At 45.0% G+C, this 141,707-nt stretch overlaps 4 protein-coding genes across 12 annotated transcripts; all 4 read left to right on the forward strand.

The window, feature by feature from the left end:
• Positions 1-355: 355 nt before the first annotated feature.
• Positions 356-38,860, forward strand: MTHFD2L (methylenetetrahydrofolate dehydrogenase (NADP+ dependent) 2 like). 3 transcript variants are annotated; one of them, XM_055794979.1, is made up of 8 exons: positions 360-1,063; positions 8,956-9,140; positions 10,459-10,581; positions 15,806-15,958; positions 16,705-16,812; positions 22,422-22,514; positions 29,068-29,193; positions 37,343-38,860. In XM_055794979.1, the coding sequence occupies exons 1-8, from the start codon at positions 936-938 to the stop codon at positions 37,453-37,455; spliced, it is 1,029 nt and encodes a 342-aa protein (XP_055650954.1). In that variant the 5' UTR covers positions 360-935; the 3' UTR covers positions 37,456-38,860. The 3 variants fall into 3 exon arrangements, with proteins under 3 accessions (XP_055650956.1, XP_055650955.1, XP_055650954.1); XM_055794981.1 differs by lacking the exon at positions 29,068-29,193 and having other exon boundaries at positions 356-1,063; positions 37,343-37,673; XM_055794980.1 differs by lacking the exon at positions 22,422-22,514 and having other exon boundaries at positions 356-1,063; positions 37,343-37,673.
• Positions 37,689-79,009, forward strand: EPGN (epithelial mitogen). Of its 7 annotated transcripts, XR_008745634.1 has the most exons (10): positions 37,689-37,805; positions 39,329-41,415; positions 41,910-42,023; positions 47,643-47,763; positions 48,494-48,646; positions 48,953-49,090; positions 61,097-61,250; positions 62,010-62,081; positions 69,411-69,501; positions 69,702-71,639. XR_008745634.1 is itself a non-coding variant. In XM_055794982.1 (6 exons), the coding sequence occupies exons 2-6, from the start codon at positions 41,379-41,381 to the stop codon at positions 49,005-49,007; spliced, it is 480 nt and encodes a 159-aa protein (XP_055650957.1). In that variant the 5' UTR covers positions 37,689-37,805; positions 39,329-41,378; the 3' UTR covers positions 49,008-50,598. The 7 variants fall into 7 exon arrangements, 3 of the variants coding, with proteins under 3 accessions (XP_055650957.1, XP_055650959.1, XP_027650801.1); XR_008745637.1 differs by lacking the exons at positions 61,097-61,250; positions 62,010-62,081; positions 69,702-71,639 and adding an exon at positions 78,993-79,009; XR_008745635.1 differs by lacking the exons at positions 61,097-61,250; positions 62,010-62,081 and having other exon boundaries at positions 69,702-71,637.
• EREG (epiregulin) lies at positions 72,249-81,724 on the forward strand. The gene is made up of 5 exons (XM_055794985.1): positions 72,249-72,486; positions 78,993-79,076; positions 79,502-79,625; positions 80,182-80,328; positions 81,321-81,724. The coding sequence occupies exons 1-5, from the start codon at positions 72,441-72,443 to the stop codon at positions 81,379-81,381; spliced, it is 462 nt and encodes a 153-aa protein (XP_055650960.1). The 5' UTR covers positions 72,249-72,440; the 3' UTR covers positions 81,382-81,724.
• Positions 81,725-98,712: 16,988 nt separating this feature from the next.
• On the forward strand, positions 98,713-106,378 carry AREG (amphiregulin). Its single transcript, XM_055797575.1, has 6 exons — positions 98,713-98,807; positions 98,929-99,111; positions 101,613-101,796; positions 102,250-102,408; positions 104,108-104,210; positions 105,127-106,378. The coding sequence occupies exons 1-5, from the start codon at positions 98,765-98,767 to the stop codon at positions 104,193-104,195; spliced, it is 657 nt and encodes a 218-aa protein (XP_055653550.1). The 5' UTR covers positions 98,713-98,764; the 3' UTR covers positions 104,196-104,210; positions 105,127-106,378.
• The last annotated feature ends 35,329 nt before the right edge of the window (positions 106,379-141,707 follow it).

The raw sequence follows: 141,707 nt of genomic DNA on the forward strand, positions 1-141,707 counted from the left end.
AGGACTTCCTATATCCTCACATGTTCACTTTTTTCCGAACAGGATAGTAACAAGAAAGAATCACGGGAGTAAGGGGCAGTGTATATAATAATTGTGTCAATGAATCTTGGGTAAGTGTCCTTTGTAATTAATGCAGTACATACACATTGGGGAGTGCATACAGCTTGGGAGTCACTGCTGTTTCGAAAGTAAGAGACGGCAACCTAAAGGGGAAGATTTAGACATTATCTACAATATTGAAAGATAATAAGAATCTAGGAGAACAAGTCTTTACAAGGCAGTGCGTGCACTGCCAGTGGAAGCACCTGAGCCGTGTTCCTTAGGCCAACACCTAACTGATCAAAACATTTGCCGGTTAAATTACCACAAACGGGAGCCTCCGTGATCTGTTACGTCTTTTCAAAGCTTTTGCCAGATTCATAAAAGAATTTGCCCACTGTCCATAGGCTCCCTACTGCTGGAAAGGCTGCTCGTTATTATTTTGCTTTGTATGTGGCGTGCCCTGCTATTTCAGATCTCCCTGTTTTCTTCCTCCCCTCTGCAGAGAGGAATTTCTCCGCGCTTTGTAGTGAAAAATCTGCCGTAAACCGTGACAGAAAGCACAAGCGTGTGAGTTGCAAGAAAGTCCACACGACTTCCCCTGGGAAAACACGAGGGTGCAGCAAAGAATTATGAGGGGCAACGTATGCCGGCCCCCGGGCGCCGGTTGCCCACAGATCTGCCTCCAGCGGAGGTGACGCCGCCGGCCTCCACGCTGCCGGGCGCTGTGCCCTTCTGCCCTCAATCCCAGTCTTCCCGTCACGGCCCCTGGCCGCCGGGCCGCCCCGCAGCGCCGCGCCCCGCCCCGCCGCGGCCCCGGCCCCGGGCCCGCTACTTGCCCTGGCTCCTCCCTTCGTCGCTTGGTTGCGGCGGCGCTTCCGTACGTCGGGACCGATATGGCGGCAGCGAGCGCCTTCTCCGCCTGTTCTGCGCTGCGCTCGGGCTCGGTGCCGCTGAGGAGGTGGCGAACCCTCTTGTTCCCGGCCGCCTGCAGCACCAGCAGCCCCCCTCGCAGCGCTGCCAGGTACGCCGCCGTGGCTCGGGGCACCTCCGTCCTCACCGCTTCCTTCTTCCTCCTCCTCCCGCCCGTGCGGCGGGGAGCCCTCAGGGGAGCGCCGGGCCGCGCCGCCGCTGCCGTGTGACGGGGGCGCTGGGAGCCTGCGGCGGGCGGGAAAGGCGGCAGCCGCCTGAGGGAGAGAGGGGCTCGGCTCCCTCAGCGCTCGCCTGCGGGGCGCAGCCCCTGACCCCCGGCCGCCGTGCTGTGCTCCCCGGGAAAGCGGGGCTCCGCGGGGTCGGTGCCGGCGGGCTGAGGTACTGGGGGGGCAGGGGCTGCGGGGTCTGTGCTGGGGCTGCGGGTCTGTGCGGGGTGGGGGGTGTGTGTGCGGGGTCTGTGCGGCGGGGGGTGCGTCTGTGCGGGGTTTTTCCGGGGGAGTGTGTGTGCATGTGTGCGGGGGGTGCGTGTGCAGGGGCTGTGTGCGGGGTCTGTGCGGGAGGGTGTGTGTGTGTGTGGGGGGGGGGTGGCTGAGGTACCGGGGGGGGCTGCAGCACTGGCATCCTGGATCGTGGGGATTTAGTGGGTGCACTAAGGAATGGGGGAGCCCTTGCAGTGTGGCCTCCCAGCCTCCTCCCCGGGTTGGGTGGCTGGCGAGTAAACGTTGACGTTGCAGAGCCTCCCAGTTGATTTACACAGCATTACTATAAATATTAATTATTTTTTTTTGCTTTTGTGACTATTTTCACTGATGGCTTGTAGGCAAGTGTTTTAATCTTTGCTGAAGAATATTGTAGTCCATACAAAGGGAGATCTCTGATGGTGACAGACCAATCCCATTGCACATCGCTGTCCTCAGCGAGGCAGGTGCTGTGCTGTGGTGGTGCTCCTTTGTTCTTGAATGAATAAATAAATAAATAAACAAACAAACTGCCAAGTTGTAATATAAATAAATAAAAAAAACCCAACCCGCGTGGCCACGCTCTGACAGTGCTGCAGCGGGCAGGGGTCCCCTGGCGTTGGGGGGAGGCCTGGATCATCCCCAGGCCGAGCAGGGATGCAGTGAGGAGCGGTCTCCTGGCGTAGGTTCCCTGTGCGTTTCGTTAATGCGCCAGCGGGACTGAGCCCCTCATGCTGAGGGGGTGACCAAGGGTTTGAAGAGCATTACAGTGCAAGTAAGGAAAAGGGCAAGGTATTGGGAGCTTCTCTGTAACTGTTCATTTAAAGCTTGCTTTTTTAATATTTTTTTTTTCCTAGTGAGAGGTTATGTTGTAACTGGGTGGTTTGGCTGAGGCAGAGTTCTGAAGGTCCGAATAATAAATAAGATAGCGTGTTACTGAATTGTAGTAAAGTAATTGGAGACAAATGGGAGTTGAATTCAGGATGTCGCAGACATTTTCAAGGTGACTTTTGTTTTACTTAAACTGGTTGCTCAGCAGGTTGCTAGAACTGGGGGGTGAATTGAATTTCAGTATATTTTGTGCAGCAGCTGTGTACGTATGTGCTCCTGCTTTGTCTTTCTTTGATAAGCCTGCAGCACCTTATGTATCCCATCTGGAGAAATGCTCAAAGCTTTAATCGTTGTTGAGTAAATCCAGAAACTTTAAAAATGCGGTGTGAATAGATGGTGACTATGTAGCAGAAAGTAGGACCTTGATGAAATATACTTCATAAATCAGGCATGTTACATAAAAAGTGGTGTTAGTGTAACTGTTTTCATACTGTTAGGAAGGTTATTCTCCATCCTCCATGAGTCCAGAAATTATCTTGAAAGGAAGAGAACTAGAAACTTCTGTTTGGAGTAGCAAATGACAATGCATTGCCACCTCATTTGTTTCCTTTTTGATACTTGCATCTAAACCCAGGAATGGTTTCTGCTTTTTAGCCACCGGCATTTACGTAAGTTTCTTTCAGTAAATTGGTAGGTAGTAGCAAGAAGACTGTGTTTTAGGTGCACTTAAATGTGTAGACAGTTGAGCTTTTTCCCCAGAAGTGCAGGCAGAGGCTGGCTGTTTTCAAATATGATTGATCTTAAGCAAACAGTTATTCTTAAGAAATCGATGAGCTATGTTATGGGTGGAGTGATGCTCCTGGCTGTTTGTTTGTGCTTCTGGAGTTATTTTTTTCCCATCTTAAAAAGTGGCAGAAGAATGAAGTAGTTTCAGAGCTCAAATCTGTGCGTTTATTCCATATGCTGTTAGGTAATATTTAAAAATTCTTATTGTTCTCCCATTCATGTGTCTGTAAAGTTTAAACAAGTGTCTCTGAATAAATACAGTGTCTGCTGGCGTTTAGGTATTTTCCCCATGTGTTGAATGGTTAAACATTTCTCATGTTTGAGTACGCTGATAAACAGACAAAAAGACAACCTATTAAAATAACATTAATCATACATTGTTACTCCAGGTATGTAGTTTCTTATAGTAGAGACAGAGTGCAGAACTGGTTTTAGACCATCTCAGAAAGTATGGTGGATTTTTTTTTTTCTCCCTAAATGTTGTTCGAGGTGTGGACTTGATCATCCCTTAGAATATGGTACAGAAACCCCCCCCAACTGATCAGACTCAGCAGCACTTTGAAAACCAGTCTGATTTTAACATAAAACCAGAATGCTTTATTGGTTTTGTAAATGACTTTGAACTACTTCCATTCATGGCAAACTAATTCAACATATGTTAAACACATTTGTCTGTAGATATACATTAAAGCTTCAAGAATAGGTATTTGCAGAGAGTGTTGAAATGTTTTATTTCTGGATGTCCAGAGTAGTCATGGAAAGATGATGATTACTGTTGAAGGTTGACAAGCTTTTATCTTCTTAAAAGGTAATCAGACATTTCTTAATATACTAGGGTTGGTTGTTTTGTTGGGTATTTTTGTCTTCCTGGGGAGGCTTTTCTTTGGAACTAAAACTACACTTCTGTTACACTATAGGTAATGCGTGTTTTGAGATATACTGAATTTGTACCCTTGTCTTAAAATTTTAGATGAAGTTGTAAATACACCAGAATTAATAATGATCCAGAGAAATATTTCTGTCTTCCTAGAAAATAGAGGTAAAATACCATCACATACTTTGCTTATTTTATGTGTGAAGCAAAGTTCAAGTGGCAAAAGTCGAAGTAGTCAAATGCTAGGTGTAAGAATAAAGTCATTATGGTGGTTAAATCTAATATATCAAAATCTTCCGTAGGAAGAACACTATGTTGTTTAGCTGTAATGATGACCAGCTGAGATAAATCACCAAGACTGAAATAATTCAATTCAGAATAGTTCTAGATCATCTTTACTTGAATCAGCTACTAAAGAGTTGAAATTTGTTTGTGTAACTGAAAAGTGTATGGTTAAGTGTAAATACTAAGTATTCTTGGGTTTGGTTTTTTTTTTTTTATTTAGTAAAGTAGACCAGCAGAACGGTAATGCATGAATAGCTACTAATTGTGGAATATCTAGCCATGTAGAAGAAGAGTGTAATAATCTTTAATGTAATGTTTGCTTTGCCCTTGGTTTTGTCCTTGGACTTTTAAAAAAATTTAGGTGCTGACCAATTCAGAGCAAAAGTATTTGCAATGCGTGAACAGGTGACATAAGCTTTAAAATCTATTTGAAAACTTTTGCTAGGAAACATGTCAGAAGTGATGAAGGTTTCAACCTAAGTGCTGGTAATTGCAGTAGTGATATTTACAGCTTGGTTACAGTGATGGCATATTTTGATGCATACCTAGTGGGTATGTGGAGTGTTTTTAGTAGCTTGGGACTTGTGACAGCTGGGACATTTGGTTTCTGAACCATCATAAAAATTGTTAGCTGTGTTCCCAAAAAATTCGCAGTAGTGATGTACTGATGTTGGTAGACTATGGGTGGTTGAGCCCATGTGGCTCAAGAGAGTTGTATGATCATCATCTACGAGCAGATAATGGTGGGGGAAGCTTTCTTGCCTTAAACAAATAGTAAAATTGAGAGGGAGGAAAAAAAATAAAAAGGCCCGAGATTTGTGGCTCTTCCCTTCCTTAAGAGACAACAGTACATCTGTAACTTGACAGTTAGAGTAACAGTTTTCCCCATAACTCTGTAAGATACAAAGCTAAACTTTCACACTCCATTTTCTGATTATTTGGTAATTTCAGTTGCTCTGTGGCTGATGGTCAGTCTCCAAAGGAAAAGCTGAAAGTTTTATCAAAAGATTTGTATTTTGCCTTCATTGAGATTCTCATTGAGACCTGGAGTCACTTTGATAAACATTTACCATAAATGTACGTGCTACTTACCATCTCCCTTCCCAGCACCTTTAAGATATGAATATGAAAAACAGAGCTACTCCTTGTGTTGGTAACTTTCTTCCTCAAAGTATCCATTTAGCTGTTGGAATGCCACTAGAGGGTAGCCTTTCTAAAGTTGGCCATGCCGTAACTTCTTGCTAAGGTATGATTGTACTTAGTTTCTTCTGCATGTGTGAACTAACATGGAAGTATTTTGATCTTCTGTACCTGGACTGCCTCAGAGTAGTCTTAACATAAATTATTTCTCTTTCCAGACACTGTTTTTTGTCTCTTGCAATTGACTTGCTGAGGCTTATAGAACTTAACTGTTTCTTCTCTTCACAAAGGTCCAGGTGTTGAAGAGCCTGATCACAGGGCCTCCTGACTAGGATAGATTACATGCGTTTCATCCTATGTTATAAGTTGTGTGTGCACAAGGGTGTTTTTCTTCTGTATTTGTGTGTGTGTGGTTTTGTGTCTTTAGCGCTGTTTTTCCTGTTCATTTGCTTTGGTTTTGATCCCTGGGGTGACCAGGATGATTGAATGTGATGGGGTGAGAATGGTCAGACATAAGTGAGGACAGATCTCGAAAACTTCATGAGTCTGTGGCTAGATTTTAAGGAAGAGGCATGCGCTTAAAATTGTTTGCTTAAAGATTAGGAAAACTTATGGTTTGGCAATGCATTTAGAGTAAAAAGATCATAGGAATGTGATAGACCTTTGTGTGGATTGAAAAAAAATCTTGTCACCAAAGTATTAAGTCCCCGTGGTCTTAAATGTATAAGTCATTGCCACACAGGTGAGCATTAATTATTTTTGGCATGAGTACATGTAAAGGTGTCTTGTGTCAAAGGCATGTATAGCTAAAACATAAATAATGAAAATGAGAGAGGCATCTATGAAAATGAGCACATACAGAGCAGGCCATACAGGAAAAAAATAAAACAATATCTGTTAGCTTAATTATTCTCTCTCTCTATATATATAAGTTAAACAGTACAGAAACTTGGGTTTGGGAAGTAGCTAAGGCTGGCGTAAAATTGAAGGAAACAAGGTATTAATGGGTTTTGTGTGCTAAGTATGTTTTAATACTTTGCTTTCCTGAAAAAGTCAGATAAATTGTTCTCAGCAGAGTGTGTTTGGTTTTCTTTTTTATTTTTTTAGGGTTTTTTTTTTAGCACCAGGCACTGCAGTGTCGGGGGGTTTTTTTCTCCCCTCTTGGTTTTCTTTTTCACATTATGACACCTTGTTAGTGTCATTCTAACTCACCTGGATTCCTGACTAAACTGTGTCAGTTACAAATGGTAGTCATGTTGAATTAAGGTATTCAGTTCAAAGCAGGGTTTACTCTCTGTGTGTGTCTGTGTACACATAAAGCTCTTCATCTCCAGGAAGGTACCGAAGGATGTTTACAGAGGGGAAACTCAGGCTTAATTTGTAGAAAGTGAGATCAAGTATTCAGTGGATGGTCTTTGGTTAGGAGCTGTTGAGCCAGGAGCGTGTGTGTTCTACAGTGCCACACTGTTGTGCTCATTAGGAGAGGAGTGAACTTGTCCATGAGTAGCTTTAACTTTGTGTCTGTCTTGGTTGTTCTGCTTCTGGGCGGTTGGTGTTATTTTACTGGATTTTCACAGATAGAATAGTATTTATTTTCTTATTACGCTATCAGATGATTTGCCAAGAAATGCTGTTAACTATATGTATGTATCATGCTAGGATTCTGGGAGTTTGAGGAGAGGTTCAATTAGTGAAGGAGATTGTGTAGATAAAAGCTTGCACTGTGGTGGAATATGTTCTGTGGACATGTACAAGGTGAGGAACATCTATGCTCGCTCACCATGAGCGGACGGGCAGGAAGATGGAGAAGACTCCAGAGACCAGAAGAACAACCCAGGTAAGATAAAGCTGACACTTGGAAGGTGTAAATGGAGCAGTACTTAAGGAAGTGCTGTTCAGTCGAGATGTGCTTGATCTTTGAGCGTTTCGCTGGTGAGGTGAGCATGGGGAGTTGATAAAAGACATCAAGTGCTTTACCAAAGGGTAAGTCTTAGTATTATTGTCAGTGCAGTGTCATTGAAGGGTGAGAGTAGGGCTTGTAACATTAAACAAGGAATTAGACTTCTTTTCCATTCTGCAGTGCCTCTGGAGTGCCGTTAAGTTTTACCGCGTATGCCATTTGAAATAAAGTTTATTTTAAAAGACGTTTTGGGGGCTGTCATGTTGCTGCTTACAAGTTGTTCATTTATTTGAAAGTGTTGAGCAGTAGTAGAAGATAGAGTTGTATGCAAATATTTCTGATCTGGAAAAATGTATTTTCAGGTATCTTGCTCTTCCTTACGTAGGCAGAGTCCTAACAGAGCCATTCTTCAGTAAGCTAAAATGTAGACTGGATTTCTTCATCTGTCAGTCAGGTATAGATATTAAGTTTGGGTCATTTCTTTATATAAGATCATAGATGGTCTATGATTTTTGGGTGGTCTTGTGGTTGTCCTGTCCTGAGTGGTGTAAATGTTGTCACTGCTGTTCTTCCCCTCCCCATGACCTTCCTTCTTCCACACCCTTGTGCATTCAGCTGCTTTTATCATGAAGATTTACTAAGAATGATGGAAATGGCACAAATTTCTGAAATCAGTAAAATGCAGCTTACTCTTTTTGGTGGCTTAAAGTTATGGTTTGAATCTTACAGAATATCATGTTTTAAACCAGGTCAGTGATAGAATTTTTTGATCTGTAGCTTTCTGTCTTTCTGTTTTCTTCCCTCTAAGCACCACCAGCACCAAGCGATAAGGTTAGTGTTTAAAGGCTGCTTATCTGATACAAAAGGGATTGTCATCTTAGCATCTGAAAGTTATACATGCTGGAGGTTTCTTGTTTGTTGCAGGTTGGTGGGGGGTGTGTGTGAGTTCAACATCCTTGGATGAGGTGGTGATCACAGCATCGATAGAGGGAAGGAGGGGGGCTGAGGAGTTCCGGGGCAAGTTCAAGGCACAAGACCCTCTCGGTTTTCTTCTGCTTTTCTACATGGGTAGGGCAGTGGTGTGGGTCCTTCACTCAAGGAGAATGTTTGTGTGCTGTAGTGCAGAGGGAGTTTACTGGAAGGATGGGGAGTTGATAGGACAGGAATAGGGAGGACGTGACGGAAGCTCCTGAGTTAGTCACCACTGGCTTGTATGAATGAAGTCCTAAGAAAGCTGAGAAATCATATCATCTAGGCCTGGACAGAAGAATCGTGTGAATAATCCCATGTCAATTAGATTTTTGAAGGAAATTTGGGAAGGGAGGTGGGTAAAAAATCATTAAAACAGAAAAACGGAAGGGCATAAGAATGTTCTCATGTTCTGTTCCCAAATGCAGGAGTTCATAGATATGTTCGACCTGGCTGGCTACGTGTGTTGGGAAGGTGGGGTGTGGCAGGTGAGCTCCTCTTCTGTATGCACTGATGGCACATTCCTGCTCTTCAAATGAGAGAGTAGGGAAGCACTTCTTTCTCTGGGTGGATTTGTAGTGTGTTAGTGTTTTTCAAATCATATTTGAAATATTAGCAAATTAACTAATCAAAGCATTTGCAAGTATTTAATACTGTCAATCACATACTTGAAAGTGTTTATGAAAATGTTGTTTATGAAATTTTAGACCTAAATATTGTGTATCTTTTTGTCTTAATAGTGATGAAGCAACCATTATCTCAGGGACAAAGCTTGCTGAACAAGTTTTGAAAGAAGTTCAAAGGGATGTAGAATCATGGATATCCTTTGGAAACAAGAGACCTCATCTCACTGTCATATTAGTAGGAGACAATCCAGCTAGTCATACCTATGTCAGAAACAAGATAAAAGCAGCTGCAGCTGTAGGTATGTGTTAATGTGATATAAATGATTCTTTGGTAAGCACAAGGTACTGTTGATCTGAAAAAAAAAAAAAAAAAGCAGCGGGACCCCCTTCACACTTGAATTTAATTTTGCACTCTTTTTTCTTCCTCATCTTTTCTGGTGAACCTAAAGAAAAGAAGTTGCATTGACATGTGAAGAAGGTAGTTTTAATGTCACATGAATGGTAGGCAGAAGTTCAATTTGATGTCTTAAAATGTTGTTACGGAACAGTTTGCACCCTTACTGTTAGAAACTGGAAACTAAAGGGGAACACTGGGGAAGATTTTTGGTAGTTAAATGTCTTAACTGGCTTTGAGAGGCTTAGTGAATAAAGGTAATCAGAGATAAATTATGTCAGATTTTAGCTGTTTCTGCAAGACGCTTTCAGTTTTTGAGTGTGAAATATTTGCTTAAGATCTTGCCTCCTCAGTACCTGTTAGATTCCTGCTTTTATACATGGATTTTTCAGCCCATCTCCAACTGGTAGCAAACCCTGGTACCCTGAAATTGATGGGAACAGCGATTAAATAACTCATTTCACGGAAAGATATTGGGAAGAGCCTTTTTTCTCATAATGTCAGGAACTAATTCATGTCAATCGTGTGCATCTGCTCTATCTCATGACGTGTCCTGCTGAATGCTTTAGGTGCACAGTGGAGCCAGGCAAGCCAATCCAAAGTCAAGGCTTCACAGATGTGAATATGAAGGGCAAAATTTCAGACATAATGAAAACAGACAGTAAAGCTACGTGACTGTTAACAGGAGACAAAGCCCAGTCACTACAACATCTCATGTCCAAATGAAAACATCATTGCCTAAACAGGGAACTTCAGTGTTGTTGCTACTGGAGAAACTGCTGTCTTGTGAAGTAGCTTGAAAATTTTTCTTTTCTAATAACAAGTTTTGTTCCACAGAAGTGGAAAAGCCATCACATAAAATGCCAGTATTGTTAGCGTACCTTTGTCTGTTCAGTTTTAGTTGTTATTCTCAAGAGCTTACTTGCAGAGAAGTTACATGTTTTTATTTTCCAAATATTTCTAAACAGTTGTTTGGTTTTGCAGCTACTGTGTCCAATTATATTTTTTTTAGGTTTGGTTTGTTGTTGTTTTTCCTGTATGTTTCGTTGTAAGATTGTACTTGAAATCTAGAAATACAGCATTAAAAACCAGATAGCAAAACCAGCATTTTTAGCAAGTCCTCTGTGGTTAAGACAGTTAAGAGATTTTCAGACGAAATGGCGAAGCTGTCAGTAGGTAAATTTCCTGATATTAACCTGTCTTCTGTTTTTGGTTTTTATCAGGCATTTCTAGTGAGATCATACTGAGGCCAAAAGACATTTCTCAGGAAGAACTCTTAGATATGACGGTAAAACTCAACAAGGATGCAAGAGTTAGTGGTTTATTAGTTCAGCTGCCTCTCCCAGGTAGGTGACATCTTTTGTCCCGCTCCTCATATACGGTCACCACAAAAGGAAAGAGTTTAAAAACTTCAGGTTACAAGTGTGTCTTAGTGACATAAGAAGCTCTTGAAAGAGGATGTGCATAATGAAGCATTAGGTGAAATGTTGAATTATTTGTTGGATGATAGATTGCAGTTCGTTTTAAACAGAAAAGCAAATCGTGACAATCATTTCATATTGTCAACCTTGCCTTTTAAAAAAGTTCAGTCAGAATGCTATTTCAAGGAGTTACCCTCCACACAAACATATTTTATGCAGTTTATTTCTCTTTTTTGTTTTTTTTTTTTTTGTTTAACATGTTTCACTGGTTTTGCCTTGAACTCCAAGACCTTTGTCATATTTTCATCCCCTGTATCATGCCAAGTTATGCTATCTAGCAGATGATGCTACAGCATTTCACACAGTGAGTCCAGGTTTTGCCTTAAACCTTTTTTCATGTTTTCAGTGCTGGCCCTAATGTTCCAGGTGAGCTTTGTGCTAAGGTCCTAAAAGCCTGTACTGTATTTTGGGTTTTTATTTTCCTTCTAATTTGTAATAAAACCTCACTTAGCAGTAGCTGAAAAAATGGTATTTTGGCAGTGACAAAACTTGCAGTTTTCATCTAAATCTACGCAAGTCAACTGAGTTAGACCTCTGTATGCTTTCTGATGGGGAGGTACCTAAATTACTGTAGTCACTGTAGTAAATTGACGGGTATGTTGGGTTTCCCCTGCCTCTGTGTTTCCAAGCGGTTTGTTATACGTTTACACTGTCTGCTCTGAAGGGCAGGAGCTGTCTGTCTGACACATACAGGCATGATTTCTAGCACTAGGTGGGAATCCAGGGGAATATAAAAAACCCAAAACAAACCTGTTTGTGTCTGATGGTGAAGTAGAAGCTTTGTTTCTAGGTAAGCTCTTCATTTCCACTCTCATTCCTGGTCTTGGTCTTTACTTTCAGACAGGTCTTTCTGCCTTTGTTTCACATCTATGAAACAGCAAAAATTGGGGCAGGTGCTGAGTGTTACAGAGGAAGGCATGCTTTGTATTTAATAATAAACATCAGCATTAGCGATTAGGAAGTTTTGTGCTTTGTAGTGTAAGCAAACCAACTGCAATCAGCCACTTGTTGGAAGAAGTTGGCCACAAGGTGGAAGTGTAACACAAGTAAGGAGACTGAAGTCTTGGATCCTGAGTAAGGAACTCTGGGAGTTGATGGAATGTGGTCAGTTTGTTTTGAACAAACATCTCCTTCACTAAGAATAGATAAGGAGAAATGGGTAACGTAACAAACTTTCATTTCAGTGGTAAGAACTCAAGGAAAAGATGGAGCACTGACAGCCTAGGGATGGAAATCTTTGTCTGAAGCATATAGCAAAAGAAATTGACTCATCCACTGGACTCTGCTGTTTTGTTCCCCAGAAATGGGAGGTATCATCTGTCACTTGTCTTACTTGTGTAGGTACTTGGTAAAACTGTTAGGTACCGCTTGCAGAAATTCATTTTTTTATGTGGAAGATATCAGGTCATTACAGTCTGCTCTTACATCAACTGTAGAGCAGTCTGTATAGTGCAAAACCAGTCTTAAGTCTTGAAACTTAGCAAATTTAAACCTGTTCAATATTTAAGAAGAAAAAAAACCTGAAGAGAATTCTAGTTGTGTCAGTTCAAATGTCTGGTGCTAGTACGCTTAAATGTTTAAGCCCTAAAGTAATTGGCTGAAGATCCCTCTCAAGAACTACGGTATGCCTGTCATAGTAACTACATGAAGCCTAACTAGCCTTCCTCTAATCTATAAAACTTGCTAGTTTGAGGCTTGGCTGTTGCCTGCAGTAGTAAAAAGCTTAATTTAATCAATAGCAGAACTTTTTCAATATTGCATTGTCTGTGTAGTAAAGTTAAATATGCAAGTTATCATGAACTGAAAATATTTGGGAAATTCTTTCCATACTGGTGTCAGATATTATTGAATTACACTTTTTTTTTTTTTCCTCCCAAAGGTACTTCAGAAACAGAAAGGCAGAAAGCTAAGTTAGCTTGTTTTCCAAAATTGTTTTGATTTGTGTTGTAATGGAAGGAGGCAAAGCCTGGAAGTTGTGAAAACTTTATCAGTGGAAGCTGCTTATTCCAGAGTTGAGGTGCTTGTGTGGGATTTTAGGGTTTTTTTGCAGTAAACCACACACAGGTGTGGCTTTTGATCAACATTGGGATAAAAATAGAAGCAGAAAATAGCTTTGTTCTCTTTCACTTTTGTGAGCTGGAGCAGCTTAACTTTGAGGATTATCATCTTTGCCTGAGGAAAACTTCCTTTCTGTGCATCTTTTGAGTGTATTACTTCTGATGTGGTAATGGTTTTGTAGGGAGTTTCCTGTATCTTTTTTTAAATTGCCTGGAAGATGGCTATGAAATGTTAGATATTTATTTGAGATAGAGTATGAAAACCTCAACTTTTTTAGTTGTAAGCTGCAAGGAAGTAAGAGACAAATTAGTATGAACATGATGTCCCTGTGTTATGAAAGACTGTGCCAGCCCAAGCATAGTTTGCTTTGGAAATGACTGTTAAAATCATAGCAGTGTCTCAGTAAAGCTTCTCAGAATGATTGCCAGGGAGCGCACTGCTGCTGCTCAACAGCTTTCTCCTTGCTCTGTGACTCTCTTGATCTGTATGGTATGTTTTCAAATCGCTTTTGTGCTATGTTTTTATTTTCATCAGTCTTCCCTTTTGAAAATCAGTCTTTATTTTTCATACGTCAACATTAGAGGCACACGTCATTTATTGTGTAAATAAGAGTTTCTCTGTGTGCATGTTGGAGTAGCTAGGCAAGTGATGCCCGGTGTCGTCCTGTAAGTTTGGTTAACCAGTGAAAAGGGTGAGTGCAGAGAGGAACTTGGCATGGAGAGTGGCTTGGAATGACAGTGACAAAGCTGGTATGATACCAGTTGAGAGGAGGCTAAGCATCCTTTATGTGACTGATGGTAACGTACTTAAAAATTATTTTGCTCCTCTGGAAATAAATGAGGCTATCTGCAATCAAGTGGAAACAAACCAGGGAAATTAATTTCTTGAGGCAAATAAAATCTACTCGTTGAGTAACATGGTAACTGTCTATACAGTTTGTTGGGTTTGTTTGTTTATTTGGGGATGACCTGCCTAAGATAGTGTTGTAGAAGTGTCTCTGATGAGGAAAGGAAGGTGTCCGCATCTTCTCAGACCTGTGTCAGCTCACTTGTCCCCAGCTATGCAGATGTGTTTCTTCCTACCGTGTGCCCTTTTCTGAAATTCTGCAAATCAGTTTTGTGTGTGTGTGTGAAAACCATGTAAAGCATGATTTCTTTCCCTTTTACGTGAATGTATCTATTTCTGGGAAGCTTATGACAGACAGCAATGAGGAGATGTTTGGCAGAGCAGTGTTCTGTCCTATCCCAGGCACAAGGAAAGCATGGCTGCCAAGTTTTTGTTTGATGAACAAATAACTTGCTTAAAGTTAACAAGTTTGCTTTTGCAAAAACTGTTTAGTAGTTTACTCCAAATTTCATTCTTTGGTTTTTTTGTTCCCCAAGTTGACATAAAAACAAGATTATGGTTGCCTTCAATCTGGATGAGGCTAAGTTTGACTTCTAAGAGACTTTTTCCATCAGTGTACTTAATATGTTAATTTCCACAGACCTTTCTCATTAGGATTCAGAAGGAAACTTCCTCCCATTGGATTAAATTGTAAATCATTAGTCTGGTTTAACTCTAGGGTTTTTTTAATTGGAAATCTTTGAACAAGAGTTTACAGTGTTTTAAATTTTGTAACGTGCATGGTATCTTCTAATTAGCGGGCTTCTTTTAATGTGAAATCACAAAATACATAAGTAGAGCTAGTTGACTACTAAATTCAAACATCCTTTATATGTCTATAAGTTTGTTTTTTTTTTACTGGGAATGTATGAATTCCATAATCAGCACTGATTTCACTTTATTTGGCTTTTTTAAATGGCCCATTAAGCTGCATGAATTGGAAATCGTGATATAATGCCTCACATTCATGGAGTTCTGTTAGGGATCTAGCCAAGCATGGGGGTTGTGTCATTATATAAAAGATGTGGAAAATAATCATTCTGAGATGGAAGTAAAGCTGGAAGTGTAATCGGGAAGCAGTTTGGGATGTTATTAAACAAGCAATAGACTAAAATGTCCATGCTCATTGCAGAGGAGTTGGACTAGATGACCTTTAAAGGTCCCTTCCAACCCATACCATTCTATGATTCTACGATTATAACATTTTGACTGAGGTACCACTGGGTAAATACGTTTATTAAATGGAGTTTACTTTCTGGGTCAGTATGGGGATGTTTTGTAGAGGTGTTCCTCTGGAGCATCTTTACGTATGCAAGCCTTATACTTGGGTTTGTAACTTTAGCCAGTCCTACCCTCTGCAATGCATATTTTTTTTCCATAATTGGTGCCAAGTTTATACAGTGTATGCGTTAAGCAGTTGCAGACCTATCCCATATCCATAGTGCATATGAAAAATACTCGTTACAAATAGGTATGAATAATAAATTATTTGCAGGCATTGTCATTGAAGCCATACTTAGTGTTTCGAGCTCATCGATATCAAACAATTTTATGCATTCTTAACAGTTTTCCAGTGAAGGTACTCACTTCACAGTTTTCCAGTGTCCTACTGATTGGCTAGTTACTAAAAACAGTTGTATTGTTGTAAACCAGAAAATGAAAGCTAGACTTACAGAGTTATTTCAGCTTAGGGTTTCCATACATTTGTTGAAAACTTAGGTTGTTTATCATTTGTGATCTTAGAGATGGGTCGTGTGCACAGTAACTTTTCTCCTATTATGGTTTTTTTTGAGCCACTTGATAGTTAATAATTCCAGAATGCAGAAATGACTCTGAAGTGTCTTGCCTAAACATTTATTTTTATAATTACAAAGTTGTAATTCTCATTCTCAGCTGAGTATCAGCCTCATATTTTGACTGAACCTTCCGTATTAGCTGTGTCACAAACTGAATCATTGAGTTTTCAGTAGATGACTTGAAAAGGTGAAGTTATAACTTCTGCCTTTAGAAGGGGAGTGTAGTTTACTCATAATAGTAATAATCACTCTAGCTAGACCATACTTGTGTTTCTGTGTAATGATTCAGATAGTATTGATGACACCTGACAAGTGAAAGAACTGTAAGTTGAAAGCATTGTGTTTCCTAGATCACATAGATGAGCGAACAGTTTGTAACACTATCGCACCTGAAAAGGATGTGGATGGGTTTCATATTATGAATATTGGACGTCTGTGTCTTGATCAGCCTTCTATAATACCTGCCACTGCTGCTGCTGTGTGGGAAATTATAAAACGGACAGGTAAGAAACTGAACTGTATTGAAACTCTTCTTATCTCAGAAGATGAATGAAGGATAAAGTTAGGTGTGGGTTAAAAGGCATAGGTTATCTAAATGTATTGGGCTGATTGAAGAACAAACATTTAGAGGATTAATCTAAATAGTAAGTAGGTGCCAAATAGATGAGATCTTTTGCCAGTAGCATAACTATTAATTAAGTGTAGACGGTAGTCTGCATGGAATACTTGGCGAAACACTTTGCTAACTTATTTTTTGCATTTTATAATGTTGCAAGGAACTTTCTGTGCTGTTGGTGACCTCCTCATTATTTGTCAAATAGAATATTTAAATACGTAAGTTCTTGTGGGGGAAGAAACAAGAAAAATGGGAACATTTAATTCAGTACTAGAAAGGGAAAAGAATGCATATGTATTGAATAGTTACCATTTTACAAGTATAATATACATGTTCTTATTGGTAGACATAAGAGCTTCCATTTCCCTTTGTGGTCAGAGAAAAGAAATTAAGTCCCTTCAAAGGGTGATTCAGATGCCTTGCATGGGTTGCTGGTTTTGTTTCTCTAAGGTGAAAGCTGGAAGTTGTTTTGTGGCTTCAGCCCTCAAGTTCAGCCTTGTGGATTTTCAAGTCATGTTCATGTCAGCAGTCTACAACAGCAAATAATTGTATCTTGGGGATTGAGAAGAAGGGTTTAGGTATATCAAAATAGCGGAATACATTTTTGATAGTTTTTTTTCTTTTTTCTATAAGGAATACAAACATTGGGAAAAAATGTTGTTGTAGCTGGCAGATCTAAGCATGTTGGAATGCCTATTTCAATGCTTCTGCATACTGATGGAGAGCATGAGAGGCCTGGAGGTAAGTCCATGAATGTTGTTTTAATGTTTCCATTTGTGAAATCACTAAAATAAAGCTGACCAGAGGATTAGGATAAAAAGAGTAAGCTTTTGTCCCATGCACAATATTTGCAACCAGAGCGAGGAGATAAATGGTGCAAATACATTTCCTGATGTATTCACAGGAGAGCAGTTTCTGGACTCAACTTCTTTAGATGTTGTCATCATTTTGTCCTCCATTTGAAATGGCTACCATTTAAACATAGTTGGCACTGAACATTGAAGATAATACCTGATGGTGTGGCCTTAAAGAGCTACAGAGGTTCATGTGATGTTTATACAAAGTAATGTACCTACATGCCTTATCCTCATGCTTCTGTAATATTAATTTCAAATTTTTCATATATGCATGCACACATATATATACACACATACACGCATATACATACAAAAATGTGGCATGATTGCTGCGTTGTGCTATGTTAGTTAGGTGGTGGTTGTGAAAATATCCAAACAAAGTAACTTTTCAGTATGAGCTCTATGATATTACACATCGGCCTGAGGGATTTTTCTGCAGTGCAGTTTACATCCTGCTGGAAATTGGGGGTTGTAATGGAAATATTTTGAAGTAGTTCTAATTACAGAAGCATGCATGTGCTGCTATAATTGTGCTGTAGAAAGAAAAACAAATATAATGTAAATAGAATACTGTTCTTCTGCAACTTCATTTTGATGTTAGAAACTGCCAAGGTGGTGTGCGCAAATGAGGTAAACATGAATGTTTAATCCTGGGCATACTTAATAGGAGTGGAATGAAATCTGTTATTAATATAATAAAACACTAAAAGCTTCTTAGTAATCATAGAGTTGGTTTTTCCATTCAGCCTCTGTGGGAAAGTTGCTATTTGAAACTTCTCTCAGTGTTTGAATTGTAATTACCATTGGTGCATAATTCTGGTCTCATCCCCATTCCCATGAAAATTAGTAGCATTTTTGCCATTTGCTGCAAATATGAGGTTATATGTATTACTGGGAGTGCAGTTCAGTGTTTGAAATAGGCTTTGTACAACACAGTCATGTTGCAAGCTACTTGCATGCTTCTTGAGTTGGAAATGAGGAGACCTGGTGACCTGTGATTCTTTCAGCAACTTGTTACAAAACCCGTAGTAGTTGAATGGATGTGTTTTAGCTGCAACTGCTGCTCTATAGCTTTCAGCTTCTGTGTTAGTTGGATCTGTGGCTCAGTTCTGTTCATTTTTATCTTGGGTTTGTAATTCTTAATCGACTGACTGGTAGGACAACTTGTTGTGGAGGGGCTAGTCCATGACTTCGTTGGCCTATGAACAAGCTTCGTTGTGCTTCGTGGTCACCCGCCTGTGTTCTGATTCCTGACACGTTACACATGAGTTCGCTGGCAGCCCTATTTTTACTGGCTTTGTCATTGATGCTATACATATCAAGTATTCTATGTAGGGACAGAAAAAAGTTCAGATATTCTCCTACCAACAGTGACACTGGAATCTAGATGTAGAAAGAGTTAAATCATTGATGTTATCTTTGCTTATTCTGAAGAAATGGATTTATTCTGAAGGTAGTTTTTCTTGTTTTCCAGTCTGCCAAATGGTAGTACACAGTGTAAAGCAGCTGGCAATGAGAAAACAAAGTAACATTTGTATTTCTTTCACAGTACAGTTAGCATCAAGTATGTGTTTGTTCTGTACGTGGTGATAAATACTTTTCCAGTTGGGGTTGGCTAGTGTAGTTTTCATTCGCAACTTGCAGATCGGGCTGTCCTTGAAGATCTGGTTGATATTCTGCAGTTAGCTTTCTTCTGCGCTGAGCAACAAGGGGCCAGCCTGGATGGCATGTGGAAGGGAAGGCAGGCTAGGTGGTGGTTTCAGCTTTACTTCGATGACTATCAGAATTTCTGGATGTACCATGACAGAGAAGAAACTCAAGGCAGTCATGATGAAGCTGAGAGACCCTGAAAGAGACTGCATAAAACTAAAGTATAATGATACAAAGGAGATGGAGCTAAAGGAAAGATTGGAAATGTGAACATAATAAAAATAATAGCTTAATTGGAATAATCCTTTCACCCCATTTTCTTAGTGGCTTATAGCAGGGCAAGATTTGCATATTATAATCAAAGACATCTGTCAGGATATGAGATGAGGTAGCTTTAGCAAGTGTGTGAAGTTTTGAGATGAAGTGCGTTTTAGAGTTGAAAAATATGTCAGAGGTGTTTGTTTTATTTTTTACTAAACAAAGGCAGGGTTTCTTCTTAAGCACATGTTTAGATCAAATTTAACTTCTTAATACAAATGAAGTGGAGGATTTTTCTATTTTTTTTATTATTATTATTCGGGGGGATGGGGATCAGACAACCTGAATATAACAGTTAAGTGCTGAAAAAGAACTTTCCTGACTGATAGTCTGAGATAGGGTTTTATCAACAATTGGGCTGATTCGATTGAATAATTTTTGTTGTGAAGTGATGCAATGTGTGTGTGTGGTATTTTTTGTTTGGCTTTGTTGTCGGTTTTAGTTGGTTTTTGTTTACAGGTGGTGAACAAAACTGAGAAGCTGGGGTCTGTCTTTATCTGTGATGTTCTGTATGTAGGAACCATGATGGCCTGCAGGTGGCAATATATGATCAGATCGAAAAAGTATCTGAACCCTTACAAACCTAACTGTTCTGTGTAGGCAGGTCAAGAGACTTATCTATTTTATAAGTTAATGAATTGGCTCAGCAGTATCATGCAGAATCTTCATTGCTAAATATATTCTCCTTCTTTCATCAGAAATAGCAGTGTAAAAATAGTTGTTTATTTTCTGTTTTGGCATGATCGCAAATAAATGGAATGCCTAACCTTTCTGAGGTGTCTGTAAGCTTCTGGACTGCTATTCTGAAGGTAGGGGCTTTTTTTTCCCTTATGTTTTCTTCTTTTTTTCCTCCTTTCCTTTTCAGTAGTGAGAGCAATTACTTGGTTTCCGGAGCTAGCTACAGACACATTCCTCACTAAAATCTTGATGGGAAAATAGCACTGATTTTATTTCTCAGAATGTGTGAATATTTGTAACTTTGGATTATATCCATTGATTTTTCTCAGCCTGTCTGCTGAGTACAGGATAAGAGGTCAAAAGAACTTCCCTATGTATATATTCTTGGAAGTAATGACTGATTTTGGAACAGATATCCTTCTTCCTTTGCTTAAAATAGGTATCAGAAGACGTTTATTTTACTCAAGCCTTCCTTTCCAGAATGCAGTGATAAGTCTGTTTGCCTTTCATGTATGAAGGATGGTTCTTCAGAATCCTTGAGTTCCGGTGTGATGTATAGAGCATTAACCAAGAAAAAGAAAGTGTGTCACATCAAAGAATAGGCATGGTTCTTCTGCAGGGGGCAAAGTGATTTGTTATTAAGATGTTTGGAGCGTGAGGCCTCCAAAGAAGGAAGACTCCAACCATCTATACGGCCTGTACACTGCTCAATCCAAATTGTATGTGCGTGGCCTGCATACAAAGGAATCAGTAGCTGGAGACAGGCTGCTTTAGATTAGCAAAATGAAGGAGTATCAATGAGTAATACTTCAGCCCTGTTCCAGACTGTACGAGTCGTTATTTCATGATCCCAAAGGTATTGAAGAAGGCCGAAGGAATCTTGATGTGCAGGCTTGATGTACTGGCTGGGATGCTGGTGTCACAAGAAGGGTTACTGCGGAGATTTTTCAAGACAATTAGCTGTCTAAGCTGTCGATTCACTTAAATTCATGGGAAGTTACAGAAAGTTGGTGAGAGATTGCTAACTTCTGGCAATTCCCCTTATTTCATGTAATTAATTATGCACATCTGTACTTTTCTGTTCTCATGATCTGAAAATGTCTTGATTTGCTTCTCTTGGAGGAGGTGATGGGCACTATAGAGGCTGAAGCAGAAGAGGGATCAAAGATGAGGGGAAGGTGCAGAGAAGTCAGAGCACAGACAGGCTGAAGATGAGATGCTCGAGGAAGAGAATTAATGAGATGAGAGGCACAGATTAGATCAGTCAGACACATTCCAGAGGAAGCAGATGTGGTAGTAATGTCTGAGATGGCAAAAACTTTTAGTTTAATGGTTAATAATGTGGCTTAGGAGTCTATGATGAGTGGAAGGTGGAGATGGGGGGGGATGTAACACCTGAATGCTGTGCAGTATGAAGAGTTGACAGGGAGAGTGTTGGGAGGAGTCTCCTTTGATAGCTGTTATCTTTGCCGTTGTCTTGGCCAGTCCTTGAGGATTCACCACACTTGCTGTTGGATGCAGTCTGAAACTTCAGTCCCTATCTCCATGACAATTTGCTTTGTGTGTAGTGGTCTCTCGTCAGTAGCTCCATCAAACAGCACAAGGTTTTTCATGGTTTATTTGTAGCTTCTTGCCAAGAAATGTGGATACATGCAGGAGCAGGCCCTGGATCTTTTGAGTTTGTCCAAAAAGATGTGTGCTTCTGTTTGTGTTCACTTCAAACACATCCTACTCTGATGTGAAGTAAGAGATCAGCTGTTCTTGTTTGATAGGGAGATAGAAGATATGGTAGGACACCTGCCAAAATCTGAGCGCCTTTTTGTAGAGTCTTCTCCATTCCTGTTGTTGTGCTTGAGCCATGTAAAATAATGACTTGGAATGCTTTGAGTGTGTTTTGTGTGGAAAAATATATGCATTGGATGTATTGATTCCCTAAGTGGTTATGATGGTAAACTTTCTTTGGATCCATCCAGTTGAAATCTTGCAAGTAATGGTGCTGTGTTGATGGTGTTCGCGTGTATGTTCAAGAATTCCTCTCCTTGATGAAATCTGGTAGCGTTCCAGTCAAGAGAGGGATTTTGCAGGGTTTCTGAGGAATAGTCCTTGGTCCAGGAGTATTCTTGTTGTCATAGCTACTAGACCAGTTCCCTGTGCAATCAGGCCCTACAAAGAGAAGATCCTTGCTTGTCATCTCCAGATTAGCAGCCATGTTAATTTTTGAGAGGGGGGAATATCAGTAAGAAATAGTGCCAGTTCACTGAACTTTGTCAAAAACACAGGCCAAAGACTAAACTTTGACTTGAGGGAAATGATGCTATGAAATTGGGTCACAAGTAGAGGGAAGACTGCAGTCTTCCCTCCTGGCTAGATGACGGAGCATCAAGGGAGGTATCTAGGCAGCTTCAGAACATGTGAATGACAGATGTGTTTGAGGACAAAGATCCGAACGTGGTGACCTCGGACCTGAAGCTTTAGTTTGTGACAAAAAACTTGAGCCTTCATGGCATACTGCACAAGCTGTGCTTAATAAGGTAGACACTGGATTCCATGTGGGGTTTGCTCTGTGTAATTCCATTAAACGTAGCAATGCTGATGAAGGAACAAGTTAGTCCACAGTGTATAAATGAATTCATCCTGTGAGAATTTTTAAGACTGTTTTTTCATATGTGTGAACAGTAGGTAAGTGTTGTGAGCGTTCTGCCTGTGCTGATGTAAAGATACATCTGAAGAGTAATCTAGTGATTATCTGTACTGTTGTTAATGTACCAAAGTCAGTCATTTGCACCTGAAAGTAAATGCTATACAGGATTTTATGTGACAACTAATTGATAATCTCTTACATTTCAGGAGATGCTACAGTGACCATTACTCATAGACACACACCAAAAGAGCAGCTCAAGATCCATACACAACTCGCTGACATTGTAATAGTAGCTGCAGGTAATACTAGTTGTTAATACTCCAAGCAACGTTTAAAACTGAAAAGACAGACTTTGGTGTCTATGTTGGTGGTGCTACTAGCTATTTCAGATTTCACCACATAGTCGGTGCTTGTGCTTGCTGAGGGTGTTGCAGTAAGTAGGATTTCTTGTTGTAAGAAGGGCAAGTGATTTGGCTCTTTGTTCTTGCCCTTCACATTTGCAGACTCATAAACAATTTCTCATCACATGTGACACCTTTCCCTTAGGGAGACTTTAGAGTGAACTCAAGATTGGGAACCAGTCACTGCATAGTTTATACAGGTATAATTATGTAAATTAAAACATTCTCTGTGCAGTGCAAAAATCATGAGTCATTTAAATTTTGACAGGAGGGTTTCTTTAAATAAGCTGGAGGCTGCATTCATAAAACAATGGTATCATTCCCTCACTGTTAGAATTAAGGGCAACCTTGCCAAATTAACTGGTAGTTTTGGTAACGTGTTATTAATGGCTGAATTTTTGTTTTATTTTTTTCTTTTACAACTATCATGTAAAGCGGAAGAGAAGGGGAATTGGCTAGAGGAAGGGGTCTGGAAGAGCAGTGTCTATATTTTTAGAGCAATGCAGAGTAAAATACTGAGTTTGACTAGTCTAGAACAAAGACACAAGCAGAACTGCTTCTGAGTGACCTCTGGTTTTTGTTTACAGGTATTATAAATGGAAAAACTAATTAAAAAAAATGCCAAGACAAACACAAACAATCCAACTTACTAAAAACCTTGGTAAAATTCTGCCCCCCCTCACACACAGAATCAGGATACCATCCTTCTCTTGTACCATTTTGGAGGGTTACAGGAGAATTTTCTTTCCTCTTTTCTCCCTGCCTCCCTCTCCATCATCCTTGAGACCAGTGTCTTGTTCACTTCTAGATGAAGACAGATAGATCTGTCTAAAGCTTATTGCTTCCAGTTGAAATGAGATGTCCTTTACTGCAGGGCTTAACTGCACTGTCTCTTTCTCATGCCGGGTCAGGAACAAGAAGCAGTTCAGTTGTCCCACATGTGATTGACTACTCAGCTGCGGGCCTGACCAGAATTTATGAACTGTGAATGAAACATAATAATGTGTGCGCTAGCTGGAAATAAGTTAGAAACTTTTCATCCAAATTCACTGCTTCCAATTTAATCATCACTTCTGATTTTTATGATGGAGCACAGTTTGTCATCAGTTATGCTTGTAGTTAAACGGTTCAGTAGCAGTTCAGCCATATTTGTTCTTCACATGATTTTCCTTGTGTCATTTGTAACAGGAGCATGATACAACACTCATTACTCAACACGAGATATCCTTGGAATGATGAAAAAACCTGGGGCTAGATTGTGCAAACAGTATGCAGCCCTGCCCCAGCGGATGCTCTGGGGAAGATTATGCTTTACAAGGGTGGAATCCCTCCAAGGTTCCTCTTGTTACTTGAGAACTGTGTGCATCCTACCTTTGGGATCGCACATTCCCCGGAAATGCATGACCTGTTCAGTGAGTGTTGCAAAAAAGGTTAACTTCTACCCTGCCAGGTAGAAACAGCTGCTGTCACAGGCCACTGTGTGAGACTGGCAAATGGAAAACAGCTTTGTGTGTGTGTCTGCATATAGGAGCAAGACTCTGTTCTCATTCTTCTCCATGTAATACTTCTAGAAGAGCCATCTGCATTCTGGCTCCCACTTCGGTGTCTTGTTGCCGCGAGTCTGTGCATTCTGATGTGGTACTGTATGAGGAGTTCTCTGGTCACTTGCATTCATGCCTTTCCTAACACTTCAAGTCAGTTTTTTACTCTTGAGTTCAAGAGTGCCTGTCTTTATATGTTGTCTCTTTATTAGCTCCCAGCCTTGGGACTCTTCCAGTTTTCCTGGTTACTTAGATTGTAACCATCCAGGCAGTTTATTCCTTCCCTCTTGTTCACTCCCAAGTCCTTGCACCATAAATTCCAACAATGCTGCTCTTGTCCAGCCTACCCCTCCCTGAAATCTGTGCGTCTGCTTCCAGGTGGAGCTTCCTAAACTCTTTCAATACCTTGCAGCTTTGTATTTCTAGCCAAAGCATGTTTCCTCTTAAGCACACATGACACTTGGCATCCCACTGTAGCCTTTCCTATCTTTTCCTGCTGTCCCTGCATATACAGACAGATATATCCCATGGAGTCTGCCCTTTTTGCCATAAGCCCAGACCTGTAGTAGAAGAGTAAGTGCAGCTTTACCTGTGGTGCCTGGATAGCCACCACAGTGCTTCCAGGACAGTGATGGAGGCAGTAAGCAGTCTTTGACTGCTCACCTTGCTGCTTCTGCTGTCTTGGCTTCACAGTTTGCATTGAGAGAGAAGACTCATCTGCCTGCTAGGTTTGGAGAGGAGGTATAGAGGAAAAAAAATGGGGGTGCCAAATGCCAGGTGAAATTCTTCTGGGACTACTTGCGCTATCCCTCGGGACACAATCTGTTGCCCTCTTGCATAGGAATTGTTGATTTGTCAGACCCTTTTATTTAGATAGTGGCTGGTTAGCTGATTAGCTTTCTCAGGGGTTGGCTGTTTTACAGTCCTTGTATCTAAGCTGGGATTAGGTAGGGGTTTGTTTCTCTCTGGTTTAAAACGTGATTCATCATTTTCTACAGAAATTACCAGTGAAGGATTTTCCCACATTCTTCAGTCAGTGCACTTGAGGAATAGCTGCTCTAATGCTTATCTCTTCCTACTTGGTATGTAAAGTAGGCTTAAGTAAATAGATCTGCTCATTTGGTTTGGGGGTTAGTTCATTTGTTGTTATTAAGTATTTGGCCTATTATCAAACCATTTTACAAAGGGTGTAACTGTGCAGCTTCCGTTAATATGCTTCCAGCCCTATCACACACAGATCATTTACCCCCATAAGGCTGAGGCATTATCCAATTACTAGCCAGCTTGCAACTGATTGCATAAGAGCGTGATGAAGTAGACGCAGCCAGATGTTATCAAATGGCATAGGAAAGAATTTGAGGTCTTGGCTTGCTCAACATTAGAAGCAGAGTTTCAAGCTTGTGTCCTATGGAGGAGTGAGAAATGGAGAGCAAAAAAGGTTCTGTATTGCCTGTATCTAAATGACTAACTGGCTGTGATCCAGCACTTTAAGTGAAGCCGAAGCCCTTGTATACCAGCGCTTGCCTTCGATAAAACTACAGCCTCAAAGCGTATGGATTTGCTTTCTTTTCTTTTTCTTTTTTTTTTTTTTTTTTTCCTTCTCTGCACCTGGGAGAAAGTTGCTTTGATGGGGAAAGGGGAGCTTAGACTCCCACTTTGAAGATACTCTCTTACTAGGATGGACATTCCTTACGGAATGTAGACCTGATGGATATGTTCAAGAAGCAAAACTAATTGTAAAGTTAAAGTTGGAATTTCCTGTCACTCAAAGTTGGAGGCTGTGTGGTAGGAAAGAAATTGAGGAGGTCATTTAAAGTGAATACAGAGGAAAGATGTCACTGTTGCAATTAAGATATGACAGGCTAGTGCACATGATGTGTAAGGACGATATTCTTGGCTGTCCAATAGCACGCAGTGACTTTGATCTCAGATAATACTTTCCTTTAACATTCCAGGAGGTGCTTTATTTGTTGTGACTGTCCGGGCATAAACTTTCGGCTGTCTGGTCCCATGTGATGCTGCTGTTTCTAAAGCAGTGCTAGTACATTTGTTCAAAGAGAGCCTTTCCTATAATCAAAACTGCTGTCTGCAAAGAGGGATCCTACTAAACTGCTGTTCTGGAAAGGGAGGTCTTTTCTGCACATCAAATGGAACTGTTGGCATGCCACAGAAGTCTAAACTCTAGCTGCAGCCCACTGGGGAAGCTGGATGAGCTTGATCTCCTCAAAGTAAATGTGTGGTGCTACCTGCAGTTTGAAATCCCATGCAACAGTGACCTTTACAAAGCAGAAGATGTCTAGTGTCGAGGACTGCTGCCTTAGAAAAATGGTGGTTTTCCACCCTCTTTGGTAGTGCCTGGGTCAGATTTTGTGTGTAACACAGTTACCATTTTTGTACTTAAGTTGTTTCAATACCTAAATAACTGTTTTGGTGTCTTTTGCTGTGTGTATAGATAGCTCAGCTGTGCTGACTAGAAACGTGAAGCCAGTGACTCAGCTCTTTGTCTGGAACTTGAAGTGACCGTTTAGATTTTCTGGGTCCTGACTATTGAGTATCTTCATGATGAGTATCAACATGCTTTATGTGACATGTGCTGAAGAAATCTGGTGCGTATGAAAGAGCTGAGGCAGCTTGTTGTAGCACTCTGTTTTAGCTGGAGTTTCTAAATAGTAAAAAAAAAAAAAAAAAAAATCATACCCCAAGACACTACACAGATGGAGCCCACTGAGAGATGGTGGTGTGTAGTGCTGACACCAGGCTCTCTTCTGTCGAGCAGGAAGATCTCCCCGTTTGCTATAAATGGCAGGACATGGTATTTGTAGAAGCTCCCTCATGAAAGGTCCATTTTCCACACTGGGGTTACAAGTAATGCAGTTAAAATTGCTTATTAGTCAAGTGTGTTTCTTGAACCAAAACCAATCACGTTGCACACCCTTTTGGTTTGGGTTTCCCTCCTCCTCTGCGTCTTTTCTGTAGTAGTAGTGGTAGAAGCTAATGAAGAAAAGCCTCAGCTGTCCCAGATTCAGTCTCAGGCTGCCATCCTCCACCCTTGAACAAATTTTGGTAGATGTGTTTTTGCTCAGTGTTGATGTGTTCATTATTATAAGGAGTATTAATAGACAGAGTGGTGTCTTCTGTGCATTGGTAACATTTGAATGTAGGAGGTCTTCCTGGTTCTCCTTTGTTATGTCTATGTGGAAACAATAGAAAAGCAGGGCAATGGTCTTTTGAAAGCCCATCTAGTACATACTAGTGTACCACAGGGGATACTTTGTATGTAATAGTTCAGTCTGCTTTTTCAGACCTCCACTGATAGAGACATCCTTATTCTTTCCTCAAACTACTTGCTTCAGTGGGCCTCTGTTGTAGTTTAAAAGTTCTGGACGGCACAGCAGGGGGAGAAAACTTAAGTCCATTAGTTTGTGTCACATTGATTATGGACATTGAAAAAAGCATAGTTCCTCTTCTTGTGCCAAAAGTTTTTAATAGCCTTGAAGGCAGTCATGAGATCTAAAAGGTTAATTCTTCACGAAGTTTCCTCGTAATCCTCATTGTTCTTGGTATTTCATAGAGATATGACCAGGCAGATCAGAGAAGTCTAGCATCCACAGCAAAATATGGTATCCGAGATAATGTCGCATGTTGAAGAGATTAGGGCTTCTATGTGTGTTTTGCAGTAGCGTGATTGTATCTGTGTTCAGTTGATCCAGTCCCAAATTATTTTTCTGGAAATTTATTGCCTAACCAGTTGTTTGCTGTCTTGCCTTTGTGTGGGGTAATTATTTGTATGTAAATGTGTAGTCTTTCCTTCCTCCCCGTTGAATGTCAAATGATTTTCAATACTTTGCTCCTTTTTTTCAGTGGCATTTGAAATCTTAAGATAATCAGTTTAAAGTTTCCAGCTTTGTGTCATCTGCACCTTATGCCACTAATTATTAATGTGTTTTCTACTGTTGCATTAAGGACACTAAGTGAACACCTGGCCCTTCTGGTACTCCCTCTGCACACACTTTACTTTTCATAAAATACCATTGGAGCCTCTGAACTGGGTACAGTTACCCAACTGGTTTTCCATCCAGTACGTTTTTCTTGCTTACGAGAAGATCAGGTGGAGAAAGTTTTGCTTGAAAGGCAGTTGCTTTTCTCCTGCAGATTGAGCTGATGCTGTTTATTGTGAGTAAATCTGAGGTGGCTGTCATCTTTTTTTTTTTTTTTTTTTTTCTTGTGTCTACCTGTTGCTTCTAAATGACATGAATCAAAAATAAGATGGCAGGACTAGATACTCTCACCATGCTAGCATTATTTTTCTTGTAGCAGTGGTATTTCATGTAGTTCATGTTCATTATTTAAGTAACCGCTTAATAGGTCATGCAGCTAACAGGTAAAGTATATGAGAAATCAAAGAAGCATAGAGTAACATAAATCCAATATAGATAGTAAAAAAGCAAAGGTTAAAGAAAATGCTGTGGAGGTAGCATACAGGGCTTGCTGCAGCAGTTGACACCACTTCTGGATCAGCAGACCTCTGAAAATACTAATGGTTTCTTGTGGCTCACAGAGCATCTTTATTGTCCAGCTTGTCTTTGGAAATGGTATGAAAGGGACTTGTTGCTGCAAACCAGCAAGTATTTCCTTCACTGAGGTCATGTTGACTATGTTTGTGACTGCAGGTTTAGCTGAAAATATTTAGTCAATGTGAACAAATAATCACATTTTCTTCTCATAATTACAAACTGTGAAACTGAGGAGTAATTGTTTTCTGTGTGTGATGTATCAAGACAAATTCAAGTGAAAGAATTATCATCTTTTTTTTGTGTACATATATGTGCATGCACACCCACTGATATAATTTGAAACTGATGACTGAGACTACCTGGCCACATTAATCAAATATACCTTGATGATTCCAGGTATTCCAAAGTTGATTACAACTGATATGGTCAAAGAAGGTGCAGCTGTGATTGACGTAGGAATCAACCATATCCATGATCCTCTTACAGGAAAGACCAAATTAGTTGGGGATGTGGACTTTGAAGGTCAGTGAAATATTCTTTATATGAATCAGTTGGATAAATATATTGAAGTTTGTGGTAAGTACTTGGAATAGCAGGCATCTCGAATGAGATGACACTTTCAAGAAATCTGTTCTAATTTATTTACTTAAATAAGAAAAACTATATGTTCGTGTTGCTGCTCTTAAGAAATTGTATGTTATTTAAGAGGGGAAGCATTACTTGTAATCACATGTACCAGCAGCCTTGAAAAGATGCAGATGAGCTCTTAGAGCAGTGTGGTGGCAGAAGATGCTTGTCTTCAGCTTTCTTTAATCCTTTGTGTGTCTCTGGAGAGTTTCAAGAGAAAGCAATAAAAAGTTTCTGCTTTTTCACAAGTACAGGGTCTCTCACTGTTCATAGCAAATGTTACTTATACCACAGCTTCTCAAGCCTCCTCCTATGCTTGCTCTCTACGTTTGTATGTGAAAATGTTAACTTATGCTTTAGAAGTATCCTTTATACTAAGATTTAGTGTGGGTTCATCTTAAGCTGTTGAGAATCTTGGTCCAGGCAAGCCTAACAGATAAAAATTGGTGTACATATTGATCTTTTTATGTTTAATGTGTTGCAGAGCAAGTTCACAATGTAACTTGATTAAATATCTCTGCTCTGGAGGAGCTCCAGACTGGAATAGCAGGATTGTTGCAGTTGAAAATTAAAGCTTACTGGCAGAGTTGAGTGTGGGAAGCTTAGACAGCATTTACCCACATTATTAATGGTTCTCAACAGTTCCTTATTTTGATAAGTATGAAAATCACCCACAGTTTTTTTTTTTCACAGTTATTAACATCTTGGCTGGCATAATGTCTCAAAGCTTAATTATATTAAAAATGTTTCTAGCCAGCTATATGTATTTGTAATTACATCACTCCTTTAGTTCCTGCTTCTTTTACCCATTGTACATGATACCTGTGTGTTAAAGCCAATGAAATTACCCGCACGAGTGTAACAAAGCGATTGTCTTGGCATGCATGTGGAGATGTGTAACTGTATGTGTACCATAGGTCTCCAGTAGAAAAATACTTTCAAATACAACTTGACTTTTTTTTTTATCCTGCTTGTACTATCACAAGGAAAAGGGTTTATTTTCTGTTGTCAGAACTGAAGTACAAAGCTTTTTCAGGATTTTTTGTTTATTTTAGCAGGTGTGGAGGAAAAATTTGAGAAACATGAAGTTGTATCCATTTTGTTTGTTTTTCTTTAAATCCAAGATCTTCTGAATGTAATACAGGTGTAGATTCAATGGCAAGGCTGTGATTCAGAGTTTCAGCAATGCACTGTATATGTCTCGTCATGTCTGCTGTGGGTTGTTCTCAGGATTTTACCTGGGGGGAGGGAAGATCCAAAAAAGAGGGAGGAACTTCAACTTGGATTATGCCACTACCATTGCAAGTAGTATTTCAGTGTGCATTGCCAAAGGGAAATTGTTGTTGGTTCATTGGTATCGGTGAAAGTTTCACTAAATCACTTGACAACAACAAAAAAACCCATCCTAGTGTATACAGTTCTAAATACTAAAAAGTAAATCACCCTTGCCAAGTATTTGATTTGGCGGTTAGGAAATGGAACAAGCTAGAGTTTTCATGTAGCAAGTCCTTTTATCCTATTCTTCCATTTAATCGCTTGACTGAAGTTATATTTAAGCCCAAGTGAAAATTATTTTTGCAGGTTAAGGCCAGGTACATAAATGGCTGGCATGACATACAGCACCTGTTTAACATCGTGTACCCCACCAATATCTTTTGCCTCATCATCCACTTTAAGTAGAAAAATGTGGCCATGAGGAGAGCAGAGATTTAACTGGGCCATTAGAGGTGAAATTCGATTTGTAAGAAATAGATGGAGATGGCTTACTTCATCAGGTCATCTGATTGAAAATCTCCTGTAGTGAAAATGAAGTTTATTGGACGACTAGAAACTGTTTTGATTCAGCTATCATATGCTAGCAATGCTTGGATGCCATCCTATAATCTCTAGGGGGTAGGTTGGACACAAAAGTTTATTTTTATCTTTTTAACAACAAAAGCATGCCATTTCAATATTTTTTATGTTGTTAATTATTAAATGCAAATGCCTGGAGGAAAAAATACCACAGACTGAGAGAATTTGATAACTGCTCAAAAAATGAGTTTTGCACATTTGAAATCTGTTCTAAAATCTGCATTTGTTTGAGTCATGTCTGCTTCTGCTGTAGGTGGCAGAGTTGCATGCAGTCACCCACAGCCACAGACCTTGCCCTTGACAGTACTTCCCAGAGTGGGCTGAGGACTGACCGCTGGCGTATGCTGGTGTCCATGTGTGCACACTTGCAAGCCAAGGAACACATTTTGGCTGTCCTTCCTTTAAAGTCCAGTAGATGAGGAGGAACGATAAGATTTAGTTTACTTAGAAAAATTTAACAGTGTCAGGCTTGTGTGTATCACTGCTACAGCTGCTATAATGGTTGGCTTGGCAGCAGTGGTATCGGGTACCTCTGTACTTGTCAGGTTTAGCTGTTTATTTTGGGCAAAAACCCCTGACTGTGTTATGTCTTTAAACAGTATTTGTGATTTTTCCCCTATCTCCATATGTCCTCTTTATTTCGACACTGCAAACTGTGTCCACATCAACAAATCGAATTTTTTTGCCCAGAATGGTTACTGTGCAGTTCCAAGGTATCTTAAAAGAACAAGACAGGAAAACACGGTGCACATGGAGGTCAGCTGCAGAGTGCTGAGGTACCTAGCCTGATACTGCTAGGTTATTTTAAACAGGCTGTGCATCTCTGCATGTATAACCAGCACAGCACGTTCAGATTACCCCTATTTATGTCAAGAATTTGCCAAAACCTGTGGTCTGGGGAGGGAGCGTTTTGTAGCTTTTGGGAGCCATGAGAGGGAAGGTGAAGAGACAGGGAGAAGTGCTGGCATCTGTAGATTATTGCCAGAGTCATTTTAGTTACTTTAGGGCAGCAGGTTTCAGTCACAGAAAGGAAGACATGTTTCTGTGAACAGGGTAATGCATATGTGGGTGTACTTGGCCGTGTTCTGTAGGGCTTTTGTTGCCACAGCGATAACGCTAAGGGGCGAGGAGGGCTACAAGGACCAGGAACATGAAATAAAGCAACATCTTACGCAGAGCATTTAACTGGAACGGCTTTTTTGGGTGGAGCACCACTTCCAGGAGTGACTGGTAGAGCAGGGTAGTAATATGCCAGTTGAAAAGCTGGAACTGGAAACGCACGTGAAACCAAATTGTACGGATCTCAAGTGGGATTTGCTTGAAATGTTGCCTATATTTCTTTATGATTCCTCCCGTATTTTTGACAAGCACGCAGTTAACGCTGGTATTTGAGTCTTTATTGGATGCTTATATAGAGAAAAAATCCTTTACGTAAGATCTTTGTAGGTGATATATTTGCAGTATCAGTGGAGGTTTATAAATCAGAATTGTTCACCTGACTGGTCTGTATTGCACAGCCTAGGCAACGTAAAGAGATTCTGGGGAATGGGTGCCACCAGAAGCAGGGAGCAGTTCCCAGTACCAAATAGCAGAAGAGAGTGCCTCAGTGAATGATCGATATGGTGAGGGGTGGTAGGCTTATATTACGAATTTCCTTTAAATGAGGGATAATCACCCATAGTGAATGCAGGGAAACCAGGAAAATGCTATGCCGAATACTGGTAGGGTGGAGAATGGACCAGATTCACATACCACTTCTGGGTAGACCAAGTGTACCAAAAAGAAAGAATCAGTTGAATGAAAACCAGGGAAATGTATACTGTTCTCATCAGTTACGAGACTAATGACTACAAGGTAATTGGACAAGCTTACAGGTTTCTTGAAGTTTGCTCATGTAGCTTGAGAGATTTACCACCATGATCTTCGAATCAGATTTCTTAATGGAAATGGCAGTCCTGCAGTTGTATCCCAGCTACGGTTTGCAGGAAGCCCAGGCTTTGTGACAGCAGTCACTTCTGATGCTTGTTGTTGCTGCTTTGTGTTTGTTGTGTTACCTTCCAGGCTGTAGGGTTCTCTTCAGACTATTGAATCCTTTCCAAATTATCTGTTGTGCAGCTTTTCCAGATAGTGGTCTTGAAAATACAAGGTGGATGTTCCAGCTGCTTTTGCTATAGCTTTTGTTAGTTAATTTCTCAGTTGATTTTCAAGACCTGGCATTCAATTTGCAATTAATAAAAGTCCAGCCTGTGTGATCTTGTCACTGTATTGCTGTCCTGCAAAAATCAGAGGAAGCATTGCAGTTGTTATGCTCTGCTAGTGCAAGAAATAAGTAAGAATTAGCATTTCGCTGTGAGTGCCAGAAGGCCAGGCTGACTGATTGCTAACTGGTGGCAGCAAGCTGCTGGATGGCCATGTCTAGGTGTTCCTCTGCAGAAGAGTATGTCCTGCAGGGGCCTAAGTGTGTTATCTTTGGTATCTTGGATCTCTGCTGCCACTGCATATTATCACAAGGCTGCAGTGATATCCCATCCACTTGTCTGTGCTTATTAGCTGAATGCAAAGATGCTGTTGGGCATAATTTTATGCTGGATTTTTCTGCCAAAGATTCCTCTGTTGCTTGGCTTTTAGAGGTGCTGGAGGAGGAAAGAAATACTCACCATTAGAATTGTAGCAGTGGGCCATAATTCCTTGGCTTTCCTTTATGCTGCTTTTAAAATAGCTGCAGCAAGAGAAACAGGAATAACACCAAGAAGAAGGAGCTATGAGAAATGGGGTAGATGCTTGCTGTTTGGTATCCCACAGTGTATAGTGAGAGGAATCCCAGAACGTGTAGAGCAGAACATGGGATATCTACTGTGATTGCTGAGCACGTGATTTCACACTTACGCAGCGCTGCAGGGGTGCAGTGATCCAGAGTAGCATTACACGGTCTAATAAAGCTGTGTGGAAACAGTGCTTAGGCAGGAATTACTCTGCATCACTTAATGCAGATGCACAAGACCCAGAACTGACTTCAGGTTGAGACTTGCCCTTGGTTTGTGTGATTAACCCTATTAGGTGTCTGATGTCCTTAGCTTTAAAGGAACCTAGGAATGAAGGGCTGTTTCCAAAGCAGTGGATCCTGTTTTTCAAGGAAACAATCTACATTTCATTTCTTCTGAAGAATCAAAGGAAGATTTTAAGGTTCTACAGAAGCTGCAAAATAGCAGCTCCTCCCCCATAGGCACCTAATTTGCATACCAGCATTTTCCAGATTGGTGGAGAAATGCCTGGGAGAACAGCATGCATCTCAAGAAAGCAGAGTTGAAGCTAGGGACAAAGTTATACTAGTGCTGAGAAGCAGAAACAGTGCCTTCTGAAGCAACCGACAGCACAGCACCTTGCTTGCCAGCGTGAGATCGGTCATGCTGACATGCTGTCCTCGAACTGTGCTTTGGCCTACTACACTTCACAGGGAAAGGAAGTTCTGTTTACATTTTTGAGGGACAAGTTGTTTTTCCCCCTTTGGTCGCTGGCATTCATCTGGGAAAATTGCATTCACCATATCTGTATTTAGTCTTACAGATGGAAACTTATCAGATGGTAGTTTCCCCAATATAGGCACCTGTTGTGCGTTTAAAAATCTGGATCGGCTTTTGTGAATAAGCTCTCCAGGTGGTTTTATGCTAACTGATACAAAATAGGTCTTCTGCCACACTGACCCACAGGGATTTCCATAATGATAGAGTATGGGTAGAGAAATTCCCAAACAACTTGTGAAAACAGTGTACTGTGTATTTAATGCTCGGTACGGTTACTAACACTAGAGGCAATGAATGTTGTACATGATATTCATTAGAAGACTTTCCTTGGGTAAGGCATGGTCTGGCTGTGGATTGTACCTCTTTGTAAGTAAGATACGAGTAGTTTGAATAGTACCACAAAAGAAGTATGTAACATTGCCATGGAAACAAACTTATTTCCATTTAAGATGCCTAAAATATTTTCTGTGTTAATTACTGTGTTTACTTCAGATGTGGGTACATTTCAATAATTATGACGTTAATCTGGGAATTCATAGTAACAGTGTTAACTATAAACGCCAATCTCAAATGGTAGGTAGTTCCAAATAGTATAACTATTAAAAAGACAAATTATTTGTGTTTGAGAATATTAAGAATAGCTGTCATACAAGATGTTAATTTGCTTGTTACAGTTTACATTAAAAAAAATAAACGTCTGGCATTGCAATTTGTTTTCCTTTCCAAAGATTTTAACAATATACCTGGTGGTACCAGTCCACTGAGTAATTAAAACCTTTCCCATTGTAATCGCAATCTTTCTTCAATGAGGCTTTATTTTCTGTTCTTCAGTTCAGGGACGTACTTGTCGTTAACTTCTGCTAATACTCTTGTTAGGTGTCTACTTTGGGGAGTTCAGACAGTGGGATTTTTCTATTTTGTTTACCCCTACTTTGAGATCTGATACATATTCTGACCAGAAAAAAATTCCCAATATCCAGCTTTTCAAATTATCTTGTGATTTTTTTTTTTTTTTGAGACCTTGTTATTCTCAACAGTGATGCACCACAGACATGCAAGGTGAATATGCTTAAAGCAGAAGCAAGTTATCTTGTTTGTTCCAAAATCAGGGTGCCTAGTTTTACATCCACAGCCAGGTACAGATTCTGCTCTGTAGTGACTTCAAGGGAAATGCATGTGCTTGTGTCAGAGTTATGCTTGCTCAGTTTTCTCCTGTGCCTTTTCAAAAACAATGCTTTTAAGAGTGGGGTGTGAGTTTCCAAGAAATTATTTCTAAGCAAGCAAAAAACCCTCAAACTAACAAACAAAAAACCTCTCACGGTGGCACTTGAGGAAAAAAAACCTCCGTAGTAATCAGTTTAGTAACACAACATTTGGACTAACTATTATTAGCAAACAGCTGCTCGTTACAGTTTGTCATGAGATGAGTTCCTAGCCAGTTGCACTTAATTTCTTTGCAAGTAACCTGCAGTTCCAGTTGATTGCATTTTGCACACTAGATAAGAATATAAAGTCGGAATTTATTGCTGTGTTATGTTAATTTCTTGTATAAAGCGGTTAACTTGACAAGTGTTAACTTAAATGCTTAAAAAAATATATTCATATGTATTTACCTCTTAAATATTCAAGCTGTATACTAACTCTGGCTAGTCTGACGTGGTTTGCAGTTGGAGCTAATTCAGCTGTAAAGGTTCCTTTTCTGTTTGAGATTTGGGGAAAATCTGTGTCTCTAGATCCTAGTTCAATGTGGTCATCCTAGTAACACTGTTTTTTAAAAGTCTTCTCTGGAGGAGCTGAGCATTTATGACTGAAGCAGCAATGGGAGTTTTGCCACTAGAATCTATTTTTCCTTGAAGATAGCGCTCATTTTTGTTCTTTACCTGTATTGCAAAGCAGAAAAACAAATCAACCAGGAAACTGTACTTTCTTCCTCTTCAGTTTTAAGTTCCCTTTTGTGATTGTAGAATGTCTTTGTTAGAACGTGTAAGCCAGAGTGGAGGAAAGACTTAACTGCTGCTGGTGCTCTGCTGTCAATTTGGTAGTTACAGCAGACTCCTGCTCTGCATGCCACTGCTCAGGAATGCATGTGGTGGGGGGGATCATCTCTTTACCTACAGAATGAGATCCCCAGCTTCTTTAGCTCTCCTGGATACGGAAGGTGTGGTATCACAGGTGGCAGTTGGGGGTGATGCAAGTTTGTGCTGCTCTCCTGGGGTTGTTCTGCCTTCATGTCACCCAGATGTTCCTGGGCCAGCTTGTCAGCTGGGTCAACAGTCAAAAACTGCCTCTTACCAAAAAAAAATAAATCGGTGGGATTACCTTTTCATCTCTCTTGACCACAGGGTACGTGAGTATGTTGTTCCCATGAGGAAAGGGCAGCCTGCTGCAGGTAAATCAGCTTGAACAGGCTGTGAAACTATGCCCCAGAACTAGCCCCTGGGTAATAATATCCCGATGGAGAAAACAACCTTGCAGCCCTGGTCCTGACCGTATTCTGTCACTACCATGGCTGTAATGATGCTTCTGTCTCAACTTTTCGCATATTCCCCAGTACTTGCCAAATTGCAGTCCTTGATGCTTATTGTCATTTAGGCATATGTGGGCAACCAAAGGGAAAAAGGGGGTTTGAAGACATTTTCAGTCAATACCTTTCTCTCTTTTTCTCTTAGAAGTGAAGAAGAAGGCTGGCTTTATCACTCCAGTGCCAGGAGGGGTAGGACCTATGACTGTCGCAATGCTTCTGAAGAACACACTCATAGTTGCTAAAAAGCTCATTTACTAGAGCAAACATGCTACCCTGGAAGAAGAATCCAAGTTGTTCTATTTATTGATACACAAAACATTTATTTTTTACTACAAAGATATTTATTTCTACATTGTATTTATTTTTTCATGTAAAGTATGCTAAACCTGATGGCTTATGAAATGTAATACTTATTGTTACCTCCAACTGACTTAATATGAGCAAAAATTAATTGAAGAATACAGCCTATGCAGATACCTTGCTGGTGGTCATTGTATGCATGAAAACGAAGAACGAAGCGTGAATCACAAATACACCTATGTATCTGGGGATGGGGTGCGATTACCAAGGTCATCTAAGCGCTTGGGACCCTCAGCTTTGATCAAACGGTATAAAAACTAAGTTTCAACATGTTACATATTTTTTAAAAAAAACTACAGTTTGGGTTCTGAGATAATGAAGCACTCAGTGTAGCTTGAAGTCTGGAAATATATATTTTTCTCCAAACAGTGATAGCAGCAGAAATAATTAATCTGAAAGGAATGAAAGACAGAAATCTTTGTTTCAGCTGCCAGGCAGAAATGTTGACATGAATGCAAATGTTCCACGTGTGTTTTAAAGTAGTCAAGTCAGCTTGAATGCTGGTGAAATTCTGACCTTAAACATTTACAAGAGGTGTGCATAAATAAGTAGCTAGAGCTGAGGCCAGAATTATTTTATTTCCATGTCTGAATTTGTTTGACAAAATGTTTTGGTGCATAATACCCTCATCCCACAAAAAAACCCCACCTTAATAGGTGACTGTGCTGGATCGGACTTTAATTAGGTAGAATGTAGTTAAAACTACTATTTAAGTACATGATGAATAATGGGGGGGAGGGAGGGAAAAGAGAAAGACAAAAGCTAAAGTTTATCCCTGATATAATATTTGTGTTGGAATTTTAAGCCATTTAATTATTCTCCTATTTTCTGAAACTGCGTGAAGGGGCTTTTTTTAGTCCATGATGTAAGGCTCAGTCCTGTGAATCCTTGGCTACCATGTTTTGCTTCTTCAAGAGGACTACGTGAGATAAAATAATAAAATCAGTATGTTTCTATTCGCAAAAATATTAGTTCCAAGATGGATCTAGAATATTCTCATGCAATGTAAAAGTTGGAGTGAAGTTACTACTAAGATGCCAGTTGAACTGAGTGTGTGCACTATTGACATGAAGAGCCTACCCCAATTCCTGCTAAAGTCAGTGGGAGCTGCTTTGCACTTTTATCTTTGTGTTTTTATCTCAGTCAGAATAGCTTTGATTCGTTTTCATCAAGAGCCTTAAGTATTTGCCAGTAGACTATAGATGAATTGAAAGGAGAAGGAAACAAAAAAAATTGTGGCTAAATACTACTGCCGTTAAACAAAAAAAAAATGCACTTACTGTAATAAATGAAACAAGATGGAGCATTGCTTCTGTGTTGATTGTTCTTGTAATGGACTTCCTGAGAGTTCTATTTAATGCAGTGTTCACAAAAGAGGTTGACAGAGTCATTGCTAAATATAGAGTGCCCGTAGTGCAGACACTTGCTTACCTGTTTAAATTGAAGCAGAAGTATAAATATTCGAAGGATGAAGGTGCCTATGGAGATAATACGTAGACTGATCAACCCATCATTGACTAAGATGGAATAAAACTTGCACACTGTTATGTTAGTCTTGGTGAAAAAATGTAACACAGCTTTGGAGGTTGTATTTTTTCCTTTTTTTTTTTTTTTTTTTTTAAGCAGCAAGTTAAGTGTGAAGTGATTGGAGGCCTTTTGCATGTTCAGTCATAACTTTTTTTCATCTGTTTACACTAATGTTCTAGATTCATGTGTTTTTCAATTGAACTGTAAACATATCTCCATATTTATTTATTTATTTTTTTTGCAGAATAACAATTTATGGCATTTTGGCAATGTTGCTTGAGTGAGTCTGCCTATTTCATGTCCTACAAACAGTTTATTTTGCATCTTAGGCTTTTTCTCCTCTCGGCTCTGGTGGATGGGTTTTAGCATTGCGCAAAAGCCAGTGAGAGGGAGGTTTCACTCAATGCACGCTGTTTTCAGAGCTGCCAGATGCATCTGTGAGAGAATTCTCCACTGGGAGAACATCTAGAAGGAGCATCCAGAGTTAAGGGCCTATTAGTCAACTCAAAAAGCTTGCTGGTGTGCCAGACCTGGTCAAGTTTGGTCCAAGCATGAACACCCTGTGGCGGACAGAGGCATGGCCTTATCCACTGAAGCCTTCTCACAGGCCTACCGCACCCAGCTGTATTGCCCAACGACAAAGCCACCTCTCGGGTTCAAGCTGGATTAAGCTCCCATTGTGTAGATGCGTGTTGAAAGCAAGGCTCATGACTTAGCCCTGCTCGGGACAGATAGCAGAGGTTATCCAGGTAGGCATAAACCCTCCTGTCGACCTGGGGAGTGTGCAAGCTGCACTCAATCAGCGTGCAGGCATGTAGCAATTCAGGATAGCGAAGGAAGGGAAAAGCCTCCTGGAATGCAGTCCGTGAGCAGGAGAAGGCATAATTATAATGTGCATAACTAGCTTGTGTTTTTCCCTTAACATGTGAAGTGGTTAGATTTAATCCTATGGATCACTGAGGAGAGTGCAGCGTCTAGGGAGAGCTTGAGCTGACTGGAGTTGTTAGAGCATTTATCAGAAGATTTTTGGTTTTAAAATGCAAAAATTGTGAAATGCTTCTGTTGCTTGGAGCTCACGGTTGAGAAAACAAAGGTTGTTGCTGGGGTGAAGTGTGTAGCTCTCCTTCAGTGAGTCAGGTTGTTGATGTGTGCGTAGATTATTGAACAGGGCCTCTCCGATGATCTGCCGTAGTATGTTTGGCTACGTAAGTACCCTTCAGTGAGACCAGTCCTACTTGTTCCAAGCTGCCTGTGACCGAGGAAGCTGGACAGCGTTTGGGGCTGTGGAGAGTGGTTTAATATAGGAAATGTGTATGATGGATACGTCTTCAAGACCTACAAGCACCTTATGTAAAAAGTATGATTGTTCTTATGTAGCCACTTCGGAAAGGTAGAGGTGGGCTTTTATGGCGGTATAGTGGCAGGAGTCGTGAAGGGATCGCCTAATGTAGGAAGCAACAGTTTACTTGCTCTTTCAGTCTGTGTTTTCTCGACACCCGTGCTTTGCCAGCTTTTAACTGCACGAGCATGCATAGCACCAGCCAGCAGTCCAGGCCTTGCATGGGGCTGGTGGCCTGCCTTGCTTCATAGCGTTGTGCACTCGGGAAGGCTGAATGAAAAGTGATTAGCATGCCCCTCGGGCTCACCAGAGCCTGTGATCAAAGGCTTCTTGCTGGCAGTCACTGATGGTGAATATCATGCATTATCGTTTTGTCTGATCACTTCCTAATCTTGGCACTAGCTGTTCTCGCAGTTCCTCTTCTGGATGGCAAGGAGCTGAGGTACAGGGAGGGCCAAGGAAGGAAGAGAAACAAAGCAGGAGCTGGTCTCTTGGCCTTGAGTTCCAGAGTAGCGTCCTGAATGCTGACTATCCTCCTAGGAGCAATGCAAGACCTGTGTTGCTAAGGGAAAGAAAGATCACGTTCTGCACAACACGTCATTTTTCGTTCTGCTCACCTCTGTTTTGCTGTATTTCGTTGATCTGCTCTGGCAGATACCAGGTCTCTCTTTAAAACTGTGTCTTTGCATGCACAATTATGCCCACAGGTAATAGGAAACCAGGGTTTCAAAAGAAAACCTGATCCCATTGCTAGATAATAACAGTTTCCTAAATAAATGTGTGGTTGCCCCAGGGGCTGAGGTTGTTGCCAGATGCACCTTTTTTTGATTGGTGAGAGCAGCAGATGACGCTTCGTGGCATATAAGTGCAAGAGAAAACACAGGAGCACAGATAAGCAGAGCAAGTGAGCCACCTGGAAAGAAGAGTTGAGAAGGTGTTAAAGCAGCTGCTTGCCATGGCATTTGGAATGCTAATCTATATTTTGCTGAAAGGTAGGTTTGGAGGAGGCTTTTCAATGTCGTAAGATACAAGGCTTTGTTGAACAATAGTTCACTCTTTCTGAAATCAGCAGTAGGGGTGGGAAGCATGCAGAGACATTGCGAAGCAGAATTACTTTAGCAATTTTAAACCTGCATGAGATTTTAACTGATAGGGTATAATTTAGACTCTCTGAAAAGAAGCTATTAGACCGGTAAATAGGTGTGACATTGTAGTGTATTACAGGTGTCTGTGTCGTAAATTGCATAAGATAATAGAACGGAGAACAGAACAGAGAATGGAATGGATATGTATTTTGGAAATTTGCAAACAATAGTTTGTTTCCCCATAATCATAAGTATGCTGTGGCAAAAGGAAGTTTGGGGCAAGAATGTTTTAAATGAACTGTTATTATATTGCTGCATCGTATCAGAATTATATTAAGTGGGTACATGCTTTTCTGTTTGAAGTGAACGTTGAATAGATATACTGAGTTTTTCTGTTACAGTAAGCATCTGTTTGCATTACACAGCAATGGGGGCACTGAGTGAAGAGTCAGCTATTACTGTTTCATCCCTCAGCACAGACTTATGGAATAATTGGACAAAAAACAACACAGAAGGTAATAATTTTCTGTTCTCTTTGTCTGTATTAAATCTGTCACTTAAAAAAAAGAAAAAGAAGAAACACTAAACAACACCAAAAACAACACCAAAAAACCATTCCAAACAAAGCAAAAAAAAACCCCAACAAAATCTGTTATGATGATAGCTGTTGTAATGCCTTTGTCACTTGGACACTGTTGAATTTTCTGTATGTTTTTATGTGAGATGAACTGCTTTCTTCATGGAGCCTTAAAAACTTCTGTGAAGTAATAGCTGCCACTCAGCTGGGGTAGGCTCAGCATGTATCAGCTAAAGGATCATTTATCCAAAGTCAGTTGTAATTTGAAGAAGATATTTTAAGGCTAATTGGGATAGGTGATCTGTGTTTCTGATGGCCATTTCTGCTATTTTTAACTAATGCTTGGTTTCTAGTTGTCTGCAGTGTGAATCTTTATGCACACAAGTAAGAATGCAGCAAGCATAACTTGGAGTGATGCCTCTCATTACTGTTACTCAGTAGTTTCTTTCTTTGTTGCAGTTTTGCTTTTGGCTATCGCAGCTTCCATATTCCTCTTCAGAGTGCTAGCTCTCTCTTTTCTTTCTTTTTCTCTTCTGACTGAAATGTGAACTCAAGCTATTTACCTGCCAACATCTGACACCAGAGCGCTGTGTTTATCCTGCAAGCTGCATTCTTGATGTTACTTCAGGTCCTAATGATGTCATTACTTTTGGAGAACTGTGCGATCTGGAACTGAGGTTTTGGCAGGTCAGTAAAGGAGGAAAGGATTTTAACTGTGATACTTATTAATGTCTTTGTACTTTAAAAAGAACAAACATGCATACAAATCATCTTCTGTTAATTGTAAGTCATCACAGGATGTCTTGCGAGCTTTTTTTAGTAGGTCCATAAGCTATTTTTCTCATAACAAGTCACTGTTCTTTTTTTCCTGTCTTATTTGTCATAGTGGTACAGTTTTATAGATACATATATATATGTTCATCCATACATATACTATATGTGGGTTTCATATATATGTATGTAAAATACATATATGCACGTGTATGTGAAGTCAAAATGTTGATTTTTGACAACAGTAGTTTGATTTTTATCAGTGCAGCACTATGGTCTGGTTTAGTGGATTTGCCTGTGATGTTTTTTTCCAGCGTTGCATACAACAAACAGGAGTATAATAAAGTAGAAATATTTTGTGACTCATTAAGAACCCTGTCTCTATTATTTCTAGAAGGCAGGAGTTAAGAGTTAATGTTTTAGCAAATAAGGGGCTTATTTACAGTGACACAGCTGTGTCTAATTGTCCCATACACCTTTATGCTAGCTGTGGCTGTGCAAGTCAACTAAGTGCCAGCACTTTTAGTTGAGATTGTGTTCCCCTCAAAGGTGGAAGCAAATTCACAAACATACAAGCACACGTTTACACAGGTAGTTAAAAGGAGTTCGGTGGACTTTCTACAAAGCCACTGATAGTTGAAAACAGGATTTCCAGAAAGGAGGTTGAAAAGAAATGCTTAGAGTCACCAAAGAAACTGGCTGAATCTCTCTGAAGTTTTCATGTCATTCCTAGTCCTGTGCAAGTTAAGTTTATGGTAAGATTTATAACCAAAGTTTATTAATACCGGATCCTGAGAAAATGAACTTCTGGTTAGGTATCACTGGAGGAACTGGCAGTTTCTTGTGGGAATGCAAGTCCTCTGGGGACTAAGGTGCAGTTTGTGGAAAACCATTGATTTCTGCTCAGTCTGCTTGCTTTCTGTTTAGGAGATCATGTTCTATCTCCTTACTCTTGTTACACAGGCTTTACTTTTCCCAGCCCCAGCGCTGGTGACACATTACAGCTGGTGATCAGCCAGGGGAGAAAAAACTGGTAATGGAGAGGATGCCTGGCTGGAGCAGACGCAGCAGGGATAACTTCTGACACTGTTTGGGCTGAAGAGGGGAGCCTTCGTAGCAAGACGGGCAGCTAGGAGTAGGGAAGAGCTTGGTTCTGCTGTGGGGAAAAAATGAGATCCTTTCATTGCCATGAGCAGTTCTTCTGTGCAGCCTGTAAGGGAGGCCCTGAACCTGGGGCAGACCCCTTCCCTCCCTCCCCATTCAGACTCTTCCATTCCTCTGCGACACGCCATACTTGAAGGCTGAGCTGTCGTGGTCTTGGCAGCTGATTCTTTTTGTTGCCAGTCTGTCAGTTTTGGCATGCCCAGGCTTCCAAGTACCTGTAGTTTTCATTTCATGTCCGATCTTGCCAAGTGTATCTGTTCAAATGACTCAGTTGCAGGCAACTGTCAAGTGCTTACACAGCATGCTTTTCTTTCCTCACGTGACATGAAAGGGCACATGGATGTGTTTATTCAACAGCTTATTTAGTATCTAGGTGGATAATACGATATGAATTAGCATAATGCTCTGGGATGGGTTAGAAAAGCATTCTTTTTGTTTTCAAGATTCATCATTCTTTTGGAGGTAATTTTTACTTTTGCAATGTCAAAATAATTAGTGCTTAGAATTTTTGTGTGTACATTTAAGATCTGATCTTGCAACCCATAACGGACAAAGCTCTTGCTCCTGACAACGAGGGAGGAATGCGCTGTTTGTTTGTCACCCCCATGGCAAGCTGTTTGCCTCACGCTTTCTAGGCAGGCCTCTGCTCCAGGCTGACCTTTGTTCCTAATGACAGTACTAACTTTCACGGCTCTCGGTGGAAGAGGTTTTGTGTACCTGCACCAAGCAAGGTTTCTTCCAGACGTTGGAAGATGGAAGGCTGCCACCTCTCGGCAGCGGTTGGGGAAATTGAGAGGGATGTTCTGGCTCTGGGAGTTGGTCTGGTGGAAGTTGGAGTAGAGGTGGCTGGGTATTTCATGCCTCTGGCATGTATATTTGTACCTTCCTTATTGATTTCTGTGTCGTGTTCTGTCCCCCCTCAGCCCTCTAAGGTAAAGAAAGATACAAGTGAAATACTAAACCTGTGCAGCAGGCATTTTCTCGGGGCCTGGTGGAAGGGTAGTGCTTTGGGCAGCAGGGAGTGCACATTAAAGGGTTCTGTTGGGTGGTTATGTTTAGTGATTTTATAGTTCGCTCTTCAGCCCCCTTTGTGCTGAAATGATGATTCAAACCAGCTGGTGCCTAAGTGTGTGAGGAGAGTCACAAGGGAATATGCTGTTGCCTATTTGTTTGAAACTCTTCCGTGCAGAGCTTCAGTAGCTGCTCTGCAGGTACATTAGGCCTAAGTGAAAATGGGCTTTTCCAACTCTCCTGTGTTCCGGATTTCCTTGGCAGCTGAGTTTACCACGTGCCTTTTTTTTTTTTTTTTTTCCACTCTGCTTTACCCAGCAGTGAGCAGTGTACAGTCCTCCTGTGCAGAAAATGGTATCATCCATCTCTTGTCACAAAACCTGTCTTTTCTTCTGGAAATCTGTCCATCTTCTCATCCTTAAATCTGTTCTTCCAAGGCCTGCTCCTGTGGTGACTGTGCTCTTGGCCAGAGCTTGTCAGCAACGTTCCCAGAGGCAGCCAGAGAAGAGCCAAAGTTTGATGCTGGAGCTCGTGTGTAGCCAGCACAGACTTCTTCCCTTGCGGAGTGTGTGGTTCAAGGCTGTGGGTGTGCGTGCCCTACGCAGTGCTTTTCTATAGCAGAGACATCATTCTGGTGTCAGTATGGGGACAGCCTAGCTGTGGTAGCATAGAGCTCCCTGCTGGGTGATGCTGCAAATCTGCTCTGTGAGCTGCTTCAGGTACTTCCCTGGTAGTGTGTGATGGTTAGGGCCTCCGTGTATCCGTCGGTATGTATGTAGTGTCACTTGATGCCAGGCCAGAACTGTGGACTTGGTTTATAGTTTCTAGCATTGTGTTTCTAGCTTTAGGTCTGCCATCCCCATGGTGCAAAGAGAATTTTTCCTTACGAGAATGTAAAAGATGTCCTTTTCTTAGCCTAGAGAAGTTTGTATTAAAGCGAGACGTCTTTTTTTTCCACCACGGTAGCTTTTCCCAAGAAACTGTAGTAAAACGTGTCCAACAAGCAGACTTGAGTTGTTACTTGTTCTCCCTAAGTCTCTTACTGAGCTGAAAGTCAGATTACTCTCTTAGGTTTTAGAGGGCATGGTTTTCAAAGTAGTGTTGTTTAATCTGAGTAAGTGATAACATCATGACTGTTAGGTATCCAAACCACGATTCACAGCTGAAGTTGTGAATTGCTGTACTGTGCAGGCATAGAGTAGAGCAGCTGTTTACCATCACTTGTCATCTCTGTGATGAAGCTACATAAAGGAAGAAGGAAAAAATTGCTTAGTTAAGTGCATAGGAGGGATGCCTCCCATCAAATGACTCTGGCTGGAATTTAGTCAGGAGTCTAGGGGCTTGGTGGTGTTACTGCTGAAAAATGTCTAGTGGGATCTTCAGGTGCCCACAGGATGGCTAGAGGTTTACGTCTATGCCAGTGGTTCCATCAGTGTAATATGTCCAGACCTTGATTCAGCACCTAGTCAGAAAGGAAGGTTTCTGCATGTTGTACCATTGTTTAGTCACTCTGAGCAGACCTTGTCACCTTCCTGCATGATGATGTTGTTCTTGTGGTTATAACTGAAAGCTGGTGTTGACGTGCACTTGATTAGGAAATCACCTTCAGCCATCAGTAAAACAGTCCCTTGAAATAGTAAGACATTGCTTGGACACCCCACCCCACCAGCAATTTCTGTAACTGGGTAGAGAGACTAGTTCAAACAGATACTTGCTTTGACGGTAAAGCTTTCTCTTTGCTTGCCGCACCCCTGCTCTTGTGTTACAGATTCATCCCGGCCTCTGCACTCCTACACAGTGAGGGTACCTCGCTCCTGGGCTCAGGTGCTCTTCTATCAGTATGTAACTTTGATATCAGATCCCCAGGAACAGTTTTGACTACTTTTTTATTCCCATTTAAGCCACCGTGGTTGGGAATAAGGTAGTCATTTTGTGTGTTTTCAAAGCAGAAACATGCTTCCTGACCTGGATGCATATAATTTTGCAGAAGTTTAGAAACCTTACAGTCGTGGACCATGCTTTTGCATGGGAACACCATCCAGGCAGTTTTGGGTGCTGACAAGCGTAATTAGGTGCTCTGCTACCATGAGACCATGCAGAGCGGATGGAGAGAGCAATCCCACCATGCATCACTGACTCATAGCTGCAGAGCTGGCAGGTGGGAGCGTTAGAATGCAATATTTTGTCTTGTGATGGGGAAAGGAAACAAGGAAGTAACTAATAATTAGAATTCTGACTGTGAAGCATACGGAGAATAATTCGATGCTCTCATTGTGTCCTAAACCCTTGATATTCCTGGGATGTTTTTCTGATTGGATTGCAGGTTGAATAGTGCTGATGTTACTCTGGATGAATCTCCCATAATCATTTTTACACACGCTTCTCAAGAGCAAGTAATTTATTTATAGTTTATTCTTTCTCTAAAGCTGTGCTAGAATGTCTTAGAAGCTTGCTCTGCTCAGCAGTGTTTGAATCTGCTTGCAAGACATCACAGTAAATCTATGTATTAAGTGTCTTATGCAGGCAATGTCCTTTCAACTTGAGTTGTGAAAATATATTCAAATGATTATTTTTTCCACTGAATATAACATTACTTTTTCCTTTTTCACAGTAGACTACACAGAGCAGCCAAAGCTCTTGAAGCTTATGCAGACGTGTCTTGAAGAACATCACAGCTATTGTATCAATGGGCTCTGTGCTTTCCACAACGAACTGAGGAAACCCATATGCAAGTAAAGAATACTGCTTATAAGTATCCTTTTTAGAAAAACAACAGGAGCCTTGTTTCTTTGTTTGCCTTATTGCTATGTAATGTGACTAATTTTCAGCAGAGTGTAGCTTTTGGGTGCCAGTCAGGTTTAGTTTGGCGCAGGCTTGGGTGCTGCGGTGCCTTGGAACTGTTAACGAGGCAGTAGTGCTGTGCTAGTGTAATACTAAGGAAGGGAGAGGGAAAATTCACAGCTTTGTCACTCACTGCTGTGATGGCATCTCAAATTACAACCAGCGCTAGAGTAAGTAGTAGAGGAATAAGTAGATTTGCACAGTGGGCCCAATGAAGGGGGCAGGATCTTCCAAGATGTCGGCTGCAGCTCCCTTATCCCATGACCGCTTAAACACCCATCAGGACTATAGGGTCCATCCTGGGCAGCTTTGGCCTTTTGAAACATGATAGCGGCTGAAGATCGGCAGAGCACAATGCTCTTTGTCCACACCCTCCGCGATGAGGGTATTTTTTAGACTGCATTTGCTGCTGTGACTGCAGTACTTGAGCTAGCTTTAAACTAGATAGACTGGGGCAACTGGGAGTCTTGCTGAAGAGGTTCTGACTGAGCACCAGATTCAGCCCATCCTCATTTAGGTCTGATCCACATTGTTTAGAACTGATGAAAACTAACATGTTTCTGAAATACAAAGCATAAGAAGTTATGAATAATTTTTGCATGGTGTATATTTATTTTGTAGGTGCCTTGCAGGTTATAATGGAGAGAGGTGTGAACATTTAACACTAAATTCGTATGCACATAATTCTTACGAACGCTACATTGCTGTGGGAATTGGTGTAGGAATACTGACAAGTGGGATACTTGCTATCATCTACTGCTACGTAAGAAAGAGGTATGGGAGATAGGTAACCTTCTGATTACATTCATCTGAATTACAGTGGGCAGGAAGAAACAGTGTGCAGAGTTTTGAGGGTACTGGGAGCGTGTTCTTGCTTGTTATTGATCTGCAGTGCGATCTTAAAGGAGCTGACACTACCTCTGCTTTCTGATCTGCCATTTGGATCAAATGGTGCAATTGTCTGAAACGTGGGTTTCATTGGGGCTGCCTAATGAGTTAGGCAATTAGATGTAGGTTCTGTTCAAACTGCTGGGATTTTAGATTTGTCTGATAAAAATCATATGATGTTGTCCGTTTTAGATGCAGGAAATTGAAATCACCCTACAAAGTCTGCATGGGCGAGACAGCGTTGTGAAGGTCTGGCATTGGGACACTTACCAATTTGCCTGTAAAGGAGAGGAAGTTGTGCTGGGAAGGCCACCCCGCGCCATCTGGCAGGTATCCCAGCCTCACTGATGAGAGGAAATAAAGGGAATGACAGAGCGAGTACATAAAAGGAACTCCTGCAGAACTGACGGGCTCCGTTCACTTTTGAAGAAAGACTTCCCCTTTTTAGTAAAGGTTGCTAGATGAGCAGGTCTGAACAGCTAAGGATACTTGCAGCCCTTTCAGCGCTTTCCTATGGTTGGCATTTGCTGAGGGGAGTTGGTTTTAGCTGTTTTCAGTCATTTCAAGCCCTAGTACAGTGTTCTGCTCTGGTCTTTTCTGTTTTGGTTGTTGGGTTTTTTTTCTGGTTTTTTTTCCTTCTTTTTCCTCCTCTGGAGGAAAATCACAACCTGTCTCACAATGGAGTTGTATTCTAAACATCATGTGCTGACAAGAAACCATTTGGGTTCTGATTTCAGTGTCTGCTGCCTCTGTGTGTGGATAAACAGCCCTCTTCCATCACAGCAGTTACCTTCAGTGTGCTAAGCAAAGCTTAGGCTTCTTTTCATGAAATGCTTTGGCTTGAGGAAAATGGATGGTTCTCAAAAGCTTACGTAAACCTAGGAATAGAGAGTAAGCAATTCCTGGAAAATCAGATAATAACACCTCTGAGCATGGCAAGTTCTTACTATTTTCGTAAGCAAAGGAATCTGGCGTCTTGCTCAAAATGGATTATTGAGTGTGCTCATGACAAAGAACTCTACTCTTCCCTAATATCATATGGCAGCTCATCAGCTTCATGGAACTTCAGGCAGAACATAACCTCGCTGCACCGTGGTTTCAGCACAAGACTTCAGTTGCTAGAGAAGCTGAAATTTTGTTACAAAACTCCAGGAAAGCTTTGCCCAGAAAAGACTCTTTTCATTCTGTTTTCAGATTATGTGCATGATGTGACGGCTCAAATAAGAAAAAAGTGAATGTAGGGATTTTGTTCCACCCGGGATGAACAAATTACGTACTAGATGCTTGGTTTTCTTCATCTTGTCTATGAAGAATCACAAAGGTCAAAAACTTTTGTTCAAGGAAAAGAGAATAAAAATAGTTCTGAAGACAATGGCACTAACTGTGACTTCTCATGGACAGGTGGAGTGTTTGCCAGTGCTGATGAGACTGGAAATGGCTCCAAGAATTTCATGTCAGCTGTTGCATGTTGTAGAAACATCTGCTGTGCTGTGTCATCTATGAGAGAAAAAGTCAGTTAGGTACTTTGCAATTTTATGGGATGATATAGGCTCCTAAATTTAGGTGCCCTGCTGGAAAGTTCAATTTCTTTGTTATGTGAGTTAACTTTCACAACAGGATGCATGTTATTTGTTTTGAAAAACCTGTGTATTTGTGAGACTACAGTGGTAATGCTGAAATATATATGAAAGACTGGGTTTTGAAAAGTTAAATGTACATTTGGCACTTGAGTGGTCTGAAGTTCAGTGGGCTTCTCACACAGGGGGATCCTGATCAGTAGCTGAGTCATCTTGGCTCTCCCTTTGATATCAATAAATAAAACAACACATCACACGCTGGTTGGTTGGAGTCCCCGTGCAACAGACTGGAGCAAGGAGCAAGTGGCACATGTATACGCAGAAAGGTTTATTGCTGAGGAGCTGGATGGAGAAAGCTCTTTGATTACACATGAGTGTTTTGTAAGAGGCACTGAGCTAATTTTCCAACTCTCAGCCTTTTTGTTTTCTTCATCTCAAGTTAAATCTTCAGATTGCTGTATCGTTTGCTCCTTTCCATTCTTCTGACCTTTCCTTAGCATCCACTGAGAGACAACTTCTGTTCTTCACGATTTTCAAGTCAGCTTTTGGTAGTTGCCTTAACTATTTTCTGTCACACGTATGTAGTGAGAGTGCAATTAGATGTCAGTTACAATCTGTGCATCTGCACACAGACAGCCAAAAAACACCTTTCACCCCTTGCACATGCTGGACAGACTGAATGGGAATCTTTATTAGAAACGTGCATGTCATCAGGAAAACACAGGTGAGAGATCTTTCTCATCAGTCTCAGAGAACATCTTAGAGCTAGGTAGGCCAAAGGTTGGAAAGCTCAAAGCTTTTGCCAAGTGAATGAATTTCCTTCTCTGCAGTGAGTTGTTCCTTCCTGCACACACGTTGCAAGTGTTGTATTCACTTACAGAGGATCAGCCCTTCTGCAACACAGAGGCTGTGTCTTGGGGCAGACGCGCACAGTAACACAACTTGCTCAGGGTGTACATGCAGTTGTTACAAGACATTTGAGGGCAGGAGTTTGAACAACTGGACTTTTCACTTGTCCAACAAAGCTCTCGGGGAGAGTTGTGTTTTCATTTGGTTTTAACCGTTTGCATGTCCTCTTACTGACTTTGACACCCTTTATAAAGCAGTGGTTAAGCAGGTGCCTTGCAGGGTCTGCAAGTGCTTCTTCAAAAGCATTTACTCATTGCAGTGAGACATTCATACCTAAGGAAACCAGTGTGTGTTTCTATTTTTTTAATGTTTGGCTTAACGTAAATGAAAAGGAAGGTTTATTTCAAGGCCACAGTCTAGGAGGAAGCTAAATAGTGAAATGTTCTAGTTTGCTTTCTTGTCCACAACAGCTTTGGAAGGGCTGCCAGTTTGCTGAGGTTTTTCTGCTGGCAGAAGAAGAGCCTGAGAGTGAAACACCAGATGAGTTTGTACCATGCAAAATGAGAATGAAATATAAAGACGAAGATGGGAAGAAGAAAGGAAGAGGAGGTCTTGTTTTCTTTTTCCAAGTGGTATCAAGGTTTCCAGAAATGTATTCCTCACCATTCTTCACCCTTTGTGCTGAAGCACATCCTCCGAACAGGCTACCAGCTTCGTAGGCATCCAAGGCTGGTGGCACCAAGACAGGTGACAGCCTTCCCCGTCAGTCTGCAGTGTTTACAGGCTGTAGCCCATGTGGGAGAAGAGCGTTGTCATTGCAGTTTTTAAGGGATTTCATCAGGCTCAGGCTGTGTTTGAGGCATCACTGCGTGAATGATTCGCTCTGCTGTTTGATGCAGTGACCCGGATGAGGAAGTCTGTGTGGCCTCAGATGCTTCGTGGAGTCAGCTGTGCGGAGCCCTGCCTTGATAAGTGACAGATGCTACTGGGCTAGTATGGTGTGTTACTGCTTACAGTGCTGAATTTCCTGCAGAACTGGCCTGTCAGAGGATCAGGATCATCTTTCCTGGCTCATTTATCAGGCTCCCTTCTGTAATGGCATAATTAACAGAGTTGTAAGCTTCAGCTTCCTAGTAGCTGCACGTGCCAAAAACTGTCACGTCAAGAGGAAACTCTGTGTTTGTGTGGCTTTTAGGCAGTCCTGCATCAGCTTTGTTTGGGCACCAAATCAGCAGGGCCAAGAAAGAGGTGTTAAATACTGGTACCTGCCTTTCCCTAGGACAGAGCATTTGCCCTGTGTATCATCCTGGCTGGTGGAACCACGCTGGTTTTTCTTGCCGTGCATCTGTCAAGCCTAGTGGCCCCTAAACTACCCAGCCCTCTGCCTGCTTCACTGGCATCTGCAGTCACCATGCAGGTGTACTTTTGTCGCAGATGCTTGACTGTGACTTGAGTGCCTCCCCTGAATTAGACACGCATTTTCTATTGAAACACATGGCTGGCCTGCAGTTCACTTGATCCCAGCAAGATCTGTTTAAAATAGCAAGATGGAAACCTGTGGGGAAGGCAACTGTCCTTTCAAAATACTGCTTTTAATCTTGGAAGGAAGTGTAAGGACTTGTATTGATGGCTAACATTTGGAGTATGAAGTGTCCGTTGTCCTGCCTGCCTCATAGGGTTTGTTGTTGAAGAGCAGCGGTGCCTGTGATCACACATGGCTTATTCACCAATCTGCGCTGCCAGGGCGCAGGAGCAGCCAGGTTGCTAGCCCATCTAGATCAATAGCCAGCCAGCAGCTGCAGGCAGTGCCCGAGGCTGCTGAAGAAGGTCTTAGAGGTCTGGTGGCAGGCAGGCAGGTAGGAGACAGTTTTCCCTCAGAGAAGGTTTTCTCTTACTCTCAGTAACCAAGAGTATGATCTGCATAATAACACAGCAGGGTTTCTGGTCCTTCCCGCTTACTATGGCAGCCCGACTTCTAGCACGCATTGCAAGGGAAAAACTGATTTGTGCTCCTGTGGCTAGCACAAGGCTGACTAGCGTGTGCTCTGAATGTAAGTACTGGGTTGTGTCTTAAGAACCAGCTATGAAACTGGTTACATGCTAGTGACTCTGGACTTCATGCAAAAAAGAAAAAAAATAAATCTAATCCCCCAAAATCATGTAGTTGTCAGGGGAATGTCATCTTTACATCCATCATATGTTTTACTTAATTTCTGGTCCGTAAAATACACTGTAGTTGGAAAAGGACCCCTCAAAGAGAAGGCGAACTTGGCAAAATGATTAAGTTCAGAATAGTTCCCTTGACCCCTGAAGCTTGCAGTCTTTAATGGATTTGTCTTTAGAGCGTCCTTATGCAGCAAGGCAGTGCTCTGCGGATGATGTGCTGTGGAGAACTAAGGCAGGGAGGGATTAAACTCATATGAAGGAAAGGCATCAAACTTTTAAAAAGCAGCTCCATAGTGCTGTAGCTGACACATCATTCTTCTCCTTCGAGTTCTTTCAAGAAATGGTTCTCTAGCAAATCGGTAACACGCTAGCAGATGTCCTGTGTGACATGGGTGTAATTTTTTTTGTTTGTTTTAACTTTTGGAGCTATTCAGAGAAGTATCATGACAAAATGTATGTATTTGAAATAAGATAATCTGCATGATGCAGATAAAAAACACTATGCAGATAAAATCTGAAGGCTATATTTGGTCAACTCTCCCATCATGGGTAGGGTCTTCAACAGCCCTGCTTGTTTCAGTAGCTGCTGGCATGGAACCAAACAGCTTCATGGCAGGGGGGTAGCTGCATCCAGCCTCTAGAAAAAGCAGCATGAAAAATGAGGAGTGGGGGAAAATGCTCTGGTTATCGCTTGCATTTCAAGGTGTTGCTTTGGTGGCCTGAAGGCACCAGTGAGCAACTTGACCTGCTGATGGAGACACTGAACGTGCTGTCTGCACAGCCCCACACTTTGGTGTTTCAGAGCTCTGATGGCATCCGCAGCGATGCCTGGCTGCTGATAGGTGTCATGTCATTAGCCTTGCTCTGAAGAGGGAAACACCTGTAGAGGTCCCTATCGTACTATAAACCCAGGAAATCATTTGGGACTACTTCTTTACGACCCAGTTAACAAACAAACAAAATAAAAGTGCAGGTAGTCATTAAAAGCTCAGTGTAAGTAGTCATTAATTATCATGACAGCAATAAAATCTTGTACTATGACTAGACTTTGGGCTGTTCCTACTCTCGCTGAATCGTATGGGCGTAAGAGCAGCTCTTTGCAAGCTGAAGGAGGTGTCACAGCATGGCCCACACCACTGATTTGTGCAGAAAATGTTTATTGTGCTATTGCTGGGAGTGCTGCTATGCCAGGCCCCTTTTGCTAGTTGTTGTGCAGATGGGAAAAGCACCCTGTCGTGTGGCTGCTGAGGGTAGAAGCTGGGGCACAGCCTGGTTTTTGGTTGAGAGTGGTTTGACTCGTATGTAAGCCCAGTGCTTGCGTGGGCAGGCAGACCCTTGAATGAGAGGTTAGGTAACTACAGGGAGAAGAGGTGAACGTCTCTTTTCTCAGAGGCCAGATGAAACGATACAAGAGGAAATAAAGGCACAGAAAATGGCAGGTTGCTTTATCTAAGTTGCCTGAAGCTAGACATTGGCATAGACCTTGGGCCTTCAGCCTACCCATCCAGGCTCTAGATGACTGCTTTTCTTCTGTTTGCAGACCAACATTTTGCCTGAGTATTTAAGAGAAACAGCAGAGGCCTAAGGCCTGGAAAGAGAGCTAAGTTGCCATTTGCTGTATTTGGTGGACATCTTGTTAGTGGAAGGATTAGAAATTGGTAGCACCAAAAAGAAGTCAAAATATACTCAGTAAGTGATGCAAAAATAAGCAGAACACTCAGAAGACTTCTGTCGTGGAATTGTCAGTCTAGCTGATTTCCAAAGATTAGTTACAGTCCATGTCCTGCTATTAAGTCCACGTAGAAGTAACAGTTCACGCCACAGCACAGATGCTGTCATACAGCTGGTCCAAACCAACTGGTGACTTGTTTGAGTCAAATTAAAATTCAGTCATTTTTTTCAAAATATTAACATAAAAATAGTTTGTGAGACAAAACTTGACAGATAAATTAAGATAAAGCCTGTTTTAAATGCTCATTCTCTGGAGCAGCTGAAGATGAGCTGGACTTGTGAGCAGAGGCGTATCTCGCACAGCCATTCGGGGGAGTTTTCCATCTGATGGTTTTGGGCAGTTTTGCCCTATTGCGGAAATAAGGCCACCTGTGAAACTGAGCTGTAGTTCTGGGCTCAGTTTTCCAGCTCTTCAAAAGGTCAGACATATGCAGATATGAGGTTTTGATTCTGTGTCTAACATTGAGTCACTTAAACAGTAATTTTTAATGAAAACTTTAGGTTTAATTTATCTGGTGAATGTTGGCAAACAAGTTTCCTTGTAAAGATTCCCTGGTGATGTTTCTTCATAACAGTATTTTGTCCTTTAATAAGCAAAAATACAGTTTGCTGTGCTTTGAATACCTGATATTCAAATGCCAGCCTGTGTTTCCTGGTTATGACTGACCAAAATGCAGCATGGCAGCGTTGATGCTGGCTGGTGAGAGCCAGCCTGAGGTGGGAAAGCTCCTTGGGCAGGGCGCGTCTGCAAGCCCAGAGTACCCATACCTGCTGCCTCAGACTGAACTGCTCCTGGAGGCCCAGTCTTTGGAGAGCTGTTGCTGTCTGCAAGTTGATCTGCCATCACCTTCAGCTTCCCAAGGCAAGGAGCCACAATGTGATCCAGGGACGGGAGTGTTACAGCTGTGTCATTGTCGCGCTGTTAAGTATGTTCTGCTCTTGGCTTTTTTTTGATTGTCGTTAAGATTTTTTTTGTTTGGTGGTGGGAGAATCCTCTTGTCTTCAGTGTTCAAGGCTGGTGTGCAAAGGTGTCTTTCTATAACTCCATGTGACAAGTAGCACAACCAGGGTTGAGACATGAGAGGACAAAGCTGTGCTTTGCAAGAGCGTCTGACTAACTTGGGCAAACCTAATTTGTCTGACATCATTTCTATACGTAAGACTAAGTCTGTTTGTGTCTCATTGTTATGGTAAATCCCATGATGAACTGCATTTTATTGACTTCTGCCGGCCGTTTGACAGAGCCCAGCAGCAGATTTTAATGTGAGCAGTGTTCCAGGAAGCTGTCTTAATAGAGACTAATTCGGAATGTAAAGGTTGCGGGGCAACAGATTGGCCTCACAGGTAGCTGTGACAGCTTTACGTAACAGGGAGGACCTGGGCACTTTGGCGCATCGCTGCTTTGCGAGCCAGACAGCCCAGCAGCCACCCGCTGGGTGGGTGAAGCCGGCTGAGATGAGTCAGTGGCAGACAGGGACAGCGAGGGGGGACCTTGCATTACAGGCCATGCCGTGTATCTAGAACATGCGGTATTTGGCTAATCGTTTTGTGTCTTTTCCCCTTTTCAAGGCTACAGGGTCATGTGTTCATGTGTGTTTATTGGAGGGATGCTGTTCAGGAAGAGAAGCACAAGTGCCCTTACCTGTTTTTGATTTTTGGAAACTCTTAGCCTCTAAAGGGGTGGTTTGTTGGGTACAAGTCTTCGTAGCTCTGGCACAACACTTGGTGGACTTTGGCAGCTTAATCTGCCTTCTGTCCCTAGCAGTGCAAGCACTGAAGCTTGGCAAGCTGGGGTTTATCATCGTTGCAGATGTGGGCAGAGGTGGGAGAGGAGCTGCTGGCAAGGGTGGGAAGCGAAATGCTGCAGCTGGACCTCTGAATGGGACATTGTGTCTGCCCCATCCAGGTGGACAGGACTTAGGTATGTGTTGGTCCCAATCCTGGCTGCTTTCAATGAATGCAGCCTTATTGGTGTTAGCAGTGCTGGTATTGATCTGTGAGTGCTGAGGATTTTCCTTGCAGCGCATAATGCAGGTCTAGGAGAATAGCCAGCCTGTCTTTGTACTATTATTTTTCCTCTCTAGCAAGGAACACAATTGAACACACAATTCCTATTTTATTAGGCTATGGGGCCTAATCTTTCTCTTTGGCTTGAGATCAGACCTTGGATCCGCTCATAGGAGTAAATCCTTTGATACCTGATGGCTGGCAACAGAGCGGTGGCTGTGAAAACCTTCAGGTAGGAGTTTCTGCTAATTTCTCTTGCTGCCTTATTCGATGAGGTGCATAACCTTGAATGTCAAGATAAGCGTGAACAAGAAAACAAAGGCAAGTTGAGTCTGGTGAAAGGCACTTTGCTTAATGAACCTGTAAAATCAGTCCCTTCTGACCTGATCCTGTAAAACAAGTCAAAAGAAGCAGGACAGAGTATTTGAAACCAAAACAAAGTTCAAGACCCAGAACTACATTTGGGGACACTGACTAGTTCCACTAATGGCAGAGTTAAGATCTGTGGAAAGTCACAGGAGATGGGTATCTCACTGCAGCAGCTCCTGGTTCAGCTGCGTTCTGGCTTCCTGCTTACACTTTTACAGCTGAACACCTCATCGTAGCCCCTACACGAGCATGAGTGTGCACAGCTCAGCTTACATGGCTTAAAACAACAGCTCTTAACTTTGTTACTGGATGTGTGGGCCCCTGTTAAGTGAACGCCGGTGCCAGCAGTAGAGCTGGCTTCAGTAGTTGCGTTGCAAACCCCTTTTCAGTAGTTCATGGACTGGTGCCGTAAAGGGTCTGATTTTGCTCTGGTCACCAAGCAGGCAGAAAGTTAGCCCTGTTAACAGCAGTGCCTGTAGCTCACTATGTGCTCCCAGAACTGGGTATCACTTGCAGGAACTCTTGCAAGTTCTAGCTGTTCCAACAGCTAGAGGTTCAAGCATGGTGTTTTCTCATTTTCCAACTAAAAGGAATTCTACAGCTGTAACTGCCTGTAGATGACTTCTGTGGTGTCTGCTGCCGCTCTCGGAAGTGCCCTTTCAGGCTATCCGGCTTTACTGGAGTGAGCCAGCACACTGAAATGCAGGCAGGATCTCCAAGGAGCTGAAAGACAAGAAATTCTCTTGCCCTTTCCCCTTGTCTTGTTAATACTTCTCTTGACTTTTTTGGTGGCACGTTCATGACTTCTCATGTGCAAATACATTTGAAAGTTCTCCCTCAGGCACTTCTCAGCCATCTCCTGAATTCCTTCCTCCATCACTAACTACTTTTTCCATCAAGATTACAGCAGCAAAAAAATGTTCTCTATGGGCTTGGTGCTCCCCTGTGCGTGAAAAATGTGTGCAGGAGCCAAGTAACACCAGAAGTTTCTTCCTGGTCGTTCCCAGGAAGAATGGGGAGTGACGTAGGGAAAGGACATGACCTTACACCGATGCACACACGCTCTGAGGCCTGCACAGAAGTGGCCGTGACCTCAGCGAAGCCATAAGGAGTTTGGGGGTAGTCAGACCAAGTTATGCAGCCTCTCACGTTCCTCCCAGACCCTTTCCTTTTGGTTTAGCACGGTTCCTTTCAGGTTCATCCTTCCTGGCCTACCCAGAGCAGGTGTTTCCTCTTCCCACCAAGAGCAAGTGCCCTGATGCAGAAGGAAAACACATAGGTTTATGCCGTGTGGAGACTATTCCCTTGAATGCGGCATGGGGAAGAGCTGCAAAGGGGCCTTTGAACCCTGGTTTTGAGCTCTGCCAAGGACTGAGCTGCACCCCACTGAGAAGGAGCTGCGAGAGGTCTCTCGAGGTTGGGAGGAAAGATAGAGCCAGCTGTCCTTGCTTTCCCCTCCTGTTCCTCAGGGCACGTATACACTGGTTTACCTCCCCGGTTCATTTAGGCAGAGGGACGAAGGCACCATGTGTGGGGTGCCACTATAAACTTGTCCAGTGCCCTCCTGTGCTTCAGGTGCTGTATTCAAACTGCATCCTGGAAAGTCTTTAAAGAGGTATTTAGGATGATTCCAAGTAGGGTTAATTTGATTGCTTTTAAAACCATTAAGTATTTGTGAAATGTAGCAATTGAATGCCTCCACTGAAGGCTTTTCAAGAGAATTAATCATCAAGCAGGGATCTGTGATTTTCCCAATTAGCTCTGGCCTAACTCCAAGCCGTGCTGCAGGCTATAGTAAAACATCTGTTGACTTCAGTGGATGCAGACTTAGGCTACCTGCAGCATCTGAGTCCTTGGGTATTTAGGCATTTATGCCTTTTGAGTACCATGGGATACTTAAACGTTCCTACTTGTTTGTGGTGTTTTCTTTCATAAGAAGTACCATGAGATACATATATAAGAAGAGGAAGGTAAGAGGTATGAGCCAGCGTGCTCTTCAGTAACGGCAACTCATAAATGTAAGTGTGCGTTGAATATTACTAGAAGGATAAAAACCCTGGATGCAGAAGAAAACTTAGGGACGCTGGACTATATATGGCACAGTTTGGGCAGAGTCTGTTGAAATCCTGAGCATTTTTTCGACTTCATTAGACTTTGGAGCAGATCGCAAGGGGCTAATTGTTCCTGTGACACGGGAGAATCTGGGGGAATCTGTTGCATTTGGGCCTCTGCCTCTCCTCTTCATGCAGATGAAATTGTAGCAGCATTAGCATTGTTGATTTTGAGCAGTGACTTGTGAAGTAACACCTGACAGCAGTGGGAATTAGACTATGTATTGTCCTAGGATTTTTCTATCAGCCATCCTTCATGCCTTCCACAGGACTTCTGGATATTGTGCGCATTATTCATAATTTAAGTGAATTAAAATGAGTGCTTCTCTCCTTCAACACAAAAATTGTATCTGTATTGAAAGAAAACATGACACAGATAGGAGCCAAGTTCCCTTTGTCTTCAAAACATTTTAATAATTTGTTTAAGAATGTGTATTGCTTTGTTATTTGCTTATTCTTCTTTCAGCACTTTAGCTGTGTGCTGTCAGACACAGAATTTCTGTTATGCCAAGCGATATCTCCTGTGATCAGTGTCTAGCTGACATGGAAACATATAGTGAAAAGTTGATAAAGGTGACAGAAAAAACTCTTGACGTTAATGTGCATACCATACTGTATCTTGTGCTGAGGCTTTGACGTAGATTTCGGGTGTTTTGATAATGTTGAACAGCAAGTTTGTCTCTTATTTCTCATAAAAATATTCTTTGTTAATGTAGAACTTGGGTTCACACAGGTCAGTACATGTGCAGAAGGCCCTGCAGAAAACATCCCATTATCCTTGAAAGAACTCTGAGGGGAAAAAAAAAAAAATCAAACCCAAAATGCAGCAATGTAGGAGACAGTCAGACCCAGGCACCCATTGCTGTGTCCCTCCCAAGCCTCGTAAGAGTGTTTGGAGGGGGGGCCTCTGCCATGGCGCAGTGGCAGATCTATATGCAGAAAGATGTAGAGCAGGGCCTGTACAGTCTTCAGATTCCACACGAAATCTTTAGTCCAGTCCTTTCCACGCGTTAAATTCCCCCAAGCTCTATGGCCCTATGCAGAATGCAAAAAAATATGATTAATAGAAATTATACAAAATTACAATTCCATATGATGTAATGCAAGTCACTGCTTAAGAAATCCAAGCAAAGGTTTCCATGTATCATGAGGGATTAGATGGTGCAGAAGAAGCTTGCATCTGCTTCAGGAGGCTTGTTATTTCAGAAGCTTGAGTTCAAACATGGGTCCGTCTCAAACTGTAGACCTTCTAAATCTCCTGTCTCTTTTGAAAAGCAACAAACTACCTGGGTACAAGACATGAGCTAGAAGTTTACTTGGCTTGTGCCAAGGGTGAGGAAGCAAAGGGAAAAAAGCATGGGTTGATTTACTGAGGCCACTGTGCACAGGACCTGATGTGTCCCAGTGTGCAGAGTAAGTAGACTCGAGGGACAAAGTCGTCATCATGTTTGAATATAATGACCTGACCCTTTCACCATTCTTAGATCTCTCTCCTTGGTCAGCTTTAAATTTTCGTTCTCCCGCAGCATGGATTGGGGCCGTAGCATCAGGAAAAGGAGTTGGGGAGGCAGCCAACGCTACTCCAGCTCACCATCCACAGAGGAGGCCGTCTGTGAGAAGGGCAGGAGATGGGAGCATGGAAGACACAGTAACAAGTCTCCGCCTCCGCATGTGCATTTGGTAAGCTGCAGGCACTACGCGTGCCTCCGTGCTGCCACCGGAGGAGTATCAAAATAGCTACAGAGATGCCATGGGGATGAAAGCATGACAGTCTGTGAAGGTATTTCATAGGTGCTGGGGGATGGTAAACCAATACTTAGTCCTTAAGTAACACTTTGCATCTGTAGATTGAAATCCGGTCTCGCCCTCAGCGTGCACTGTGGGGGAAGCAGGCAGCGTTTCAGCAGCCAGCTGAAATGTACGGAGACTCCCCTGGCCTGTCACGCTGCAGAGAAAGCAGAGGCTTCTCTGTCTCTTTTGCTGCTTGCCTCCTTCGGCCCTGCCACCCATAAACAACTAGGGGGAGTTTCGGGTGTTACTAATTTTAATAAAGTGGTTTTAGGAATGTTTTGTATCTCTGGAGCTTTCATAACATATACTAATAGAGGCTTTTGGCAAGAGCAGTAAAGCAAATTGCTGCCACCCTCCCTCAGCATGCGGTGAGCAGTGTCTATCCCAGCAGCCACGTGACTGAGAGTCCTGAGTGCAGCACAGCACCCGGTGAGCTGGGAATGCCCTTGTGAAACACCCGGGCATCCGTGTCCAGCACAGAAGGGCCGGCCTCTGCCCACCCACGCTCACTTCGCCCATGGACTCTGGCAACTTGTGCAGTTCTCCAGAGCCGCTTAATTTTTTACCTGATGGGGAATATTCTGTCAGTGGGGTTGCGCATCCTTGCACCGTGGCTGCCTCAAAGCCTTAATTTCTTTTGCTTTTGAGGGCTTGCAACAGACTTTCAGGCACTATTGAGCCGAGACATTTGTGTATATCTGCCTACCTGGTAAGGGAAAGGTAAGCAATTTTTATGTTTTAAATGCCTCTCATATCTCCCCAAGGGCATTTAGTTATCTCATTCCTTAGTTGTAGATACACTTGTAGTGGGTGTAAGTTACAGTTTCCTCCTACTTTATCTGCAAAGCAGTCTGAAGCCCAGCTGAGTTCATAGTGCAATGCAGTCATTTGCCTTAGAACAAGTAGCGTCAGGACTTCACATCGGTGCCTTTTCCTCATGGTTTTAAAGGAAAAGTTTATGGTGATTTCGTTTACAGCGATCACCCTTTTCGGATGCAGTTGTCTGTGTTCTTGTGGTGCCAGTGATGGGTTAGAGGTGTGAAAAACAGGCCCAACGTTTCCAGCTTGTGGTGGCAGCAGGAATGACACCAGAGCAGCCTGTGGCCTCGCATCGGTACAGCCAAAGCAACTCTTGGAGCCAGAGCAAAGGCTGCTCTCGGTGCCTCGCAGTATGTCAGGAGCGGCCTCTCCTGCCCCCCTGTTCCCTTCACCTGAGCCACTGGCAGAGGAGGAGAGGAGAATATGGGGTCCTGTCGAAGAAGGTTTCGGTGACGCCGGGCCCGCTGCCATTATTCTGGGAACTGGACTGAAATGGGACATGTTCTAGGTTTTCCTTGCCTGTGACACAGCTTATGACTCATGTCCTTTTTACCAAAGTCTGGGGGAAGTGTGTGTGCAGGGGGGAGGAGGTGCAGAATGGGAAGGTCATGAAACATAGGAAAGCTTATCTCACTCTCCCTGGATTATTGTGCAGGATGAATGAGACTCACAAGTCCAGTGCCTTTTTCTGATATATACCAAGGACTGTTGGGAAGGAAAATCATTGCAAGCCCACCAAGTGCCAGTGTGTACTTTTTGTCTGGTGAGCTTGGCTTTATGCACTGTCTTTCTGCCCAGTTGCTGTTCAGGACTGTGATCAGAGGGCAGCAAATGAGGGTGATGGCTGTAGGGGATTGGAACTGGGAGACGGGAGAGGATGGAAATGTGCTGGTGACAGAGAAGATGTGGCTGGGACATGAGCTATGTAGTGTCCAGCTGGGAGCAAGGGGAAGAGGAAGGCTGGATTTTAGAGTGGGCCTTGCTAGTAGCCAACAAGGATCGCTACATGCCGCACATGCCACTAGAGGAACGGGACTGCTTTGCCAAAGAAAAGCCTGCAAGGCTGGGGAATGCAGTACAGGCACAATTCAGCAACAGAGGCGTAGCTAAGGGGCTGTCATGGCCCTTCTAAAGTGGCCAGGGTAGTAAGCTGTGCCCTCTTTACCATCGGAATTATCTTCAGTGAGGACAGTGAGATGGACCGGCTAGGACAGACATCTTCTACTGCACTGCACAGCTGGACGGAGTATCCCTGTTGGGGAGATGGCATCTTGGATGGAAGACCGTGTTTTCTGGTCAAGGGTACGACACAGATAGGGATGTGGGAGCTGGGGGAAAACAACTTGGCTTGGAGAAGCATTAAAGTCCATGGAGACAGCGTTAGGATCTGTGTAATGTGCAGACCTCAGGGGTTTGGTTAAGAAATAGCTGTTAACTTAAAAGGACGCCAGGTAGCTGAGATGAGATCTCTTATAGATGCAGCATGTTTGGAGGCAGCAACAATATATATTCTTATGAGAACTCCCTCACCTGCCCAAATATTATTTAAGGTTGGGTCAGCTATTATTTCTTGACTGTCTTGCTGGCATCTGACCTTATGCTAGCACAGTTATAGCCTGGAGCTGTGGTTCTTTAAGCCACTTGTTTCGGAGCTAAGGATGCACTGTCAGACCACTTAGCACCAGTGCACTCCCAGTTGTGGGTTATTCACGTACGGATTCAGAGTGACACAACTCGGTGCTTCTACTTCTGCACCGAGAGTCCTTACTGTTGTTCTGTTAGCTTCTAAGCTGGAGCTTCCCTCTGTGCGAAGGCAACTCCTTCTATCCCCCAGAGCTAGCTGCCTAGTTAGTTAAGTATGTGCCGGCCAGGGTAGGCGTGCATTGCTTTTAACACAGTATTTAGCTTAGAAGGAACTTTGGGCCGGCCTCTGACTCTGCTGAGAGGGCATGTCCTGAGGTGGACTGCTGAAACATGAGAGGTCATGGAAAGATTTTTTTAGATTTACGTCAGAAAATCTGCAGGATTATGGACCGGTATCTAGTTATTGACCATCAAAGCACCCCATAATGCAACACTGAAGGAATTCTCAAGAAAACTTTAGATTTTTCTCTCTACATGTGTCTGTGTACACGTGTGTCGCTGTCTTCATTCAGCTGGAGTGGAAGTTTATGTGAAGGGGAAAAAACCCCAGCCTACCGCTAGGTAAGATGTAACAACAATATTTCAGAACAGCTTATAATTTCCTTGTTTTCTCTACCTGAATGAGAACTACACGGCATAAGCCTATGGAAAATGACAACGATGTATTATTTCTTTGATTTATGGTTCCCCAGCAAATGCTCTAAAGGTATACCAGCTATACCAACTTTACAAACAGTTCGTAGAAGCCATGAAGTAGAAGCATTGTTATGTACAATTAGAGGCAATTGTTGTGGTCACTAACAGTTGTGCAATGTTACCAGTGAAGTTTAAGCAGAGAGAGGCTTGTTGAAGATGGGCATTTATCACACTGGTCTATTGTGAGCTTGCAAGTACAGCTGAGGGATTTCCAAAAGGATATTTACAAATTGTTAATATCCTGTTTATGAAAACCATGTAAACAATCAAAGGCCATTGCCCAAAGACTCGGATGTTATTTAGATCTACGTAAAAGACAATTCCAACATTTGCAATGCAACTGTGGTGATATGTGACATCGTAATCCAAGCTGCCCCTTATGCAGCACGTTGCATAAGAATGTTCACTCTAGGAGAGCGGGGAAAGAGATGTGCAGAGAGACCTCAGTTTTTAGTTTAGTTAACCTATGCGCCCTTTAAAGTGGTTGGTTTGGAAAGATGGGTGATCATCTTTGTGTACAGCAGCACTTCCAGGAAATCTCTCTTCTGGTTCACAAAGGAGAATGTACAAGAATGAAACAGGGGGAAGGGTTGAGAAGCCAGGATGGAGACAATAGAGCGGGGCCATGTTCTGCACGGACTCTCACGGCTGGTGGGTTTCACCGAAGACCGGCCCTCTCCTGTGCTAACTGAATGGTCTTTGTTTTGGTTGATGTCAGGCTGCTTGTGTGCTTGGTTTGGGCAGGGTGGATTAATCTGGGCGTGGAGCTGGAACATGAGTGTGTTATGTATGAAGGGGTGACCTCTGCTGTAGGCATGCTGCAAGTCAGTGGCCAGAAGTGTCTCATCCCGAGCATCTCATGTGCGGCCTCTGTTCGGACTCTTAGGAAAATGTGGTTTTCGGGGATGCCTGTTTTCTTTGAAGGCCCTGTTGTTATTGAGGAGTTGAACTAGATTCAGAGACCTAACTTGTGTTCCGTAGCTTTGGCTAATTGACCCTTACCCATAGCCCTTGTTTGTCATGTGTGAAGGACAAAGACCCCAGCTGCAGGAGCGTTGATCAAGAACTGCCAGCCCTAGCTTAGTGCTATTCTTAATTTAATAACTGACACCAATCTAATTAAGCCCAGCCCTGGCCTTTGTCCTGCCCCACTTGATTTACACGCATGTGCACCGAGTGTCATAAAGGAAATCTCCTGCATCTCTTAAATAACATCAAGCGGCAGGAACGAGGATGAGGGGGTGGATGCGTAGATACCACACAGAGGAGTTATCCATGGAAGCGTCACAGGCAGCCAGCGGGCTGTTGGCATCTCTCCCCCAGGACACCCAGTTGCAGATTCTTCTGCTTGTCCCATCTCCCATGCACACAGCAGGTGACCAGCACCCTCCCCACCCACGGGTGCAGAGGTGGGGACGAGTTCCCTGGCGGGTAGGCCTAGGCTTCTGCCTCCCCTTGGGCAAACCCAGAACCCTTTGCTGAGACCGGAGAAGCATGCAGGATCTGAACACGCTACATTTTGCTTTTTAGCCAGGGAGGAATCCAGGCCTCACTCCAGATACAGGCTGAGGAACAGCAGCTCTGACCAGAAAACTGGGGTCTGTCTCTTATCCCAGCGGCTGGTTGCAGCCAGACCTCTGTGTGCGGGAGGAAGATCCCCTGTTGCAGGCAGATGGTTTCCACCTGTGCTGGAGCTCTCTCTGCCTTCTCAGCCCCACAGGTGCCTGCAGTCTGTCCGTGGGGCTTCCTGTTGGTACCCAGCCTGTGGCTAAGCTGGCTAATCCATTTCTTCAGGTTGTGACCTAGGAACGGTGTCTTGGGAGGCTCGAATACCTGAGGTGATGTTCAGACTATGGATGGGAGGAGAAGGTGACTGGAAGATGATTTCACATAATCTTGGTCATTCCCAAACCAAACCCCAGAGGTTTCTGCATACCGTGTGACTCAGGTTGGCTCTCAGGAGTTGGTGGTACTAAACTCACTGGAGATCAAAGAATGTGGAGTTTTATGGCAGGTTGGGCCCAGACAGGGAAAATACAGAAGGGAAATATCTTGGTTGAGTTTTGCAGCCCCAAAGTATTCGTGATGAGCTTCTTCCCCTTCTAGCTGCATCTCAGCAGACGGAGAGCATCATGTGAGCAGCCCAGCTCCAAGCTGGTGTGAGCTGGAGGGAGTGCCGTGGCTTATTTTTGCTCAAGCTGTAGGGGAGCTTCATTGGGGACCACAGCGTCCTAGTTTGAAATGTGACTGTAGTGGTGAACTGGGCACCCATGGTTTATAGGTTCCCTGAGGCAGGCTGTCTCATCACCTCTGCATGACAACAGCCAGCACAATAAAGGTCTGATCCTGACAGCCTTTTTTTTGGTCACTTCGGTAATAGTAATGATTAACAGTAATTATCAGAACAGTAATGGGAGTGTCCCATAATCCTAGTGGATGGGGGAATTCCACTAAGTGCATCTGCTTCCATGCCTAGCACTAGTTACCAGGCCAAACAAATACACCACGGACCTGTGCCTCTTTCCTTAGATTTAGTTTCTGGAACGTGTGCTGGCTAAGCTGGTTTCAGGTGAATTGCTGTTTACTCCATCATCCCTAATGACACATTCCTCCTGTCGAGGGTGCCCCAGCTCCCCATGCGCATGGCTGGCGTGCAGGTGACAGTCACCACTGAGTCGCAGCCAAAATGTGGAGTCTGCGGATGGCTGAAGTCCCAGCCTGGAGCACGGGCTGAGTGACAGCTTGGTGCTACCACTTCTAATTGAGCAGACCAAGCACAGGAACTCTGAGGCTGGGAAATGAGCTGCAAGTCAGCCTTTCCTCTGCTCTCGCCCTGCTTTTATCCCTTCACCCCCTGCAGCAGTGAAGGGGGCAAAATACGCTTGCCAAAGCGAATGAAGCCGCTGTAGCTGAGGCCTGCTTAACAGCTCAGTGGATGCCAAGGCTCCCAAATGGAGCAGGTGAGAGGCGGAGGGCTCTGCTGGCCACGTGCGTGCATCACATACTGATCAGGCTTTAGCACAGGTCTCTGAGGCTGGCCCTGCTCCAGCCCAAGGTGCGCCTTCCCTCCCCTCTGACTGGCACTGGTACACAGAGTGTCTTCCTCTGGGCTTCCCCATGCCAGCGCCAGCTCTCCAGATGGAAGGTACAGGCGAGGGACGGAAGCTAGCGGTGGAGAGCCCACAGCCAGGACTGACTGCTGTGGTGAAAGCCCGGCAGGAGCCTGTGGGTGCCTGCTGAGTCACACCGGTCCCCACGGTGGTTCTTGCTGTCATTTCACTATGTCATCCTGAGATGGATGTTGCTCTGAGGGCAGAGCTATCAAAAAGGTGGGCTACACGGTCAGCTGCCGGGAACATGCTTTCATCTAACAACTTCTGTTACACAGGCCACTGGCCCAGGGTCTGAATGCTGCACCCGCGCGTACACAGGGTGAACCATCAGAGAGGGCAGGCTTCATGTTTGCGTGTGTTCTGTCTCTCAGCGGTTCGTTCTCATCTTCTGGGAGAACAAAAAATACTGTTGAAGAGATTACTTTAGGAACTCAAACGAGGTGCGGATGGACAGAACAGCGCACAGGACTGATGGGCGAGGGGCCGGCGTTCTCCCGGCTTGCTTGCAACCTGCTACACGCTGGGGAAAGCCACTTTTCTTCCACCTCACTCCTTCTCTTATTCTTAATGAATTGCTTGGAGCAAGGAGGAACAATTACTTGATGTATGGGCAATGATATGGGAGGGACTTGGCTTGATAACACCCTTTACAAGGGTACAAATAAAATGCTTGCACAGGTTTGTTCAGTAACAAGGCAGAAGCTGTGAAAAGACTCTGCAAATGAAAAAAAGCGACAAACCCCTCGGAGGCTAAGAAATCACTTAGCATGGAGTACTGAGCTGTAATTAGGAAAGGGAAAACACCAGCGGAGCATTATGAAGCTCTTCTGCCAGTGAGATGTGTTGACCCATTCAGGACTTGCCCAGGGGAGGGTAATGGAAATGTGATACGAGACAGAAGAATGAAGCTTTAAAAACTGCCCTGCAGGGAGCAATCCAGTGTGGGCTGGTAGATCCGTACCCCCTTTTCATCTCCATTTTCTGAGATGTGTTGAGATGGATGGGAATTAGCTGTTTGGGGTTTGGTTTTTTTAAATTTCATTCCTAAATTGCTAGTTAATGCTAAAGTTGACTAAGAAATGAGGGAATTTGGGGGATTGTTTTTTTTTTTTAAACAGCAAAACATTTGTGTTGTCCAGTAGCTTTGACCTCACCCTGCATTTACAGGAAGAGGCATCAGCCACTTTCAGCCTTGGGGGCAGTGTTTTGAACTCTCATAGTTTATAGGAAAGTCTGGTTGTTTAAGAACATTTGACCTAATTCATCGCTTGCATACATGGCAGATTCAAAACTGACCTTTACATGGAGTAATTTTGGCTCCAGGTTTTTTCTTACTCCATTTCCTCCAGACTATCTCATCTATGTATCCTTGTTAAATATATTCCATTCTTAGGGCATTTGTGCCCCCATGTGAGCCCCATGCTTTTTACCACTTAAGATTTTTGTACTTTAATATTAAACTTCTGTATTTCAAATGAAAATACTGTCAGGTGAACTGCACTTCTGTTAGCCATCTGATCCTTTGAGAGCATTTCTTGAGGATCTCTCATGCTGTGCAATGAAAGCTTGCTGTGTGTAAAAATTTGTCTCGCATACTGATGTATACACTCATACTGTTTTCAAAAACGCTGATTTTCCCAAGAGTTTATGAAAATGCTGGGGTTTGTTACTTTGTGTGTGTGCTATGGTGCTGTGTGCTTCAGTGTGAGACTAAGGAATTATTTTCTTCCAGTTTCAAAAATGCTTTCTAACAAAAAAATGTTGATTTTGCAAATAGGTCTTATTCTCAACAGACGAAAACAACGCAGATCCATCCCCGCAACAGCGATGCATAAAGCTGGATGCAAGTCCTACAGAAAGCAGCTAAAGTAAGTAGTACAGTCACTTGTCATGTATGGCTTCAGTTACAAAAATCCAAATACATAAAGCAGCAGTTCGTTGCTGTAAACACTATGTGTGTTCTTCTAGAACACCTTGAGGAAAAGCATTTTCAAGCACAAAAAAATGTACATGTAAGCTGTATTTTTTCCTCTCTAAATTCTCATTCATAGACAATCCTCTCTTTCAGCAGCAGTAGACAAACTAATAAACAAAGCTCAGTCCATACCCTCGAAGTAATCACTGCTGGGAATCTGCTGCTTTGTCCGAAAAGAAGTGAATCCTTGTGACAGTGGAGGAAGATGGAGCACAATGTGGGCTGGAGTTAAGCCATGTACTTTATTAAGCCATTGCAAGGCAATAGAAGCAAGTCTTTTGCGTAAGTTCTTAGGGTATTTCCGCATATACTTGTTAGACTTTGTAAGGAAGAAAACCTGAAATGTCAAAGCGTTCTGGGGGCTACTCGCTGCTCTGATCCCAAGTGGCGTAAATCCATCACTGACTTGACTTGGGTGTGCCAGTTCACCCCAGCTGAAATTGAGGCCACTAGCTGAAAGGCACCCGTGATGTTCTGTTGCCCAATCAGTGCTACCTCTCAGCATTGTACAGACATGTCGCTCCATGCTCGGATCTGTGGGATGCAATGAATCTGCCTTACAACGAACCTATCGGTGCAGGAAGGCACTACTCGGTGTGAGTAGCTTCTTGGAAGATTGGCTCTTAAGGTGTGTGTCAACCTTGCTCAAAGAGGCGGCCTCCACATGGAGGAGAGGATGGTGAAAGCTGTAAGCGGGGACGCCAGACGTGGAATCACATGCCGTGAGACAAAGAACATTACGGAAAGATGAAACAAAGATATGTGTGTGATACTTGTTTTCCATATATTCAAATGTGAAAGAGGAAATTCCAATGAATTGCTCCAATTGTGTCAGCGTTACTTGGTATCTGGGTACCGGTACAAGACTATAATTAAATGCTCTCTTTCAGAGGATAAATCATGCAGGAATTTAAGGGTGAAATTAATTATAAAGTGGAAGTTCTGCAGTGATGCTGCTTTTTAAGGCATCTGTATGCCCACACACAGAAATGCTTTACTAATCATTGCAATTCCTTCCTTTACTCATTATGATCCCTAAAAGAGCAGACAATAAAATCCTTAATAAGGGGGGTCAGCCCAAATTAAAGAAGGAACAAAACAGTCATGTGACATCAAAAAAAGCTACCATCTGCTAATCTCAAAGTGGTATGCTGATTGTATGGGGATGAGCCATGAGCCTAATGCTAGAGAAGGGAAAAAGGGGACTTGGAAAAAGATTCTGGCTGTATCTTGCTCCACTCATGGAGGACGAACTTCTGAACGCTACTTTCACGCTGATCTTTGTTACATTTATCTGGCCAGCTCTCACACCATTTAGATAATTAATATATGGTGCTGGCATACAATTCTACAGTAACACGTTGCCTTTTTTCATTTCAGCACCTCCACACTTCTGTAGACCTAAGAAAACACTCCCAAAAAAAAGCAGTATGATTAGTATGTACCGGATACATTCCAGCTCCTTGAATTAATGTGTTTATAACTTGTAATTGCAATCTGAACATGTAGATGTAGTATATCATATTCTGCAGTATCTTCTACAATTAACAGTCTTGTATCAAGAACCGCTTATATAATGGAGAAACTATGGATACTTGAGTCACCAGCTATTTAACTGCACCTTGCTGTCAATACTCAAATTCCTTACGCTATGAGATAGGCTTATCAGTTCTGCAGTAAATTGGGTATCACCTTGCCTTTTTTGACGCTGGAGAAGCGGTAAGGCGGAGAAAGAAGTTTTTTGATTTAAAAGGAAAAGAAATAATCACCGTTGCTGAGCAGCTTGTGTAGATAAAACACATTTTCTATTTCAGGCAAATGCATACAGAAGGGATTTGGGGGTGGGGTATCCCTCAGCTGTTCGATGATGGGATGGAGGCACGGAACGTGGCCTGGCCTAAGACAGCAGTGAAGCGTGTGGACTTCAACAAGATGCTTGAAAGGAATTTTTTTAAAAAGTAGCAGTAACTAGTCAACTGCTGTCTAACTGAAAGATTTGTTGCTACCAGTAGCAGCCTGTCCTCCGGGCTGCGATGAGGCCCGGGGCTGGAGGGGCCACGCAGCGTAAGCGCTCACTGGCCCTGGGCCTGTCGCAGCCGGACGGGGTGCTGGGTGAGGCGCTGCCATTCCCCTGGCCCAGGCCGTAACTTAACAGTGCCGAGGCTCCCTGGCAGCAGCGCGTGAGTGCTGAGGGTTACTTCAGAGATGCCAGGAGAGGGGAGATCAGGGACAGCAGCAAGTTTCTGGCTGCCCACCCTGAGGAGTGTGTTCCAAACCTTGGTTTACGCGTGGGCAGCGTTGGTGGCGGTGCCGCGACGCAGCGGGGGCTCAGAGCCCACCCGGGCAGCGGGAGCGCTGGCCAAGGCTCACAGCGCTGCACGTCGTGCCGATGTGTTGAGGGCAGGCGGGAGGCAGCAGGGCATCAGCCGTGGGCATTCAGTGCCGCGGGAAGCCCCGGGCATCGGTGCCTGGGCCAGGTCGCTGAGAGGGGACGGGTGATCGCCTGGGGCCCCCGTGCTATTTGCAGAAAGCTTGCTAAAGGCAGGGCAGGCAGGCGGCCGCGGGCAAGGCTCCGCAAGGGGGTGCCCCCCACCGGGGCAGCCGGGCGGGGGGCGGCGGCGCGGCACGCCGGGGGCGGCGGGGCAGGAAGCGGGAGGCCGGGGCCGGGCACCTGCCCCCAGCCGAGCCGCCCGCGGTTTCATCACCGGCGAGCGCCGCCCCGCCTCTGCCGCGGCCCATAAAGGTGCGGGCGGCGCGGCCGGCACCCACAGCGCTCCGCCGGCCCGCTCTGCCTCCCTCGCCGCCTCCTCTTCCTCCCGGGACGCCAGGGTGATGGACGCCGGCTGCCTGCGGGCCCGCAGCCTGCTGCTCTCCCTCGGTGAGTGCCGCCCCCCGCGCCGGGGACCGTGACAGCCCTGCGCCCCGTCCCCAGGGCTGGGGGCGCCTGGTGGCGGAGCTGGGCTTGCTGCGGCCGCGGGCAAGCCTCTGGCGAAGCGCGGAGCTCGGCTCGCCGTGGGGCCGGGGGCGGAGCGGCGGGCAGGGCTGTCTGCGGGGGGCTGGGGGGCTGCGTGCGGCGCACAGCTCTCGCCTGGCGCCGGGCTGCTTGCGGGACGTTGCGGTGCTTGTGCGACGCCCAGGCGTGCCCTGTGGCTGAGTGATGGGGAGCGCACGTTCCCCTTCTCCCCAGCGGCGCGGGCAGCTCCCGTCCTGGCTTGTTTGTAGCCCCGCTGCCTTCACCCGCGCCGCGCTGCGGGTGAGCTCAGCAGGTGAATCCCCACGGCAGCACAGACTTCCTTATGGTAATGCAACAGGCTGTGGCCTCCCTTTGCTTGACGCTCCTCCACCTCCTCCCCAGGAGCGCGTTACTCTTGTTGCATGACATAAGCTACCTGGAAGTCTGAAGCCAACACGTGTATCCTTAGAGTGTGGAGAGTCCTGGAGCCTGGGCGCGCTGGGAAGCTACAGCTGATTCTTGTCACACACCTCCGCTGGGCGCTGGCAGTGACAGGCTGCTGACAGCTGACCCCGTGAGGTGACTCGAAGCGTGGGCAGCAAACGTTGGAGACAGGACTGACACCTGGCACACTCTCGTGTTACTTTAACGACAAAGCATCTTCTTACGCTCACAGCGTTGGGCTCAGGGTCACAGGCAACGGGGAAGCTCCCTTCCCAAGACTTCTCTTTTGGGACAGATGTGCCCTCATCTGCTAAATCTACTGCAACTTGAGTTTCTGCCTCTCATCTTGGCCAGGTATTTCCATAGCAGCTTATGGATCAGCTGTGGCACAGCATCTTACTTGCTGGGACAGCGGCAAGTAAGTGGCTAAAACATCTTGTAGTTCGTGACTCAGCCGTGCTTTGCACGAAATTAGCACTGGAAAGAACTGGTATGTCTTCATGGATCTGTATACAGATTTATTTATTTCCGGGGCAGGCACAAAATCTAATAGTAAGGGATAGATTAGTCATAGCTGGATGGCATCATAGCGACTGGCATGAGCACTTTACTGCCTTTCCCTCCCAGGTCAGTAGCGTAAGCAGGACTCAGTGCCACTGGCAGGAGCTGGAAAGACAGTCTGTCGCTGGTGTGATGTCAGACTTTGAGGTGCCCTGCTGAACGGCTGAAGCCTAACTGAAGTGACAGTCGTTGTCACCTTTGTATCCTGGCTACCGTGGGCTTGGCAGCTCCGCTGCAGAAAGGCAGTGGTGGTGGAGGAGAGCTGTCGCTCACCCCTGAGGAGCCACGGTGCTGTGCCAGCCACACGGTGATGTGGCAGCGGTGGAGCCAAGCCCAGGCCCTGCCTTTTCCGTGACCTGCCGCTGGTCTCCTTGCAGCCACTGTAGTGCCCACTCAGTGGGGGAAGGCAGGCCTTGGATCTCCAGACTCACTGGCCAGTTCCATGAGCTGCTGACATGTTTTTCTGTGTCACGTTTGTGTGGCCGTCAGCAAGTGGGCTGGACATACAGGTTGCTCTGTGTGGCGATGTGCAGAATGCCAGCGGTTGATGTGCCTGGCTGGAAGCAATAATGGATTTATGCTGCGTCTGTGGTGTAGAGACCTCTGTCCCCACGCATGTGGTGGAAAGCAAAGTGGCCAAGGCACAGTGGTAGCACGTGAATAGGATCACTGGCGTGTAGGTCTCCACAGGGGTGGAAGCAGTACTGAGATGACTGGGTGCACATAATACGTAATTATCTGCATTACCTCTGCTTAAGGGTAAGTCCTGGCACAATGCTGAAGATGATTATGTGGGTCTGTAGCAATTATGGGGTGATAGGCTTCCCGTAACAGGCTGGCGTTTCCAGGGCTACCTTAGAGCTGCTGGAGTCAGCAGTTGTGAAGTCATGGGTACAAAACATGAGATGAAGAAACTACTTCCCAGAAATACATATAGACGCTTCAGTCCAGTCGCCCTAAGGGTAGTGTATTTGAGTCTCTCTCTTTCAGTACTATCACACCTGGTGCCTCCACTTAGACAACAGGACAAACATACATAGACCGCAGGGGGATGAAGGGTGGAAAGGGCTGATAGCATCTCCTCTCACATGGGTGAGAAGAACGACCTGTACATCTTGTATGTCTCATCTCAGGAAGAGGAGTGTTGGGCATTGGCCTTGATGGGCATGGTCAGGCAACTAGGCACCAGGTACATCCTACCCAAAACATCAAGAAGAAACCAGATGTTGTGTCCTGAGTACAAGGATAGGGAACTGTGCTCTGTCTGAGGTGGTTAAACTTATCTCGTATGACCGCTTCCCCTTTCTCAGGAAAAAATGCTCAGCCTACGTGGATAAACCTGAACTGTAGAGATGCTGTGGTAGATGTGAGCAAGGGGTATAGTCGCACAGCCAAATCTTGAATAAGAAAAAGCTGTTTGCAAGACTTTTCTGGCTAGCTCTACATTTCCATGATGCTCATTTAAAACAGAACCTTCCACCTAGCCTTTATTGCCAGAGGTGCTTGCTTTGCCTGAGATGGCCTGCAAACTTCTGTGGCTAGCTCGGGAGGTTAGCAGCAGATGGATACTGAAGGCAATGCGCTGGAATTAAATGGTGGTAGTAGCGGTGCTCACAAAGCCAGTAGGACAGACTGGATAACTTTCAACTGTCGTGTTTCCTGCTTAGTCTACACAAAGAAGGCCTTAGACAGTCAGATGGACTCTGGGTGTCCAAAATCAGGTGACAGGGTTTGACCTTGATTTGTCCCTAGAGGTAAAATGGGCTGAGATCCTCCAGGTGTCACCTGGACATGTCTGTGCTTGGAGTTGCCTTGAAAGTGCAGCCCACGTGAAAAGTGTAGGTGCTACTGCAGTGGCACAGAGACCACTGACACGTCATATGTGAAGTAGCATCATGGGGTCTTCTTCAGATGAACGAGTGCAAGACTAGTGATCTTGGTGACAGGCAAAGCCACCTCAAGTGATGACCGATCGCTCAGAAACCTGACAATTCACCTTTAAAACGGGTGTAAATCTTGCAAAGAGACTAGTTCTCAGCTACGTGTATCCTGTATGTGCATCCTTCATCCTTAGCAGTCATCATGCAACTGGAAACTAGCTGGCTTTCAGTGGATGAACTGATAATTAGCCCTTGCATGTCATCTCTGATGAAGGCTGCAGGAAGCAAAGGCAGCCGGTCTCCATCCCTCATTTTCCTTTCATCCTTCGTGGAAGGACAAGGCAACAGCAGCATTATTCCAGCATCAGCCACTGCTGTCAGTGTTAACCTTGCAGGAATACCTGCAATAACAGGTGGCATTGTGTGTGCATGCTGGTGGCATAGCAGCAGGCGTAGCACTCACATTCCTGCAAGGCGCACGTGAACATCCAGCATCTCATTACTGTTATCTTGTACCCTGTATTTGCTTAGTGAACAGCGAAGGAATAAAAATGTAACTACCTCTCCCATGTCCTATGTTTGGTACACATCATCTGATAATTATTCTGGGAAAGCCTCTCCTTTACCATCTCTGTGTGTGGATCCCTTATCCTGATGCAGGATCCCCCTCCCACTGATGTCAGAGGAGAAATATGTACATGGGGGAAAGGGCAAAACATAACAGTGCGGAGCAGGAGGAACTTTGCCCGAATGCAGAAGATACTGCTGGGTGTCAGCAAATATCCACGCCTGCACTCCAGCCTTTCCGGCTTGTGCGTCCGCAGTCAGGCGGCGGAGGCTGACGGCTGTTGTGCATGGCTGGAATGGGGCAGGCCCTTGTTCAGTGTTGTAGGGGGAGGTTAAATTGGTCCCTCACAGGTGTCCTTTTTGGCCTTTCCTCTAGCTGGAATGCGGTGCCTCCTTCTGGAGTAAAGAGAAGAGCTGACTCATAGGTCTGAGTATCTCCAGTGCAAAAGCTGGGTTCCGGTAACTCTTGAACTGGGAGCTTTAGATTAAAAAACAACTGCTCAGGTTATGCTCAGATCAGGGAAGTATGCAAGCTGAAACAGCAGTAAGTAGACTAAAAGAGATGGTCAGCTGGCTTAATCCATCTGCTTGGCTAAGTACAACAGAAGTGGCTGTCTCTGGTACCTCTAGCATATTTTGTCTTACGTTCATTACTGTCACATGGCCCCCACACCAAATCTTGCCATAGCACGTCACACAGAGATGATAGCAGCAGTACATGGGGAACAGGAGGGAGCCTCAGGTCACTTACTCTTGCTAGTCTCAGGATTTCAGCATCCCTTCTTGCAGTGATGTGGTATATACTTAGTGGGACACGGCTCTCCTGTGCCATAGCTGCTCTCTTGCTCTCTGCCAAGGGAGCAGCGTAGTCCATGGACACTCCTGAAATGTCCCTCTGGTTCCTGGGAAGAAGGACTAACTCAGTAAATCTTCTTTTCCCAGCATCACTGGGGACACCAGGTCCCTGGCTGAAGCTCAAAGCCTGCCTGCCATTCTAGCAGTAATGGACTTGCCACCGTCTGTCATCTGATGGCCTCATCCTTCAAACACCTTAACTTTCTGTGGTGGTGACTCTAGTTGGCCTTACAGAAGGGTTAAAGTGCTTCTGAAGAAATCTATAGCGAGCACAGTGCTGTTCTTTAAAAAAAAAAAAAAAAAATCCCACCCTGAAAGTAAACTGGCTGGTCCTGCTCCATTGGAGTGAAAGGCAGGTCCTGCTGAGTCACACTGGCAGGTGCAGGTGTCTCCGGCTTGGGCTGCTGTGCAGGGCAAGATGTCAGCATCATTGCTCTGTTACTGTGGCTCTCACTTGGGCGGACCTAGCCTTTGTCCTTACTTCTAAAGCTCGGTGGAAACCTGGCTTAATAGCTTTGCAAGGAATGCGGTGGAGAGGGAGGTGAGGAGAAGGAATGTTGTTTTTAAAGAAACAAAAGCACACAACCCCCCCCCCCTGTCCCTCTAAGATGGATATTCCTGCTGTTCTTGCCTCTAGCTGGTAAAAAGCTTAAAGGAAGCCTGCTAATCACCCAGAAATAATGAGTTGCAGGAAATCTATATATTACTACTAGATTTAACTCTGAGATGTAATGAAACTTTCTAATAACTGGAGTTGAATTGGAGTGATCAAGAAATTATGAAGGCACACTCCCTCCATTAGACATGCATGACCTGACAAGTTAATAGAGGCAAACAGCCCAAAGACACAAATTACAGACTTCTGTGGAATGGGGCTGATGACTAAACAGTTCATGAGCAGGTTAGTTTGTGACCACAGCAGGAGTGTTAGCCAAGTGGATTCCGTGGCCAGCTGGGGCAATCATTGACTGCTCCTCACACACTAGCCATGAGGCTACAGGTACTTGTGTTGGCCTTCAAATCCCGTTTGAATATGTTCATTTAACTGATAGAATACCTGAAAGCTGTGCCTGTGCAGCACTGTGCAGCCCAAAAGATGTCTAAATGCTTTATTATTCTGAGAGAAGGGAAGGAGGGCCCTTGCTCCCCAAGGAAGCTCCAGTAGCTGAGCTCCTCAGCCTGCCTGGTGCAGTCCCATATTATGTCTGGTACCCGCATCGAACCTGCTGAGCTGCAGTTTTCTTTAGCATGGGTGGTGAAGGAAGGACAGAAATGTACCCGTTTTCTTCCGGGGTTCTGCTGAGGCCCAGGATCCCTAAAGAGGTCAGTAGCCTCTCCAGCCCGGGGACCAGATGAAGAGGGGTTGGTGGCTAGTGTTAGCCGTCTTTGCGATGGGCTTTTAACTGGAACTTCAGCACGAGAGCGGGTGCTGGTGCGGGAACTGTCCAGCCTTTCCGGGTAGCAGGAAGCTACTGATGAAGAGCAGCTTTTGTGTTAAGCCTGCCTCGAGCAGTATGTGGTCTCTGAAGGCAGCGGCAGGGTGCTGAGCCTGGCTCGGCACTGTCCTGGCGTGCTGAGTCACCAGCTGCACTGACTTGCTGAATCCCAGGAGATTCTCTCCCCGTGGACTGTTGTGACTCGAGGACATCTTGATTTCGGTCACCAAAAGAGCTCTTCCTGCAATGAATTCTGGATTGTTGTGCCGAATTGTGGAGCCCTTTGCACAGGTGCCATACCAGACTGCCAGTCAGAAATGTGACATAGTCAGAAATGTGACACAGTCAGAGTAGGCCCAACTTCTGCCTCTCCTCCGTAATCTCTCCAAGCCTGTTCCTGCCCAGTTTCAGTCAGACCGTGGGTGAGAGGTGGTCACAGACACTGAGCTGCCATTTGATGTCTGTTGTACATTAAAAGATTGTATTTCAGAGATGTTTCTTTGGTCTGTCTTACATATTATAGGCAGCAGGTCTCTCAGATCTATGTTTTTTAAGCTTATGACATTGTATTTTTCCTATGAAGATAAAAAAGCTTCAGTTCTTTTTGTATTAAGTATTTCAGCTGGTGTACTCATTAACTGTGCTTTAAAAGCATCTCTTTTTGAATCTTCTTTTTATTCTCTTATAGGTTACCTATTGCAGGCAGTCCTGGGCACAACAGTGATCCCGTTATGTGGGCCTGGTGAAATGGAGAACTGCACAACAGCACTAAGTAAGTGCACTGCACAGCTCTCTGTGAATAACAGGTCTTTGGTTCGCATCTTCCTTGGGCTAGCGGCCTCAGAGGTGGCCTTGGGAGCCATTTTTCACTTGAGCAACATTGCCAACATCCTGCAAAGTGCTCAGTGGTGTTGAATGAGAACCGTTTTTTTAGCCTATATTTCCTTTAGTATTGCTTCTTCAGCAGAAGAGCTCTGTCCGAAGAGAACTCTGGTGAGAACTCTGCTGTAAAAGCAGAAATAGCTTATATGGGACTCCCAAAGGAAAAGTCAATATATCTCTGGCCTGGGAAAATCCTCTCCCAGTAGAGGTCGCTTGGTAGTGAAACTATTAGTTGTACTAGTAAAGCTTGTACATTGTTTGGGAGAGACAAAAGGAAAATAAAGATGACGAGATGCTGACAAAATCTCCTTGCAGTCCAGACAGAGAACAGTCCACGTGTGGCTCAAGTTGGGATAACTAGATGCAAGCCTGAAATGAAGGACTACTGCTTCCACGGACAGTGTGTGTACATAGTGGACTTGGATGAGCACTACTGCAGGTATGGAGAGGGCAAAGCACCCTGAGGTGGGCTTTGGGCTCAACCCTGCGTGGTCTTTGATCTCGCTGCTCTTGACACTTAGCTGGAACACAAATCCAGCAAAGTATTTAAAGGCTCTCAAGACCTTGCAGAGGAGCAATATATCTATAATACACCTCGGCTGCATTTAAGCAACTGTTAAGTGTGTGTGCTGGCTCCAGTGAAACCTGGGTGAGAGTCTTAGACACCTGAAATTAGTCACCAACCCAACTCGGGACACTCATTCTGATGTGCTTCCCTGTTCATCTGTATTCACAGTAGTGTGTGAGATCCAGACCTCAGGCAAAGCAGCAAGGTCTCCCCTTTGATTCATCCTACAAAATAAAGACCCTCTAGACATTTTTAAGGGTGTTCATCATTTACTTGAAGAATTTGCAACCATTTCTAGGACCACGTGGGCTTGAGTTACGTTAGTCCAAATTGCTTGCCCCTGCAGGCCAGCAGTGTGGCATGCTTTGTGGACTGCTAAAGTGTAACCCCACGGCCATGTCTCTAATTCTGCATCTGTTATCTTCAGGTGTGATGTAGGTTTCTCTGGTGTCCGGTGTGTGCATTCAGAACTTGTCAGACAACCCCTCAGTAAGGAGTATGTGGCACTGACAGTTATCGTAGTGCTGCTTTTCCTCACCGCCATCTCTATTGCAAGCTACTACATCTGCAGAAGGTAAGAAAGATTTTCTTCGTGGCTCAGGAAGGCGAGTCAGCTGTATGTGTAGCAAGATGTCCACTGAGTACCTCCAGATAGACTGGGATACCTGCACTCACTCGACTGCATGGAGAGAGTTTGATACACAGGCCTGTTAGCCTGCACTTAGTGTTCAAAACCAGGAGGTACGCTGACCGCGTAGCATAACCCAGATCGCAGGCTAGGCAACAGTACCCTCCGATGCCCTTTCACCCTGATGGAGGACTGGGTAGGTTAGTTCGCGTTTGACTTAGAGGGTGTGTTGAGGCGGAGGAGAGAGCAGATAGGGAATAGCAAGTTTCTAGTCCTTTTTCCTGGTAATGCCATTTCCCCCAGTCATCAGGAACTGGAGAGCAACTGGATTCACATGAGCTGATTTGTTTATCTGCCGTGTTAATTGTGATGAGTGTGATATCACAAGCATTGCCTTATCAGCTGTACCATGGAGGACAGTAGCCTTCTCCATTAACAGACCCACAAGCAGCAGGAATTGTTCTTCCGGCTAAAAACTAGTCATTAGCAGCTACCGAGAAGCTGGAACAGCCCCCAGAGGGAGAGCTGAGCTTCACAGGTCTGATAGCTAGATGGTATCCACTGTAATTCCTCTTCCCTACCCGAGGACTTGATGGTGCGTCATCTCAAGAAGACAGCGGCCTCGTCGGTTAGGGTATTCAGCCTTATTGCAGGGAAAGGTCCAGCAGGAATTCTCAAAGACAAACTTAGTGCCAGCAACAAGAGTTTAATGCAGATGTGAAACCTTCAGTGAAGGGTTGATGAGACTGCATGCAAGTTCTTTCAGACCTGGAAATGAGCACAGACAGAGCGTAGCTGCTAGAGGTTTAAAACAAATGTGAGGAGGCCATGCAGCTTTTGGGTTTTTTACCTTCACATCCCCCCACCCCTTCACTCCCCCAAAAGCCGTTTCCAACAAGCGGCTTTCCAGAACTCACATTTCTCTTTGCTACTTTCAGGTACCGAAACAAGAAGAGACAATCAAACACCAGCGAATACAAGGAAGTTGGTGCCCTGTAGAAGAAACGGTGGCTCCCTCCCGTGTTTTGTCCATCTGGATGGACTCAGTGGCTCCCCATCTATTTAAATGTTATTTTTATTAACAATATTTACAATATTTATATCCTTTTAAAAATTTCAATCGTTTGGTGATCCAATCAGTATAGGTCAAGCATTTTATTTTCAGTGTTTTATTTTTTTATTAAATAATATTTCCTAATGAGAACCTCACCTAAGTGGTTCTGTGGAATAGAGATATATTTTTATAAAACCTCATCTTCTTACTCTGAAGAGTAATTTTATATTTATTCTTGTGAATATGCCTAAACCAATTCTACTCCTTGAAATAAAAGTACTAGACGGAGTCAAAATGTCTGTGTGGTTTGATTGAAGCGAAACTGGCGTGGCTTGGCTGAGCGGGTTGTTTGAGGTCCCAGCAGTTACTTTCCGAGAGAGAAACCATAGTATCACTGATAGTATGTATCCATGCACCCTAGTTCCAATGCACATAGCTATTAGCTGGTGTAATGGGAGGAAGACAGAAAGGAAGAAGGAGCGCAGCTCCTCGCACAACCTATCCAGCTTGTACCACGTGACAGGAGCATGGATCTCAGCTCATCCATACCCTTGGGAAAGTTGTGCTGGGTATATTTTGGATTACCGGAGGGAGGTGGCAGCCCAGGCTGATGGGTCTCTGCAGCTGAGCACAGTAACACATGGCAGCTCAGGGTATGAGTGTAGCTACAGGAAGAAACCTCCCTCCGAACCGGTACCAGCACTCAAGTCCTCCCCATAGTGTTTCTGCCAGAGCCTCTATCGTGCAGCTGGGAGCAGGGGAAAGGAAAGTTTGAGTTTGGGCTTAATGTAGGTGTCTTGTTGACCTCAAATAAAGTTAGAGAAGCCCGCTGGGTTTAGCTGCACCCCAAGGGTGGCTCACTGTGAACAGAAAGGATTCTTGCAGTGTCTGAATCATCCCTGTTAATACCATCATTTCTCATACTTGGAGAAGACGTGAGGAAAAAGCACAACCTTTACATCATTCCTGGTCTTTGCCAGTGGTCCAGGTGAGCTCTGTTGGCTGGCTTCACTTGGTGTTTATGCGTGTGAGACCTGTGATCTCCTGACCTGTGCAACGGGATCTTTGTAAGGAAGAGCAGTGGGACCTGAGACAGCACAAGGCGAGAGTGCTGCTTCAGAAGCTCGCAGTCAGCCGGAGGCCCTCATGGAGGAATAAACTGGCTCTTTCCCTCTCTCCTTGAAACTGCCTTCCTGTATTAGATGCTCTTGAGAACAAGCAAATGAAAGGGTGGGATCTTATTTTCAAAAGTGACTTTCCTTGCTTTTTGCTATGTGTTGTCCAGTAACAATTCTCAGCTGAGCTGTAGGTAGCAGGTCTTAAATCTGCTGTGCATCATACTGCGGAGTAAAGCCTGCCTGTGACCTGCCACGAAAGGGAACCTGCAGGCTCATCCACACACGCGCAGCAATCTGGCAGGAGGGGGCTGGTTGTGACAAGTTGTCCGGCCATCAGCGGTCTTCAGGAATGCAGCTGTCGGTCTCCTGGCCAGAGAGCAGAGAAGCTGTGGATGGGAACCAGGGAGGGTCCCTGTAGCTGGGGCTGGGAGGTGAGGTGGGAAAGGCTCTGCCCTGGCCGCGTGGCCTATGCCCCTTTCTTTGGGAAAGATGAGTCATGTGAAATAATAGCTCTGCTTCTTTCCCAGCTTGATACTCGCGTCCTGACTGGGACTTACTTTCCCTGCTATCTTTCCTCTGACAAGCACCAACCATAGCAAAGGTGTGGTCAGGCAGACCTGGGGTGTGATGAAATAGCTCTGCCCGGAATCTGCCAGTTTTCCTTGCCCTTCTCTCCTCCATGAGGAGTGCATAAGGTGGGGAGGAGGAGGGACGTCTGCTTAGGTGTGATCGAAGCAGATGTTACACGTGGTGGATCACTCCAGCTGTGCACAGCAGGAGAGCCCAGATGCTCCAGGCTACTGCACATGAGCTCTGGTTGCAAGGCTGCAGTCTAGGATTGAGTTTATTTCTGTGCTGCTCATTCTGCTGCGTTTGCTACAGACCTTGTGCACACTGCTCTCATGGGCTTTATCTGGCAGATACACCAGCAGCCTCTGAGCGCTGCAGCCGCAGTGTCCTTTCTGCCTGCCGCAGGCCTGTGGGTAAACGAAGTGCAATCAAGACCCAGTCAATGTAAGCGATGCTTTGCTCATCGCCCCTTCTCGGGAGGAAAGCTTGACCAAGCAACATTGACCAAAGACAACAAGATCTTCCAGGTCAAGTAGGGTGACATAGGTGTAGAAGGGCCCCCTTTGCACATCCTTATGGCTGCAGGCAAGCTGGCTCTCGCTGTTTGGCTTCAGGTCTATCACAGAACAGCCAGTGTTGATCTGACCATAGGGTATCTTGCCCATCTTTTCCCAACACTGGGTTATCTTGTAGGGCTTGTGCTCGATGTGCCAGTAGCCTGTGGCTACCCTCTGCCATATTCTGAGATAAGCGCTTGTTTTTGGCTGTGCTACAGACCAGTCCTTACCCAACCCTCAGTGCAGGTTATACAATCAGTGTTTAAGATGGGTCTGGTCGGTACATATTTTTCCCTGGTCTGCCTGGTCCTTAGTGTCTCCCTTCAACATCAAGTCAGAAGGGGATTGTTGGTCATTCCTGGTTAAGTGGGTTAACTCTGCGTCACAGGGCTCTTACTAGCTGCTCTTCAGCTTTCCACTTCCTCTCGCCTTCTCCTGTAATCCAGTTGTCACACAGGAACCTGTTCTGCCAGGTAACTGGTGACAGCTAATGGCATCCCCAGCCACAGCCTCATTATTAGCGCAGCCTTTCCCAGTGGGAAGATGGGGCAAAAATCGATTCTTGGAGACTCTTTCCATTCTTGCTGTGACCCAGTTAGGATACATGGTGACACATCTTTGTTTCCCCCTCAGGCTTCCCTGCCTGTCTGTGAATTGCTCTGGCCGGTCACTGTTCATCCTCCAGAAACTTTTCCTGGACTCCCCAGAGAGACTCAGCCCCAAGGCACGCACAGCCCGGCCACACTTTTGCTCCGACTCCCACATGCTGCCCTTTCCGCTCCTCTGCTCCACTTGGCAGAAGCATCTTCAAAGGGGGACTCCATCCTCTCACCCCACCTTTTGTAAATGATGCCTCCATGTACTTAAGGTCCCATTACTAGAGCGCCGGTGGCCAAAAGGCTTCAGTCTCTCTACCCCTGCCCTGCTGCTGCCAGCCCCTCTGCACCTGAGTAGCCACAGCAGCTAAGGATGTACCTTCCCACTGCAGCGCTTGGGTCCACGTGCCCGTTGCTGCGTTTGCAGAAGGTTGAAATTGCGGTAACAGCAACGGCCTGGGGTTTATCACGACTTTAGCTATTTGGGGCAGGCAAAAATCTAAGAGGAAGAGTCCACTTTCAGGCCTGTGCAGGATTTGTTCAGGTTTTTTTCTATCCGTCTTAACTTTTAGCTGACTGTTTTGATTTGGCTTGGGCTTTCTCCACCTATCCTGTTGCTCATCTCACTCCCAGCCCATAACAGCCCTTCCAGACCCCGTGTTTTTCTCACTCCTGCACATGATTGAGCAACTGAAAAGCTTGGAGCCACATACCAGCCTGCCACCTCAACAGCTTGTGCCGACTGGACGTAGATTGCCAGTCCAGCAACCGCACAGCCGGGTCCTGATGACACACCCCAAATAATTTGCCTCAGAGAGTGAACCTCCCACATTCTTTCCACGGTTTCTGCTGGCACCACCTCCATCCCTCTGGTGCAGCTCTTCCTCACCTGCACCACCCGCCATCAGAGTCACCTTTGGCTGTGCCTCTGAGGTTGCCCTGCCTAAGCCTCCCTTACCAAATGGCTTTGCCTCCCGCATGAGTATTACAGGCTCCTCCCAGGGCAGTTCTCCCATGCCCTTGTCAAACTGCATCATGGCAGAGTAGGTGCGTGAAACAGGGGGGGACAGGGACTAGAGACTGGTGCTGGCGAGATCCACCTGATACCACAGCCACCTACATGTCCTCAGGACCACCAGCAGATCGCTGTGCAGTTTTTGTGCCTGCAACACTTTCGGTGACAGCTCTCCGGCAGACCAAGTGACCACAGCTCCTGTCAGCTGCAGCGATGCTCCCTTGGACATCTCCCCATCATTTTATCTTTTACTCCATCCCAGACCTGCCCTGGGGTTCTTGCCCACAAGTCTGTCTATTTTATCTGAAACCCCTTCCAGCCTCTTGGGATTCAGGTGAAGTGATGCTTGCTTTCAAGGCTGGGGCTGTCTGACCTAGAAAGCAATGGCAACAACAACTCCCTCGGTGCTCTGTGGAAGGACAATGCTTTTCTGAACTGAGGCTTCCTGTAAACTCTCTGAAATGCTATGCTTTTGTGCAAATGTTACTGGTGTTAACATCTCCTCTGGCCACAACATAACCGACTTTTTTTTAAGAGGGCATTAGAAGAAAAATCTTTCCAAAAGCAGCAGCCAGCCACAAAATTGCAAAGGGATCAGAGTGGGAGTAGTCACAGTCACTTAAGCCATCCATCACCTTATCACTTCTCGAGGGAGAAGCTTCTTCAGTGTCTGTGGTGTGCCCACTGTTACCAAACCCGGAATTACTGTTACCACAATGTCTGTGGCTACCGCAGGGGTTAAAACTAAACCTCTTTTAGTACACTCTTCATCCATGGCATATGCAACAGATGACACGGCAATGCATTTAACAGAGAGGCTGACCTTTCTCTCTCCAGATGCTGTCTTGCCTGTTGCTGGTAATATCACCTTTGGCAATCTCAGCCTTTTTTGTGAGCTTTGTGTTCCGCTCAGCAGGTCTCCTTGGAGTACATCAGCTGGTCATGTCATAAATTTGCCAAGACCTGCAGAAAGCCACTGTGACTGTCTTGGGTTACACCACAGAGGCGGAGGAAGTTTGGACAAGTGGTCCTAGTCCCCTCTGAGGCAAGCCTCGGATTGCACAGTGCATCTGGCACCTCGTCTCTGGGCTGCTTGTGAGAAGGGCAGATATGGAGCACACGGAGGAGACAGAGGAGGCTAAACGGGCTGGAAAGACTTACAAATCACATGCTCGCTGCAAATCTGGGCAGGGTCAGCAGCAATCATCCTTTGTGTTTATGATGAAGAAAGGATGGATGGATGGACCAATGAAAGGATGGAAGGAGGGAAGGAAGGATGGGTGGAAGGAAAGGCGGATGGAAGGTGTCCCATCAGTAAATGTAGAAGTTTGGTCTTGCACGAATAGTCATCATTAGTTTAATAAAGCTGGTGCCAAACCTAAATTACTCCAACGCTCCCATTATATAATTCCATCTTGTATGATTAAAAGCTTTCCCAGCAAACTGGGAGATTAAAACAACTGATCAAAAAATATTGAGAAATCTCTCTGCCCTACCCTGATGGATGCCAGTCTGAGCCTTCTGACCCAGTCACCAGAGGGCATCAGCCTCTTAGGAAAACACCATAGGAATTTAGGAGACGAGATGCAACAATGAACAGGCACCAGCCCCAAGTGGGGACCACCATTTGTCCATGGACATTTGTCAGTGGTCTCTAGTGGTCCTGTGACGGTGGCTTTTTCTATTCCAGTTTGTCAGGCTAGTTGTTGATGCCCTTCATTATAACGGGAAGCCGAGGCAGTTGTACAAGCCACACGAATGAGGAAGAGAAGCCAGTTTAGCTGCCTCTCCCAAATGGCTGTCATTTAGGCAGTAGTGGCAGGGAAATAGGGGTTAATTTCAGGAGAGAAGCTGATGGGAGGTGGATATCCATCTGGATACACACAACAGGCAAATAATCCTTCCGGTCACTGCTGAGAGGGGGGCGGTGGAAACCAGACTGAAGAGTTGTAATAAGGGAACAGAAAATCAGGGAGTAACAGAGTTTAGGTGAAGGCAAAAACGATGGTGAGACTTTTGACTGTAAAAAGGACACAGTATTGAAGTCAGGAGGAACCAGGGGAACTGCGTACCTGACAAAATCAGTGCTGTTGTGGCCTCCCAAACATTTGGAACTCGATCAGGAGCTCCACCTGCTCAGCCCACCCATGCCAAGAACAAACATCACTGAGGCAGCGGAGCAAGGCACAGCAAGTTTCAGCTCACCAGGAGGACAGGAGCATTTAAATGAGGAAGGTCAAATATCAGAAATCAGACTGGATTTACAATGGCTGAAAACCCCAGCAGGGCGAGTCCAAGGCATCACTTTCAGGCAGTCTGGTTTCTTACCAGTTCCTCGCCTTCTCACTAGTAACGCATCTGTCTTTGAACTGGGAAGAACCCCCAGAAAAGGGTATTGCCAACCCCACCTTCAGCAGTCGCAAATGCTCAGCCGGGGAAAGGTTGCTGTCAGGGCTGCCAGTGCCTGGTCACCACTGCTGGCTTCCCCAGCCAGCCTCCTGCAGTGGCCCTGTCCCAGGTGATGCTGTGGGTACCACTCTTATGTCCTGACTCACGTAACTCCTCAGCCGGTGCCTCCAGGACAACATAGCTGTGCAGATAGCCCGACACAGCCAGGCAAGTCAGCCACTCTGCTCATGGAGATGCAGGGCGCTCTTTTTGCAGTGAAGTTTCATTGGGAATCTTTCTACCTGAAGGCTTTTCTGGTGGGAAATACAGGTTCAGAAACAGGCAAGTCATCTAATGTGGGATTGTTTCTTCTTCCAACACACTCACCTCTTTATTTAGTTTTTCTTTCTGCTGGGATAACTGAACTGGAATATTTCATTTCAGCCAGTTCATTGCTAGTGAAAACCTGTTGGGTTTTTTTCAGCTCACCCAAGTTAGTTTGTTCCGATGAGCTCAAACCAAGCAAAGACGGAGAAAATCGGTTCGTCAGCCAGCATTCCTGAATGGTTCAGTGCCCCATGACATTTCTAGCACTGCTTTCATTCCCACCTAGTGCTCACCTGGAAAACTACATCCCCGCTTTCAGATCCCGCTCTCTCTGTGCAGGGCATCATGAGTGTCATCCCACTCTGGCATACCTGGGGCTCAGGTATCAGACTCGGTGCTACAGGGACGTAGAAGAGTGGGAGCGCAGCCCCCCTGCCACATCCTGCCATGGGGAGTGAGTTCAGAAATTTCCTGTGGAAAAGCAGCATTTGGTGCTCATCCTCAAAACAGCAGAGAACATTCCAAGCTTATGAAAACTGGTATTTTCGTATGCATCAAAAAAAAGTGGAAATTAAGGCTTTCAGCATTTTCTAAATGCAAAATTTGGAGCATTGCCAACCCCAACATGGAAAAAGTAATTATGACATTTTTTGGCATAACGCCCTGTTTGGGAATAGAAATGGAAGTCGGGAAAGGCAGACTTCCCTGAAGGGGCAGGCACATGGTTTTAGTCAGTCCTGATAGAAATGCACAGCATCTCTAGAAGGCTCTCACCATTCCTTGTGCATGATGTCCTCAGAGGGATTAATCATTACTGCAAGGCTCAGTTTCCTGATATTTGCCAGCAAAGACTTCCTTTCTTTCCAGAACAAATCCCAGTATCAGCTGCCAAAGAGCTCTGCAGCCACCAAGAGCATTTAGTCAGCCTTGTCCCTCACAGCCGCGGGTACCCTGAACCACAGCCTGCCTTTGGCGGAGGCTGGAAGCGATGCCAAGTGATATGATGGATTTTATTCATCCCACAGCCGCCCTTCCTGCAAATTCATCAACTTCAAAATGAGCTGCTCAAGCTCACGGTCTGAGAATGCAAGAGTCACCGTGTCCTCCCAGGGATTTGGTGATGAACTCAGCCCTGACGCATTTAGCCCACCGACAGACACCCAGGATAGCAAGATCTCCAGTTGCCACAGTAGTAATTTGGCAGTCGTGGGTAGCAAGGAAATGGCACGTGGGCAGTTTGTGTCTCTCCTACCACGGGGTGCAGAGCTGTGTCAGAGAAAGCTGTCCCTCGGACTCCCCTCTCTTTACTGATGGAGTGATGCTTTACTTGCCCATCTCCCTTGCAGATTTTTGCCTGCAATGCATCAGGGAGTCACTGTTTCCAGCACGAGAGCTCAGGGGTCATTCAGAGGCTGCCTTTACACCCCACTCACAGCACCAAAGGTCTGGCTCCCAGGATTGCTGGGCGATGGACAGCTGGTTTGCCAGCACCGGTGAGCACTGGGATGGCTAGATGGGTACGTCTTGCCTGGTGGCTGCAGGCAAAGCCCAGTCAGTCTGAAAAACCTTGCAGACACACGGGGTGGGACTTCAGGGAAGGGTTGCGGGGATGAGAGCAACCACCCCAGCAGGGCTAAGGGCACAGGCACAACGGCTCTGCCTCTGCAATATTGACTCTGCATTTAGCAGTGGGGATGGGACAGAGCCTGTGGGAAAATTGCTTTTGCAGAGGCATTTCCGAAGTTGAGTGTGGGCCCGCCTGGTGTTATAGGTCAGTAACACTCCAAGCAGCCTCAGCTCCTTCTTTCATTTCTTTCCAAAACATTTAATGTGTTTACCTACTATGTTGCTTAAGTGTAGTGCGTAACACCTGTGAAATGAAGAATTTGGCATTCATAGGGGTTACGATATTTGAAACACGACTCTTGAATTGATGCTGTATGGCCATTTCTGAACTTTTGTATGGTCTTGTGCATTTTTTTTCAGTTCAGCTCCTTCTTTTAAATGTTTTTTATTTTTATTTTATTTGCCACCACTTTGCTAATGTGGGGGGAATATGGTTTTCTGCCTGCAATGCTTAGTGACCTATTTCATGCATGCTAAAACAATACATCTTTAAACCCTAAAATAATTTAAGTGCAGTCAAATGACACTGAATTTTCTCTCTTTTTAGATAGAAACACATTAGTTCCAGGAAACTTGAGCAAGCTTGGGAATAACTTTCTGGATTTAAGAATGAATGAAATCGTTCATTATGAGTGAAGCAGATGTATCTTGAATAAAGATTTCAGAAGACCCTGGGCAGGGGCAGAGGGGCACAAATTCTGTTAGCAAAAGCTTGTACATTAAAGAGGTCCCTGGGACAAATAAATCCATCCTGCCCTTCTGTAACTCAGAACAGTATCATCCAAGTGAGAGGGAACAGAGACAACAATCTCTTTCCCTGTCAGGCAGCTGGTTTTGATACAAATACTGCTCACTACCAGGTTCTCCTCTCAGTGCCTGCTCTCCAGCACTACTACAAAACCAGTTTACTTCGCCTGCTGTAGCTGAATTACCTCTCACTGTGGCAAGGGAACAGAGCTGAGCTCTACACTTTGAGGAAAGCCTTGGGTGGTGGAGACCAAAGTGTTCAGCCTTGCATTTGCCACCTCCGCGTTCCTCCCTCCCCATTCGAAGAAGACCTCTGCTCCCGCTGAAACCTCCTGGGAGAAACCCACAGGCAGGGGGGAGCCACGCAGACACTGGTGTGCCGGTGATGTTGAACAGCCTTTCAGCAGTGTAATGAGACCTCGTCAGCAAAGCACGGCTCATGAGAGCAAGGATACATGAATCCAACTCAAAGCAGAGATCCCATTTTGCTTCAGAGGGGCAGAGTGCACCTCCACGCAGTCAGACTTGGGCAGACCCAGCATGCCAGGACAGCATAGTGGCATGCCAATGTAAGCTGGTTTCTGTCCAAGGACTTCAAGAATAGGGTTTTTCCTACATGAAGGCAAACCGACCTACAGAAGGAAATGAGACTGTGCCTAGGAAACCTCCTTCACAGTGTGAATGTGCAATCTTTATGCAAACAAGACCTTACTCATACAGTGTCTCAGCAGTCCTCTCCTGGGAAAGTGCTGGCCCCACGCTCCAGCCCACCGGGGACACACACAACACAGGAGGAAAAGGGGACACGAGGTGCGCTGCCCCCACAGGTCTTACTGGTGGATGGACGTGTGTGACTGGACGCTGCCTTGCAAAGCACTCGCTCACTGATCCCACTCCAGCACATTGAAATGAATGGCCAAACTGCCAAGACTGAGTTATTCCAGCAGCACCTTTTTAGTTTGCCAAATTTCATGCTTATTTGCTAGCACCCTGGTGCAATTAAAGGCAGCCGACGTCACGAGGGCAACAGCACTTGTAGCCAAAAGCAGGCACAATGGGATTTCCAAGGAAGCATAACAAACATGCCTGTGAAATAAGAGTGCTCTCCTGCACTTCTTTGCTTCCTCATGGCCTGTGAAAAAAACAAAATCCAGAGCCATCTACGTAATCATTGTTGTGCGTATGAAGGCTTGCCTGGGCTTTGTTCTAGGGAAAAAATCTAGCTTTGGCAAAGGTGAGAGGAAAGGAGTTTCTAATTGCTGTAGGCTTCTCTTTGTGATTCATTGTTTCTTCACATACGAAATGACTTCAAATAGGTAAAGAAAATTTGCCACCTGATGCACCGATGGGAAGGCACTAGGCAAAAAACTCAGCTGCGGTAAGGCAGTACCAGATGCCCTCCTCTTCCTGATGGGGTGAATCAAAAGTAAAACCATTCACATCAGGGGAAATACTGTGAGTCTTGCTTATGCTGAAGACCCTTTGCTCTGCTCCAGCTGCAGGGAGCTTAACAAGGCAAACCTGCACACGACTTGGACTGCCAGTAAAGGGTCCCTCCGACAGCCAGGCAAAGGGCTTTTTCTGGGGAGCAGGTGGTCAGCTCCAGACAAAAGTCATATTGGCTCAGAGAAGAATCAAGACCTTTTGTGCACCATTTCTGCTGTTTGCCCCTGCCAGGCCTGAATCTGACCTTTGCCTCATCCTGCCACTGTTAATCTAAGATCAGCAAGAGTCGGGGGCTCTGGATCCACTTGCTGTCAGGCAGGGGACAGACAGAGTGTGTGACCCCCCAATGGCTGTGGTAGACATGAGAGCAGGGGAATTGTGTTTATTCCTAAATTTGTCTTCGATTCTCATGTCAGGTGATAGGACTTGAGTGCCAACACAGCGGAGAGGAGAAACGGGCATGCAGTGACAAAACAGCAGCCCCCCTCTCATGCCATGAACTCTGCGAGACAAAAAGTGTTCCGTTCGGATGGGAGAGGATGCTCCTTGGCCGAGGGCATTTCCCCGGGGTTCCTGCAGGGGACGGATCCAGGCAGCTCACAGCACTTTCCTGCTGAGATGCAATCCTTTCACACAGGAGGACGCCCACGCTCTGTTCATCGGTGTGTGTTTACCTGCCTCACCAGCTGCTCAACTTGGGAACCAGGCTGAAAAAAAATTGTGCGAGGGAGATTTTAAAGTAAAAAGCTAAGAGTTTAGCTGCACTTCCAGGAGAAAATTCCCAAACAAACCTCACATGCTTTATTTCTCTACTACTCTGGACACTATTGGGAATAACATGCAACACAGAAGGAAAACATCACGCTATTTCTATCACACATTCCCAGTCCTCATGTGAGGCTGCAATCCCTCAAGATGTGCAGTACTGTATCATTTACTCACATGTTATGTGCTTTCAAATTACTTGTAATACGCATCTCCAAGGTGAATTCATACCCAAGCCACTAAGGTGAGGGAAGGGGGATATAACAAACTCAGTTATTCAAACAACCCGCTGCAGCTGTCACTGGCTCCAATATGCTTTAGGTCAGCCAGACTTTCATGGCCAAGATCCTCTTAGGGGATCCTTAAAGGTAACCCAAATTGTTGCCGCCCCATCTGTATAGAGACGATCTCAAGAAAGCTTGCCTTGCCTTGTAGCTATAAAAGATTGTGCCTCTGCTGTTAAAACTAGCTGTTGTATTTACCCTGATTGTAGTATGCAATGCGCCTTAAAAAGAAGGCTGCAGTCAGCATGTACAGTAATTTAAAATCATCTGTGCCTACAGAAATTTACTTTAATATAGCAAGCAAAAAGGTGGCTGTCCAGAAGCTGCATGGAATGAAGAAAACAAAAGCTAATGTTCCAAGTATTGGAGGTAACAACGTCTCAGCTTTTAAAAGCACCACGCAGTGGCATTTTGGTTTATGGAGGCTTTTTTTTAATACAAAGATTTCTGCTCTGGCTCTTTTTCAGCTCAATCTCTAAGGCACTGGAGGAAAAAAAGCCTTAATTTGCCCAAGTATAGACATCATTTTTGCAACAGCCTCTGTGTGCATAATTGTACACAAAGTCAAGTGCATTCTGTTAACTTAACAGTAGTCATGCAGCTTTTGTTGCCTTGAGTGCAGCTCCACATTTAAATATTTTTTGCTCTTCTTTTTAGAATAAGTACTTTTGGAGCACTTGTAGAATGATCTGGTAGCTACACATAGCTTTGGAAAGCGATGTGCTGGGTTCTCTGTAGGGACTGTGCTGGGCTGCAATCCTGGAAACATTATAAAGAGAGGTGATCTGGTGATTTTGCCCATCTAACAATGACATGGTATGCTGAATATATAAAATAATGTGCAGTGCAGGTGAAACACTACCGTATTGAAGGTAAAGGGCCATGGTGATGTTGCTGGGTAAACCAGTGTAACGGCACTGACTGCAACAGCTGAGCCCTGGCCTCAGTTTCTTTACGGATTCCTGTCTAAAGCACCTACCCCCTTCTGTCCTGTGGGGCCAGGCAAGAATCATCAGGAGGGTGATTTTGCATGGGGGTACGGTGGGGAGCCTGCCTCAGCTCCCCATATGGTTAGGGACATGGGGCATATGGGTTAGTCCATGAGTCCTCACTCGCCTGAGAGTCCCGGGGAAGTTTTCTGCAAATTGCCTGAGGAAATGCAAGAAAAGGCAGAGATTTTCAGTGCTCTCCAGCGTGGCAGGATATAGTATTAGAGAAGGAGATTGTTAGCTGAGGGACAGCTCCCCATCCTAGTGTAAATCCAGTATTGCTTCATGCAGCTTCAGGCCCTTACAATTACTGCTGGGAACAGGATCTGCCCCTGAGCATTTGCAAATTGAGCCATTGCACAAAAATGAGTGGGTGAGCGCTGGAGGATGTGTTTGGTCAAACAAAAGCTGCTCAGTGCATGCTGTGTGGAAAACAGAGCGGTCAAAGCCCAGGGCAGCATGCTAACAGCAGGCAGCTTCCCAAAAAAACTCCTAGCACATGGCAGGGCTGCTGTCCCGGACAGGCTTGCAACATGTTCCCCACCACCGAAGCAAAACTGAGCCCGACATGTCCTGCTCAGCTGTAGTGCCAGTGAGCAGGCAACAACATGAGCCACGGCACGGCCCAGGGTGTCTTGCAAATTATCATTGCCTGCCATTCATGAAAGCCTGTGGAAAGCAAGTGCAAAAATCCCTTCACTGCAGATCATTAAGCTCCTTAGCACCACTGCATGTTTCATCAGGTTAAGCAGGGATGCTTGGGGTTGCTGGAGTTTATGTTGCCTGGGAAGGCATCCCTTAGATATTCAAGGGGACTGGTTTTCATTTGTGCTGATATAAACAAGAGAAAAATCCAGATCTTGTCATCATGGGGGCCAGCCGATTCTGTCTTTTTTGCTTTTCTCTTTAGACATCCTTAGAAAGATTTTGCAGTCAAATGTGGAGTGACTGCAAACACATGCCACCAGGCAAGAGTTCCCCAGGATGAACAGCTGATGCATAAATTGCATAAATTCCCTTCCTGGACAAGTTTTGCTCAAGCAATCCCTGCTTCAGTCTAAGTCTCAGTGAAAGGAGTGGAGCACAGGGAAAATGGCACCATCTTAGAACAAAATTATCTGCTGAGGGCTTTCACAGCAGGGATGTGTGGCCATCTGAACATCTGTGTATCTCAGAGGCTAGCAAAATCTGTACCAGTTTCCAGAAAGGCAGTATCTGGGCCTTTCACCTTCCCTCCTCCCCAACACCCCAGCTACGCATCTACATCCTCTTATTACAGCAATCTTGATTTACATCATCAGGAACTGGAGTCACACATGCCTCACTTCAAAGCTCCCTCCCTGCCTGTGAGGGAGCTGCTGATAGCAGAAGATACTGGTGTCTACAGATCACAAGTCAAGTGAAAGTCTGGTGAGCTGCCCAGACAGACACCGCTCTGCTTTGAGTCATTACCCCTTTTCCACCTGTTCTCAACTGTATGGATGAGAAAGGATAACTCATGTTCAAACACCCAGGTCAGCTGTGCCCGCCCCTGCAAAATAAACATTTGATGTCAGTGAAGAAAATTAATGGGCAGGTATTTCAGATATTTCCTTTCCCTTCACGCATTTCTCAGGGGGTTTATCAAAAGTAAAGAGAGTGAATAGCAAGACTGCAGTTGGCACTCGGACTCTTCTGGAAGACATGATGCCCAAGCACGCTCCACCAAGGCCAGGCAGCTGTTGGCATTGACGTGGCTTCACCTCCATGAGTCCCTGCCTATGCCCCTGATTGCCATGGAGGGGCTGGGGAAGGCACAGGCTGTCTGCTGGCCACCCCACCCGGGGTGAGAGCAGGGTAGCTCTTCACTCTGGCCTCAGGGTCAGAACAGAAGAAAATATAATATAAAAAAATAAAGCAGACAATGCACTGCTCCCCAGCAGGAAACACAGCCACAATCATCCCTGGGACATTTTCTAGAGGCAAGCATGGGAGAAGAGAGGCAGTCCAATAGAGAGAAATCTCCCCTCCGATGTATTCCACAGATGCAGACAGAGACCAGAGGGGGAAAATGTTGGCACCAATGCCACCTGTGCCGGGTGCTGTCGGGTGCTCTCTGAGCCTGGGCTGCGCTGAAGGTTTTCAGGGCTAGCAAACAGATGGTCAAGGCATGGGAAGGACCAGCCTGGCTCCCGAGGTATTTGTTTCCAACAGCAAGAACAGGGTAGCGTAACACTGGCCCAACTCCTCCCACTGGGAAACAAGGTCTGGCTCAGGGCAGACGCCAAGGAAAGGCTCTGACTGTGCCCATGTGCGCAGCTGGCTGCACAGGCTCCCTGCTAATCTGTAAGGTGTGCCCTGTTGGGCTCTCCAGCCTTTGGGGAAGCTCCCTGTCCTCTGCGACTCACATGGTGGACCAGCCAGAGCAGGCAAGGGCACTTTGAGCAGCAGTCGCAGCCTGGGTGTCCTGCTGGAAAACCCCAGGTGCTGCCGGGAGCGGTGGCTCAGTAGGTGGCACTCTGCATCCACGGGGAGCCAGCACCTTCATAAAGGTGAGCCCTGCCCTTGCCGGCCCAGCAACCTGCCCCACCGGCCCAGCCACAGTGGGGCAGCGCACAGGGGTAAGCCTTGCAGCCCCCTCGAGGCTTCTCCTCCTGTCACCGCTCCTGGGGACATCTTCTGGGAGCTCAGCCTGAGGGCAGAGTCCAAGTACTCTTCCAGCCCTGGAAGAAAGCCACAGCCAAGCTCAGTGCCTCATCCCCGACAGCAGACAGCACAGCAGGGGCTTGCAGCGAGATCCCACCCTGAATGTCCTGAAACAAGTGGCCTCTGGAGGCTGTCCTCTCAGAGAGGCAGCCAGGCTTGGATTTGCCAGAATGCCACGATTTAGGAAGAACTCCCCTGATGTCCCATCTCAACCTCTCCATGCACAACTGGTGGCCATCACCACCTTGCTGCGTTTTCTGAATGCCAGGAGTGGTGCTGGTTGATGCCAGGCTGCCCCTTCATCTTCAAGGAAGCAGGAGCAACAGGAGGAAGTTGGCAAAACGCCTGACAAATTCAAAGCATGCCAAGCCAAATTCCTCGCTGCTGCCAGTCAGTGAGACGGAGACATTGGCTGGAGGTTTGAGAGAGAACTTAGTGACTCAGGCACTAGATATGCCATGTTTGGTCTCTAAACAGCACAGGTAACACGGGCAATTGCACTTGGGTCATTCAACCTTTCCCTCGCTAAGCTTCTCCTTTCAGGTGCTTAGCAGTTTGCCAAGCGTAGCGCATGGGGCTGAAATTTTCAGTGTTCAGTATATTCCTCAGACTGAGCTTATAAAAAAAAATTAATTGAAAATGCTTCCAGTGAATCTCTGATTCAAAAAACCCGGGAGAAATACTTCGTTTTTACATCTGAAAAAAAAAAAAATCCAGGAGGGAAGCTGGGGTGCCTCACTGAGGAAGCTTGGCATTGAGCAGGGCAGGGAAAGAAAACTCCTAGTTTACTAACCTCCCTTCGGCTATTCTCCTACAACCAACCCCACATTTTGACAGAAGAGACCTGAAACACCAAAGATTCTGCCTTTGGAGAAATTCCACTCACACGCACTTGGTCTCTGCTAATGCCAGGCCCTGGGACTTATGGGGTTCTTGTGGGTAGGGAACTCAGGTCTGAGGGGGAAAGGAGGGGCCCTGGCCCCCAAATGATGGCTGAGCTGTGGCCCAGGAGCTACTCAACGACTGTCTGCCAGTGCTGCAGCTGGACCGAACACTCTCAGTCCCAGGGCTGCAGCGGCCAAGCAGGATTTGTCTTTTTTCTGCTGCAGACACTTTGAGAAAAGGCATGGAAACAATGATACAAAACCCCAGCAGTGAAGCCGTCACCTAATGACAAAGGGGCTGATGGAGGTCTGTGGGGGCTCCCTGTGGCAGGTTACTATCCGAGCGACAGATTTGGCAACTTCTTTTTCAGCGCTCTTGGGCATCGCTTCTTGGGATTGGTGTGACCCGGCAAAGACAGCACTGGGAGCCGCATTATCCTCCTTCGGCATGAGTGGAAGAGGGGGAAAAGGTTTAATGACTGAGTAACCTGGATCCCAGCCACCTCGAGTAAAGTCTCTGCCAGGTTCCCGAGCTGTGAGTAGCATTCCAGCCCCTCTCAAATAGGAGGTCACCCAGATGCTCCTCTCCCCATGCTCGGGCCGCATTGCCACTGTGGCCCTCCCACCCAGCCACAGTGACAGGAGCAAGGGGACACGGCTTCCGTCACCCTGGCCCCCTCGCAGGCCTTTTCTGCGTTCCCACCCTACACCGGCACATTACAACCCACTGCCCTCATGTTTCTCCCCAAAACGCCGGCCTGCTTCACGCTGCCTTACGCAATGGCCCAGGTGAGGCGGCCGTGGCCTGGCACCTCCGCTAAGGGGTGGCAATTACCAGGCGAGGTGCCCCCAAGGATCGCATTTGCCTCAGCCTGGATGCATGCCCACTTGCCTTCCTGCTCCTTACTCAGCCATTACTCACACACCGCTCAGGAGAACGCGCAGGACTGAGGCTAACAGGCCCATCACCTGGTTTAATGCTGCCTCGACAGACTCTCCCCTCAGAGGAGCCGGGGCACAGCATGGCGGCGAGGAGCCGGCGGGTAGTGCCGGCGCCCCCGCCCCGCCGCCGGGCCGGCCGCAGCCCCTCCGCCGCCCCCTCCCCGCGGCCCCTCCGCAGCGCCCACCGTGGCGGCAGCACCGCGCCTGCGCCGCCGCCCGCCCTCACCTGCCGGGCCCGCCCCGGCCCGCCCCGCCCCGCTGACGCCGCTCCTCGGCCGGCGGCCGCCTATAAAGCGGGCGGCGGCGGCGGGCGGCTCCTCATGGAGCGCTGCGCATCGCCGCCGCCCGCCGCGACACCCGTCACCGTCGCCGCCCGCCCCGGACCGCCAATGCGCGCTGTGGCGCTGATCGCCGCGCTGGCCGTGCTGGCAGGTGCGTGCGGGGCCGGCGGGAGGGGAGGGGAGCGGGGCGGCTGAGGGGCCGGGGGCGGGGGGCGTTGCGCGGCAGCGGCGCTCCGGTTGCCCCCTGCCCACGGCGCCGTTTCTCCTCGCAGCCTGCCGGTCTGTCGCCGGCTCCTCGCTCAACGGCACGGAGCCGGAGCGGCGCGGGGGCGCTGGCCCGCGGCAGCCCGAGGCCCGCGAAGGCGAGGCCGTGCCGGGTCCCGACTACGAGGAGGATGAGGAGTACGAGGAAGCGCTGCCCGTCCACCAGTACATCGTAGACGACTTGATCCGAGGTGAGCCGGTGGCCCTCTGGGGGACTGCTGTGAGGGGGGCCCCTCCGTGCCAGGCCCGGGGGTGGCTGCGGGCCCTGCCTCCTGTCCGCTCACCCGCTGCATGGCTGCCACGCTTGCAGGGCATGGGGTGAGCAGTCCTTCAGCTCGAAGCGCTGCCTTCGAAGTGGGCTGCCGTGAGTGGTGACAGTGTGAGCGTGTGGGGGCTGCGGCTTAGCTGGTGGCCTGCTGGACCACCGACTTGGTAAACCTGAGGGCTGTGAGGGGCAGCGGCCTCCCACTTGCTGTGGGAGCTTCAGTGGTGTTTATGGGTGCTGCGTGACCCTAAAGGCGGGTTTACATCAGACTGTCTCTTTTGCAGCAGGAGGTTTCTGGGTGTTTTCTCATAATGGTTTATTTGGGTTGGACTTGACTAAAACTTCCTGGGAAAGCAAACACTTATACCCCTTAAGTGGCTGCAGGAAAGCTTGTTAAGCATCTTTCAGGCAATGCTTCACTGTCGATAGCTATTGTGTGAGCTTCTTGTCACTTGCCAAGCTGTGAGGAGATCAGAATAGCCCACCTGACCATGGGGATAGGAGGGTTTCACTGCTTCTGTCCTAAGCACAGTTGTAATACAAGCCAGGTACCTACAACCAACTTGAACCTCAGTCGATGTTTAGTAGGCTGGTGCCGTTGCCCTCTAGGGTGGGTCTGGCTACTGGTTTTTTTTCTGCAGAAACACCCTGAGATTTGAATCTGAAGGACCTCTTAAGTGAAGGGGGAATCATACTCCAGATGCTCAGTCTAGGGAATTTGTGGACCCTTGGTGAAGTTTTTCATGAGTTGAAGACCTCCAGGGGAAACAGGAATGTCAGAGTTACTGAGCAGTTTGGCCTGTGAAACTACTGGCTTGGTGACTTAAGTGTTGTATAACTGCACAGAAACCAGAATTGCTACCAAAGGTGACTGGTTTGTAGACCAGCTCTTCTACTTGGCATGAAGTTTATCTGTGGAGCCTTCAAGCTGTTATGATTCAACTGCAGATGGCTTTCCTGGCTGTGCAGCTTGCAGACAGGGACACTGAGATCAAACTGATGAGCTGAGCCTGAAAGAGGGAGGAATGGGGATGGCCTCAATTATGGAAGTGTGAACCTAAATGTCGACTCAGACTGGGCAGAGCCAGGGCCTCAGCTGTCAGTAGCAAGCTCACACTTCCAGGGACAGGAAACCTTGCTGCAGGAACAGTGTTCCTTGTTTACATATTAATATAGCTTATACCATTTGAATCAGACTTCTGGTTGCTGAAGGCGTTTTTACTTTTAAGTAACTTCAAGCCAGGCTTGTTGCTCTAGAAGTGAAAATGATCAGTGTCTAGACAACAGTGAATTACACCTTGTTTCTTTGTGCAGGCTCTCCTGTCACTAGAAATACAGGGTTATGAAGTAGTCGGATCCAGTTGCGTCCTGTTGTGGTGACTGCCTATATGCATAGTGCTCTGGGTAAAATACTACTACTCCCAAGATTATTTTCATTAGGTCTGCAGTGTACAATAGAGAAATTGAAGAGTATTGTAAATAGCACTACTGTTCTAATTCACCTAGTTAACTGTTTGCTCCTGGATAGCACAGTATTGCACAGAGAAGGCTTGACCAGCTGGCTCTAAAACAGTGCTGTCAAGCTTTGATTGTGCATGGAGCAGCTATGGAGCCTATGACCCTTAATCAGTGACTGGCTTTAGCTCATTCTCCCTAGCGAAAGGAAGATGATTGCCCTTGCTTAAATCCAAAGGCATTTTAAACCACACTCTTCTAGAGGTTTGTCTTAATTGAGATAATGAGGGGCAACAGTAAGCGGCAGAACAAATAACCTGACTCTTGCAGCCTGTCCTGCCTTCACTCCTCTGGTGCACTTGGCCTCTTTCTGAAAGTAGAAGAACTGGAAACAAACAATCTTCTGCTGAAGATGGCACTGCAGGTTGTTTGGGAGAAACAAGTATGCTAACTGGGGTGGCGAGCTGTCTTGCCTCTGCAAGTGCCCAGGACTATCTAGTGAGTATAATGCCTTTCATCACTGATGCGAATGGAGAGTTTAGAGTGATGGAGGCTGTTACCTTTGTATTCGAGGCGATGTGTAACTGTGGATGGCTTGGCTCAGTGTGAACTCAAGTGTTCTTTACAGGTCTTTGATTGAACCTGTACAGTTTGACTCAAGTGTCTTAGGCTGTGATATGCTGCAGTCCTTCAACTCTGCTGCTCTTCATCTCTGGTGGCTCTCTTGGCTCATGTGCGTGTGCTGCTTTTGGTCTGCATTGCACAGGACTTAATGGTGGCAGAGTTGCACCTAGTGCGCTTCTAATCTTGCTGCCTTTGTTCTGGGTGTGAAATGCCCAGCTGTGTGATGCTTGCTGGTCACAGGTTCTCCTGCAGTGACTGTCCCCCAACCCCTCACCAAATTTTGTAACTCAGTTTTCAGAATCTGTCTTTTTAGCATGTCTAGACTGAGTCATCTTGTCCCTTTTTCAGTTGAACCTGTGGTTAAACCCAAGCCAACAAAGAGGGGGGGTGAGAAGAATGCCGGCAAATCAAGAAGGAAGAAAAACAAAGGGAAAAACAAAAAGAAAGGGACTCCCTGTGAAATGGAGTACAAAAACTTTTGCATCCATGGTGAATGCATATACCTAGAACATCTCCAGATGGTGACCTGCAAGTAAGTTACTTGTACCTTGTGAGTTAGGTGTGATTGGCATGAGCCAGTGGCATACGAGGGCTTGGAGGGAAAAAATCAGTGTCAGCTTGGCATAGATCCATCTCCTGCCATATTTTGACTGAGAATCTTTCTGCCATGTAAATTAAGTGATGATGGAATCTGAGGTGCATAACAAGCCACTGAACTCATCAGTTGGTCATAAACTCAAACCAAAAGAATGAAAAGGCGTGTCTTCCTGGAACATCACGCCCAAACTAATCTCAACTTGTTGAAATGCTGACAAACCTTGTGCTAGAGCAGTGACTGCATTTCATGAACATGCTCTGAAGCGAGCATCTTGAGATTCATGGGAAACTCTGAAAAAGTCTTAGGTCAGGTTTGAATGTGTGTGGGTGTCCTTGGCTCCAGACAGCACAGGAGCTGATAAGAACTTGTGTTAATATTTACTTGCAGGTGTCATCAGGATTTTTTTGGTGAGCGCTGTGGTGAACAGTTCATGAAGACTCAAAGGAAGAATGATGTGGCAGACTACTCGAAGACTGTGTTGGTAGTAGTAGCTGTCCTGCTCTCGAGCTTCAGCTTCATTACTGTACTTACCGTTGTGATAATGCAGTAAGTATTATCCTCTGTCTAGCTTAAGCATGAGCGGGGCTGGTGTCCAGTAGCCCCAAAACTGTGTGTAGCTCATCTGAAATACCTGTGTGGAAGGCATTCAAAAGGGCTGACTTCTTTGACCAGCTTGGGTAGGTACTGAGGGTAGAAGCAAAGTCTGAGAAGTTCCTAAGTGTCTAAGTGTTCACTTTCTCTTGCTCTTGGCTGTGAACCCTGTATTTTAAAACAAGAGCCTTTTTGCTGTTGCTACAACAAGGAGAGTTACAGTGCTGCAGAACATCAGCAGGAAGTGGAGGAGGAGCATTAATGCTGATACAGCAGCGCCTTCCCTAATCCTCATGGAGAAGCCAGTAAGCCGTAATGTAACAACCTCATGCAAGGATATTATCCAGCAGCTGGGTACACAGCTGGAGGGAAGGAAGTGGTGCTGCAATTGTCCACTTATTAATCGAGGTTGCTGGGCTTAAATACTTACACTGTGGGAAGCAAATGCTGTCAGTCCCAAATGTTGTACTGCTTGCTGTTAAGATGGAGGGAACAACCATTCCAGCTCTACTAACTGCTGACAGTTCAGTGCAGTGGGTGATCAGAATCTGGAGTCCTGTTGTGAATAAATTAAAAGAGCTTTTCTGGGTATGTGTTGCAAGCCATATATTGAACTCTTCTTCGTACCTGCTAAAAAGGAGTGTGCAGCAGCTCATGCCTACCTGTGCCTTTGCTTGTTGCCAGGAGTTTGTGCCGCGTTTAGATATTCAGCACAGGAAGCCAGACTGGCATTTCCTGGGTATTGGAGCAGTACTCCAGTTCTAACACTGCAGCTCCACCACAGTAGGGCTTGAGATATCTTAGGTGAAACTCAAATGTTCAGTCTAATTTTAGATCTTGAAGTACATGAACTGAATTGGCTACATGCTGTATACCCTTTCCTGCAATTCAGGAAACAAGGTGCGCATTTGCCATTTCACTGTTGCTTCATATTTAGGTCTGAACTTGAATGATGGGGTGAATGCTTGTTCTCTGAATGCTGCCTTATTCCTTGGTGCTAGGAGAGATAACTAGTTCTGTAGTGCTGTAAGAGCAAATGATCGCTGTTAGTTTCTGGAGTGAGCCATGGAATAGGATTGCATTTGTTTAATGCTCTGAACCCTCACAAGCTTGAAGCATGCGGTTCATTAATGAGTACCTTCATCCAGAGAAGCTAGATGGTCTGTTTGGAACAGTCACTAGAAAAGGTGGGAGAAATTGGGGAAGAAAACATCAGTAAGGATCTTGCTTGCGGTGTGTAAAAGGGACATGTCAAGGGGACAGGGACTTGAGATAATTAAATCTGCAGGGCTTTGCTGTGGGGAGGAAGAAAGCAGTCTGGTCTCTGCAGCCCTTTGCTAAAGCCACCAGGAAATCTGCCTCCTGGTGCTTTGCTCCGTTCCTGGGATAAACTAATCAGGCTTAAGCCAAGAAGCCCTGGCTCTGTGAGGCAAAACTACCAGTACCTGACTTGGGGGTTCCTTGATTTTTATCATCAGATACTGCTTGATGCTGAAAGCTTAAAAACTGCCTTGCTTGAAGCTTCCTGGTACTGAGGAGTTGCTTTGAGGATTCAAAGGACATAAGTCTAAATGCTTCAGAGGATGTGGGAGCTGGTGGCAACAGGATGAATGTCGGAGTTCAAATTGACCTCTAACATGCCATAATTCCACAGGGTCAGGAAAAAGTGTCCTCAGTATGAAGAGAAAGAAGAAAGGAAAAAACTTCGACAAGAAAACAGAAATGGCCATGTTGGTGTGTAAATGAAGAGAAAGCAGGTACGGAAGCTGACTTGAAATGCCTTTTAGGCTGGAGTAACCCATATGAGAATTGTGTGTTTTGTGAAGCTAGTGTTTGCTTTTAAAGCTTCAAGTGCTTTGAAACACATGGATTACATGTAAATGACTGGCTCGGGTCTCTGGTTTCCCAAAAACAGAGTTGTGCAAGTTCTTCAACAGCTTTGTTAACTTTCTGGATGCTGTCTTGAAGAAAGTGAGGATAGGAGATAAGTGGACTTAAGAAAAAAAATATCCCTAACAGCTGGGCAGAGGGCAGGTTTTGTGCAAGAAACCATGGTAAACTTCCATGATGGAAGACAGTGCAGCAGCCAAGTGAGGAGTCATCACCTCTCATGAGAGAAGTACTGAGCTTTTTCATGTCTTTTCTGCTAAGTATCAGGAAGCTTCTGGTGCTCAGAGGCTATAGACCAAAACAAAACTGCCAGTTCTTTGAGCACTCTAGATAGTCTCTCAGTCAAGTTCCATACTGTCATAGCGACTGAGTGCTAAAGCTCCCTGGCCTAGGTGAATCACTCCTGGGAGAAATGTAGTGGATGTTAATGAGCAAGCAAGTCTGTCTTTTGTGAGCAAAAGTGTACCTAACAGCAGGCTCAAGAACCCATGCTGAGTTATACTACAAGCTGAAGGAGGCAACTATAAAGGATAGTCCTGAAGAAGTTCTGGCAGAACTTGGAAGTTCTGCTTTGCCACATGGAAGCTAAAGACCTTGTCCTGCTTTGTCCAGTGGCAATTGGAGAGTTTTGCTCAAAGCTTACTTGAAGCAGAAGAGTATCTGGCAGAGCGTCCCCAGGTGTGTGCACTTAACCAACCAGCCTTGGGTGTAGGTTTGTGTGGTTCTAGCACAGAATGCTTATGTCTTGGGTAGTGATTAATGTGCCTGGTCTGCCCCTTACAGAGCAGTTCTGATGTGGCCACTGCCAGGCTGCAGGGTACCTCTGGCTACCTGATACATCCACCTGGACACTGTGAGCTGGAGCTGTTGCCACTAAGCCCTGATTCATAAAGACAGAGGCTGCTGCAAGGAGATGTCAACATGCCACTTGCTGCTGAATCGCTTGCTGGGGAGGACAGTTACCGCTGCACCTTGGCACAATGATGTGGAAGGAGCTGCCACTATGGGGTAGAGAGGACCTGCTATCAAGACCTGCTAGAGACTACTGCTACCGAGCCCTCTATCAGTGCTGGAGCTCCAGTCTCTGCTGTTGTGTGGATGGACTTTCTTCTGTTAGCAAGTCTCCTTTGGCAGCTCTAACTCTGAGCTTGTCACGGCTTCAAAGAATAGATGGAGGGGAGAAAAAAATCCCTTCCCTCTCCCAAAGTGAAAAAGGGAAGAGCTCTGGATGACTTCTCTTCCTAGACCTCAGTGGATGAAAAATCTAAATCTACTGTCACTGTGCTCCCTGTTGATATCGGCTTCAAAGGACTTCATCTCTAGTTCTGACTTGCAGGGTGTTGGTGACAGATCTTTGTCAGCCACACCTGGGTTCTGTTACTGTATGTGTGGAAAGTAATCCCTCTGAATTCAGTAGGACTCATTGTGTGAGTGGAGAGACCATTTGTGTGTGTGCTAGCCTGAGTTAACATTAGTCTCCTCAGGATGCCAAGACAGTAAATGCAAGATCTGAAGCTTTGTATCTGAAGGAAGAGATCCATGCTCAAACAAGCTAATAAGCCTGGACCCATCTGTTATAAATGCAAAGCTACTTGTTACCCAGATACTTAATGTTGCTTTAAGCAGCACTTAAAATATAAAATGCTTCATATCAGATCCAGTCAGTTGAACTTGACCAAGAACCTGTTCCTTTGAAGAATTAAATTAATGCACTGACACTTAGCAAGCAGTGGTCTCTTGTGCTCTACGGTCTGGTGCAAAGAACTCAACTTACCTCAATTTTCTGACCCAAGTGTCCTTGGTTTCTTGAACTGTCCGTGCAGTCTTGAGCACAAGAGTATTATTTGAGTTCAGTTTCTTCTTGGAAGAGTGAATGTGTTCTGTATAAACAGAGCAGAATTCTTCTGGTAGCAGAGAAACACCATTATTGTCAAGTCATATCTGTAAATGTGTAAATATTTATTACTGTATTTAATATTTAATGTTTCCATAACAAACTTATTTATTTTATAATTAAACTTTTTACATAACCTAATCATGGTAAGATTTTTTCTTGCTCTCAGGAGTACATGTAAACACTTGAAATTAGAGCTTGGTTTCTCCTCAAAGCAGGAATTTCAACACTTAAGAGCCTGAAGTACAGCTGTGAAGAAATACAGCCATGTGTGAAGTATGAGCTTGGTACTCTCACAGGTGTGCAAGTTGTTTGTAAACAAAATGTGCAAATGCAAGTACCTGTTTCTGTAGGAAGTCCATTTAATTCAACTACAAAGGAGTTGTTTTTTCATTACTGGATCAGGGAGGGGCTAAGTGAGCCACCTCGTTGGGAGCAAAATCTCAAGCTGAAGTCTAAGCCAACAAGTAGCCCTTTGCACTGGACTCGGGAGCTGGGAGTACTGAAGAGGGGAGAGCCTTTCATCTCTGTGGTCAGAGAGAATTTGGACAGTGGCTTGAAACTTGGTCTTAAGTAAATGATGAAAAGCAGGATAGCCTCAGATTAGTGACTCCTGAAACAAAAAGGTAGCCTTGGCTTCTACACTATACCTTGTATTTCTTTTTCTTCCTGGATGGCCTTCAGTGTGTGCTGATGTTTTCCCTAAACATTTCCAGCGGTGAGCTGGGGTCTAAGTTCACAGTTGCCTGAGGGGAAAAAAAAAAAAATAGTTTCAAGGGGGTGAGTTTGGCTTTAAAGCCACAGCCACAAAGGTGGAGAGCCTTGTTTAGAGGCCCTTTTCTCAAAAGCATTTTCAAAAGGTTGCTGGCTGTGCCTTAGCTTGAAGCAGAGGGGCAGGGGAGGGAACCAACCACTGTTTTGAATTGGGACTCCGGTTGCGTACCTGATGTAAAAGTAGAGCGTAGTCCTGTCCGGAGTAGCTGAGATGCATTTGCCTTGGCTTCCTGAGATAGCCAAGTAGTTCTCAGACTCTGCGAGCAGCCTGTATGGTATGGAGCTGAGGTAGAGGTAAATGTATTGCAACATCCCTTGGGAAGATTGCAAGACTTCATTCCAGGGAACATGCTTCATTACCAAAGTAAACAGCACTTCTCCAAGCGGCTTTTCCACAGACATTTGTTATTAGAGCTCTGGCAAGAAAAGCTGTTTCTGTCAGTCATGCCAAGCTTTTTGCTTTGGGTAAACAAGCTCAATCTCAGTGGTAACTGAGCCATAGCCTAGTGAGACTGGGGATGGAGTACAACTCCCATTTGAAAGCCATAAGGCTCTTCTTCCAGAAATGCTTCCACCTCTAGTCTTCTTACATATCAGGTTTTCTACTTGATGGGCTAAACCAATGTGAGCATAGAAAACTGAGCTGATTTCCCTTTTCCTTTCCCAGCCTGAAACCCTAACAGGAGCAAAGCTACTAGTGTAACTTGTGAATTTCATCTGTTGTGTATTTTTCATGCCATAGTTACTGAGTGAATGGGAGGGTATTTCCTGAAAATTGGCAGTTAGGAACTGGAGGGTCCCAACTGAATACTTTCTGGGAGGTTGGACTTGAAAATTTGAGTGCCAGCTGGTGTTGTGGCTTGGACTATAACTCCTGTCAATAATCGGGAAGGAAAATTATGGCTGGGTGTCCTGAGCTGGAAGTTTGGAAATAATGGAGGGCATGCTTCGTAGAAGACGTGTTCCTTTCTAAGGGTTTAGGTCACAAGCAGATTTTCTGAGAAGGAGGGTAGGCAGCAGCTCCCTCAGAGAGAAGGCTTTTGCTATGGGTCAGTCACATCCATCGTTGCTGAAGTGCTTGCTAGCAGAGCAGAGCTTTTCTGTGCCTGAGAGGTGACTGCTGTCTTGCATTAGGTGGGGAACTTCCCGTGTTCCCTGTGATGGCTTGCTGAGCACTGTAAAATGTTTTCTGTGTTTGCTGAAGGAATTCCTTTTTGAGAAATTTAGTGCAGGGAATTGAGGGCAAATCTCCCTGTCAGGAATGACATGTAACTAAGTTCAGAACTGCTGTACAGCTTTGCATTTAAAAAATAAATTAATTCCTTTATGTTTTTAATCAATTATAATTTCTAGCATGCAGTAATGTTTTTTTCTATTTGAGCTATGGCTCTGCCAGCTTGCTGCCAGCTTCCTAATATAAATTTGATGCACAAGCACCATCAAGACCTACAGTGTTCAGTGGGTTGGTTACTTAAACAAACACAACTGATGGGTGGAACTGTATGTCTGGAAGGCTCTTGCTGTCCAAGGATGCTACACATGTGTGACAAGCAAATCTGATCTGCTGTAGGGCAAGGCCAAAGATAATTTTTATTGTTGATCCTGCACAGCCAGGTCTGCTCTTCAGGATATATGCATCACCTGGCTGTTAACCTGGTCCCCTCACCAGGGAGTTAGCTTAGTTCTGCTAAGCATGCCTGGGTTTCTGGTCCCATATTTTACCAGTAAGTTATGCCTCCAGATTATTCTTGACCTTCCCATGGCAATGTTACTTTGATGGGAGAGCTCCTATGTCCTTGTTACTTGTAGCTGCCTCAGTGGAGACCTGGAAGAGTAGCCTGAGATGTTCTTGCACAATTTTCTGCATACACAGCTGACTTTGCAAGGTATTTTTGATATCCAGATCAGTATCCAGGAATTCTGGTAACATGAGGGTCATGTTTGCTTGCACAATTCCTTCCTCTTTCCTGAATGTTTTGTTCTCCATGATTATCACGTTTTGTAGAAAAAACGATAGCTCACGGTGTTTTTCTCTATTGTGTATTTATGGTGCTTTTGAGTGTTTGGCAGTTGCCTATGACCAGAGTAGCTTCCTGTCTACATCTGGGCTTCACTTCCCTCATCCTGCCCTTGTCCCAGTGTGCCCCTTTTCCCTTGGAGCAGTAGATGTTACTTTCAGTCTTAGCCTGCTGGGTATTCCGGGAAGGCCAGCTCTCTGTGGCAATGAAAAGGTACGAGTTTAAGGTGTTTTTCTTTTCTTCAGTAAATCCAGGTATACGTGGACATCTATGAAGGTGTTTGTACTGGCAGTGGCTGCAAGTAGCTGTTGTGCAGTGGTTTGCCTAAATCCACCTTTGATGCCATTTCCAGTCACTGGTATAAAGTTTTGAGCTCTTAAAATAGTATTGGGCCTTTTTCATATCATTATGTTTACCTCACCTGCTAGCACTACAAATACTTTGGTAAACTACCTGAGCAACCATATCTGAATGCAAGGTGGTTAACTGGGACAAACACCTCTTTTTGAAGAGGTCTTCTGGATGTGCTAACAGTGTGTCTTGCTTCAGTGAACAATCCTGTGATCACTTGGCTCTTGAGGTGTTACCTTTGATAGGACGGCCTCACGTTTTTGGTGACAGCTGAATGCAGTGAGTGACTGCACTCAAGGACCCAGGGCCCGTGGCCTATGTAAGTGTTGGAGTCTGTTCACATGAGATAGATCAGTGGACAGAAGGGTCAGAGAGCTTTTAATAAGCAAACCTTGATTCCTTCTCATTTTGTGAACAAAGCTGTACATACCTATCGTTCCTCTGCTGGTTACACCTTCCTTGAGCGAGTAATCCTCATTTACTGCAGGTCTGGCTTTGCCTATGACTCGTGAGTTTGCTTGGTTGAGACAGCTACGCCTGTGAATGTCAGAGGAGAACAGCTATTGTTTGCTTACTGTGGATCTAGGCCCAAAGCCAAGGAAGCAGGATTTGTGCCTTTTCAACTAAAGGAGACCCATGAGGTGGGACATCTTAAATCCAAGGTAAAGAAATGCTTTCAGAATACATTTTCCTAGTAAGGAATGTAGCATTTTTCCTTGAGAAAAACAAATTTTCATTCGTATGCTTTTTGTGTCAGAAAGATATATCTTTTTGCATATAATTCAGAAAAAGCCACTTCCCAGCTCAGCGTTTTTTGACTGAAATAATGCAGCCTGTTCTCTTCACATTTTGGGACAGAAAGCAAAGCTAAATGCTCTTGAAAGTCTGATCTAATCCAGTATTTCCAATATGCCTTAACCTAGATGTCATACCCTCATTCCAATGCTGTGCATGCAAAGTCAGATAACACCATCATCACTTCTAACTGCCTGTGGATTCTTGCTTATTGATGCTTAGGCCCAGACCTTGGAAAATAGCTTCCTTCTTTGAGTGTGGCACACAGCTGGCAATGACTTTGTATTTAGGTATCAGACAGCAGTCACTTACAAACTGAACTAGTTTATGGCTGGTGCTTGAAGCCTGGTAGTTTTCAGGAAGATAACGTACTACCTCGTGTTTTAGCATCAGTTATGTTCTTTTTGCTTAGGAAAGGAAATCTCTTCAGCACTGCAGGTAACTAGTTAAAAATGGTGGAAACAAAAATTACTTTTAGGGGTCTAAAGCAATGTATATATTTTAAAATGGCTGTATTAAACCATCCACAGCTCCTGTCAGTAAAAGGTCTGAGCACCTCAGAAACAATCCAGATCATATGATGCACTGTCAGATCTGAATTCTGCTCCTTATTTCACTGCTGGTACGGTGAGGTGAATTGTTGGTGGTCCAACAAGAGCTGAAACTGGTAGCTGTCCCAAGTTTCAGCCACCAGAATTCCCTTCCTCTTGCATCCTTTACCCTCACATTTCTAAGCCGCGTCATTTGTGTTCAGAAATGATTAAAGGTGCATACGGAGAATGCAAGTAGAAAGAGTTGCAAATGAAACTTTCAAATGTAATTTCCATAGACACAGAGTTAGTGTGGCTCCCGTTGATATCTGTCTGCATTGCTTTCATACCATATCTGGCTCCTTCCAGTTAAAAGGCGCTTTCCTGTCTTATGCCCGGAGATGATTACTGTAAGGGATGAAAGGCAGACACTTCTTGGGTGGAGCAGAATGGAACAAAACCAAACCAAGGCTTAGGGCAACAAATGTCCTGTCAGGTCTTAGTCCCTCTCATTTAGGATGAAAGATTTTCAAGAACATGTACAGTAGCTAGTGGCTTGGTTCTGTTTAGATGTTCTGTGCAGGCACTAGCATATTGTCTGAAAAAGACAGCAACAGCTGAGATTTCAGCTGGAAAGGGGGAGTGAGGTGGAAGGATAGAGTAGCAAAGTACAGCAGAATGGGCCAGAATCAATAACAGGATTTTACATTACGACTCCCCAACAAGCACCCCTGCCACGTAGAAATAGTAACTTCCCTTTCCGTTTTAAAGGCTTACCTAGGATAGTTCCCATGAGCTCTGTTATTGCCTGTGAAGGACCTCTTAAAGCACTAAATTCAACCAATACCTCTCTCATGCCACCACAAATATTAAGGAAAGGCATAGCAAGGAATAGTAAGGCATGTTAAGGAATGGCCCCCATGCTACGTAAGTGCATGGCATAGTGCCAGCATTTCAGTGCCTTTTGCAGGCTTGGCAGTAAGCACTTCTTACCTGTCTGCAGTGGGAGAGGCTTGATGGGATGCTGATGCAGTGGTGCACACTGTGACATGGGTAAAACCAGAAACCATTTCCAGGCCTTTGAGAAGCTTGTAGTAGCAGCACCAATAAGAAGATAAAGGGTCCCCTAGGCATGGCTGCACGCTTATTTTTCTTGGTCACATTTATGATCTTCAAGTTTGTGAGATGCTGCATAGAAAAGATACGTTGCTATTAGCTACACAGCCATGCCTTTAAAAGATAAAGTTGAGATTTGAAAGAAGACATGAGGTCCACAGACAAAAATGCTCATCAGTTTCAAACCTCTAATTAGGTGCACTGAAACTGCTGTCGTACACACAAGCTTGGTGACGGCACTTGCAAATAGATAGCCGGGGGAATTTTGTATTTGGAGTAGTCTCCCTGCATACGCAAGGGTAATTCTGCTTGCAGTGGAAGATATGCAATGACTGCTTTTATGCCTGGTTCTTGATTTTCTATTTAAAAAAAAAAAAAGGGAAAAAAAATCATTAGGACTTCTTCTCCTCTGTTCTGTGTCCATCCCAGAAGTGCAGACTGGAATTGAACTGGTTTTTCTGTGGGCTGGCACAATTTACATAAGAAATCAGTTACTGCAATGCTAATGAGCAAGCAGTGCAAGATTCAACAATGTGTGTCTGTTAGCAAATATATCGCAAGAAAAGCTGGGATGGGGTGGTGAACACTGATGGTGGGAAGCTCGTTTGGCCATCCGCACAGTCTAATCTCAGTCCCAGTAGCATCAGCGGGAGTTTTGTCATAGATTTAGCAGAAGCTCAAGGAAAACGTCAGTGTTCAGAAGACCCCATCCTTTTGCTGGGGTCTGAACAATTCTGCTTTAAGACATAATTAAAGACATTTCATAATTCTCTTTGTTGAGATTATCTTGGCTTGTGCTAATAGCTGCTTTCGTTCAGAAAACATAAGTAGGTAACTGAGGCCTTGCCGGTGCATCTGGAATATAGTTTAAACATATGCTTTGAATTTGCATCTCTCACTCTGTTAAAACTCTGTTACTCGTTTTACCTGGTTCCGGAGTGTACTTAAGTCATGCTCACTGTTCAGCTGCTTCATCTCCAGGATGTGTTTAAGTCCATGCTTTGCTGCAGAGCGTGTCATGTAAAGCTGTTACACACTGAGTCCCGAGTGGGAGTACGATGAGTGTTGCCACTGAAATAACTCTGCGCTTTACTGTCTCACACTGATGTTGCACAACAGTCTAAATGAACCCCACTCATACATCCCAAGTGATTGCACTACGGTTCAACACTATGATTCAACATCCACGGTCTCCCTGGAGCTGGGGAGATGCTCCACAGAATGGTAAACTTGCAACAAAACAAGGCAGCTCGTGTCTTCTTAGGAGGAGCCAATTATTAACAAGCGTTATGTTCATCCAGTGTTCCCGACTTTAATGAAGGATGAAAGCCTTCATCCCCTTGCTCAAATTTTGCCACAGCCATCCCTGGTCTGGGGTCAGCCTGTGAGCCAGTCTGGAGGGAGCTCTTTGGAAAGCAGCCAGCTGGTCTGCCAGGAGATTGGATCCAGTTGCATCAGCATGGGAGCAGGAATGCTCCCAGGGCTGGCAGGACCAGTCCTGACTGGTTTTCCCAAAGCTCCTCCCACAGGAGCTCCTGCAAGGACATCCACTTACCTCATCAAAACCTGGGTGATCCAGGGATCCTGAAAGTAGAACAGCTGTTACCTGGCAAAAGCAGGGAAGGGTTTAACCCTTCCTGGGTTCCAAGCCTGGTGACAGAGTGAAATGATAAGTGAAGCAGCACCAAATTGCTACCAAGCCGTACTATCTTTCGCTGTCAAGGCTACAGAACTATCGCAGACGGACATCTACCAAAACAAGCATGAGCCAGGCCCTTGTTTAATGGAAGATGAAATCAATTGGTCTGTGCTGATTAACAGCCGATGATACAGATAACTTTATGGAAAGCACTCTAGCCTTTCAGAAAGGATGTCTCAGACCGACTGCTTTGTGCAGAGTTATCAATGCTTATGGCTTCACTGTGAACCTTTCCATTAGCGATGGTGCTTCAAGGAGGAAACAGTTGTAGCTTTTGTTCTTTCATATTAACAGTGTTTCAGTATGAAGCTTTGGAGGAGCTTGAAGTATTTTGTACAGATATTTGTATGTGTGCACATCAGATCTAAGTATCTACCTACCGTTGCCTGGTACTGTGGAGAACTAGATGAGGCAGACCCTTCAGGGGCCCCGTCCCTGGAGGTGCTTCATGGTATGTTGCACAAAGGACTGGCTTCTGGCACGGGGACATGGCCAGAGAACCTAGTTTCACATACCTATCCTGGGCAAGGACATTTGTGACCCCTAGGACTGGAAGGTTTGAAGTTCAGTGTATGACCTAAATCTTACCCTAAAGGCTTTTGAAAATAACAAGAGTTACTTTATTTCCTCTCTTAATTTTTAGAGTTGTCAAGATTTGGGAGGCCTGTCTGCCACCTGTAACATGGCTTAAGCTGGGAGCCAAGACTCTGAGTGAGAAGCCATCTCTGACCTCAGTAGGTAAGTTTCCATCTCCCATCCAGGCAGCACAGGAGCGTGATATGGGCAGACATTCCAGCCCAGCTGATCTCAGATCCTCTGAAGGAAGTAGAACAGGCAGCAGACAAACCCTCAGGCCTGTTTGTGAAATATTCCTGTGCAGTAGCTTCCAAAGTGAAGTGTAGGGAGGCTCACAGTTACCAGGGGAGGAGGAAGCAACGGTTGGGGGGAGGCAGTTTGCTACTAATGCCATGACCTATGCCAAAAGAAGCCTGGCGATTGCTGCTTTTTCCCCCTGCCTTGCTAACGACTATTGGAAAAGCTGTCTCCAATGCAAAGCATCTGGGATGACTTTGTAGCACCGAGAACATTGATTAAGCAGATGGTATCACCCACGAGCGTGGCTAAGCCGGCGACCTTGTACCTGTCTTGGGGAGAAACAGGATATGCCACACAAGACAGTGCTTTGCATTGGGTTGCTGTGCCCACACACCTTCTCCTGTGACCTGATGTGGCATGTCTGCCTGGCTTCCCAGAGGACACTCACTTGCAGCCCACAGATAGACTGCTGTGGCTCACGGGGCTAATTGCAGCTCAGAAGCCTGGCTGATGTGACTGGAGCCGCCAGGCACAATGGCAGGGCACTGGGCAGGAGAGAGCTGCTGGAGGTGGTCTTTTTCTCTGTGCTGCTCTGCCAGGAAGGGTTCATCCTGCCTGGACTACAGCCTCCTAGTACCTGTTGTTCCTCGTTGCTGTAGTCTCTGTGTATGTCTCACCACCATAGGCAGCGTGGTGCTACTGTGCATGTGAATGGCTGTTCCCCCCAATACATGTGCCCTTCTGAGCTGTGAGTTGCAGTGTGTTTTGCCAAGGAACCCTAACTCTCTGCTCTCCTTTCCTTAGGAAGCTGAGATTGGTGGTGCTTCACACCTTTAAGCATCCTTTTCTCCCTACCCTTTGTCAGGTCTGTGAAATGTACTATGCCTTCTCAGAGAGTCAGCACAGCTAAGTGGGGGATTCATCCCTGGCATGGACAAAGACCTGACTTTGCAGGATCTCCCATGACACTCAGTTTTGTGTGCTAGTTTCTAACTTTTGTGATTCACTTGTGACAATTAAGGGTCCCATTAGTGTAATAGCACCTAATAGCACAATAACATTGCATTGGTGTCCTGGCCCAACTGTGGTGTGATGTCGATGCCTCTCCTGGACCTCTTTGCTGTCACCTTCAGGCTTGTGCTCTCTAAGCTCTGTCCAAAGCAGTGTGCTCTTAACTGTTGCTGTAACGGGAGGGTTGGCTGGATGTGCCGGCAAGATGCAGGCAGGTTTTGCAGTGTCTGGGGTGTTACCTCACCCTATGGAGCCTACCTTGAAAAGATTAAGCAACCAAGACCTCACATCACACTGGCAACAATAGCACTGTGTGACCTCCTTTCAAAGCTGTAGGAAACGAGCAGCAGGGCATTGACCATTGCCTGATGCTTCTGTCAGCCCATGCAGCTCCTCAGATGCTAGTGTAAATTGTAACTTCCAGTGGATAAACAGGGATTGATCTGTCCTCTATAAAGAATCTTAAAACAATTAACTCTTGTTCACTGAGCCTTAAAGTTCTTCCAACAAAATCAGAAAATTCTAGGAGCACAAGAGTTAATCTGGAGATCTCAGCCCACTCTGCACAGCCTCCCAGAAAGGTTTCTTTCCTCCTTTAGCCAGGCAGGAGAGAGATAAATTCTCCGTTAGTGAGGTGCCCTAAATACAAATCTGTTCTTCTGCACCTCCCAGCTGACGAGGTGTAAGCTACAGCTTACAAAGGGGGCACTGAGCCAGGCTTGGAAAGCCAGCCTCCCTATTCATATTGGCTTCCTGATGCAATCTCACACCTGCCTCCCAGTGCTGGTGCAATGAAAGTGTGCCTGCCTGTGCTCGCTGCCGAGTCTAAGCTGTATCCAATACACCCTGTGCAGTTCCACCTGTCCAAGTTTAGCTGCTGGATCTAAGCTGTATCCAATACACCCTGTGCAGTTCCACCTGTCCAAATTTAGCTCCCAGAAGAGAGGGCCCAGTTGAAGGTCTCAGTCAAGTCCAGCCTTTCTCACAGGTGTCTGCTGCAGCCCTGTAGGATTTTTGGTGAGTCACCAGAAAACAGGAGCTAAAGAGAATTTGCCGTGAGAAATGCCATGCAGTCATTTATTCCCAGCCTACCGCTGCGGGTTTGTTTCTTTCCGTGCTACCAGGACAATGTGGAGAGTCTCTATAACTGGTTCTCACCCATCCACTATTTCAGGATCTAGGTGTATCTACTTAGTAGCAAAAATTTATATAGGTTAATTCCCACACTCCCAATGAATGAATCATTAAGAGAACAAAGAAAGGTGCCTCCTTTAAAGTATCACTGCCACCTGCATTATGAACATACGCCCAGGTTTACCTGTGCATATTTAACCCCTTATCAGAGCAAATAAATGGCAGTCAGCTCTGGCACTGGCTGCACCTCTGACATGGATGGCAGGAGGAAACACGTTCCTGCACTTGAAAGTGGTGTGCAAAACTCAAAAGAATATTGAAAAAGAAAATCCCATATAGGATTCATTTAACTACACAGCTAGACCTGGCCAGAGGTCTGTCCCACCTCTCATAGACTTCAGTTTCCAGGCATGCTGAGGAGGACCAATACCGTGCAGAAATGCTTAGCATCTGGTGAAACTGAGCTAGAAAAGCATACCTCCCACTAGGAAAGCTTGAAAGCCTCCTTGCTAGTAATTGATGAGCAGTTTGAGTGGAGCAGCTGAACGTCAAAGCCAAAGGATGCAGTAGCTTCCAGGGAGAGCAAATTGTTTCTTCCTGAATGCAAGTAAGGACAGCATCCCTTTCAGCTGAGAACTGCAGATTAGCCTGAATTGCAAGGGGGAGGAAGGGGGACTGCTGTATCTTCTGTGTGTTTTTCCCACTTGGTTGGGTTGTCAGGATACAGTCTTCGAAGAGGTGTGCCCCAAGGATGTGAAAGGAGATAAGCCACTGAACTGTATTAGCACATGAAAGAAAAAACAGTGGGAGCTTCCAAAGGATGGCAAAGGTTCAAAACCTGCTCACAGAAGCACATAGTTGTGGATGATTACGGCAGCACACTCCTCCAGCCGGAGGTGTGGTAACGTAGGGTGAGATGAGAACGTAGCAGAAAGTGAGTAATGCCAGTGCCATTCTTAGTAAGGAATCCTATTTTTAGTACGGATTGGCTTGGAATATAAATGGCTTTAAAATCAAAGAGCCAGTGAGAGGAGAACTCCAGTGAAAGCTGCTGACTGCAAGGATAAAAGTACTGCCTCGCTCTGAAGATGACCCCAAGACACACGATAGCAGAAACCAAATGATGTAGGCTCTTTGGCCCAGCGCTCTGGACTTGCAGTGTCCTACTCCCCTTCCTTTCATGCCCCCTTAGAGGCAGGATCCTGGGCTATTCTTTTGCTCCCTGCATTCTGCAAGACCCACTAAAGTCCTGTGCAGCCAGGGATGATTTTTCATCTGGCTGGGGAGACAGAGGCACAACAAGATGTCAAGCAGCAGACCTATGCGAAAGTGGGTTGCTGTCCTTGCGTTGGACCTAGCTTGCCTCCCAGGGAAGAAGGACAGAAATCCCATCTTTTGTTTCCATCAGTGAATTAAATATGAAGGGGAAACACTGCAGTAAAATTTTCCAATGCACCTAACACTGGATACTCCCAAGGGTTTGGTTGCCTGGTACCTGCTGAGCTGCTGGCACTGAAGGGAAAGTAGTGCTAACTCCTTTTGCATCCCAAGCTACTTAGAAAATTAAGCCATGCAAGAACAGTGGCCTTTGCTGCTCTCAAATGATTTGCAATGCTTAGATCATTGTAAGCAAATTATTGTCCTTTGGGTGTCAAGTATGTTTCACAGGTTGGCTAATTCTGGCAGGGGCAACAGGATGTTTGCCAATATGTGTTGTGTTATGACATCTGCAGTCTTTGTAAGGCCAAGCGTACTCAAGGCAGGAAAGAGACCAAGAAGAGTGCTGAAAAAGTTTCTTCCCTTCTTTGGGAGGTTTGCCTTGGAAAGGCTGTGACGTATGCTGTTTCCTGTGGGCAATGGCTGGAAGGGGTCAGCTACCTGTATTGATCCAGCAACAGTCACAGCTGAGGCCATTGAATTGTTATTACTATGCAAATACTGTCTGTGTGTAAAGGAATGTTGCTAAAGTGCAATGCCATTAGGGCGGTGCTGGAGGTAGTTGGGTCTAACAGCTGTTCCCATCCCAAGCCATTCTCAGTACAGCTGGTAAAAGCCAACTCCAGCAAGCTCTGCTTCCCCCTTCTGCCCCTCTGTGCCTTGCACTCCTTCTTCCTGCTCCCTCCATTGCCTCCCCAGTGCTGGAGCAATGGACCAAAGCCTGGGAGCCCATCTTTGCCTGAAATGTGTTTTCGAAGGAGGAACAGAATTTCCAAATGCTCAAAGTTACTGCTGGTTTGAGACCAGCTGCTGTGTTTCTAGTGTACCATACAGGCAGCCCCTACATGTCCCTCTGGGATATCCTGGCTCTCCACAGCCCAGCAAAAGCAAGGCAGCTCCAAATGCTCTGTGCAGGCGTACATAGACTTTCTGCAACTGTGGCAGGATCACAAATTAACCAGAGCTTTGAGGTGGCTGTGCCTAGGCCTGCTCTATATCACCAGCTCTCCGAAGAAGACCAACAAGGCTTTAAAACTCCAAAGCTGGTTATGTTAGAACATAAACTAGAATAATTAACTTATGAGTAGAACCAAAAGTGCAAAGGGCAGGTTGAAAATTAGAGCCATTATTGGCAGTAACAGCTCCCTGATACACACAGATACTTTCTGTCCTTGCAGGGGCTTGCTTTCTGCCAACTCAGTGGCTGTGGGTTCTGTACAGTCCCTTCTTCCCCAAAGGAAAAGCAAAACCTGTCTTTCTTATCTTTGGGATCTAGCCAGTCCCCTGAGAAGTCTGCCTTTTTTTAAAAGCATAGCACCCAAATGAGAGACAAATAAATAAAACAGATACTGTCTCTCACCGTGACTCAGAAATGGATAGTCTGGCTGGTGGTTTGTACATGTGTTGCAGACATGGCTGTGATTTTTGGAGATCTAATGCCCTGACTCATCTGTAGGACACCTTGAAATCCTGGGCAAATATCCAGAGGCTTCATATTCTACCTGGACACCATTTCCTAGCAAAAAAGGAGGAACAAACTAAGGAAACCCTGGTAACTTGTGGGGTCTACTGTGTCCTGCACGCAATCTGACCTGTCTGCTGCTCTGGCTGTCATTTTGCCTCAGTTAACAGGCGCAGAAGTGTTTTCGCCCTGCTTGTTCTTCATAGCAATTTAGTGTAAATAACAAAACAAAACCTGTCTCTCCACGGTCATATTGCAATATGTCTGAGATCCAGGGCACCTTCCCGAATGGATTTTACTTCAAGAGCAGCTGTTCATGTGTTGAAAGTAGAAAGATCTACTCTGGAAAGCCAGTGGTGGAGATGGAATGGCTTGGAGGCTTCTTATTTGTTTTTTCCTTTGCTGTACAATATTAGAAGTACCATTTGGGATTCCTTTCCTTTTCTAATTGGTGGGACATGGAGAAAAATTTGGAAGTTCAGACTGATGTGGCACTTATCAGCTGGTAAGTGACAGACCAGCTGGGCAGTGAGGAACCATAGCCTGACTGATAGGGATAGGGAACTTGATCTTGCATGCATAAACTGTACGTGGTTATTGCCATTCTTTTGTCGTTGACGTCTGCCCTTAGTCAAGGGGAGCTTCTCAGAGTGAGGGCTCTCTTTAGGAGTTTGCAAAATGGTTACCGTCAATGCCAGCAAAGGGATGCTTTACTCTGGTCTTTGCTAGTCTTCCTTACCTGCCTGCCATGAGCCCTGGATCAAGCACAGCCAACGTGATGAGTAGCACATGGGTTAGCAGCGAGGACCCTGAGTGACCTCCCTGTTGTTAACACATGCAGCTGCAGGAGATACTAAAGCTCACGTGAGAAGGTTCAGGTATGTGAAACAATGGGTGTGATCCAAAGGCTTGTGTGTTTGTTCTACAGGTAAAGAAACACAGTTTAATACTTCAGGTGCTCTCCTTTGACTAACACATAATCGCACATGGGGAGACTCTGCGGAGGAATTCTGCCCTAGGATCAGCAAACGGGGTTATTGGTAAAGTGCCCAGCTGCTAATCTCTGACCATGATTGCAGGATATTTTGGGGAACATACTACTTTTCTTTCTTCTGATCAGAATGGGTGACTGGCAGATCTGTGAAGTTAGTCCAGGAAGAAAGAAATGTTGCAGAAAGGTCTAATTTCATCCTTTTCAATCCAAAAATCTTATATTTGTTCTAGAAAAGGTCATTCAATTTTTACTAAAAGTTTAATTTTTTTTTTTTCATTTCTTGTAAAATGAACAAATCACTCAAGAAAGAGAATGTTTTGTTCTGAGTAGAAGACGTCGTGTTGTTTGATCTGGAGTTTTGTCTTTGGCTGTGTTTTCATTTGGGTGAGAAGGCAGGGGAATACCCACTGTCAGATGAGAGTTCCCCAGGCTGCCCAGTGGGGACAGAACACAAAATATGTATGTGCAGGTACCTACCTCTCAATCACTCAGTGCTGCACATGATTTGAAGATACCTTTGTTTACAGCAAGGTGGCCTAGGTGTATGGCTTTGTCCTTGCTGCTTATCCGCCCAAACACACCTCAGAGTAAAACACAAGTGACTATAAATAGTTTGCGATCCTTTAAGGCAAAATACAGGTGCAGTGTAGCACCATCGTTTGGTCCAAGTTTCATGGATGACAGAAGAAGTCCTACTGAAATCTACAGTTAATTTTCAAAAGCCTGAAGCACACCCTGAAGTGGCTGACTGTGGTGTTTTCCCACTGATCTCAGCAGGGCAGAGCTGGACCCATGCTGAAGATTTTTGAAAACGCTGCTCTGCAGTTGTGGATATGGTCCCGTTGCCTCTTGCAAACTCCATAGTGTTTCATACTTATAAGAGACAGCAAGGTCCAGCAGCTCTGCTCGTCTGCAGCATAAGTGCTTAACAGATACCAGTTAGTAACTAAATATACAGCATAATCGCTGAAGAGGCCAAAGCTCTTAATAACAAGTATTGTCAACATTTTATGCAGTTCTTTTTCTCTGTTGGGGAGGCGGGAAAGTACAGCTCGGTAACTGCGCTCATGTTGGAGCAGTCTGGGTTTACCTGAGCAGTTTGCAGTGTACTGAGTCCGGATGGTCCTTTGTTCTTTATTTCCCCTGTGATTCTGTGTGCAAATCCCTGGGACTTTTTTAAGGTGTACTCCAGGAATGAGGTGAGTGAGAGGAGCAAGCCCAGCTGGGCGGGCAGAAGCAGGATGTGAATGGGCTCTTGGTTTCAGTAGAAGACAGTGAGGAACTGCCGTGAGTCTAGGTGTGGAGGAAATATGTCAAGACTCTGAGCCAGGGCTGGATGGCACTGAAAAGCAGGGAAAGCAGGAATATAGCTGGTAGGGTCTTGGTGAAGCCACCTGACAAGTACATCTGAGGTGGAGCAGTAACAAGCTCTGTAAGGCCAGCCCACAGAAAAGGAATACGATAGTGGAGAGGTGGAGACTAAAGAGGTGGGCACAGCCAAGAATGATACCTCTTCGCGTCAGCACAAGGCTGCTCTAGTGCTGAGGGCAGATGATTTCAGTCCCATAAGCTGTGCTTTTTAAACTTGAAGAAATGGAAGGAGAACGGTGCGTTGTGCACCAGCAAATTCCACCTGGAGATGCCAAATCCTTTAGTTTATACTGGACTAATCTGGCTGTAGTGGAGTTGTTATGGTGGTCCCTGACCTTCCTCTGCTTTGAGGGGCGAGCTATGCAGCCAGGCCATGTTTCTTACAGTGCTGCAGTCAGGCAGCTACAAGTGTTCTGAATGTCCTGCAAAAAGGTGATCAAAAAGCGCTGTAACAGGCCAGCTGCACAGCTTGAAATAAAGCTTTAGTCCTGGTCAAGCAAAACCATTTGATTTGGCTCAGACTAGCCCCAAACAAATATTCTGGGAATATTAACATTTTGTGAGGCAATGAAGGAATTGCTTGGCTTCCTTTTTTCCCTCCCTCCCTTGTCTATTTACAGGAGGAGGTATTACTCAGGAGAAAGGAATGAGGAAAGTGCAAGACATGATCTCCTGATATAAATGGCAGGGCCCAGCCTACAGAAAGACTCGTGCTCTTCCGTCATGGTAGATGTATGGGTCTTGGGAGAATCAGACAAGCTAATAACTGTGGCTTGAGCTGGGCTCTGAAATCCGCGGCCCCTTTCTCCATGAATGGGAAGAACCCAATTTTTTTCAGAACTGATCGAAAAATGTGAAGCGAGGGGCCACCCAGAACATGGACAATGGAGCAGGCAGGCCATGTGTTCTTGTTTTAGTGCAGGCCTGTGTACAGGAGGCACGCTTGGTCTCACTGGAACTTACTGAAGGAGTGCAGAGTACCCATCGCTTCTAAAGGCTAACTCTAAAGTTGCATACAAGTCACCATACATTTTTTCGTTGCAGTTTTACTTCCCCAGGCCTGGCAGATTCTGCACTGGCCAATGATTCTGTATTTGTTTGGGTTTGAGGATTTTTTCTCCTTCTGAATCTGAAATATATCTGCAAAGGAATTAAGCAGTGGTACGAGTGTATCTCAGCATGCTTGCGTGCACTCTGCCACACATTTATACAGACAGGATACATGTGTTGCAGGCTGAACCCAATTAACGAAAGGCCCGGTGTGCAATGGCCTGGATGCTTTCTTGCCCTGTAATGGTTTGGTTCTTCTGCAGAGATGCTTGGGCTTGCTTACGGAGAGACAACAGGGAGATGCTACCCCCCATGGGATGACAGTCTTCCTGTGTGTTTGGGACTGGCTGGCCTCACCCCTCCAGAACAGGCCCCCCCAGAAACCACGAAGAGCTGTTGATGGCTTGAGTGAGCAAAGTCAGAAACAGGTCCTTTGGTTTCTTTATCCAGGCTTTACTGAGATATTTCAGGCATGCATGATATAATGACAGTGTGCTGCAGCCCAAAGGTGTGGTGGAAAATCTGGTTAGGCATGCTGGCTGAGCTGCTCCGTGGATCCTCAGCTGGGACATGCTGTAAGGCACAGCTCAGCACTGTTAGCACAGGAAAGACAAGAGCTGCTTCTCTCTCACTTCAGCCTGAAGAAACCGCATTTTTCCATTTTGATTTTTTCTGTCAGCTCTTGCATCCCTACATAAGTGCTTGCGTGTGTTTGTATTTCTAGCTGTAGGTGCTATCTCATATTTTTATTACAATCATCTCTTGAAGCCCCATTTAGGACCAGGGGTGCCTGTTGTACAAACCCACTTGTTTCCTTCAGATGCAGCCTCTGGAGGCAAGTTATTCTCTCTTAACTGCACGGCCTCTCTAGTGTGTATTCACGGTCCTGCTCTGGGTTCTTTGGCAAATTAGAGCCCTGTAAGCTTGGTGTGTGATACTTAGAGTGTGAAAGCTCATAGGGTCTGTCGGCAGGGAATTTATTGTAGGATCAGATGTTGTTCCTGCGGTGTAACGTAAGCTGGAGGCTCAGAAACTGGCGAGACAATCAACACAATGCTAACAAGGTATGATCTGCAGCTGTATCTCAAAGGACTCTGCAGGCCAACTGCCTTAACATAGGAGGTCATGGTAAACACGGGTGTCTGGTTCCTTAAGGGAAAAAAAGGTGCAGCAATTTTTGTCAATGCCTGTATCAGTCCAGCCCTGTTCAGGCTTCCGGAGACTTACCACCCTGTCCCCACTTGGAGCAAACTGATGCAGCTGTCCCAGTTCCTTGGGCCTGTGAGGGGATGTGACTTGGGGAGTATGCTTTGACAAGCAAGTCTTTCTCCCTCAAAAAATAATTGCACTTTTCTTGTCCTAAATCAAGTTCAACAGCTGCTATTTATATATATATATCTCATGAATTTCCAACAAACTGTAGCATGAAAAGGATGTGGGAACATGACTCACACTACTCCGTCTTGCTTACACCAACCAGAAATACTTCAGTGCAAGTCAGATCAATATTAAGCCAGATTTGCCGACAGCAGTACATTATGAGTGTTGCTTGCCTCCTTGTTACCTGCTCTGAACCAAGCCCCCTGACCACATCAGTTGTAAGGTACCCAAAGTTGCGCACTCCCATGCTGTACCTTGTAGAGGGACTTGGCAGAGCACAGTGGGAGCTGTTGCTTGTAAGGATGTGTTACGACTGATGGAGTTCAGAGAGGGGAACGAGGACCCAGTCTGTTACTCAATTAAAAAAAAGTCCAGCAGGGAAATCCAGTGGCGTGTTTTGCTCTGTTCGTTTAAAGTTCAGAAACAGAAAAAATCAGTTTGCTTTTCCTGAACTAATCAGTTCACGTTTTCCTTGGAAAAATGGAAAGTTGTGAATCTGCAGACACTGCATTTGCAGCAGCGACTGCAAGGAGTTTAGGATTTTAAACATATAACCGCTAAGAATTTTTCAACAGAGAGAAGCTGAACTTTAAGACCTCTTGCCTTGGTGTCAGTGTGTAGTCTGACCTGGTGACGCCAATGTTTCCATTTGTAATGACTTCAAGCCCAGCGCGGTTTGGCATTTGATTCGGACTCTCCCCGTCGGTTCAGAAGCAGGGCATGAGGCCAGCTGCGCTGAGGCCCCCGTGGCGGGGTGCGATGATCCCCTGCTCCTTGTTCTCTGCTGGCTGGTGGGTCACCCCCAGAGGACACGATGGAGGCACACGCAGACAGGGCTGTCTCGGCCCTGCAGCGGTGTGAGGAGATCAGAGGGACTCAGATAAAGATCACAGATGTGGCTGGCTTCATTAACTTCATTAGGCTTCTTCCGAAGACTGCTGGGTCTCTTTGGCTGCATGTCTTTGGACTGCAGCATGGTCTGGGAGTGAAAATTCCAAGCATCCTCTCACAGGACTTGCAAGGAGTGCTGCTTCTTCGTGCTTGTGATTTGCCATGCACAAAACCCTTCTGGAGGAGAGGAAAGGAGACTCCAGGCCCAGTGGCTGGCATAGGGATTGCTACTCGGGGCAAGGTTTTCTTTCAGCTTCATTGTCTGCTGCCTCGGTTTCCCCATCTGTAAAATAAGATTAATAATCTTTGTCCTGTAATTTCTTTCCTGGAAGAGGAGAAGGATGAAAGTAGAGAGAGGTGTGGGTGCTGGAGCAACACACCTGGTGTTCCTAGTGCCTGTGTGCCAAGGAGGCTGTTAGTCACTGAGACAGTGCTGAGAAACAGGAGCAGATCCCCTGCACTTCCAGGTGTTGGTTTCTGATACGTAGCTAAATTTCTTACCCTTAGAGCTGCCCTTTCTGCTCACTTGTGCTGAAAAGACTGTCATCCCCTCTGTAAACACACAGAAGTGCTTGCACAGGAGATAATGGTCCACATCAGCATTCCTCACTTTGTGTTCTTTCTTTTGATAAATCTTAATATTTCTTTATCTTCATCCTCCTGAGTGCTCAGGGCTCTTGCCATCTGGGCACCGTGAGCTGTTCATGTAGTCAGTCTCTTTATTCTGGCATGCCTTTACTTAAGCCGTCAGAATAAAAACTTGCATGGGTGACGTGAAAAGGGAAATGCAACACCTAAGCCAACAAAGGAGGCTTGGAGGAGGACAAATGGCCCAACTTGCTTTAATTCTGAATGCACACGGGCTGAACTGTGTTAGGGCAGTGTTACCTGGTACTGGGAATCGAATTCTGTTTGCATTCTCTCTGGCGGGTGGAGGACACACATACCTAAGGCAAGCCTGGGGAGGCCCTGTTTGAAGCACAGGGCTTTGGCTCAGGCCTGATTGCAGCATGTGGCAGGGGCTTAGAGTAGGAAAGGCCAAGGCCAGCTGCACCGTGCACAGCCCCAAGGTGTGCCTGCACTTGTAACTGGGCAGAGGTTTCTGCTAACGTGAGCAGCGGGGAGCTGATTAGTGATACCAGCCTTTGTGGCTCGAGTTAAGTAGAAAAAAACCCCAGGGTCTTCATATGGAATATATATGCAGAAGGGGACATTTTTCTTAGCTCAGGAGCTTGGAGCTAGGAATGCGCTTTTACATCAGCCTGTTGACAAATGGACCATTCAGCAACTTCAGCTGTAGAAACTTGGTCCAGAACTATGAAACAGTGGCAAAAATCTTAGAAATTTGCTTGTGTAATGATGACAGGAATGGACAGACTGATGGCCACCTGCTCATACATATTCCCTTCTTGAAGTCATGATTCTCTGTTCATGACAACCATTGCCATAGCAATGAGCATAAATGAGAGTTAATAGATTCACATTAAAAGGGAAGAATATGAGCGCACAGGTTTTTTTAAAAACAAATCCCATGCAACAAGCTCTCTGAGCAACCACCACTAGAAAAGAAATGCAAAAGGGTGGTTTCCCATTCAGGAGGTGGAGTCATAGCTTAGGAGCAAACTTTTTCAGATATATTCAGGCTTTCTTGGGTCTGCCAGGCCAGATCATTAGTTACTTCCTACCAACATATCTGTATTGCAGTGCTCACAATCTAGGTGTTTCATGCACATGAGTTGGGCAAATTCTTCAGGAAATAGCTCATTTTGAATGGTTTGTTTTAGTCAGAGTTTCGCTGAGGGAACAATTTCTGAGTGAGACTGCCGTGGGACTCCTTCTCACTTAGCTGTTCATACAACGGCTAGGTGTGAGAGAAGGGAAGACCCATCTGCTGGTGGTGACAAGTTTCATTTATTTACGTGTTATTTACAGATAGCCAGACACAGGTACTCTTCTGTTGTTCAGTTCTAAAACTTGTGTCACTGTTTCCTCTTTGTCTATAATCTCCTTTATTAGGCTTAATAGTGCAGGTATTAATAGACCCTGTATTGCTAAGAGGAATAGTTATTAAAATCAGTCGTGGAATTATTATAGCCCCAACAACATGAATTATACCTGTGCACGGAACACCAATGTAATATTTGCATACAAATGAATTTATGTTGTTTATATTGTGTTGCTATTTACTGTGAGCAGTGATAATTGCTGGGCTGGGCAGAAGCTGTATGGGTCATTTTCAGCTTGGATTCTGGAGGAGGTGAGGCTGCACAAGTGTATTATCTGTCTCATCATTTGTCAGTCTCCTCTTAACAACTTTTGAAGGCATTGACTAATTTAATCTACACTTGACGCAGGGGTAGAGGTTTTTGTGGTGGGGAGATTAAGGGACAAAGGACAGAGGTACCCAGTGAGCCAGGACTCAGTAATTCCACTGCTTAAAGGACAGCTTGTTTGGAAGTAACCTCAGGAAATGCTCTTTCCCTGGGCCCAAACCTTCCTGCACATGTATGGAGATTGGGACAATGTTTTACTTAAATCACGGGAATCGTTATATTTCAGCTGGCTGGACAGGGACATTTGCATTTACCTTCCAAAACAGGTTTTCACTTACATGTTTGCTAAGTTTCGAAAAGCCAAATCAGATCAAAATTCCTGAGCTGATTCAGAGAGGAGGCACTTTCTTACAAGCGTTATGCTCAGAGGGCTTAGATGGAGAGACTGGGAAGAGCTACTAATCTGTTCTTTAGAATAGTGCATCCATACATGAACATAATTTTGTCTTTAGAAACTGCTGATCCTAAGTGCCATTAGTAGATAGAAGTTGTGTGGGTGCTGTCCCTCAAGATTAAATCAGATACTCCTCTTTTTCAATTTGGAAGATGCCAGCATTCACAAAGCCATGCTGCAAACCTGTTTCCTGAAATGGCTGTTGTGGCTGAGAAGGAGGGGATGGAGTCACTGAGTTACAGGATGGCGATACCTGCAATGTGCATTCCCAGCTAAGGAGACTTGGTGTAACCGTGCCTTTAGTAGGGTCCAGGCCTGCACAGAGTAGCTGTGACAACTGCATGGACAGACCAGCTGAAGTGAGATTCCTTTGAATGTGAGTAGAATAGCCAGAATATGGCAGTTTGTGTAGAATAAGAGACTAATTTTATCGGGTAAGGCTTGCCAATAGTTTGCAGCTCCTCCAAGGAGGTTCAGATCACATTGCAGACCAGGTTTTCATCTCAAGAACACGGAGTCATTCATGACCGTTACCATGATAGTCGGTGATCAGGTCTCCAGGTTTTTTTACCTTCCTGAAACACTACAGATTCCCAAATAAATATGCAACAGAGTTACAGTCTTGAAGTGGAAACTAAAGAGAAGTAATGTGAAATTCTTGCTTTTGAATGCCAGCATCACATGTTTGGAGTAATTTTGTGAAGTTTTTATGTGAAGCCCAGTTCCTCATTCTCATCGCACAAACATCAGGGCTGTATCTGCAGGGAATAAAGCAGAGATTTAACTTCAGATGGCAGGAGCAGTCTACTCTGGCAAGAGCACTGCTCGCGAAGTGACAAAAAGTCACTGCATCCTCCTGTAAAACAACAGACTCATTTATACTGAGATGCTGTTTGTGCATAGCCACTCCTCTGCCCCATGTCAAGGCCAGACTGAAGTAAAACTTGTGATCCCAGCATGGACAAAGAGGGTTCTAGGTGGTCATTGCTTGCAAGCTTGTAGTCTTAAAGTTTTCCAGTAAGTCAGTGTAGTCTCTTTTCCTGCCATTATATGTGGAAACAGTCATTTTGCTGTGGGATCCTTTCTTTATCCCTTTTTGTCTGTGGATAAGTCAGATAAATGAGATATAGTTTGGTCCACAGTAACTTCAGTAAAAAAGATAATGACTGTAACCAAAAAATACTTTTTTCAGGAAAACTTTTAAGTTAACACCTGACATAGGGCCAAATGAGTTTGTTAGAAGACCCACCATTAGTTCCACTGAATAGTTCAAAGTTGCTTTTGTTCTTTCAGATTCAAAACATACTTACTTGACACTTTTTCTGTATTGCTGAATGTCTTTGTCTGAATTTCCAGTATAACCAGAAGTGTTCCTAGATGGAAATAGGAGGAGACCAGAAAAGATTAAAAACAGGGCCAAATTACATAAGGGGAGGAAAGCAAAGTAGGGGAAAACAATAACTGAAAAAAAAAAAAGTTAATTTTCTTTCTGTAAAAATATTTCAAGTACGTGGTTTTTCCCAGCACCTGGAAGATGTGAGACAGAAAGAGGGAAGATGCATTTTAAAGGTAGAAATTGTGTAGAAGAGCTATTATTTATTATTTATTATCTTGCTGTTTTTGTGGGTTTCTCAAATATGAGATTTGAATGGGGAAATGTAACAAAATTAAATGCTCCCAGAACTGAGTCTTTGCCTTGTACTTCTCGCTGAATATCATCAGCCTAATTCCAAGCAGCGTGAAGTCTGTTATTTGACATTACCTTGAAGGCAAATTTTTATGCCGAATTTGAAATAAAAGGCTGTGATTTATATTTCCTACTTTTCATCAGAAACAGGGAATGTGCAAATTAAACAGAACTTCCTGTTTCCAACCTTTCAGCAAGTGCATGTTTGGTTTGTGTTCCTCTCCCATTGCAGAAAGGAGGGGGAAAAAAAAGATGCACTTGAGAAAGGATGGGTCCTTGCCTTCATATTATGTCTGCAAGAATAAGTATCAAACATGTCTGGACATGACATGATCTTAGTAAGGGCTTTGATTCACAAGTGGGAACACTTTGTATTGGGACAACTGTTGTTATTCCTGCCTGAGCTCTCTGCTCCAGCCCTCAGAGGATACCGCCTCCGCTGCAGGGGTGTCTCGGTTGGTCATGAAGCAGCAGAACTGCCACAGTTTATAACCAAACAAGTTAAAGGAAAGCTGCACTGGTTTCACCTAACGTACAATGTGACCAGATGCACAAGAACTTCATTAGTGTCAGATCTTCAGCTCATTAATAACCCCCTAAGACATCAAGTAGACACAGCTATTCCAGTTACACCAGGTGCATATCTGGCTTGTGCTGGGTGGCCCACCTGTGAGAAGCGGCATTAGGAACCATGCAGAAATAAGTTGGTGTAACTCATAACAGAAGATGAGACTGAAAAAGTTAGCCTTCTCAGCTCTGCGCTCCTTCTCCACTGGTGTAGGGACATCATTGTGCTAAGCTTTTATTTTAGAGATGGGTTACCAGTTAAAGTTCTCTTGGGAAGAGTTGAAGTACCTGGATACTCAAGATTTAAGCCTAGCCACCTGGCTTTTGGAGCTCACAGAGACAGAAATATGAAACATGATGGAGAGAACAAGTCTTGCAACAAGAGAGTGGCACCAAATGTGACCAGGCCTTGTGCTCGTCACAGCTACTAGAAGTAGTAGGGATCAGTCTACAGAGAATATCTTGCAGCAGCTAGTGGCTTCTGGTGCTTGTCTTTCAAGAGGAGCCGTAGGTAACATGCTGCCTCTTGGTTCTATTTACTGTCATAGTCATCTTTTGACACAATCCTGAACTGCAGAATTTCTGAGGTGAGGTGGCCAAGCTCTCTGGTGTACCAGCCTAGCACTAGCTTCTGTGGTACCTGAAGTATGGCCACACGGTTGGTCATGCCGCAGCATGGCCCCTGGCGCTCTCATCCTCCTCATCACACTATAGCAGGCATGGCAGAGCTGCCAGGCCCAGGATGCCCACTGCTGCTCCATGCCCTTTCCAAGTTCCGATGTAATGCCTGAGCCACCCAGCCAGCTCCGGGAGAGAACTTCCCTGTCAGACTGTGCATTTTGGTGCAGTGATCAGCAGTAGCATGGCTAATAGGTTGGCGTTTAAATGGCTGTAATTAGGCTTCAAAGTAACCATTATGATGAAAGGGGGAAATCTCACATTCCTCTCGACACTATCATTTCAGGGTGGCTGGCAGCACCCCAGAAAGACAAAACTGCATCACTTGATACCACCCAAGCTACCTGTTTGGAAGGAACATCTCACCTTTGGTTTATAAAAACCTTTATTCCAGGGGGAAAAAAAAAAATCCATGCACTTTTGAATGACATATTCTGTTCTCTCCATTCCTGTGTGTTATTATCTACGCGGTATGTAAGCATTTTGCAAATATTTGACTGGAAACGACAAGAGATAAGGACAGGTGATAATCTGCTCCTGCTGCAGCAGGCATGCTCCTGCCAAGCTGTGTGGAAACTGCAAGGATATTTTTCAGCTTGTCATATCCTAGAATGGGTATGGTCTTTACTGAGTGCCTGCCTCTTCTATTTACTCATTTATCCACTGCAAATTTTGTTTGAATATCTGAAATGCTGACATTTATTTATTTCTCTAGTCCTTTTTGTCCCCCACTCCATGTTTCAGACAAACTGGGTTGTGTGGCGGGAAGAATGACAAGAGAGATGCTGCTGCTACTGTTAAATGCCAGTACTGGCTTATTTGGGAAAAGGACTTCTTTCTTGCCGGGCCTCTCCGCTTTGAGAGGAGAGCAGGCTGGGGAACCTCCTCTCAGGTGCAGGCCTCTGTGCTGTGCTGTTTGTTCCAACTGCATTTTGAAGGATATTAGCAGTTTCCATCCTCCTCCTAATTCCACTGCCATAAAACATCCTTCTTACTCATGAAGTAGAATACCTAGATCCACCTTCTTGCCTCCTGGCTAATTACTGTCATTATCTGGCTAGACAAACTTGTCATGAGATTAGAATCTCCTCACAAAACAGGGTCATCTCAGGAAGTTCTTGCTATCCGGTTTTGTGTAAATCAGTCACTTCTGCAGCTAAAAGGCAGCTCAGATTCTTGCAAATTCAGCTGTCCCAGGAGGGGAGCAGAGGAGCATTTCCACGCAGGAGCTGCTCCAAAAGGAACTGGGCGTTTCCACTGACATCAGTGGGGCAAAGACTACGCCTGCTCTCTTGCACCTGCTCAAGGAGTTGTCCTTTAAAAATACCGAAAAGTACTAACCACTTGCATCAATTTCATTGCCTGGATGTATCATTAATGTAAAAAAGTTGTTATATACTACTTACTGTATCCTTCACCCCTGTGCTTTTTCAGTTTCCCTCAGCATAACTCCGCAGCAAGCTTAGACGTGCAGGGAGTAAAGGCAGAAGCCACAAACCAGGCTGGTCATTTTTTTGCATTTTTTAAGGCTTTGGGTAATTTCAGCTTAAGATCCCAAATTAAAAAAAGTAATTCAAACTTTCATTTAAAACAGAAGCTTAGCTTTGCCCTTTTGCACTGTAGGCACTGGGTAGTTTGCCCTTAACTATGGGGCTTTTACCCAGTCCCTCTCAGGGCTGGTCATTTCGGTGTGTTGAGAATGTAGGACTCCCTGTGCTTAGCCAACTGAAGAGTCAAGCACCTCTTACCTAATTCCCTTCCTAAGTAGGTGAGCAGCAGGAACCCTTCCTCCCATAAACCTCTGGTGACACTTCACTTCGCACACTAGCCCACATACAGCCTGCCATGCCAAAGAGCAGTATGTCACTAATGCACTAAATAACTGTATTGCGTTTTAACAGGCCTGTGGCATCAAGGAAATTTGTATTACCCCATGAATGCTCCAAAACGGAAATGCATGCAGTTATAGACTATTGTAACCATAGCTACAGCTAAACAAAACACTCCCTTCCTCAGCTATTGTAGCGACGTAATTTACAGATGGTTCTGGCTGTCCTATACATCTGCGATGCTGCAGTGACTCTGCTTGGGTTCAGACACCTGCCTTAAAAAGATGATTGTGTTCCCAGCTATCTGCTCAACATTGTCTCTGTGCAAGAGTGGATCTTCCAGAATATATATTCTGGAGACAGAAAGTTTACTGATTATTTTAGCTGGGAACAGACAGCCATGGAGCGATGGGCTCTCCTGGAGAAGCCTGGTGACACTGAACAGAGACAAAAGTGACTGGGAACAACCGAGCTGTAAGAGGGCATGGTAATAGTGAAATAGTGAAGGAAAGATGTGGAAAGATGTGCTGTGAAAGCTGGAAACCCTGCAGCCACCCTTGAGAGAAGGGGGCACCGGTGCCCAGGGGCTGGAGTGTAAAGAGACCATCGAGACATATTGGATGACACTTTTGTATTTTGTTAATTGACTTTCACCTCCCTGTGCCTTAGTTTCCAGATCAGTGAAGTGATAGTAACAGGCATCTCCTTTGCAGAGTGCTTTGAGTTGTCCTCGTGGAAAAATGCTGGATTAAAAAATGGGTAGTTTTCATACACCCCTGCAGCAGATCCTGGAAGCAGCCTCTCATTTTCTAGTGAGAGAGAGACAGCTGTAGTGGAAGAAGGCTGCTATGAGCCAGCATTTGGTTTAAGTTCTCTCATCTTGCATGTAAGCATATCTCTAGGCCTTGCTGCAATCAGCTATTCAAATTGTACCTTGCAGATCAAACCAATGGTGTTCTCCTTGAGCTTTTCTGTGTCCTTCATCACTATGATACCTGTGTATTTCAGAAGTCTCCTGTTGAAAAGCCTAGAGGCATCGGTCCCCGTTGTACAGACTAAACTGAGGCTGGTAAACACTTAGTTTAAAAAAGGAACATTCTTTCCTTTTGGCGACCAAAATTCCTGCATTTCTGCAGGACTAGTGCAAGGCTGTGAAGATGAGCAGTCAGCAAAGGGCTGCGTGCACACATACTTAGTGAGCAACCCCGAAAAATTCTGGTTCATTACTTTGCTCAGTGGGGGCAGGATAGTTGCCAAGTCCTCAGGGCAGCAATTGGCTGCCCTAATCCTTTCTCTTCCTGCAGTTCCCTGCTTCACTTACACATTATTGTCCAAATTCAGCAGATGTTGAAGCTGGGTTGCTACAGACAGTAGTCCTCTCCTCTGATTCATCCTTAGAGCAGGCCCTGTCCTGTGTAGGAAAGGAGGCAAAAATAAAAGTATTACCTGTGTGTGTAATGAGGCTGTTTCATAATGCATACACACAAGACAGCCAAATGAGGGTTGTACAGACATGCTATTTCCAAAGGTACCCAAATAAATGAAGCTTCCTACTTCCTTTATAATGGCCCTATTCAGACAGATTTGTGACCCAACCAGCTCTGGGGTGAATCCTACGGTTTGGCAGTCTGTAGAGCTCAGGAGTGAGTATGGTGGATGGGGGTGGTTGTCTGGGACAGCTGAGCCATTCCTCAGGCAGTCATGCTCCAGCACCTTTGTATAGCGGTACTGTGGCTTGTCCCAGGGGGAAAGGAGAGGGTCAGAACTGAAAAAGCCCTGGACACTAGTCAAAAGGTCTGTCAGCTCAGCTTGGCTGGTCCTGGAAGAGGCTTCTTCCAAACCAGAGCTTCTTAAATCTAGTTTGTGTGCCTGGATCGTAGCAGCTGTAGTAGAGGATCTTCCTCAGGGTTCTGCACCGCAGCTGAGCCCGCTGTGCTGTACAATGCAGACTCCTCCCAGAGTTCAGTCTTGGACCTTAGCATCCCAGACAATTGGAAGACCACTGGCCCACTCTGATGCTACAAAGTTAGATGTGCTTTGCCTTTAGAGTGTGAGGAGTTAGACCAAAACACGAGAGCTACAACAAGAGAAAGTGAAAAAAAAGCTATTACCCCACACATATATATTCTTGTGATAGCTAAGGTTGTTACAGACATAGGAGATGCAGGTTCTGTATATCTAAAGACCTTTGCAGCCAGTTCTGCCAGTGTGCTACTTCTGGTGCCTCCAAAGCAGTTAATCTCACTTTTTAAATTCTATTATAACTGGTCTCCATTGTACTAGCAAGTATACTGGTACAGCCAGGAGGGAACGTCATACTCTATGAAACAGCTGGTAGCTGCAAGGATTGCTGGCTACTCTTCAAGAAAATGTTCTTAGTGAGGTGCAGACTAAGGCTTGAACTACCTCTCATTCATGCTGAAAACATGTTTATCAACAGGCTGTTAACCCAGAGAGAGCCACTTCTACATCTCTTATTCTTGAAGTGCTCCTGTTTTCATTTTATCAGCTCTTTGTAAGATCTGAGAGATGCTCAGGGTCACTCCCTAGGGTAATAGCTGCACCATGTTCCCTCAAACCAGGGCCACACACATCTGAATTCTTGCCATCAGCTCAACTTCTTGATATTAGTGGAGAGGAACAGTTAGGTCAGAAGATACTACTCTGAGGGTGCTGCATTTGTAAAAGGAGCTAGTTGTTCCTATCTTCTAGTGAGCACGGACTGTGCTGGCAGTCTAGCTCCTGACAGCTCTGTTGGACTGTGGAGTCAGAAAAGTAAAAACAGACGACTAAACACCTAATGCTGAAGGGCAGCTCCAGCAGAAAAGTCTGAACAGCAAGAGAACAAGCCCCAGTTTACAGCCTGTTGGTCTAGGCACCTGCCTGAGATAAGCACTACTTCAAGTCCTGTTCTGCTGGTTTTGGATCTCAAGTGATTAATTTCTCCCAGAGCTCTCAGAGTAGTGGGAGCTACTGACCTCCCAGGTCATGGTCCCCCTTCCTGCATATCACCTACAGCTCTTCTCTTGGGTGCAATGATACCATCAGGGGAGCCAGGGCTTTAGTGCTGGGTTCTGAGGCATGTTGCAACTTTCAGCACCCTGTAGGGTGTCATGGCAGCAAGAGCAGGTATTTGTCTTTGTCTTGATGGCAGGGGAGAGGCCCTCAAACAGTGCCGCTGAGAGGGAGAATTGCTGCAGTGTGTTTTCTCCTGGGGAATGATTAAACAAAGATTTGTAATCTTTGCTTAGGCATGAGGGGAGACAACCTTGAACTTCAGTCTTCCATCCTTATTTAGATTTCTGCTAGCAAATCTCTTTTTCTCTCTGTTGTAGCTAAAAAGAGGGTGAAAGAGGTAGGATAAGTGCCTGGTGCATTGGTCAGGCTGTTGGGGCAAAAGGAATGTGGAAAAGCAGGCCAGCTGCCTGCAGAGTGGCACCAGCCTTGCTAGCTCCTGCAAGCTACGCAAGCCTTCTGCTAGTAGAGCTTATTCCCCTGGATGGGATAGGAAAAAAGTTTTCTTGGCTGCTGCTTCTCTTGACCCAGACACAGCTCTGTATGAATTAGTCTTAGAAGCTGGAAAAATGGGACAAGGTTAGCTGCAATTTGCTCTTGCAGCCTTTATCTTACAGGCGTACCTCAAGGGACAGTTTCTCTCCATTGTTTCTGGAAGGCTTTAACATCTACAGATTGAAGGGATATTTAGCTGTTTGAAAGTGTTTGACTATGAACAATCTGTCATGCGAGTATTTTCCAAGCCAGGCTTTCATAAGTTGCAGCCAATAACCCTGTGCAATTATTTGTTAACGATCTATTGCTGCTAATCCAGCTGTAACTGTAGTACAGCTCTGAATTACTGTGACTTCAGTCATTTTGAAGCACACATTTCACCATTGTGTTTCATAGAAAGTAAATCTTGGTTGTGGTACAAGTCATTGGAAGTGACTCCTCACCAGGGAGCAATTGCTGTGCAGCATGGAAGGGCTCTGAAACTGGTATGGTTGGGCTGGTGGAAAGTGCCGGAGGGCTGTGTTTAGTTTTGTTTTCACACAGACGCCACCCACCAGGAGCAAAGGGATCTAACATCTCTGTTAGTGAGACAGAACAAGTTAAATTTTCAGCTCTGTCTCGGGACTCTCAAGTCAAACAAGATGCTTTAGAGCTACCTTCTCTATCAGAAACCTCTAACCTGTTGCGCAGTCTCCGTATTCTCTATATCGTATTACTGGTGGTGCACACTGCTCTGTAACCATTTGGGAACTCTGGCAAAGCATACACAAAATATGTTTACACACATAGCAACCCAAACCCAAGTTACCTGTCAGGTCAATGTGTAGGTTTTGCATTAAAGATGCAGAATAACTTAGGCATCAAGCCGCTAGTGTTGGACTCACAGTACCCAGAGTATCCATGAAACTCCCTATGACTTAGAAATTAAGAGAACAAGCAATCAGTTTGTATTCTGACATTAATGTATGCTTGTTTGTGGAAAATTCTCTACTGGCCTTCTGATGATAACAAAGCAGTTTCTTGTGTCTGCAGACCTGAGCACTCACATTTTGTGGAGAAACAAGTAATTTTAGGATTCGTTGGTTTGTCTGATTGTTTGTCAAATGCAGAGTAAAAGCACGCTCTAATCCCCTCCCATCGTTCTGGCTAAGCAGGCTTATGCTCAGTTCAGAGGCATGAGGTCTTGACAGGAAGGTTGCACCCCTTGGCAGACTTCCTTCTCCATTGACTCTTGCAGAGGGATCGCTGCCTTTGCAAGGACCATCTGGAATAGTGCTGGGAAGCAGCGCCCCAACACAGCCAGCCTGGTACTGCATCCCCTGCTTTTCATCCTCCTGGCCTGCCTTGAGGCACCTGCCTCGCAGGAAAAAACATACCTTAACGTTTTCTCTTCAGACAGCAGGACCTCCTTGCCACAGTAGAAAAGTGACTAAGCTGTGTTTAATGCTGCAGGGCTGCAGTCACCCACAGTTACCCTTACGGTCACAGCAGAAACCTCCTGCCAACACACTGAATGTAGACTTGTCTTTCAGCATCTGAGTGAAACTGCATCGAGTCCATTCATCTGACTGATGAGGCTTGTCCGCTACATCGAGCTGTTCAGGAGGAACAGGCAAGTGTATTATTAATGCATTGCAACCGTCCTTCACAAATCACCTGCATCTGAGTTGTGACGGAGATCTCTTCCCCCCATCCCATTTTCTTTTTCTGCTGTGGAAGAGAGCAGCATTAGTTTCCAACACTGCCTCAGACAAAGCCCTTGAGGGTCTTACAAGGTTTCCTTGTTTTCTGGCATGCTACTTCCTTCTCCTGTCTGGAAGACTGAGAGTTTTGCCCTGGGGCAAGCAACCTCCCTGTGCCCTCTCCTCGCTCTCTTACCACTTACTAAAGCCAGTCCCATCTCTGCAGACCCATGGGACAGTGATGGGCAGCAAGGGACAGAGAAGAGTTCATGTCACGAAGGAAAACCACATGTGTGTTTTGAGTGTTTGTTTAGTACTTCAGAAACTATAAACCACTCTGTGGGGGTGCTGGAAATACAGATAAATTACTCTATGAGTAATTTCACAGGCCACGATTGTTGGTTTTGGTGGATCTATGAGAGTCCTCTTCCGCACTAGAAGCCATGTCACCACAGTAGACAGCAGCTCTCCCCTGGGCTGGTTACTGGTCTCCTGTATCCTGGACCATTTTTGGTTCCAAAGAATGACCACATTAGTGCAGAAGCAGTGGTCAAGTGTTTATTAGTTTATGAGTCCAGGACCAAACATGTTATGGTGATGTGGTCACATGCTTTCCCAGTGATCAGCAGTACTTGAAATCAAAGTTACAGTGACGCACTAAGTTGAAAAATAAAGAAGGATCCAATGAACAAAAACTTGCAACATCCAGGAATAATTCTGGGGCTGAGCCCATCTTTTCAGGACAATATATTCCCACTGCTTGCTGACAACGCATGACTCTGCCAAACTTTCTGGTACCTTGAAATCTCCTTTCTGGAGAAAAATATCTCATCACTTCCTAACACCTCATTATTGGCTCTTAACTATTGTGAAGCATAATTGCACCCTATGGCTGAAAGGCAAACAAAAGAAACCATCTCTTCAAGGCCAGAAGTAACACTGAAAACTTACATGTCACAGCAAATGGGATATACGTTGAAGAAAGGGAAAGGGGAAAGCAGGAGAAGAGTGAAGGGGTGGGGCGAAGAAAATAGAAACAATAACATAACAGTCACACCATTATGTTCACTAGACTTTGATGATCCTTCTTTAAATTATTTTAGGTAATTTTTGAAGCAGTTTATGCTTTCAGCATTCACTTCAGGCTGCGGCAGTGAGTTCCACAGGTAAATGATGCACAAGAAAATGAAAAAGAATTATGGCCCTACTGAGCCTATTCAGGCAGCAGCCTTGGAGCAAATCATTGTGTGGAAAAGCTCTTTTATAGAATCACAGCTACAGTCTAATAATTACAATTATTTTTTGCCTACATCTTGTCTTACAGGAGGAAGTGAAAAAAACATTCCCTGATCACGTTTTCTGCTTCACTCCAGAGCTCCAGCATGTTCCCCTTCAGTCTTCTTTTCAAGTGAGAGAGGCCTAATCTGTTTATCTTCTCTGGCTGCTGCAGCCATTTTAAGTCCCTCGTCAACAGTATCACCTTAGACTTTCCTCGTTTTGAAGAAAAAAAAAAAAAAAGAGGTCATAGCAATGGGGTGACTAAGACAGCAAGTGAACTGAAGACGTTACCACACTATTGAAGTACACTGTGGCACAACTGTATTTTCTTAACGCCTAATATATCCTCTGGGGTTTTTTGGCCTCTACAGGACACTGTGTAGGAGGAGGAAGACTCATGCCGCATTCAGGCTGGACGTTTTTAGGAAGGTCTTTTTAGTTTTACTGCTGCAGTCTGATGAGAGTATAAAGAAGGAACAGGCAAAGCTTTTGGCAGCCTGGAGAACAGCGATGTCTAGGGATGGAGAGGATCCTGCTCTAGGAAGACATCTGACTGAGGTTCACAAAGGGAAGGAGCAAAAAACTAAACGAAGCCTCTTTGGTTTGGGCTAAGGTAGGGCTGAGCCCAAGAGCTCGAGTATGAATAAAAAGCTTGAGCATACCCCAGGCTCCTCCAGAGGCCTCAAGGCTGCCATCCCAAACTGTCCCATCTAGACTGCTGCTGCCAGAGCACCACTTGGGCCAGAGAGCGCTGTGGGATCTGGGACTGCCAGCAAATCTCTGGCTGTCAGGTCCACGCTCTGGCATGCCCTGGAGGGACCTGACACATACATGCTCTCACCTTTCCTGCAGCTGTAGGAACATGGGGAAGATGATCCCTTTCACACCACTCAATGCAGCTCTCTGCAGGGAGGTCAGTGCAAACATTTTTTCCAAGCATATAAAATACAAAAAGCCTGATATTTCCATTGCTAGAGGATTAGATAAGCTTAAGTAAATTGTCATGACCACCTTTTCTCCCAGGCTTGAAGTGTGTTTGAGATGCAATTTCCAGAGCAGTGGTGTCCTCTGAAATGGGCAGCCTGAGCAGAGTAGCTGCTGCTGCTCTGCTGCTTTCCATATAAGAACAGCTATTACTACAAATGCGCTGAATTCCTTTTGGCCTAAATCCTGGAGAGCTAAGAGGAGTGGCTGCCTTCCTCTTAAAAAATTCTTCTCCTTCCCCTGCCAAGTTTCTATTACACTACCCTTGTGCAAATGCCTCCTGAAAGTCAGTAATTAAAGTACGTGGTGTTGCGTGGGGATAAGTGAAGGCAGTTTCTGAGTAGTCTGCATTACAGAGTGCACAAAGGGGACGGACACAGTCAGAAGTCTCAAATTGCAAATTACATTGCATTTCTTGGCTTGGAAATGAAGTGTATTTGGTACGGAACTGCTAGGACAACAAGCGTCACACTCTTGCTTGCTGTTATATAGCACGGTGTAACTAAACCCTCAGATCCTCAGAAATCACAAGTAGATCCCTCAAAAGACTCTTAAGGTTGGTGTAAACTTGATGAGACATGGTGTTTTAGCCTACATATTTTGAACTGCATTTATTTGCTAATCATCTTTCAAGAATGCAAGGGTCAAGCATTTTAGTATCTTTCTGTAACCCTGTGGGCTGGAAAGGTAGTTCTTTTCCCTTTCTTTCTTTACAGTCAAGGGTGGGAATCTCATATAATTGCAGGAGTTGGAGCTGTAAAAGGGAAAGGTTGCTCTGGTCACTGTAGATGGTGATGCTACAGATTATTTTCTGGGGAGTGCTGGACTAGGCCCTTCCTCAGCCTTGGAAACCCAAGGTGTTGATTCCTCTTCCCAGTTTTGTGTCACGAGACTTCTTTTTTGTGCTTGAAGCCTGGTTTTGCCACCCCTGAAACTGATGACAAGGTCAACCTGAGATCAGGGAAAGCAGCAACAGGCCCCAAGCTGGTAAGCAGACATTCCATTATGCAGTGTCTCAGTCTGTATTCATTAGCTTTGTCTGTCTTCTCTGTAAGCAATGACGTTTTTGGTCGGTTTTTTTTTTTTCCTGAGGACACAGCATCCCTTTAAGCTGCAACATTTGACATACTTTAAACAAGTATCATCACTGTCATCATGATGTGACCCTTTAGCCAAATACCCAAGACAACCATCAGTCTGGCTAGGGCTCCTTCTCTGGAATAAATGAAACTGCGGCTTCATCTCCATCCCAGGACTTCACCCTCTGGGAAGGACAGCTAAAACTTTCCTAGTCATTCAGACAGCTTTCCTGCTACTCCTTGCCCCTCCCCAGCCCCACAATATGAAGAGCCTGTTTTCAGTTCCTGGCTGCAGCAGCTGGATTTATTAAAAGCATGGGAAATTAATTTTGTCATTATAGCACCGGCTCAACACACTCTACAAAATGGGCAGACTGAGAAACTCAGAATAAAAAAAAGAGCCCGTGAGCTAGTTTCCAATTCAGACAGATGGACTGACCTGCAGTCTTGCAGAACAGAACATTTTTCCCTGTCCTGTTGATCAAACCCAAGCTTCCTCACTCAGCTTAAACCTTTTTTGTTTGTACAGCCAGAGTGACCTCTCAACCTGGGGCTTGCCTGCCCAATTTGTAAGCCCTTTAATAACGATATTCCATTATCCTACTTTACACATCAAAACG

Source organism: Falco peregrinus, chromosome 2 (assembly GCF_023634155.1).
Source record: "Falco peregrinus isolate bFalPer1 chromosome 2, bFalPer1.pri, whole genome shotgun sequence".
Taxonomy (NCBI): Eukaryota; Metazoa; Chordata; class Aves; order Falconiformes; family Falconidae; genus Falco; species Falco peregrinus.

Bases quoted from the DNA above. Each gene is read 5' to 3' on its own strand.
- MTHFD2L (XM_055794979.1), top strand. From the start codon at position 936: ATGGCGGCAGCGAGCGCCTTCTCCGCCTGTTCTGCGCTGCGCTCGGGC. The intron at 9,141-10,458 runs GTATGTGTTAAT...GGTTTTTATCAG, and splicing joins AAAAGCAGCTGCAGCTGTAG to GCATTTCTAGTGAGATCATA. The intron at 10,582-15,805 runs GTAGGTGACATC...TGTGTTTCCTAG, and splicing joins AGTTCAGCTGCCTCTCCCAG to ATCACATAGATGAGCGAACA.
- EPGN (XM_055794982.1), top strand. From the start codon at position 41,379: ATGGCATTTGGAATGCTAATCTATATTTTGCTGAAAG. The intron at 42,024-47,642 runs GTAATAATTTTC...CCTTTTTCACAG, and splicing joins GACAAAAAACAACACAGAAG to TAGACTACACAGAGCAGCCA. The intron at 47,764-48,493 runs GTAAAGAATACT...TTTATTTTGTAG, and splicing joins CTGAGGAAACCCATATGCAA to GTGCCTTGCAGGTTATAATG.
- EREG (XM_055794985.1), top strand. From the start codon at position 72,441: ATGGACGCCGGCTGCCTGCGGGCCCGCAGCCTGCTGCTCTCCCTCG. The intron at 72,487-78,992 runs GTGAGTGCCGCC...ATTCTCTTATAG, and splicing joins CAGCCTGCTGCTCTCCCTCG to GTTACCTATTGCAGGCAGTC. The intron at 79,626-80,181 runs GTATGGAGAGGG...TGTTATCTTCAG, and splicing joins TTGGATGAGCACTACTGCAG to GTGTGATGTAGGTTTCTCTG.
- AREG (XM_055797575.1), top strand. From the start codon at position 98,765: ATGCGCGCTGTGGCGCTGATCGCCGCGCTGGCCGTGCTGGCAG. The intron at 101,797-102,249 runs GTAAGTTACTTG...ATTTACTTGCAG, and splicing joins CTCCAGATGGTGACCTGCAA to GTGTCATCAGGATTTTTTTG. The intron at 102,409-104,107 runs GTAAGTATTATC...ATAATTCCACAG, and splicing joins CTTACCGTTGTGATAATGCA to GGTCAGGAAAAAGTGTCCTC.